Below are 121,896 nucleotides of genomic sequence, written 5' to 3'. Positions count from 1 at the left end.
TAGAGAAAGCCCTCGCACAGAAACAAAAGACGCAACACAGCAAAAATAAATAAAAATTAATTAATAAACTCCTACCCCAAACATCTTTAAAAAAAAAAGAAATAAGTTGAGCAGTGAAACAAATAAATATAATTCTTCAAACAGATATTCCTTTTATAGATATGATTACAGAAAACTAGAAGTTGTCAATGGCTCAGAAGAGTCTAGAGAAAGTATAAAGATGTACTGGTGACAGGAAAGGGAGAAAGAGAGAGAGAGAGGGAGAGAAGGCAAAAAGAGAGAGAGAGAGAACCATTGCTACTGCATGATGTAGACTATCCTGAAGTAGGAAATGATGGGAAAAGCCTGGGTTCAAAGAACAGCAGAAAATAGCCAAGGCAGAAACAAACATACTTTATAAATAGATGAGTAAAAGCGGTTATGTGTGCAAGAAACAAGGAGATTGGAAAACAGTCTGGCAGTTCCTTAAAAAGTTGAACACAGAGGTCCCATTGAGCCAGCAATTCCACTCCTAGGTACACACTCAAGCTAAATGAAAATACAGGGTAATGCAAACACTTGTACACAACTGTTTACAGCAGCATTATTTGTAATAGGCAAAAAGTGAAAACAACCCAGACGCCCATCAACTAATGGATAAACAAAATATAATATAAATAGAACGGAATAGTATTCAGCCATTAAAAGGGATGCAGTACTGATGTATGCTACCACATGGATAAACCTTAAAAATGTTAAGAAGCCAGTCACAAAGGACCACATAGTGTATGATTTCATTTATATGAAATGTTCATAATAAGAGAATTGATAGAGACAGAAAGCAGATCAGCAATAGTGTAAGGCTGGGGGGAAGCAGAGAGCTTGTGGGGCGACAGCTAAAGAGTACCAGATTTCTTTTTGGGGTAACGAAAATGGTCACAACTGACTGTGGTGATGGTTATAGTACATTGTGAACATACTAAAAACGACTGAATTATACATTTAAAATGGGCAAATTGTATGGTATGTGAATTGTATCTCGGTAAGTGTTACCAAAAAAAGTCTAAAAACAAGGAGAATAACTTTGGAAAAGCAGGTGTAAAATACAAAAAAACCCTGCAGAAATAGAAGTCAGTAAGAAAATAGGCGAGAACGCACCCATCTGAGATCTAAAGACTAGATGAGGAAGGCAAGGCTGTATTAGAGGCCAGTCCGTGAGGGTATGAGAGAGAATAGGTAGGAGCTAGCAGATGATGAATAGGTGTTCCTCTGGAATGTTCAGAAAGGTTCAGTCTATGTTACGCTGTGTGGTAAAACTTGGTGTTTAAAGTGTGCTAAACACTGTGGCAAACATTCATGTCATCAATTATTTATTTGACGTGGTAACATTCCCATTGCATGAGAGACTGGCATAACTATAATATTCATTTTTGTATGCCCTGCAGCACTTAGCTTGATGCCTTATACACGGTAGGAACTCAATAAATGTTTGATGAATGAAACTAACCATCAGAGCCAGACTCAAGGCCCTGTAATTACAAAGCATAAGTGAGGCCAAATTTTAGCCATTAAAAAACCCCAGAACATTATTCCACATTTGAAACATTTTAATGAATGTTTAAATGAGTTTTAATTTAGTTAACTAAAATATACACAAGTATAATTTAGTAATCTAATATGAAAGTAAAAAGATCTGTCTGAAAGGTAAGGACTTTCTGAGAAATGCTAAGAAAATGTTAACTTTATTCTTAATAGATACACCGCAAAACCAACGCTTCACATTATTTTGGTTACTTCAAAATTTAAATTCAGCTTGCTTTTCAATTAATTTTTTTTAATAACAGATGCAGAATATGACCTATTTTTCCCCTGACAATATCAATAGGCTGCTCAACTACATGATACAATTTTTTTGCATTTAATTTAAAAGACTATGGCTCAGTGTTTAAAAAATAAATTAATAAAAGAGAAACATTATTAGGAAAAAAATGAAAGCACATTCACCACATAATAAAAAAAAAATCATTCCTTCAAAATCAGAAACCAGTGTGAGCATTATTTCACTTACCCTACTTGGAAGCATACAATTCCTATATACAAATAAAGTAGAAACTATAGACTGGAATGATACAGTGGCTATCAATAATTAGGTGCTAATTGACAAAATAAACAAAAACGAGTGGAATAGCACATTAAAAGAAACTTGTTTTTAGCTTAATTGTTGGTGCAGAATGCACGGCTGGGGCTGGCTGCCTGGCGGCTGCTTTAGCTTTGCTGGCTTGGCTTGCTCGAACAGCAGTTTCCAAACGTACTTTCAGCTCAGGAGCCGCTCCCATTACTGTCTTGAAAGCATGTGGATACAGAGGTCCAATATGCATTAAATTCTGGAGTGCAAACTCATGAAGATCTTTGGAAGCTGTGCTTGCTGAGGCAAAAGAATTTTCATCCAGCAGGTAAGAGATCAAAGTGGGAACTAAAAGAGCAAGTAACTGGACTCCTGCAAATAACAAAGATAAAGTCTGAAGATGATCACAAGTCTGAAAATTACAATAAACCTTTATTTAAAAACTAGGCAATTACTATGGTAGTCTGAATTGTAATAAAATCGAAGTAAACATGCACGATCTAATTTTAGACCTCAATAACTATTCATAATTAATACTGAATACTTACTAACTGTCCACGCCATGTTAAGGGAGGAAATCAGGTTTGATTTCCTGTTAAGATTATATATTTTGCATTTATATTCATTTGTTTTATTAAAAAATACTGGCTAAAAGGTTAAAAAGGAATGAACACTTTATAATTGTCATCTGGTAAAATGTATTTTGAGAATAAAATTATGAAAATTTTAAGGGTATTCCAGAATAGGGAGGTTGGAGAATAGAGGGAATAGGGAACAGAAACCTGAAGCATTCATTAGGAGGATACCATCAAAGGAATGAGTGAATGTATACGTTAATGGGATGGCAACCATCTCCCTTTGGGTTTTTTTTTTTTTTTTTTGCGGTACGCGGGCCCCTCACTGCCGCGGCGCACAGGCTCTGGATGCGCAGGCTCAGCGGCCACGGCTCACGGGCCCAGCCACTCCGCGGCACGTGGGATCCTCCCAGACCGGGGCACGAACCCGTGTCCCCTGCATCGGCAGGCGGACTCCCAACCACTGCGCCACCAGGGAAGCCCTCCCTTCGGTTTTTGCATGGCACTTAGACTCAGATTTAGTTTTAATTTTTAAAAAATGACAATTGCTTATTCTACCACTTAGAAGTCTTGCTATAGTACAAAACATCTGTTATCTGAGTGAAGCAGTCCCTTAAAAAATGAAGAAATCGTGATGGTGCTTATTGTTGATGTAATTCACTAATAATAAATACTAGAAATTGGTTGGAGAATTGAAGCTACACTGCTTTGGTTATTTCATCCCTTAAATTAATTGACTCTTAAATGGAAAATTAAAGGGTTATTCATTTAATGAACCTTGTTGAAGTCTAATTAACTATCAAACTATATTTAACTTCATGAATAATACATAAATATATTCTGCTGTTAAAAGAATTCAAACAACAGAGAATTATTTGAAAAAGTGTAAGACTCTCTTCCCTACCTAAATTAGGGCACTTGTTCAGGAACTGATCCCAAGAGTCAACTCAACTCAATCATATTTAAATACTAACTATGCAAAAGTCAGTAAGCTCAGTGTTAAGATTACAAAATGAATAAGATTTAGTCCCCATGTTTATGGAGTTTACAGTGAGTAAAATAAAAAGTAAGATAAAATTATGTTGAGTTACCAAACACAGGCCATGATGTCAGTCATAACATTTCTACCCAAATAATCTATTAATATCTAGTTTCAACTAAACTTATCAACTCCTCCCTAACAGCTCTTCTTCCTGACCTTTCCAGTTTTAACGTTGCTTCCATGCTTCTTCCAGGTAACACAGTAATATTTGGCTCTTCTCTTTCTCTTGTCCCCCTAACCAGTTACTTGTCAAGTCAGAGCAACTTTTTGTTTTTTTCATAATCGCTTCTGTATTCTTCTCTTCCACTGTAATAGTTCTGGATTATTATTTTATAGGTAAGCTATCAGCAATAACTTTTAAAAGATCTCTACTACCTTTCCAATTTTGTGTGAAATTCTTTCAAGAGAAGAGGAAAAATTTTATGATAGAAAAAACTGATGTAATTTTTATCTGGAGAGTAATCCAGCAATATATATTAAAAGCTTTAGAATGTGCATTCCTTTTGGCCAGGTAATTTCACTTAAAAAATTTTACCTGATAGAAATAATTTAAAAATGTGTGCAAAGATACCTGTACAAGAATACTCATCTCAGACTTCCCTGGTGGCACAGTGGTTAAGAACCTGCCTTCCAATGCAGGGGACATGGGTTCGATCCCTGGTCTGGGAAGATCCCACATGCCGCTGAGCAACTAAGCCCGTGAGCCACAACTACTGAGCCTGCGGTGCCACAACTACTGAAGCCCGCGCGCCTAGAGCTCGCCCTCTGCAACAACAGAAGCCACCACAATAAGAAGCCCCCACACCGCGATGAAGAGCAGCCCCTGCTAGCCGCAACTAGAGAAAGCCCGTGCTCAGCAATGAAGACCCAACACAGCCAAAAATAAATAAAATAAAATAAATTTATATTAAAAAAAAGAATACTTATCTCAGTTATTTATGATCTTGAAAAACTGGAAACAGCTTAACATTCAATCATAAGGTACTAGTTTAAAAAGTACAGTCTTGGGCTTCCCTGGTGGCGCAGTGGTTGAGAGTCCACCTGCCGATGCAGGAGACACGGGTTCGTGCCCCGGTCCGGGAAGATCCTACATGCCGCGGAGCGGCTGGGCCCGTGAGCCATGGCCGCTGAGCCTGCGCGTCCGGAGCCTGCGCTCCGCAATGGGAGAGGCCACAGCATTGAGAGGCCCGCGTACCGCCAAAAAAAATAAATAAAATAAAAAGTACAGTCTTTCTGTAATAATTAAGTCATATTTTTTAAGATAAATTTTAGATTGTGATGAAATTAAGATTTAGCAGGGAATAAAGAGGAGTAAGTGTTAAGTTGCATACGTCTCTGGTTAAATGGATGTATGTGGTAGTTCTTCATTAAGTTAAATAACAGTAATTTAAAAATTTCAAATTTTGAGGTATTTTAATAATGATGTTTGGCATCATTAATGCTAATCTGGTCCTATTTGTCCTATTTGTTAAAAAGCTTTTATACCTCTATTATGAACACCAAAATGTATTATTTTAAAAAATCTATTAGGCAGCCATATTTTCCCTGGTTCTTAAAGAGTACATTCCTAGAAAATAAAACAATCTGTGGGTTCAAATGCCATTGGTAATTTATCCTCTTGCTCTTAAAAAATAAACATAAATCAACTCAATTTTGTTAGCATCACGAGCAAAAACATTAATCTTTCAGATAGTAACCGCCCTTAGTAAACTTACTGTTGCAATGGCCTGTGTCAAATAGCAAAGAAGATTTATATATAATACAAATATTCATTTTAGACTAGTGGCTTTTTAGAGAAAAATACTTACTGTTATGTTCTTCCCCAAGAGCAACCAATGTTTCAAGAACTTTGATTCCTTCTTGAACAGCTAAAAGTTCTGTATTACTGGCTGGTCTGTTTTTTTCAACAGCTTTTAGCTTTTCAACCACTATTGGAGCTAATGAATGGATGTAGGGGGTTGAAAGGGCACGATTGGAATGCTGAAAGACTGAGAGGAGAAGCTGGTAACATTTGGCTTGAACCTACACAAGAAAATCATTTTATTAATTTACATGTGTGACAGTTCTTATCTGCTCTACAATCACACTGCATCTTAATATATACTGAAAACAAGCAATACTGCAGGATGAAAATAGAAATGTGGGAAGAATTAATGCCATTTCTACTTACAGAAATGGAGTAATAAAACTTGCAACATGCTAACTAAATAAAACGGAAAAGAAATTAATCCAATAAACATTCCTTATACGTTAACTCCCAAATTACCACTGCTAATATAATTTGTGTATTTCTATAGTGTATAAGAAATTAGAGACCGGGAATACTAATTTGTGTTTTTAATTCTTTCTTTAATTTACAAATCTCCCTCCCACTTTAACCTAATATATTTAGTATGGAAGGCTAATATTTGACTGATGCCAAACAAAGCTATAAAAATATATTACTTAGACACCTCAACTCCATTTGGATTCCCTGGAAATGACTGCTTAAACCAATTTAAGTGTTCCAGGCCTAGAAAATAAGGTCTCAGTGGCTCTACTTTAGATTAGAAAGACTTCATGTTAATAAGAAACAAACAACAAAAAAAAGGAAGGTCCATCAACACACCAATGTACGTGAAAAATATTGAGGGGAAACTGTTTCAGTGCTTTGGTGGAAGAAAAGCTACCAAACATTGCTGGACATAAAAAATGCCTGGGGAATATTTTTAAAATACAGATCTGTGGACCACACTTCTGGAGACTCTGGTTTAGGAAGACAGTGGTAGATGTAACTAAATTGCTTTTTTTCCTGATGTGCAGCAGGTTTGAGAATCAGTAGTTTAGACACTAACACTGTAAAAAACTAAAACTTATTTTCTAGAAAACAGAGTTTCCAATAGGCCCATTAAAACATGTTATAATGTATGTTCATCCTTTAATGGTGTCATTAAGTAAACAGTGAAAAACAGAAGCACGTAAAGTCTCTACCAATATAGGCCAGGGTTGAGCAAATATTTTAGATACTGGGCAATTTCTGTAGATATAAATAAACATATACATGTCTCTCCTAATGCTTAAACCAGTGATCTTTTCCAGTTTTCTGCTGAAAAGTCGTATAGCAAATACTTAAGTTTTCATTTGATGTATCACAAATTTTAATGAATCAATCTGAAACTTTCTTGATAAAGTGGAAGGTTTAACACTATGTTTTAAGTGTAACTTACCCATGGGTCACATGAATTTAATGCGTTTTTAAATCTGTTCATGCAGCCATTCTGCAGTGACTGGACTCCTATTATTTCACTGCCAGCAGACCACAGGAAGAGTGCAATTGCTGTTAGCATGCTTACTTCATCAGGCATAGGCATAGAATCTTCTGAAACAGATGAATAATGAAATGTTGACACATATAAAAAATGAAAGCAATATGCTGTTTCTAAAATGTTTTGAAATTCTGAAAAAGAATAAACATATGTATATGTATCACTAAATCACTTTGCTGTACACCTGAAACTAACACAACATTGTAAATCAACTAAACTCCAATATAAAACAAAAACTTTTTTAAATCTAGGGCTTCCCTGGTGGCGCAGTGGTTGAGAGTCCACCTGCCGATGCAGGGGAGACGCGTTTGTGTCCCAGTCCGGGAAGATCCCACAGGCCGCGGAGCGGCTGGGCCCGTGAGCCATGGCCACTGAGCCTGCGCGTCCGGAGCCTGTGCTCCACAATGGGAGAAGCCACAACAGTGAGAGGCCCGCGTACCACAAAAAAAAAAAAAAAAAAAAAAACTTTCATTCTTGAACAATAACCCTCTCTCTTTTTTTTATATATACAAATTTATTTATTTATTTATCTTTGGCTGTGTTGGGTCTTCATTCCTGCACGTGGGCTTCTCACTGTGATAGCTTCTCTTGTCGCAGAGCACGGGTTCTAGGCACGTGGGCTTCAGTAGTTGTGGCTTGCAGGCTCTAGAGCGCAGGCTCAGTAGTTGTGGCTCACGGGCTCTAGAGCGCAGGCTCAGTAGTTGTGGCGAATGGGCTTAGTTGCTCCACAGCATGTGGGGTCTTCAAGGACCAGGGATTGAACCCGTGCCCCCTGCATTGGCAGGCGGATTCTCAACCACTGTGCCACCAGGGAGGCCCTGTATCAATGTTAAATTGCCTCAATTTGATAATTCTTCAGTGGTTATGTAAGAGACTGTTCTTGTTCTTAGGCTATCTGTGAAGTATTTAGGAGTAAAGAGTCATGATGCCTTCAATGTATTCTCAAATGGTTCAGCAAAATTAATAATATCAACAATAATATGTGGATTATAGAAAAAATAAAACATGCAGCAAATGTTAACAATTGGTGAAATCTAGAAGGGTATGCTGAAGTTCACTATATTATTCTTGTAACATTTTAAAAAGTTTGAATCTATTTCAAAATTGAAGGTTTTAAAAATGAAAAAAATATTATAACAATCTTAAGAGTGATTCATTACATCCATGGAGGTGTGTGTGCGTGTGTGTTACACACATACATTGGCACATTTTTTAAAGTGGAAGTCTCAGATTTTATAATAAGAAATATGATTTCCATAAAGGAAATTCTCTATTACAAAACTCTTCTCGTAAAGCAAGAAATTCTGCTTGCCTGGCTTACAAATACTATAAAATACACCCATGGCTTTGATCCCTACTTCATACTGACTGTGCCTACTGAGAATTCAGCTCTGGACAGGTTAGCTTAGGCAATTTAATTATCTTATCATATACCTTTAAATTCATCTAACATGAATGAACTTGGATAAAATATCAAAACCTTCTCTTATAATTGACAATTTTAAAAAACATGATTATTGATTATGGACACCCCCATGAAAACTGAAACAATATATTTTTAAACGAATTCTTAACTACTTTTTCTTGTTCTATCCACGTACACATATATACATTTACATTCGTATATAATTATGGCATTTAATGTTTCTTTAGTTTGTTAAAAATCTATGTTAAAAAGAAAAATATTAACTCATGATAAAGCTAAAATAGTTTTAGTAACATTAATAAAACTAGTTAAAGTTTTCCCTTCCAAATATTAATACTAAAAAATTTCAGGTGATACAAGTAGTACATAGTTTGTTTAAAATATAACAAGCCTATGGGAAAGAAAATAAAACTTGTAATACTACCATCCAGCAATAGTTTAATTTCTAGGTTTTTGATTAATTTCTTCTGGTCTGGGTTAGTTTTTTTTATATATAATTATTTATAAACATGATTTTTAATAGATATAATGGATATATAATCCAAATGAGTATACCATGATATATTTAATATTTTTCCCACTGCCAGATAGTTATATTTATCACTTCCGTATTTTCATTATTATAAAATAGACTGTGATAAATAACCTTGAACACAAGTTTTTGATCAATAAGGTCAGAGTATGAATTCTTAAAGGCTCTGTGTGTATTTTGCAGAATTGATTCCCTGAAAGTTTAAACTGTATTAATTCCCTTCAGCAAAGTATGAAAATGTTCTCCTGGTATCAATTCCACCTGTACATACAATTTTTTTAAATCAGTTTTACAGGTAAACATTTATATTACTTTGTTTTTGTTTGTATTTCTTTGCTTATATAATAATGTGGCTAACTTTTTTATATACTTGGTGGGCATCTCGATTTCCTTTTTAATAATGCGTGCTCTTTCCTTCTTTTTTAAAAGACTTCTTTGTACATTAATGATATTAACACTGATATATTTTCAGTTTTTGATCTTTTTTTTCAGTTATCTTTTATTTTTAAAATTTTTTCTTCCAGTTTTATTGAGATACAATTGACACACAGTACTATATAAGTTTAAGGTGCACAGTATAATGATTTGACTTACATACATCATGAAATGATTATCACAAGTTTAGCGAACATCCATCATCTCATACAGATACAAAATTAAAGAAATAGGAAAAAAATCTTTTTCCTTCTGACAAGAATTTTTAGGATTTATCAACCCTTTTTTTTTTTTTTTTTTTGCGGTACGTGGGCCTCTCACTGTTGTGGCCTCTCCCGTTGTGGAGCACAGGCTCCAGACGCACAGGCTCAGTGGCCATGGCTCACGGGCCCAGCTGCTCCGCGGCATGTGGGATCCTCCCTGACCGGGGCACGAACCCGTGTCCCCTGCATCGGCAGGCAGACTCTCAACCACTGCACCACCAGGGAAGCCCTCAACCATTTTTTAATGCCGCTGTTTTTGACAGGTAGATGTTAAATTCTATAGTCCAATACACTGATATTCCTCTGTGATATTTACCATTCACTTACACTTACATAGTCCTTTGTCATTCTGACATAAAGGAGTCACCTATATTTTCTGTATTTACCTATTTTAAAAATTTTACATTATCATTCTAACGTACCTCGTATTTACTTAGAGTCATGATATAAGGGGAGAGACTAACTGGAACTGATATCTGAAATGTCTAATTGACACAAACCATTTGAAGAATAATGAATGTGCCCTTATCATGTATTATATTCTCATGTGGATGAATGTCTGTTTTAAAACAATCTGTTCTGTTTCATTGCCCTATCTGTTCATTCTTGGGCCCACTCCACAGTTTTAGATACTGTGGAAATGTTTTAATAGGCAATATGGCAAATCTTTAATTATTATTCTTTGTTTTCAATCCTTTCACATTTACAACAGAAATAAAATGAAAGAAAAAGTCAAACACAGAATAAAAATGGACAAAAATGTGAATAAGCATTTCCCCCCAAATTAGACACAAACATGAAAAATGCTTATACTCACTAGGAAAATGAGAAATGCCAATTAAAACAGTAAGATAGTACATTTTACTTATCAGATAATGAAATTTAAAAGTCTGAAATACCATGTATTGGTGGGGATCATGCACTGCTGGTAGAAGTGCAAATTCATACAGCTACTTTGGAGAACAATTTGGCAATGTCTGATAAAATTAAAATGTGTCATCAATTCCACTTATAGGGGTATGCCCTAGAAAATCTCATAGCACAAAGCACATAAGGAATTTATAAGGATGTTCACTGAGACAATTTTTATAATTGGGAAAAATCAGAAATAGCAAAAATATCCATTGTTAGGGGAATGAATAATAATTGATAAATATAAGTGATGGACAACTATATAGGAGTTCAAAACAATGTATAAGAGTTTTATATGCATACGTCCTTTCTTTTTGGGGAAACCTCCCAAAATGTGTATAAGTGCTAAGACAAGGGCATTCAGAGTCAATATCCAGAATGGGGAACTAAAAGTTCACATCTGAAACATGGGACTAAAATACCTCTCTGAGTTGATTCAGTGTTACATAGCAGTTTTCTGATGAGCTCATTCAATTAGTTATTAGGGAAGAGATATCCTAATAAACTTTAAAAAATTTAAAACTGATTAGATTACCTGGTTGAGAATATTCTAGGATGCATGCCAGAGTGCTACGAATTAGAGCTGTCCACTGTTTCTGAGTGTCCTCAGTTTTGGCCATTGAAAGTGTCACAATACTTTTAATCCCTTGAAGAGCTGCACTGACTGGTGGAGGAACCTGATTATCTGCAGACTTCATCGCTGTGTCTTTCAATATTCTTGCAATTAAAAACAGAATCGTGGGCAGGACTGTCATACATCCTGAAATAAAAACAAATCAGATTGCCTCGTAATTAACAGTTCCCATATTATAGCTATTTCAATTATTTATATTTTTTATCGTTTAATATTATTTCTTTTCCTTGTATTTATACAAAATTTACTGCATTACTATTACTATAATTCAATGTTTGGAAAAAAAGTCACAAGTTATTTCAAAGGAAATATTTTCTTTCTTTTCCCAGCTTGCCTTGTTTTTATTACTTCTAGTATTTCACTTATTTAATAATCATGCCCTTCATAATGAAAATAAGGAAGGAAGGTAGAAAAACAGAAGGAAAACCGTACCAAATACTTTGAGAAGTACCTGAGAAACTTGGTGAATCATGTAGCAATTCCACGACAAGTAATCAATCTCATTGTACTAAGTGAGCCTTAGTACTAAGTCAGTCAATGTAGTAACCAAGTCAGGAAACAGATAAGAAGACTATACAGGTAAGCCAAAAAGAGACGAAAGAATCCTAGGATTTGTAGCTGAAAGAACTTTAAGATAATCAAATCAACCACCCACTTAATGAAAGACTCCCTTCACCACTCTGACATGCAGCCACTGTAGTCTGCCTAACAACTTCAATGATGGAGAATTCATTGTTTTCATAACTGTAGGCTTGTGTTGAACTGAAATTTACCTTTATATATCCTGATACCATTTCTACCTTCTAGATACAACGGAGGGAAAGTTTACTTTTCCATCCACTAGTTCTTAGGTGTCTGCAGACAGCTATTATCTTTTTCAGCTACAATTTTTTTAGTTGCTCCTTAAAGTTGGTTGTCACTCTCCTCTGACATTTGTTAGTTTGTCAGTGTTGCTCAAGAGCAGCAACCAGATCAGAAAATAAAGGGTTTAGTAATTCCACTTTATGTCTATCTGCTAACATTCGATGTCTTCCCTCAAACTGTGGTTCCACCTCTTTGCTGAAGTTTGTTTGACATGTATCTGAAAAGGGTATCCTGGGTTTTTGACTTCTTAAATCTTCAGTCTTTTTTTTTTTTTTTTTTGCGGTACGCAGGCCTCTCACTGTTGTGGCCTCTCCCGTTGTGGAGCACAGGCTCCGGACGCGCAGGCTCAGCGGCCATGGCTCAGAGGCCCAGCCGCTCCGCGGCATGTGGGATCTTCCCAGACCGGGGCACGAACCCGTGTCCCGTGCATCAGCAGGCGGACTCTCAACCACTGCGCCACCAGGGAAGCCCTTCAGTCTTTTTTTATAGGTTTCTAAAGGTAAACAAACCCTTAAAAAAAAAACCTACTTCTCTTTTAAGATTTAAGAGGAAAATAAATAATAGCACTTAAAATCAAAGGCAACTTCATCTCTAATACAGTATAAGACATTTCCAAATAGTGATTAATACCGTACCAGCAGGTGAACAAAGGGATGGTAAGTCAGAGAGTATGGTAACTGTGGCTGCCACCAAACGAGCACTTTCTTCTGACAGTCGAGTTTTAGTGGCTACGTGACTTGGAGAGTCTGACATCTTGGTACTGAGATGCGGCATGTGCCGCACTAAAATGAACATCAACAGCTCCATAGTTGCAAACACAAGAGATTTTCCAGGAATAAGACCACCACTGTCACCTCCTTCTCCTAATACAGGACAGGACTCTTTTTCCATATCATCTTCATCTTGGGTAAAAGAAAATTTGGTGAAATTCTCAGCAAACAAAATAAAAAATAGTAGATGAAACAACACAATAAGTATACTTAATAAATTCTTTCAAAAAAATTTACAACTAAATGTTTAACTGATGCCATATGTCTTTCTCAGAATAATTCCTGCCTGACAGGAATTTATTCCTGTTTATTTACCTCTCCTTAAAAGTAACGGACAATTACCTCTCCTTAAAAGTAACAATTACCTCTCCTTAAAAGTAACAGACAATTGATTTTTTACTTCGAAAAATTTTATTAGGTAGTTTTTATTAGGAATGTATTTCATAACAGGAGTAACACATATGTTAGGCTGAAACATGTGAAGTTGACCCTTTTGAAGGTGAAAGATAGCTGAATATGAGCAATTCCATTTGCATCATGCTAATGAAAAGCAAAATCAATTGCAAAGCTTCTAAATGTATGGTTAAATTTTTTAATTAACAACTTCCTGGTATTAATATTTTAAAAATTAGAGTACAAAGAAATCTACTTCAATGTTAGTGTAATTTCTAGTGCTTACTTAGTGTGTTTCTTTTTTCTTGCAAATAATCCTGAGCAGCTCTGACTATCTGTTGTACGACTCCAGTCACCAGCAGCTGGACGGATGGTGGATTCCAGGTCAGTAGGAGGCGGTGTAAAACACTCAGCAACTCAACACCAATCAGCTATTATAAATTAATACAGAGAAATTAATTTTAATTTCAAAGGATACATTTATATTATTAAATCTAAGAAAATATACATGTAAAAATAAATAAATTTGGTAGCTAAAATTAATATATTGGACTACGTAGCAAATATTATAACAATCTTGAAAAAGGGTCATGTTTTATCCGAACATATTTTCAGTCAAAAATTACTTTATTATGTACTTAAATAATTTTTCCATTTAAAAATGGTCATTCTATTTCTTTTCTGTTTAGGACTAAACAATATTGCTAGCATCCAGTGCCACTAAAATTTATGATTTCCAATCTAAGTACCCAAGAGTAGTCTACCAGAAATTCTAGGCATTCTGGTAAGTCCCTCTCACATTCGTCTCAGAACTATTACAAACTTCTACCGCTTACTACTCACTTTAAAAAGCCTCTTACAATCTTCCACGTCAAACCCATCCAATGAACCCACCTCAAATTTCAGAGAGAGAAAAAAATTTAACTGCAACCGAAGCCACCTTTACCTCTTTCCTTAAGATCAAGTGTCCAGCCCCTGTCCAAGACTGATTAATCTTTCCTCATATGCCTGCTACCCCATCCTGTTTGACTTCCCAAGGATTCTTCAAGGACATCAATCATACCCCGTATGTTGTCAACCTCGCTCTCTAGCTAAGCTCCTCTTCCCCAGGATAAGTATCTGCTCAAGTCCTTCCTATCTAATTTCCCCACACACCTCAAAAAACCTCTCAGATCCTTCCATCTGCCCCCATGTTCTCTTCTGTCTCTGTCTTGTTTCTTCCTTTCCCAGACCGAATGCTGCCACTTCCTTCACTCTCTCATTTACTCCTCGATCTTCTATAATCTGGCTTGATCCACCTGAGAAAACGCTATGCCTGAGGTCACCAATAACCTCCATGGGACTCTTTTTCTGTCCTTATTTACTGGATTCTGTCCCTTTTGAGACTGTTGTCTGTCCTTGAAACTCTCTCATCTTTGATAACTCTGTGTTTTTTTTTTTAAACTGGCATCTGGTCTTTATTTAGTCCTATGCCCTGTGCTGTGGATTTAGTGGTGATTAACTCAGACTTGGATTCTGGATTCTTTTGGTTCTCCTCCTTCCTCTCGAGTAGTCTCCACTGCTGATTTATTTCCCTCATCTCAATTCTTATTTGCTATTTATCCCTAAGGTTCCAGTCTTGGCCCTCTTTCCTTCTTCCTTTATTCAGTCTTCCGAGGCCAGTGGACTCATTATCTCTCTGGAATTATGAAAATGGCCTCATAATTGACCTCCCTCCTCCCTTTTCATGTCTTAAAAATCAACCACTACAAGATTGATGGGGTGATCAAATTTAAGTCTGCTGTATTTCTGGAATACACATTTAACCATGTCATTCTATCTACTACATTTACAATCAGTTATTTTGGTTTTAACATAATATGTCACACACCTTCATTCATAGATTAAATTTTATTGGTTTGACCATTTGAAAACAACCCTCAAGTTTCTTGCAGTAATCTGTGGTTTAGCTGAGGCACAGCTTCGGGCTACAAGGCTGGGGTACAAGAAGAGTTCATCAGTGAGTGAAGCTTGTAATCACACAGCACATGCTTTGTTTTGTTTCATTTGGGGTTTTTTTTCGAGCAGCACCGTGTGCAAAACTAATTTTGATATAATACAATAATGAGAACTTTGCTTTTTATCTGTCTGTGTTTTATGGAAAATTATCCCAAGTGATACCATTTGGTAGTATGGTGTTCAAAGAAATGGTTATTATTACGAAAATAAAATTCCTAATTAAAAATAACAAATCCAGTGGTAACTTGGCTCTGTAACATGAATAAAATCCTCTAAATATTCCATACATAAATTAGAAAAAGCAATTCATTAAACTTTTTAAATAAGTACTTGAGTCAGTGCATAAAAATTTCATTAAATGAGAGATAAAACTTAATCATTTAAAAGTGACAATTTACTTAATAGCCTTATGAAGCACCTTTATTAGTAGAATCATTAACTGGGACTGAAGCCATCCTTTAGTTATTTAATTTTTTTGTCTGCACTGGGTTTTCATTGCTGCATGCGGGCTTTCTCTAGTTACTGTGAGCAGGGGTTACGTTTTGTTGCGGCACGCAGGCTTCTCATTGCGGTGGCTTCTCTTGTTGTGGAGCGTGGGCTCTAGGCGTGCAGGCTTCAGTAGTTGTGGCGCATGGGCTCAGTAGTTGTGGCTCATAGGCTGTAGAGTGTAGGCTCAGTAGTTGTGGTGCACGGGCTTAGCTGCTCCGTGGCATGTGGGATCTTTCTGGACCAGGGCTCGAACCCGTGTCCCCTGCATTGACAGGTGGATTCTTAACCACTGCACCACCAGGGAAGTCCCTGAAGACATCCTTTAAATTTTTAGTTTTACTTGACTGCTGATGAACTGATCAAAGAAGGTAGTGACGATCTCCAGTCTAGCTGTGCCTGGTCATCCAACTTTCAATATAGGGTCTTAGATAAAGCCAAAATCCTGAATGCTTATTATATAATATTTATTTCATATGTGAGAAAATTATCTTAAGATAAATATGATGTATACAAAGCATAAATTATCTATTATAGAAATATACTGTACCTGATCTTCTGCAATATGGATTCGGGCATAAGGAGAATCTAGCAAGGTGTGTAAGGCCTGTAGACAAGCTGTAACATGTTCAACAGGCTCCTCAGGTCTTGGGGAACAAAGGAACTGTATACTCACGCCTGCAATGTACAAAATAAACACACAGGTTTGTTAATATAAAACACTTTGTTGCTTTGACACCATTTTTTCCCCACTTTCACCTACTTATTTTTTTTACAGATTACTTTTAACATATATTAATGCCTTAAAGTCAGTTCAAAATGATTGTCAAAATAAGCAGCCAAACTTAACACAGGTTGTACCTCTGCAAGGAGGCTAATAATCACATTGGAAGGGGATGGGGGAGTTCCAAGGTCATCTTGATTAAGAAGTTAAAGATATTTAAAAATAATACATTAAGAATAAATTTATGAAAATTATAAAATTAATTCTCATTAAATGAGTGACAAATTCTTAAGTGTTAAAAGAGCATCTACAAAGCAATTATAAATAAGAATATTCAAATTTGCTTTAACTTTACATTTTATTATTTCCTTATGAGGCAATTTGTTAAGTGCCAAGTAAAAAGAAAAGTTGTTGAAAAAAGAAGTTTACTTTTTTCCCTTGAAAATTATTCAATATTGCTCTGTGAGTGAACATGACAATTTTTAAAGAGTAGTTTTTAATAATTAAATTTTAAATAAAAAATTCAGTTAATTTAGAAACTGTGCTAAAAATCCTCTTTTTACTATCCCTTCTCTGAACTATACTATCACAATTTTTTCCATAGCATTAAAATGAAAGATATGAAGGAGTTCAAAACATGCCACACCAAAATATACCTTCTTGGCTGAAGGCATTTGAGAAATAGCAAATGCAGGCAGGGCTCTCTGCCCCCTTTTCTACCTGAAAGCAGGTTATAAAATTTCTCATGAGAAAGGTGCCCTCTCTGTACCAGGGAGAAAACATTCTTACCACCACAGACTGGGAGTCGATGTTGAAATAGACCTGTCCAAACAAAACTACTAAAATAAGCCTGATCTTCCATTAGTTTCCCCATATATTTTCTAATTACTGTCCCACAACTTACCACCCCTAGCCCAAACCCCTCTGTCTTGTCATACCCTCACAATTTATTTTTTTTTAATTTATTTATTTATTTTTGGCTGTGTTGGGTCTTGTTTCTGTGCGAGGGCTTTCTCTAGTTGCGGCAAGCGGGGGCCACTCTTCATCACAGTGTGCGGGCCTCTCACTATCGCGGCCTCTCTTGTTGCAGAGCACAGGCTCCAGACGCGCAGGCTCAGTAGTTGTGGCTCACGGGCCTAGTTGCTCCGCGGCATGTGGGATCTTCCCAGACCAGGGCTCAAACCCGTGTCCCCTGCACTGGCAGGCAGATTCTCAACCACTGTGCCACCAGGGAAGCCCCTACAATTTATTCTTGCTTGTGTAAAACTATACAATCTTCTGGACCTAACGGCTTCTTCAGGTCTTCATTTTCCTTCTAAAGACTCCTGCGTACATGTAAAAATATTAAACAAATTTGTATGCTTTCCTCCTGTTAATGTGTCTTATGTCAGTTTTATTCTTAAGCCCATCACAGATCTTAAGAGGGTAGAAAGAAGTTTTTTCTCCCCTACAGATACACATTTTCAGAAGTGATACATCTTGAAATACATTAACATGGCTCACCTACCTAAAATCAGATGCATTCTGTCTTTGTTAATTTCTGGCAAAGATTTAGCACTAGGCGTTGCTCCTGATGCTTGGTTTAAATTGATGGGTGTAGAACGTTTTTGTAAACCTGCTATTGCTGCTGCTTCTGCTGACTCTGAACATGTAAATCCTGTGCTATTTAACCAAAGTGCCACTGCATGGAGAATTGGGGCCCAGGAATTCCGATAGTGAAGTCTAGCTGTATCAATAGTCTCAGGAGTATAAAATGCTCCACCTATAAAGCAATCAAAAACATTACTTCTATTATACTCATGTATCAACAACTACCTTAAAAAATAACCGTTACATACAGTCTTAGTCCATTTGGTCTGGTATAAGAAAATACCACAGACTGGGTGGATTATAAACAACAGAAATTTATTTCTCATAGTTCTGGAGGCTGGAGGTCCGAGAGATCAGGGTGCCAGCATGGTCTGGTGAGGGCCCTCTTCCTGATTCATAGCCAGTGCCTTCTTGCTGTGCCCTCACAAGGTGGAAGGGGCCAGGGAGCTCTGCTGGTTCTCTTTTACAAGGGGACTACTTCCACTTCTAGGGGCTCCACCCTCATGACCTAACCACCTCCCAAAGGCCCTCACCTCCTAATTCCATCACAATAGGGATTAGGTTTCAACATATGAATTTTGAGGTGACACAAATATTCAGATCATAGCACATATAAAAGAGCAATTTGGCAAAGAGATTCTTGTATAGAGTTATCAAAACTAACATCTTTCCTGCAGCTGCTGACCTGGAGTGCCTGTCACTTCCTTGCTGATGTTAGGGTTTCCAGCGTTTTTGCTGCAAATGCTGATGCCTCTGAATGCCCTCTACCTTTCCCTACCCGTGGTCCTCTTCCTCAGGCTTCCTCTTCACTGTTGCCAGCAACTCTTAAAACTCTCATCACCTTCCCTTTCTCTCAATAGCCAGGGAACTCTGTCTCTTCTTTCTTTTTCACTCTTCTGCAAATTCTTCCCCCCCCCTCCTGCTTTCTCTATCAAACTGATGACTGCCACATTTGTCCCTGCATACACACACTGACCAACACAGCAATCTACTTCATCATGGTTATGCATAATGACTTGTTATGCCCAGCTATTTAGAGTAACCTAACTCGTACAGTTATTACTATAACAGTGAGAACATTTTTGCTTGGGCTAACAAGTTTAATGCCATATATGAATTCACAAATTCAGTATGCAGAACATGCTCTAAATGAGAGAATGTCAAGTTTTAAGTCCACAGAAATTTTAAATGTTATTATTACGATTGTTGCTAGTCTCCACCAATTCCATTTTGTTTAATTACTACTTTGAACTCCATTAAAAGCAAAACTCTAAGTGCAGTACTTACCATCTGGGGGTAGCTGACTAGCAAATTCAGCTGGTAAAGTTAAAAGCGCATAGTCTTTTAATGCTGCCAACCACAGGCGACTGAGTGTTGGCAGTTCAGGTTGTACGAGTGTTATTAAACTGTCTGGTGGTAGTTCATCTACGGTACTGTAATCATCATCATCGTCAGTAGTTTTAATTGCTCTTTTCGGTTTTGACTCTGCTTCTTTTTTAATATTCATAGCAACCACATATACCTAGTAAGATATTCAGGAGGAGAAAATAACAAGGCATAATATTAAGAAATGACATATTCTAAGTTGTTATTATACAGCTGAATCATCGAAAGTGAGTACAGATACTAGAAAGTATACAACTTCGGGATTTCCGGATAACCTCAAAAGAATAATTCCACCTGCTTTGGAGGAAATCGTTTTGTTTTGTTTTGTTTTCTTTTTCTTTTCTTTTTTTTCCGTTTTTTTTAATAGAGCTGACTTCTGACTATTGCTCTCACAGCATATTCCTTGAGTAGCGTTCTCTGAATTTCTTCTGGCTTCTCTTGTTCTACTTTACAAAGCCCCCCTTTATATGTGGTTTTCTTTCTTTTTTTTTCTTTTTGTCATAACTTCCTGTTTGTTATGTTTGCTTTCATAGATTTATTAGACACAATCAGACAGCAGTCAAAGAAAAAAGCTGAGGGGGGGGAAGGGCACAGAAAGGATTTCCATAAATATCCTTCAAAACCCCTTCTTATATAGTCCTTAAGTGATATTTAGCAATCTAGTCCTTGCAACAGATGGCTGAGCCAAGAATAATATAATTTACTGGCCATATATATTATCTGTATCTTTTCTTTCCACTTTATAAACCAAAAAGATGTATAATAACAACTTCCTAAAATATAATCTTAAAGATTCTTCTTTGCTGAAGTTATTTTTGTTTGTTTTCTTTTGTTTTTGTACATACATTTTGGCTTTGGCAACTGGCACGTAGCTGAATTACACATCAATGATAAAGCTAAAAAGAAGGGTGGGGGGAGCAAGAGTAAGAAAGAAAATTGCACTAGATAAAAATCTTGAGAAAACTATTTCCCCCTACACAGTGTCATCTTCATTGTTTGTAAGAGGAAGTCTATGCATGTGAACAGGGACACTGCAGCTTCTTGATGGCAGGGTCTTATCTCTATTCCTACAATGAACAGACAGTTATGGCATGGTAATTGACTACATTAGACGATTACAGGAAACAATGAATCTTCATTTCTGAGAAGAAGCATTCCTTAATGCTGTGATGGTCTATTAACACTTAGTTACAGTTGGTTAGTCATACTTAACACCTGACAATTTAGAAGCAGAAACCACCTAACTTTTGGAGTAGGGACTTTGAATATCAGGTTATAAATGTATCACATTCATATTTTCCACTGGTTTTAAGCTCGCTTTCTTCCCCTAGATTATTATGCTGATTTTAAGAAAAGATCTCAATAAGCACTGTAAGTATACTCAGCCATTCGCTCATCAAACCCTTCTTAGGTACTTACTCTTGCCTTGCATTTGCTATTGTGCCAGGGCCTGAGGCAACAAAGACAAATAATACATGGTTTTCACCTTCCATGGACTCACAGACTGATACGATGAAAGGAGAGTGAGAAAATTGCTGAGAGAAAGGGATGTTTTTTGAAATTTGTTTTAAATGACCTATCTGCCCACCTCACTACACGCAGTGACTACGTACACTGCCTGGCACCTAATGAACACTCAGTGGTTTGAGTAATGAATGAATGAATCACAGAAGCACCAAGGATGGAAGAATCTTAATGGACTATGAAAAGGTGAGACTGGATTCAAAGACAAAAGTTCACCTGTTCACAGGCAAAGATGGAAGGGGGAATTCCAGGCAGAGGGAATATAAACAGCAAGAGCACAAGAGACAGAAACTAGCAAGGCAGGCTGAGGAAACTGCAAGTGTTTGGTATTAGACTGAGCATAGACTGTAAGGCAGAAGTAGCTGAAGACTGTTGGTAATGGGGAAGCGAAGGAGTCACTGCAGTATTTAAAGGTCAGTTGTATGTATTTTTCCTCAAATTTTAATTTAAAAAATTATACCATAAATAGTTTGAAAAATGAGTTTTTAAAATTACTCATAATTCTAATTTCCAGGTTTTCACATTCCAACTTTCTAAGTTATAATTTTGTTGTACAGAGAATTTTGTATTTAATTTTGTCTATTCATATATCATAAGGGTTTCCATATGAATACTAGTCTTCATAACTGTTATTCTTAATGGCTGCAATGGAAGACATTATACATCTAACAATTTTCCTGTAGTTGAACTTCTATATTTTTTTCTGATTCTTTTTAGCCTTGGGAATCTTAGAAAGATGAAACATAGTTTTCAAAAACAAAGGTGTTCAGTTCTCCACATTGTAAGTAAGGTTCCAACTAAACATTTTTGTAAATTTCTCTCTTTTTCATATTTTGGATATTTTTCCCTAGGATAAAGTTCGAGAAATGGAATTACTGGATCAGTGATTATAAATACTTCCATGGCTCTGAAGAGATACTGCCAAATGCTTTCTAAAAGGGTTCTATATTTTACATTGCTACTTGCAATATGATATTTTTTAGACTCATTTTTTTAAAAAATTGGGTTTATTTTTCTTATGAGATATTACACACAAAATATAGAAGAATCAGAAGCATAAGTAAAATGAAGAAAATAAAACCAGACACAATCCTACTACTCAGATGTAATACTGTTAATATTCTAGCCATGTTGTATATACATACCCAGTCTTTTAAAAACTATGCTTGTATATAATATTATACTCAATTTTCTATTCACTTAATACCATCATCTTTGGATCAAGAAATACAATTATTCATATATTGCCTTTTTTATTTTTTTAGAATGATAAACAACATTGCAGCAAACATCCTCATAGCAGAATCTTTGTGTATATCCTTGATATTCCTTAGGATAAATTGGTCAACTAATGTGTACGATTTTAGAAAGTGCTTTGATAATACAGTTGACCCTTGAACCAACGTGGGTTTGAACTGTGCAGGTGCACTTATACATGGATTTTTTTTCAATAGTAAACACTGCAGTACTACATGTCTAATAAACAGCTAAAAATATGGGCCTGGAATGTAGGAGAGAAGTATGGCTAGAAAAGTAGAATTAGAAACTTTCACATACAAGTAAAAGCTACTGGGTATGGGTGTAGATGACACTACCCACAGAGTATGAAGAGTGAGAAAAGGGACAAGAAAAATGCCAATATTTAAAGAGCAGGCAGGCAAAGAGAAGCCAGCAAGTGATGCTGAGAATGAACAATAAAAGAAAAGAAGAAAACCAAGGGAGTAGTGTCACGAAGTCAAGGAAAACAAAGTTTCCAGAGGAGACAATATCAAATGCTATAGAGAGGCTAAGTAAGACAGAGATTGAAAAGTGTGCAGTGATTTGGAGAATTATATTATTTGTAACTTTAGCGAAATAATTTCAATGGAGTGCTGAGAGTAAACCCAGATTGCAGGGGACTGAGAAGTGGGTGACTAGCTGAGAACGTGAAGATACTAAAACTCGTTCAATGAATAGAGGTGTGAAGAGGAGAGTGAGTAGAAGAGGACGAGCAAGCAGAGGGTGATGGTGAGATACAGAAATGGGGGTAAGTGAGATACAGAGACGGGGTAAGTGAGATACAGAGGCGGGGCAAGTGAGATACAGAGGCGTGGGGGTAAGTGAGATACAGAGGCAGGGTAAGTGAGATACAGAGGCGGGGGGGTAAGTGAGATACAGAGGCAGGGTAAGTGAGATACAGAGGCGGGGGGGAGAGAGAGACAGAGGCGGGGGTAACTGAGATACAGAGATGGGGGTAAGTGAGATACAGAGGCGGGGGTAACTGACAGCACTTAGCTTGGAACAGTCCCCTCCAGAGACTTATGCTTACTACATCTACTCTCATCCTCCAGGTCTCAGCTTAAGTGTCGCTTTCTCCAAGCAGCCTCCTCTGAGCCCTCAGACTATTTTAGGTGCCTCTGCTGTGTGTTCACCACAGTCCGGACTTCTCCTATAACAGTCATTATTTTTGTTGCATACACTCGTTCACTAGTTTGTTTTTCTCAGTAAAGGTAGAACATCTGGCTTGTGCACCACTGTATTCTCAACTTCTAGCCTGGCACAGAGGCGATGTTTAGTAACACCGTTGAATGAATCAGAGAGTGGGAGGTAAGAGAATGAGAAAAGGTAATCCTAGGTTAGAGGAAAACTTTAAAGTAATAACAATTATTATATTAATAACAACAGGTAACATTCACTGTGCACATAAATAAGGTAGTTATTGAACAAAGTTATTATTACCTCATTTACTTCAAAATGTAATTCTGTGAAATGTGCATAATTATTATCCACACTTTAGGGCTGAGAAACAAGGTTTAGAGAAGCAGTTAAATAACTCACCCAAGGTCACATGGGTAAAAGGAGTTTTCAACTCACATTCATCTAAAGACTTGAAGGTAACAATCTGAGGAGCTGGAAAACTAACATCCTCAATTTTTTGAGTAAAAAGTAGAAGCAAAGATAGATCTTGAGTAGAGAAATCTAGAATATATTGGGCCTTTGAGGAAAAGGAAGAAGGAAAGGAAGCTAAGCAAGGAAAAGATTTACTAGACAATATTACCGGCTGAGGCTCGAAGTGCAAATTATTTAATTATAGAACCAAGTTACCTCCAAATAAGAAAAGTGTCTCAAAAAAAATGTGCATTAATAATTTAGTTATGTGAGGTTTTGATCTAATTTGTTAAAAGCAATTACTTATCTTCCATTCAGTGCCAGATAACAATGCCTGGTCCTTTTATATACCTCACCTTAGAAGAAGACATTACTGCATTTCCATGTTATAATGAAAAAACTGAGTATCTGAGAGATCAAATCACTTGAACAAAGTCACAAAGATGGTGAATTATAGAGACAGAACTTGTTCTAGGGCCTCTGATTCAACATTTAATGCTTTTTATACTGAACTATGTCAGACTTCTTAGTAGGTGAATCAAGCACGTTATGCAAGTCAGCAGAGAACCAACTAACTGGCAAATGGTCTTATGATCATCCAACTACATACCTGTCTCTATGTTTGGGAAATTAATGAACGGGGCTGGAGAATTAAGAACAATTTTGGAAGCTATCTTTTTAAAAATAAAAATCATTCAATCATTTAGAATATAATTTCTACAGACAAGAAGAGTAATAGTAAGTTTTAGTTAAAAATTAGATATGTGAAAATTAACATAGAATTTCTGTGAATTTCAAAGTAAGAAAACAATCACATTATAGTATCTTTCTAACACTACTTTCCACCTAAAACTATGGATTTGCATTAATTTGAAAAAAATTTTATCAATAAAAACAAACATTTTATCAATGCAAATATTATTTTACTTCTCTACGCCAAAAGATGGCAGCAGAGTGAAAATAAAGGAACACTCAGGGATACTCTATGAAAACAACTTGATCTAAAAATCAGAGAGAAAAACTAATTTATACAATATCTTACTGCTCTACACTTTCCTTTTTTTTTCCCCTTCTGTGACAGAAATAATCCACAAAAACCCAGAGGTCCTTTATCTAAACTATATCATCTGGATGTTGCATGCCTTGAGCCAGCAATTGTCTGCTGGGTGGTCACAGGCTGCTGATACCATGGAAATAGGTAAGTGAGATACTGGGTTGGCAGAGGAAGGAATAAAGAGCTACTTGAAGTACCTGAGTGCAGACAGATAAGTATTTGAAAACAACTGGCAGAAGAGATTTAGAAAAGTGAATTTAAAATAGTATCATTATTTTTAAAAAGTGGCTATGGGAATAAAAGAGGTAAAAACAGCTATAAAACAACAAAACATACAAACAACAACCAAAAAACCCTACAGCCTCAGTATCAGTGGGTGGTGGCATGTCTCCTAAAATTTAATCAAATAAGATTCTTGGCATAAATTTTTTCTATTTTTTTTTTCTATTTGTAGGTTTTCCCAGCCTAGTTTTTCCATAGTAAGTAAGAAGAGCCCTTCTTCAACACAGATGTTTTTAAAACACTGATTAAAAATATAATTTTCAAAGGTTCAATAAGAGTTCTTTTGAGACATAAATGCATATGCATTTCAGTGAGAAAGAGCAAACAGCAGATTTTTTAAAAAGCACTCTATACCACAGGTCAGTTTTAAACAAAAATCAAACAAAAATTTTTTTACCTACAGGAGTAGGGGAACACTTTCTCATGGATGGAGAAATGGTTAAAAACAATAGGTCATGGTTACCTCCGCCCATGCTTTGAGAACAGCCAGTTTTTCCATGGTTGTGGCACTCTCGCGGTAGAGTTGGCTGGAAGATCCTTTTCCGGCCTGAACTTTGTCCAGTGAAGAAACAAGCAGATTGTGTACTCGACGGAGATCATTGAGATCACTGACAACTCCACTTCCAATCCATGTACTACATACCTAGCCAAAGGAAAAAAACTTTAATTTTTATAGTAAAAAGTTAACATTAGGGACTTCGAGCCTTGGTCTGGGAAGAACCCACATGCCACGGAGCAACTAAGCCCATGTACCACAACTACTGACCCGGCGCTCTAGAGCCTGAGAGCTACAACTACTGAGTCCGTGTGCCATAACTACTGAAGCCCATGCACCTAGAGCCCGTGGTCCGCAACAAAGAGAAGCCACCGCAACGAGAGGCCCGTGCACTGCACAACAAAGAGTAGCCCCCACTCGCCACAACTAGAGAAAGCCTGTGCACAGCAACGAAGACCCAATGCAGCCAAAAAAATAAAGTTAGTTAATTAAAAAAAAAAGTTAACATTAAACATATGAAAGAATGGAGTAAATATGATTGTTTCCTAGGGGGAAGAAACACAAATAAAACCAATGAACAAAACAAAACAAAAAAACCTCAATGCTATGCTTTAATATTATTTTTTTAATAAAAAATCAACAGCAAGTATGGAAATTATTGTACTCCTATGTAGAAAACAAAACAATATATACTTAACATGTTTCCACTATCTAATTTCCCAAAAATTTTAACAGAAAAGAATTTCCACCCAAATCGGTTTGGTTATGAATAATTCTTCAATTCAACAACATTTCTGTTTACTATAGGCAAAAGGTTATTCTGAGTGCTATAGAGGAGTTAAAAAAAAAAAGTAAAGGGAAAAAATCTAGTCCCTGTCCTCAAGTAAATAAACTCAGATTAAATGAACCCACGAGAATGTTTTATGACTGTCACACTGCACTTAAAAAGAGAGAAAGGGGCTTCCCTGGTGGCGCAGTGGTTGAGAGTCCGCCTGCCGATGCAGGGAACACGGGTTCGTGTCCCGGTCTGGGAGGATCCCACATGCCGCGGAGCGGCTGGGCCGTGAGCCATGGCTGCTGAGCCTGTGCATCCGAAGCCTGTGCTCCGCAACGGGAGAGGCCACAACAGTGAGAGGCCCGCGTACCGCAAGAAAAAAAAAAAAAAAAAAAAAAAAAAGGGAGAGAAAGAAGAGATTAATTCTAGCAGGAGAAATGGGAATGTTTAAATATCAGGAAGTTTTATGTGTATAGATACAGGGGAGTTTCATGGAGGAAGAGACAAGATTAGGAAAGTTAACTGGGATCAGATTACAGTACAATTTAAATTCCACGTGAACTGAATTCAGACTTGTTCTGTAGGCAATCATGAGTTTCTAAGGCTTCTGAGCAGGGGAATATTATTAGAATTGTGCTTTAGGAAAACTGCTCCAATACTAAGGATAGGAAAGCATGTATTTAGACAGTGAGTACTGTGTTCAGTCACATGACTATTATAATACCACGGAACAGAGATGATACGGATCAAACTGAGAATCAAATGAAAAGAAAGAGGCATCTGAGAAAGACTGGGAAGTAGAAATCACAGGATTTGGAAACCAATTATATATTTTTAGGGGGTGAAGGCAGGGACATGCAAACAGTATGAGGTGATAATCAAAGACTACCAAATTTTGACTGTCAAAGTTTCTAACCCGGATGAATGTAAGGAAGGTGACACCACTGTTTAAGAGAGATAACATAAGAACAAAGAGAAGTTTGGTGGAGATGAGAAGTTAGAGAACATGATTTTGACTGTGAACTTTGTGACATGCTGAGTTCAAAGTACCAGCAAGAGACACGTGGAAAGATATTCAGTGGGCAGATGGAAACCTGGGTCTGGATTTCAGGAGCAAAGACAGAGGTAACTAAGTCGATCTAGGAATTCTCCACACAAAGATGATCACTAAACAGATGGTCCTAGGTAACTTTCTTCAAGGACTGAGGTATTAAAAAAAAAAAAGCCTTAAGGACAGAACACAGGGAAAATATACTTCAGGGACAAGTAGAATAAGAAATTGAAAACACCAGAAAAGCAACAGGACAACCAGGCAAGTGTGGTGATACTGGAACCAAAGGAAGAATGCCAAGATGGAAGGGGCTGGGCTTCCCTGGTGGTGCAGTGGTTAGGAATCTGCCTGCCAATGCAGGGGACAAGGGTTTGAGCTCTGGTCCAGGAAGATCCCACATGCCGCAAAGCAACTAAGCCCGTGTGCCACAACTACTGAGCCTGTGCTCTAGAGCCCGTGAGTCACAACTACTGAGCCTGTGTGCCACAACTACTGACGCCCGCGCGCCTAGAGCCTGTGCTCCGCAACAAACAGAAGTCACCGCAATGAGAAGCCCATGCACCACAACGAAGAGCAGCCCCTGCTCACCGCAACTAGAGAAAGCCCACACGCAGTAACAAAGGCCCAACCCAGCCAAAAATTAATTAATTAATTAATTAATTTTTTAAAAAAAGAAATCAATCATTACTATCGTCTCACTCAGCTTCATGTCAGGGCCAGGTGAGTATAGTCAGTTCAGGCTTTGTTATCAAATAAATTATGAAAAATCTTTTGGTTTTCAGAGCATTTGAATACTGAATCATGGTTAATGGATTGTGTTCCTATATTTGAAACGTTTAAAAAGTTGAGAACAAATATATATGTAAACTACTTCATTCTCTTATAATAATCTTATTCTCAAAGAATTCAAAACTAAATTAAATAAAATTCAATAAGGACATTTAAAAACTGTTTGTTACCAATACTGATGGCAAAAAAAAATACCAGCTACAACAGTGCTGAAAATATAATGAAATTTAAAGTGAAAAGAGATTAAATATGAGTGTGAAAAGAAAGAGTTGGTATTCTTAAGGAAAATAACATTTTGGAGATATGTGATAATATTTCTGTGAGTTTCGGTAGAAATATAACTGAAAGTTGGGGGAAACTGTCAAAATCGAGAATTTGGTGCTAAGTTTGCTTTGCAAAAACCTAAGTACCTTCTCCACTTTAAAGAACATGAAACCAGAAACTGCAGATACTACATTATAGGTTTGGTTTATGAAGAAAGACAAAGCAAAACTGAATCAGCAAAATCATACTTAGAGAAAAGACTCTGGCCTTATATCAAAAGAGTGGTGAATGAATGTACACTTACAAATTTTAGACTGAAATAAAATATCTAAAGTATGTATTATGTTTATGATTCCAGTGCTGCTTTAAATGATATATTAACCTACTGATTACTGTCCCCAACTGTCCTCAATTGAAAACATTTGAGGGTTTTCCTATAATATCTAAGAATTACTTGATTTTCAGGTTCAACATGATGTTTACTCTAGTAAACAATCTGGGATGCCATGTTTCAAGATCTGCCCGAAGCCAACTCCTTCGGTAACCTTAAAGAAAGAAACTTGCAACCCAATGCTCCAGCTATTTCAAAACCAGGTTTCCTCCCAGAAACAGAAGGACAGGAGGTCAAAAATTTAAGCCTGCCACTAGAAAAGGAGAAACTTCAGAAAGCAGGTAGGGTCACATAAGAAATAAGAAGTGTTTTTTTTCTTAAGATTTTTTTGATGTGGAACATTTTTAAAGTCTTTATTGAATCTGTTACAATACTGCTTCTGTTTTATGTTTTGGCTTTCTGGCTGCAAGGCATGTGGGATCTTAGCTTCCTGACCAGGGATTGAACCTGCACTGCATTGGAAGGCAAAGTCTTAACCACTGGACTGTCAGGGGAGTCCAAGAAGTAAGAAGTTTAAGGCAAATTCAGTAATAGGAAATTTTCATACTACTCATTCACAAGATGAAATTCTAATAGCTTTTGCCTTTCTGATGATCAGGAGCTTTATAGGATGTTTTGTCTGCTTAAATATTATGATCTGAAACACTACCATAATACATTTAATTATACATGACTGTGATTTCTGATGTTTGTGTGCCAGTATCCCAATCTAAATGACTTAACCTACTCTAACTCCAAGGTTTGTACCATGATCCACAGACTTCTGTCTTAAACAAGGCTTCCTCTTCTCTCTCTGGCCTGCTGTTGGTGGAAGGAGTTCATTTCTCTGAAGGTCACCATTAAGATAGCAGGCTTCAGAAAAATAAAGTCTAACAGAAGGAGGAGGCAACTCATTGAGCCACAGAGTAATCAAAGTCAGAATTTCAAACCTATCATTGCAAACAGCAGAACATTCTCTGCATAAGGGACACATGTAGCTTGACTGAATTCTAAGCAATAAAGATGGACTACAGGCCTGTACTCCGGAAAACTGAGAAGGATGGAGTTGCTTCTCTTCTATCCTTAGGTTAGCAGACAAAGAATTGGATTTTTTTGAAAGATTAGAGCTTAATGCACAAATCCTTTTTCAGGACGAAGCATGAAAAAGATGAACTTATTAAAGGTGTAGGAACATAGGTGCTTCTATAACTCTCTTCAGAAAAAATAATATGAGAATAATCTCCTGGAATCAATTTTGCAATAAAACTTCCATATTGTGAAATTGTCTTTAGGATAATTTAATACACAGAAACTTGTAGAATTTTCACAACCTGTGGTCAAAAACCCTTTTATTACCTATTTATTATTACTATATATTCTTCAATGATTGTAGATTTTGAGATTTTACTTTTATTCTAGTCCCTCTTATGACTTTACATCTCCACTGACTACTGGACAATGTAAGAGCTATGTATTCCAAAGTCATGCCCTCAGTTACAGCAAAAAAAAAATGTGATTAATAGTTAGTACTTCATCATTTCACACAGAATAAAAAAGGAAACTATCACTGTTGTATTTCTGAGATAAAAATAAATACTATTTGGGGCTTCCCTGGTGGTGCAGTGGTTGAGAGTCCGCCTGCCGATGCAGGGGACACGGGTTCGTGCCCCGGTCCGGGAAGATCCCACATGCCGCAGGGCGGCTGGGCCTGTAAGCCATGGCCGCTGAGCCTGCGTGTCCGGAGCCTGTGCTCCACAATGGGAGAGGCCACAACAGTGAGAGGCCCGCGTACCGCAAAAAAAATAAATAAATACTATTTGATTTTCTTTCTTGGAAGTGAAATTCTAAGATATCTATAAATTTATAGAAGATAACTATTGAAAATTCTATTTTTCTTCTTACCTGGCAAGCTTTTGCTATTATGTCTGATGGAGTATCTTGTGAAAAGGCTGGTCTTAGAGCAGCTCCCACCTAGAAAAATGAATATAAGCATTTTATTTTTAAAGATAAGTAGTAAACCTTTTGTGTCTTTGGAGATGAAAACACACAAAACACATCTTTGTTCCTTTCCTTTTTATCTCTCTTTCTGGTGACAATAAACTCAATTGTACCAGTCTTCTTTTGCTTTCCAGGAGATTATCGTTATCCAATCTGTATGATCCTATACCAAACAGGCAATTAATCTTATTTCTTTTTCATTTATTTTTAATAGTAAATAGGATTTTCTGACAAAGCCACATGTGCCCAGAGATAACAGAAAACTGCTATTTTTTTTCTATCTATATTCCTGAACATATTTCTAATAGTATTTACTTCATGGGTGAATCTCATATAACTGAGATTAAAGGCTCAATTTCTTTAAATAACTGAGTAGTACTAAAAATTCACATAGTTACTAAAAGACCTTAAAAATCATTTCACCTCAAAAAGAGACGCTTTAAAAGAAGGTTGCTCAAGAAATATTAATGTACTGTTGTCATAGTAATAAATGAAGAAATATGAGCTTTAGTTTTTTTTACAAGTACTAACCAGGTCCAGCCTGCTTAGAGCTTTAGTTTTAATAAGCCAGTATCAGTCACAGATTCTTAGATATATTACATTTAATATGTAGGAGCTGAATTAGGAATTAAATATAGTCAACTCCTAATTTGAGATTTCTTCCATTACACTAGGTAAAGATACCTGATTTAGATAATTTACTTTAAAATGGTTTATGAAAAAAAAAGTGAGAGAGTGAGAGAATGTGTGTGTGTATATGTATTGAGTGTAGAGAGAAAGAAAAAAGTCAATGTTAAAGGAAATGAGGCAAAATTCTCAATTGGCAAATATGAATGAAGGATGAAGGGTATGACAGGTTTTTTTGTACTATTCTTGCAATTATTTCTGTACGTTTGAAATTATTTCTAAATAGAAAGATTTTTTTAAAAAGACCATCATTCTGATAGGCTGGGTATTTGGAAGTAAATAATTATATACAGGTTTTCTACAGCCATTTGGCCTAGAAAGTATAACTTCTTTACCTATACTTATGATGGAAAAAAATGGACTATACATTATCCACACTTTTAAATTTTCTGTATGTTTGAACACAGATTTTAGATGAAGTATGATGTGTCTAGAGCCAAGATTTTGGTACAATCACAGTGAAAAAAAAAGTTTGGTCTTTTCTTACTAACATAAGTTTTTTTCGCCTTCACATAATCCATTACTAGGATTACATCTATTGTGCCTCTTTTGAAGAACATAAATATAGGCATAAATTTCAGGGGAAACAAGTATATCTCTGTTTAGAATATAATAAAAAAATCTTTTAAAAGTATACAATTCTTTCAGTAATATTTTTCACTATTATTAAAAGTTAATTTATCCTTCAGCATACAAGAGGCAATTGCTGCTTTTTTAAAAAATTTATTTATTAATTTTTGGCTGTGTTGGGTCTTAGTTGCGACACATGGGATCTTAGTTGTGGCATGCGGGATCTTTCGTTGTGGCGTGCAGGCTTCTCTGTGGTGCACAGGCTCCAGAGCACGTGGGCTCACAGCTTGCAGCACATGGGCTCTCTACTTGAGGTCATGAGCTCAGTAGCTGTGGTGCGTAGGCTTGCTTGCCCTGCAGCATGTGGGATCTTAGTTCCCCAACCAGGGATGGAACCCGCGTCCCCTGCATTGGAAGGCAGATTCTTTACCACTGGACCACCAGTGAAGTCCCAAGGCAATTGCTTTTTATTTTAAAAAATGCTTATCAAGTCTTGGCATATAAAATAACAGCAGTAAATCCACAACACTCTTTAAATGTTCCTTTTATCTTTTAAATGGCATGGCTAAATATCTAAACATAAGACTGGAAAGCCAGGCTGGAACATCTATTCTAGTTTTATCACTAATAGTACATCATGACTTAAAAATAGTGACAAGTTTTATACAATTGTTTCTTCAACTGTGAATTGATTCAAATTGTGTAACAGGCAATGGGAGTAAAGATATGCATTCTACATGAATAAATAGGTTACAGGTCCAAATACATTTCTCCAGGGGATCTTCACTTCTTTAATCTTCACTTTTCAAAAGATCAGTTTTAATTTTGAAACAAATAAAATATCTCACATTGGCTTGATACTGCTCCAGAATCACATGACCTGGAAATTCTGGCTCAGGCACAGATGCAAACTTCTTGATAATGTCTTCAAGTGCTTGGAGCCCAGCCATCCGCAGCTGGTTACTATGATCGGTTGCAGCCATGAATGCCATGCGAATCAGGTCAGAGAGATGAAGTACCAAGAGGTCATCTAAAAATAAAAATAGAAGGCAAAAAGGAAAACATTTCCAAAATTAAGTGTAATCACATAAAAATATGGAATGAAATAAACTTCTTTAAAAAAGCATTTATGATCCACATATTTCACCATGTTTAAAATAACAAAGATACACTTTCAAGAAAGTTTCTATATCATGATCTCTCAAGAATATTGGTAAACCTTTATACAATAACACTGACGACATTGTAAACTGACATCTGAAGCAAAATAACTGATTGTCATAATTTTCCCCAAAAGAGCTTGTAATTTTTTGTCAGCGGAGGTTGGCAAATTTTTTTTGTAAAGAAACAGATAGTAAATATTTTTGGCTTTGCTGGCCATATAATTTCTAACTACTCAACTCTGCTGTTGTAGTATGTACAAAGACCGTATGTACACAAATGGTTACACTGTGCTCCAATAAAACTATTTATAAAAACAGACTGCAGGCTGGATTTGGACTGTAAGCTGTAGTTTACCAACCCGTACTCTGGAAAAGATTTTTATAAGGACAAGATGTAAAAAAGGGAAGCCTTTTTCCTTTTAGCCTTAGAGTAAAGGCCGCCCTAGATCAGTCCTATCAAAGCTTAAAAGCAAGGCAATTGTTCCCAGAATGAAACTGCTATATCTTCTCTACACAGTCTCTACCTACACCCTCTCTCAAATCAAGACCTCTATCTTTTTCCCAAATCCAAGGTGATGAACTCCTAACGTGGGGGAGAAGAAAGGGGCACTGGGCAGAAACTCCAAAATGGGGAGAGAATTCGGGGACTGATAGAGGTTTATTGCATTCTGGGATCTTCTGGCCCACAGAACTATAAGTTAATAAACTTCTGTTATTTTAAGCCACTAAGTTTGCAGTCATTTATTATAGCAACAATAGAAAACTAATACATCCAGCCTTTTCTACCTGGAAAACCCTCTCTCTGCCTCTAAAACCCAGCTTCAAAATGATCCCTTCTGTGAGGTCTTCCCTGGCACTTCAGGAAACGAGTAGCAGTTTTTTATGTTCCCAAAGTTTTTTATGTTCCTTCCACTATTGGGATATATGATTATTTTTGAGTGATAACTTTGCCTCTTTTTCTTCTAGACTAGAAATTCTTCAAGAGCAAGGACTATGTTTTTTTCTTCTTTGGATCCCCAATGGGAAGTAAAGAACAAGATTCGGTAAATATCTGATGAATAATGACATGATTAAAGACACCCTGTTCACAACATATTGTGCTTTGCTGGTACCCTATATTCAGATTCCAATTTTATACATAGTTTAATACTGTTTTACTTTCTGTTTTTTAGTCCATTTGTGAGTTTTACTGCTTCTTATACACAACAAAGTAAACTGAAAGGCATTTTTAACATATAGACTTCAATACAGATAACATACACGATGTGTCTTCAGATATTTTAAAAAATGACACGATGACGAAGAGACAACAAAGTATAAGATAAGACAGTCTGTTACTCTACCACCTCTCTCAGCTTCTCTAGATTTCTTCATTTGTAAGTGAAGATACTGGCCTGATGATCTCTTTGTAAATTCCCTATAATATCTGATCCAGGGGATATACGGTATAAAAGCTTACAAATGATCAAAAAGTAAAAGGTTTCAGTAATAAACGGTTTTCACCTTTTCAAAAATACCTAATAGCTGTTCTGAAATCTGAGAGTTTGAAATCTGCCATGGCATTCATGAATTCTGACATTCTCCAAGGCTGGGGATTGCCAAACTCACTTTATTTATTCACCTTAAACTTTTGCTAAAAGTAGGATAAGGTACCAAGGAAACATAAGTTACTGCCATCATTATGCTTAGGACCATCATTATCCTTAGGGCAAAGGACTAAGATAAATATATCTTACGATAGATAGATATATAACTTTGGACTGCTTTCCTCAACTTATCTTCCCAATAGGGATCAGAAGTTGGACAGTATGTAGAGAGGACAGAAAACAAAGGTAAAAGGCAAGAAAACGTACAATAAATGAAAGGCATAGTCTAAAGCATGTTACAAAGCAGTAAAATATTTCAAACCTATAAAAATATTCTGGGGAAAAGAAGTACTGATTTTTAATTTACTTGTAGGGTTTCGCAGTTTAGCAGAACGTGCCATAGCAAGATCAAAGTGAGCCTGGTCTGCATTCTCGCACAAATTGATGATTCGACACAGGCAATCAGCAGCAAATACTCGAGTGGCCCAGCGAGGTGCCACAAAGGGCTTTGATTTATCTTCTTCTCCTAGTGTGGTAAACATGGTATCATCATCCATCTCATCTTTCTTTTCAAATTCTTCATCTTTTCCACTACTTAAGGGAGTTGCAGTACTCATATCTGTAACAAAAATAAAAGCATATTATAACAACCTTACATACAGCAAAAACCATGCTTTAGAAATAGTACTGTTTGGTGATATCTAATTTAAAACCAGTAGAAAACAGTAGAATTGGCAAGGTTTTTCTTTTAAACAATCAATAAAAAGCCAAGGAGGGGGAGTGGGAGGTACAAACTATTTGGTGTAAGACAGACTCAAGGACGTATTATACAACATGGGGAATAGAGCCAATAATTTTGTAATAACTGTGAATGGAAAGTAATCTTTAAAAATTATATAAAAATTTACAATGAATAAAAAATTTAAAAAGATAGCAGCCAGCAGTTTTCAACTTGAAATTCAATAATACTGTTTTGTCTTCATTGTATGTACTCTCACAATGACTTTACTTTTATGAAAGCTATGATGGTTGTTCTGTTTATGACAGCCATATAAAGTTTCTCCTTAAAATAACTATATTTAATTTAAAAAATAAATAAAAATAGAAATTAAAAAACCAGGGAAAGAATAACATAAAAATATTTTTTATATTTCACTAGTTTTACATCTTATGTCAAATGACAGAGTAGCCTGGGATTTTTATATATGAAAATTAGTTTGAACTTAGTCATTTGTCAAAAATAACCAAAGTTCATTAGTTTGTAATATAATTTAATCTTCAACATTTTACAGGGATTTACAGATTAAAAATTATTAGTATTTTAAAATGTAAGCTCTATGTATCTGTAATGTAATATATGTATCTAAATATATCTATATATGGTGTATATCTATATATGCATCTATATCTATACATGGTATATATCTATAGATATATATCAAAATTAAATAATTTTCATTATCTTAAGAATATATTTTATATATTAAATACATACCACTAGAAGCTGCTAGGACATCTTTACAAAGCATTAGCCAATGGGAAAGTTTTTCTACAGCCAGTGATGACAGCATATGTCCCAAAGTATCATGAATATCAGAACATAATTTTCTATCTGTCTCCCGGTCTAGCATTCCAAAAAGAAGTCCCTCAAGACCAGTTTCTGTTATATTAACACCCTGGTGCCGGCAATGGACATCACTTCGAGAACTAACTCCAGGTGCAAAAGGACTGACATCTGAAAAACAATTTTTACAAATGAACTTGTATAGGATTTTATCGTATACTACAGGTAACAATTATGTTAAAGAACATATTTACATGTAAATTCACAATAACAACAAAACCAGCTAGCTATATACACAATTTAACTATGGTCTCCAATTTACCTATCTTTAGAATTAGAATTTTATCTGACAATAAAGGTAAAAACCCTGATCTTTAAGACTGTTTATTCTGTGGTATTTTAAACAAATCTCCAGGGAATGCTCATTAAATATATATTTGATTTTAACAACAAAAAGTGTGGGAAAGAGACATTTTTAAATAGATTTAATAGTCTGAAAAAATTATTGTTGGGTGAACGAATTGAAACTTATTTAGTCTTCTAGTTCAGATTTTACAAATCTATAAAGCTAGAACACAAATTATAAATAGATTATATCCTAAAAGTTTATTTAAAAATTGGGAAAGGGGCTTCCCTGGTGGCGCAGTGGTTGGGGGTCCGCCTGCCGATGCAGGGGATGCAGGTTCGTGCCCCGGTCCGGGAGGATCCCGCGTGCCGCAGAGCGGCTGGGCCTGTGAGCCATGGCCGCTGAGCCTGTGCGTCCGGAGCCTGTGCTCCGCAGCGGGAGAGGCCGCGGCAGTGAGAGGCCCGAATATCTCAAAAAAAAAAAAAAAAAAAATTGGGAAAATCCTGCCCAATCAAAAGTTGTTATGAAATAGTACTTAAATTTCTTGCTTTATCTGAAACTCTTTTTATTCTTATAAACAGTAGAACAACTGGCAGCCTTTAAGAATGAATACTATTAGGCTCCCCGAAGTCCAAAGCCCTCTGAACCTTGAAGAGAGTGATAAAGAGGGATGAGGGCTGAAAAGTGGCTTTTTAAAATTGAGTCACTCCAAAGACAGAATAAGGGGAGGTTTGCAGAAAATAGCCACAGTGAGGGGAATTCAAAGACAGTAGGAAAGGGAAGGTTCCAAGGAGGGAACATTACGGACAGATTAGGCACAGAGGCCTATTTTTCACTTAGCAGTATACAGTGAATATTTTCCCGTATCAAGAATTTTACTTCCACGACGTGAATTTTCATGACTACATAGCAAACCATTGAATTAGGAGTACATTAACTCATTAACCATTGAGGATGAATTCCTAAAAAAGGAAATGCTAGGTCAAAGGGTAAGCACAGTTTGAAAACTTTGAGGATATACTGACAAAAAAATCCTCCAGAAAAGCTGTATGACTTTACATTTCTATCAGCAGTATAAGAAATTTCTCTTTTATTCATATCTCCCCCAACACTGGTTAAAATCATTATTTTATTATCGGTCAGTTTTATAGAAGAAAAATGCTATCTTATGATTGTATTAACTTGCAACTATTCAATCACTAGAGGTTAAAGGTATTTCATATGTTGATATTTCTCCTTTGATAAAACACCTCTTTTGTGTGCTCTCATGATTTTTACAGATGCATAAAAGAGTTACCATAGCAGATCCGAGACTACCCTATTAAGGCCTGATATTACGGGAACTGGGTTTCAGGAAGGTTCCCATCATTTCCTGATAAAAGTGGCTTACTGTGCCTAAATCATCTGTACCAACAATATAGTTTATGCTGAACATCTGCTTTCCTTCTGAGAGTCTGAACTTTTGGTATATGCCAGGCAGACCATGCCTATTTGACCAGTCCCCAATAAAAATCTTGGGCACTGAGTGTCTAGCAAGATTCGCTAGCAGACAACATTTCACATGTGTTGTCACAACTTGCTGTGTGACTCCATGGGGAGTGGACTCTTGGAATCTTGTGCCTGGTTTGCTCTAGACTTCACTCCATTTATCCTCTCCCTTTGCCGATTTTGCCTTGTATCCTTTTGCTGTAATAAATCACAGCCATAAGCGTGACTATATGCTGAGTCCTAGCAAATCATCAAACCTGGGGGGTGGTCTTAGGCCCCCTGGCACACTAATTTGTAAAAGCTTTAAAAATATAAAAAATATAAATGCACACATTTAATACAACAAGCATATTTTGAAACTATCTTTCCCTCTCTTAGTTTGTCTCTTTCAATTTTGATTATGGTGACTGACATCTAGAAGTTTTGAAATTTTACATGTATTCAGGAGAATTCTGTAACTACTTTTGGTGCTATGTTTTCTCTCCAAAAAGCAGTGATGTTTACTGTTAGACTTTTATAATAAACTTCTTTTACATTCTACAGTACAGTATGCTTGTTAATAGAGCTCTTATTACACTATGGTAAAACTGGAGTTATTTTGGTATGTTGCTTCTTAGTATCCAAGCAACTTCTATGCATTAGGAAGCTCTTATAAGTAAAACTTTTCTCTCACAATAGGGGAAATCTCTGCCAAGCTCTGAAAAAGTTCCCAAACCACCTATCCCTAGAATCAGAAGACCAGCTACAAATTCAAGCTATACTTAAAACTCTCCCAAAAGCAAAAAGAACTGAAGAAAGCGAAGATCCACCTTTCGTTACCCAAACATCTACTGACACTTCACAGTTTTACTGGTTACTTTGGTCTTACCTTCTTCAAGGAAAAGTTACATCACAAAAGGTTAACTACTGTCAAAGACTGGAAGCTTTCAGGTAACCCTAAAATAGATAATTTCTCTTTTCAGAAGCCTACTAATGATACAAGGCAATATCCTTAGAGTTAGTCATCCCTTATACAGCTAAAACATTCTCAAGGGATGGCGGAAGTGTCCTGATACTAAATGCTACAAAACATTTTTTTCAGCTATGAAATTTTAAAAAAGGTAAAAATGTAAAGTTACCAAGAAAACTACATGGGAATTTTAAAAGTGATAACAGTTTTATTTTACCTAAAAGAATAAGAAAATTGACCATATTTCAATGCAAAAATGTTATTTAATAAGTAATACTCATTTGAAATGTTAAAATACTTAAAACAAAAAGAATATTGACCAATAATATAACTTACTAGCACCACTGCTCTCTTTGTCCCCTGCATTTTTTGCTAGGCTCATGGCATATTCGCATACTTCAGCTGCTTCTCTTTGTGCAAGCTGCCGGAGACATGCCACAGCTGCTCGTCGAAGTAACAAATGGGAACTACATAAGTGAACCTGTAAACAACAACAGTTTTAGACTTTTCTTAAAAAAAGCTGTAATCTCACTTGCCTAATGAATATATATGAACACCTTACTTGTGAAGAGGCTCTTCATTTAACCACCTCAGTTGTTTAAGATCTAGCCAAATAATGGCCTTTTCAATAAATAGTAATACCAATAAAATGTATAAAGAATATTTTAGTAGCCTATAAAATAACTGCCCCAAGACTTGGGCACTAAAGATCACAAAATATACTTAGATTAAAATCCAGAAAGATCTTTTGCACATCTTATTTTACACATGGTCGTACTAAATTCTGTCAATGAAATTTTTTAAGTGCACAGAGATTAACTGTAGTGAATGAACAGTTAGGGGGCAGAACACAGAGTAAGAATTGAAAGCAAAGGGGGGTGTATAGTAAAATAAAAAACCAAAATCAAGCAAACATAAATATCTGAAAAGAACTGCAAAATGGATCCTTTCGGTATAGCATTTTTTAAAATCTCACAAGTTCGTGAAAGAATCAATATAGTACACTCTAATACATGAAGTAAAGTATAAGAGGCAGTACTGCATAATAATTAAGAGCTCAGGCTCCAGGTGCCAGACTGGATTTGAATCTTGGCTCTGCACTTACTCCTGTGTGATTAGACAAGTTAGACAAGTTACTTAACCTCTCTGTGCCTTGTTTGCCCATATGTGAAATGGGGATAGTAATTCTTCACAGGAATATAGTGAAAATAAAATAAGTTAAAATAAGTATTTTACTTAGAACAGTGGATGACACATGGTAATTGCTCAATAAACGTTAGCTATTATCACTATTACTATAAATCTGACTCATTGAGAAAATATTATGTTCCATATGCTGCTTTTTAAGCAAGGAAGTAAGTAATATATTTTAGAAAGAATCTCATCCAGAAATGATGGGGGGGGAAATAAAATAATAAATAAGTGATGTAGAATACATAACTCCTTCACAATGCTAGATAATATATTTTTATCCTCTTAATATAGCATTTGTAACTTATTTTTGTGTAAAACTCACAGCCCATGAAATTATGCCAAGTATTAAAAAAAGAAAATATAACTGAGAAGAGAAAACCTGACAGATCAGATTTTTTTCAACAGAATATATTTTTTTCACGTCTCTTCCTGAAAATAAAGACGTTTTGGAACTGGCAAATATCCTATAATTAGAAAAGTTAATAAGCATGATCATATGAGATGGGAAGAACAAGTATCTCGGAGTTTCTGCCTTTTTATCTGTACAATGGGGACAATGTCCACCTTACCTCTATCTTACACAACTGTGGTAAGAACAAAGCATTAAATATATATGAAGCAGAACACCATACATTTAATTACATAAATTTAATTACAACTAAATAGAATTATAGCTAAGAAAATACACTCAACAAATGCTGACTAGCAGAATCGAAGTGAAAGAAATAAAACATTTTAAGGTTAACAAAGTGTTTTCAAAAACTCAATTTCAATGATTCTGAGGTGTACTCTCCCACCCCATTTTAACATCTCTGATATTAGAGATGCAAATTATCATTAATGGTGTCTTACAGCCACTGTAAACCAGGTAACAACAAAGTTGTATTTGTTTGAAAACTTTCCCTTGACACTTCCTGGTAAAATCCACAAAATGTCAGGAATAAGCCATATTAAATTTGATAAAAATATATGGCTTCGTGCAGACTTCCTAGCTGCTTAGATATAATCACAATCTACTGTGACATCCATCAGTATAGCTTGGTTTAGCTTTGCTCTTGAACTTTATATAAATGGAACCATGAAGTCTGTTCTCTTCTGTGTCTGGTTTCTTTTTAGCAGTATGTCTGTGAAATTCATCCATGTGATTCCATGTAACAGTTCATTCATTTTTATTGTTGTGTAATATTTTATTGAAGAATTATATCACTATTTATCCACTCTGCTGATTGGTGGACACTTAGGTTGTTTCTGGGTTTTGGCTAGTATGAATAACCAAGCAATGAACATTCCTGTACATGTTTTTTGCACACATGTGCATGCATTTCTGTCAGATATTTACTTTAGAGTGGAGTTGCTGGGTTATACTGTATGCACACTTTCAACTTTTTGTAGATTATGCCTCATTGTTTTCCGAAGAAGCTGGTTTTTTTTTTCTTACATTCCACAAACCTTAGGAATTTGTGTGCTGCTTGCTCCTACATTAAGACCTCTACCTTCCTATAAAAAGCTCTGTTATTTAAACTTTATGTTACCTTGCTATCCTATCCCTTCTGTGCCTGCCATATACTTATATCATGGTCAACTGGATATCCCTGCTCTGTCACTGACGACATGGGCATTCAGCTCAAGTCTTCCTCTCACTGACATCTCCTATAATTTTCCCAGATGACGTAAATGCCATGTGTGGAATAAATGTGCACAGGAGAGTGACTGGTCACATGGTATAAAAAGCACCCACTTGCCAGGAGGGAAATAACACTAATTCAGAGTGGTGGTTGTTCTTTCAAAAACACATTTTGAACAGTTCTATCATTAGATACATTTTAATACTTTTAGATCGTTTAATCAAGATTACTATGGTGAAACTTACCTCTTAATACATTTGCTGAAAAAAATCGTATTTCATTTGTGTTAGGTATTACACGTGGTATCACATGATACGGCCATTTCTGGTGGCAATGACTGAGTAGAGACGAACATGAAATTGATAAAAATCATCACTGATTTCACTAATTTGGATGAATCCATGTGTGGACTGATTTTTAGAGAGTGTCAAAGATTTGGTAATGAATACAGCTCGAAGGGCATTTGGCAACATGCAAACAAGTTAGCCACTTGAGTGGCCCTCTGTCTCATCTTTATCTGCCATGCCATCTCCTTCCCACCAGTTTTTTGGAAGAGGTTCAGGAAAGTACTCCAACATGCCTTGTAATAAAACCCTTGATGTGCTATGGAAATCATTTTGGAAACATTATCTGCGTTAACACATAGGAAACTCATTGTGTTCCCTACGGCTTACTGATAACCTCCACTGAGATAAAGAAATTCATGTTATTACTTGACAAGATCATCTTAAATGTGCTCCATCTCATAAGGTCAACTTTCACAGAATAATTACATTTAAGGAGGAAGGAAATGGAGGGAGGAAGCAGACCATTTGAGGAGTGTGTGTCTGCATCTTCATCACATTTATCAGTTGCCTATTAGAGCTGTATCCTGTAACAAGTCCACCTTGCTCAAGAGATGCCATCTGTGCCCTCAGAACTTGGCATTAGGCCATGGCTTTTGGCAGGATGGTACATATCTTGTTGCAGAATGCAATCTAGTGTATACTATTAGTTGACTATTTTCTTTGTGGATGTTCTCTGTAAACATTTCATGTGCATCTGGTTTCCACCCTGCAGCACACCTTGACGGTCTGGGACTGATTCAGTTCCCTCTGGTCTACGGTGAAAAGGAGCAAATCTTGTTGAGTAAAGCTAAATATACCACACCAGATCTAATGGCTAAGATCTTGGCCTTTCAGTTCCTTTACCTCCTCCTGGATAACCTTCTCTTCCCTTTCCTCAACAATATTCTCCCACGGTTACCTCTACGGTGCCCTTCTTGCTCCTCTTGTCTTTACCTTCCTCCCTCACCCAAATGAGATTCCATAACCCATCATTTCAGCACTGTCTTGTTAATATCCTTCCCTCCCCCATCCTGCTGTCATTTAAGTGAATCTGCTTGGCCAAAGTCCAACTATGAATGTATCAGCATACCTGCTCAATGCCTGCACCTAAGATGTTTACAGCTATTGGAGAAAAATCTCACAACTAGATGCACTAGTACCATCATAAATCACACAACGGGGCTGAAGAGGGTCACTAACCTCTACTGAACCCTCGGAACTATCACAGAATCTTTTATTTCTGTAGTTACTTCAATCTCCCACATCCCATTCTCCTCAAACTTCTGATCCTCCTCTTTGCTCCCTCATTCACAGAACTTGATCTTCCCTATTACTTGATTAAGAAAGTACCAGTCATTATATAATAACTCCCTCAACTTCCAGTCACCAAATCCAAAACCCACCTGTGTCTACACTCATCCTCTCCGTGTCTACATTCATCCTCTCCTCCTTTCTTCATTTTGCACTGGAAGAGATACCCCCCTACTTGTGTCCTGAAAACTATGCCACTGGAAACCTTGGAGGATTAACTATTCCCTCTCTGTCCTACACCTTTAACTCTCCCACCTTACTGGCTCCATCTTGTCAACATATAAACACGCTCACTCTTCTCACTACCGTAGAAGTAAAAGCATCTCTTTTGACGCCATCACCCACTTGACCTATTGTCTATCCTCTGTCCTCTCCTTTACAGTCAAACTTCTGGAAAGAAGTTCCTGTTCACATTCCATATGTAACCCGGTATATTTGGGCTTCCGTTTGTACCACTCTACCAGATGAGCTCTTGCTAAGGACACCATGTGACAAAAGTCAAAGGACACACTGTAGCTGTCATCTTATTTGATCTCTTGACAGTATTTGATATGGCTGACCACTCTGCTACTCCACCTGGCACCTGTGAACACCACAACCTCTATTTTCCTTTTTAACTCTCTGACTGCTCTTTCATGTTTTTTGCTGACTCTTTTTCCTTTACTAAATTTTATATACTGGGTTCCTCATTCAGCACTCTCTCCCTGGCGATCTCATCTACTCCTATGTCTTTACCATTTAAATGCTCATGCCTCCCAAGTGAACCTCTCCAACCAGACTTCTCTTTTCCGAGCTCCAGGTCCACGTAACTATTCAAATGTCTAAAACTGAATTACTGATATCCACTCTTTCAGACCTTCTCCTATTCCAGTGTTGCCAATCTCAGGAAGTTATATTACTTTGCTCAAGTCAGAAACCTGGGTCACATCCTTCCTCTATCCCCTAATTAACCAACAAATTCTACCAATCCTTTTTCCTAAATATCACTCAAATCCATCTATTTTTCCCCATTCCCATTGCTACTAACTTGGAAAAGTCATTTTCCTCTCCATCCCTAGACCACCATAATTCCTACCCTGTAGAGTCCATTCGCCACTATGCAGCAAGAATGAAATGTAAAAAGTGCAAATCTGATCATGTTACTCCCCTGTGGAATTCCTTCTAATGGTTCCCAATCACTTGCAGAATAAAGTCCGAAGTTTTAACATATCTAGAAAGTCTGCAAGATGTGTCACCTGGCTAATTGTCCAGCTTCATCTTGTGACCCTATGACCCACCTACCCCTCTTCTCTCTTAGCCTTAACCACACTGACTAAAAGGTTCCTAAAATGCATCCCCTCCTTCTCATCTCAGGGCCTTTCACATATTTTTCCCTCTGCCTAAAAATAAGTGCTGTTACTCTAACGTCACGCTTTTCCCCAAACTAACTCCTATTTATCCTACCTACAGTTCACACCTTACATATCATTTTTTCAGGGAAATCTTTTCTGAATGCCTGGGTTATGATAGGCTCCCCTGTTATATGCTCTCCTGTAGCCTCTTTTAGCACTTATTTGTAAATAATCATTGTTGACCATATTCCCTTTAAACTATAAACTCCATTATGACAGAGGCGTCATCTTGTCTCATCCACAAATGTATCCCTAGTACTTTGCACAGTTCCTGACATATAGCAACCTCTCAATAAATATTTGTTCAGTGAATCAATTAACAACTGTGATGATAGTAACAGATCCTCAGAAGTTAACAAGCAAACTTTAGGAAAAAGAATTCTGAGTGGGAAAGACTGAAAATATGATACATTCTTAGCCAAGAAATGAACAGTTCATTAAAATATTTCTTAAAGGGTAAAAAGGAAAATCATTGAATAAAATGAATAGTCATAAAATGACTACTAAGCTGAAACTCTGGAATGAATAGCCCAGGAAACATGTTTTTTTGTTTTGGCCTAGTCTGATCTTTTGGGAAACAAATTTGGGGCTCCCTAATTAAATCAATGAATGAAATAGCTTCATACTTACACAAAGGCTAGGAACGAGACTAGACAGATTGACATGTCGTGGTGCAAACATGTGAAGCTGCTGAAGGCAAGATATGGCAGCTGCCTGCACGAGAGAATCTGAATGGTCCTGGGTTATTGCACAACCCACCAAACAAGAAGAACGGATTGTGGATATTGTTGCTCCATTCCCTAGAAGCAAAGTCAAAGAGAACATAAAGTACAATGATTTTATTAGTAACACCAAAAATGTCCCTAGAAAATAATTATCTTCTAAATAACCCCTCTTTCTAAACAAACAAACAAAAAAGTACACCTGAAATTAATACAACACTGTAAATCAACTGTACTTCAATTTAAAAAAAAGAATAACTGTTGAATTAACATTAACTAGTATGTTTGCTCTGTGGTTAGGTTTGGTACTGCAACTGTTAAACCAATAATCACTATAAGAAATGCCCTTACTTTTTTTCCCCTTACATTTTGACAGCTTACATTTTATCAAGCAAATAAAATCCTACAGGAGTCAGCAAACTTTTCTTTAAAGGGCCAAAAGTAAATATTTTTTACTGTGCTAGCCAAGAGGCAAAATCCACACTACTCTATTATGTAAGTGCCTATATAACCATTTAAAAATGTTAAAACCATTCTTACCTCATAGGCTGTTAAAAAAAAAAAGGACCAAAAAACCAGTCATCTGAGCAGATTCGGCCCATGGGCCATAGTTAATTTGCCTATCCTGCCTATCCCCTGTTATAAGAAAGTCATCCCAGAAATTCCTTTCCTTGAAAGCCAACCTCAAAAAAGGAAAACTTTATTCTATTCTATTCTAATTTTTTTGGCCACGCTGCGCGGCTTGCAGGATCTTAGTTCCCTGACCAGGGATCCAACCCGGGCCCCTAGCAATGAGAGCTAAGAGTCCTAACGACCTCTGGACCACCAGGGAATTCCCCAGGAAGTCACTTTTTAAAGGATGTAATGTACAGTATAGGGAATACAGTGAATAATATAATAACTTTACACAATGACAGATGGTTATTAGATGTAATGTGGTGATCAATTCATAATACATATAAATGTCAGTTGTACACCTGAAATGAATATAATATTGCATGTCAACTATACTTCATCAAAATAAAAAAAGGAGTCACTTTTAAGATAAATAAATATTTCTGATTACTATTCAGACTGTTCTGAAAACAAAAATTCTGCAAAATCCACACAAACGATTTCAAAACACAACTGCTTATGAATGATGATAATGCATCTCTCTTAGATCTAGCTAGCTTTACATTTATCCCCTGATAAACTATATTCTCTTTTAAACCCATCATTGTTGTATTTGATTCTCTGTTCAAACAATAATACCACATCTATTATATAATAACGATAAATCCTATTTTCCTAACAAGATTAATGGCTCATCTCTGAATAAAGTTTTACTTCTTAAAAAAAAAATTAATGGCAATTTTTACAAAGGTAGGAAAAATAAATTGCAGTATTATATACTGTCTAGATTAAAATGTCTTAATTGCCAAATATAAGTGATTTAAAATTTTTACCAATGCAAAATAATTTTATATACAACAGAGACCAAACAAGGAAATCATAGACTCACGCAAGAGTCACATTCTAGTCTGAAATACACACTGCCTCATCAGAAAGTACTTGGTAAACACCTACACTTAATCAAAGGCACATATTTATACTCTTTACATCCTTGTGATATTCACTGGAAGAAAGAACTATCAACTTTTCTCAGAGGACACTGAGTCCAAGATAGAGACATGTCTAAATCACATTTTTTCAATTCCTACCATTCATCCTTAAGATCTTTTCTTTTTTCACTTCCGTCTTTTTTTTTTTAATATCTGTCTGAATGGAGGCAACATATAGCATAGTGATTAAGAATACAGGCAAAGGAAATTTATCTGAGCTTCACCTCTGATTCCAACTACTCATTGGCTACAGACACACACACACACACACACACACACACACACACATATATATATAACACCTTGGACCTCTCTCAGCCTCAGTATTTCATCTGTAAAACAGAGAGATATACCTTTATCAGGACTGCTGTCAGAATTAAGTGAGGTAATATAAATAAAAAGCTTGATCCATTGAAAGATTTAATAAATGGTAGGGGAAAAAAAGGAATGCTCTGAAAGTGGCTTATATATTTTGCATAAATTCACAGTAATTTTCTTACCTGAGTGTTTAATTTAACCATTAGTAGAATTATTTCAGTGGAAGTGCATGGTAAGAATATGGGCCTTAGGATCACAAATCTGCTACTCCTTAGCTGAGTAACTTATCTTCTCTGAGCTTACTTCCTCAGAGAAAAACTAGATAATATTATCATCCATAGAGTTAAAAAAAAAGTGAAGCTAAAGTCCATGAAGACAATTGTATGGCACTCCAGGCCAAAGGAACTCCACTTTTATCTTTGACTTCAAGGGGCTCCAGGTAACATTTCACTTAGATGTTTTCTCTGCTCATGACTTCAAATCACCTTCACATCACAGGTTTGTTGCAGGGATTAAATAAAATAGCACACGTAAAAAGCAGAGTTCCAGGTGTTCAGTAAATTGCAAGCATTCAATACATAGTAATTATTATTACTGTTACAAGATTTCTTTAGGCAACGTTACGGTGACATTCAGGAAGTTGAAAGACAGTAATTATCTATCTAGTCCCTTTACTTTAAGATGAATTTACTCACCTTGTAGTTCAGGGCCAACAGTAGTTATTATAGCACCCAAACATCTACCCAAACACTGATGAACTTCTGTATGGGAGGGTGGAACTGTCAACAGCAAGGTAAGAACTAGAGATAATGTTGGCTCCACATATCCACGATACATTGGGCCACTGGAATCCACTATCAGAGCAAGTGAATGAAGGGACCAAGTCTGGAATAAAATATGATTTTATTTTATTGTAAGTAATAGAGTATACTGAATTGATATTTCACTTAAATTTTCATAAACACCAACATCGTAGTTTTTTTTTGTCAACATCGTAGTTTTTAATCAATAATCTAGAAATATATTCCTTAAGAAATAAAAGGTAGCACATAAGCTACCAGTAGCTAATAACCAAAGCCACTGATGTACAAATGCTATGTTTACAGTTTCTCTGTAGTGTGGCTTTGAGTGTCAGAAAAATAGTTTTGTTGATGAACTCATTTTTCTTTTATAATGTACATGTATTTCATACTCCCAAAAAACAATGACTGATATAATAAGTGTTTGCTTTAGTGGTTGCTATGGACATCAAATATATCTTTATTGCTTGCATTGTTGGAGTTTTACTAAGAAACTAGTCTGAAATAAAACAATCTGAAATAAAACAATGTTCTGCACTCAGATCTATTTCTCGAGCAATGACATTCACAAAACAGTTCCTCAAGTGCATCAAACTATTTCAGGCCCAAATTTTTGTTTACTAAGCACAAATAATCTTAGTGGCTAATAGTATTTGCAAAACTAACCCAGAGCAATGTACTGTCATCAGCACAGGCTTAAGAAAACGCAAAGTCCTTTAAGCTGCCCACATCCACCTGTTAAAGAACGAACCTTTTATTTTTGCTGTTGGCAGTCCCAAAGGAGAGCTGCACTACTGGGCTGAGGACAGAGGGTTCTCAACAGAGAAGTTACCCAACTTACCACCATGGCAGAAAAAAAATCCATACCTTAATTTCTATTACCTGTCAATCTACTCCAATCCTAGGGAATTTAGCAACCTGAGTTGGACAGTTATGTGTAGAAACCACACCTATTGACAAAAGTAATAGGGATATAACAGCTTGAGGGAGGAAAACCAGAATACACATACTGGAGAAAAAAATTAATGGAAGAAACAAAAGAAAGTATTTTAATAAAACTATCATAAGGATTTTTAAGACAAATAATTAAAGCACAAAGGAGATTCTAGAAGTGTTTTAAAAAAACAAACACACACCCAGTATTTATATTAAACTGTTCAGTAGAAAACTGGAAAAAAAAGAATTATTGTTAAATACCAAAATCATTATCTTGAAGTTCAAATGGAAGATTATCCTGTAACCCACAGTGAAAATACAAAAAAATTAAAATAATGAGGATAAAGACAAGAGACTCAATATATAAATAAGTACCAGAAAGAGAAAAAGAAAAGATAAACTTATATAGAACTTGATGAAATTTCTAAGCTGCAAGGATAGAGAGAAAAATTCTTACACACTGTGAAACCAAAATATAAGGTTACAAACATACAGACATATTTCAGATAAGTTTCTTAGCAATAAAAGGATGGGGAAAAAGATAGCTATGATGTCCATAAGTATCATTAATTCAGAAATTTATTACATAAACCAATGTCTTTTGGGCGTGTGAAATATATCCATTGTGTAAAAGAAGAAAATGAATTCATCATTAAAGTTTTATATCTGAATATTCAAAGCCACACTGCAGAGAAACTTTAAATAGAGTAGTTGCACATCAGTTGTTTTGATTATTGGCTTATATGTTATCTTTTACTTCTTAAAGAACATATTTGGAAGTTTTTATAGATAGCTGATGAAAAACTGAGATGTTAATATCTATGGAAATTTAACTCAAAAAATTAAGCTACTATTAGCCTCTTACATGCAACACAAAAAATACTGAAACATTTATGAATAATGAAAAAAAGGACTGTGTGCCGGGAACAGTATACCCAACCCAAATATCATTCAAATTTGAAGACAGAATAAAGCTTTTTTTTTTTTAGATATGCAAGGAATCAAAAAGCACACCAGTCAACGACCCTTTCTAAGATTATTATTGCTAAAGGACGTTTTCCTATCAAGTAAAAATAAAATAAGAACAAAGATCTGAAGACAGGAGTTGAGGATACAAAAAAGAAAACATTATTGAAGACTAAATCTCTAGTAATTACAACTAAATACATGTATACAATAATTTGACTGGAAAGTATAATTTTTGAGTTAGGATTCTTATAACAGAAGAGACTTTAGAAAAAACTGAAGAATGCTACCATACTATTCTTGTGCAGATGTGAGCTGAAACAGAAGCTCTGAGGAAATATAAGTGGTCCACATTACAGTAAGATGTCATGTCATAGAAAAAGAATCATGTGAAGCAGTCACTTACAGGAGTGTGGTTTTAAGAAATTAAAGCAAGAGAGGGCTGAGAAAAAGGTGAAGACAAAGGAAAGAAAACTAGCACGTACTCGTTGACATAAAAGAAGAAAGCAGCAACTTCTTAGGTAAAATAATTTCACAGTTGTGTTCTTTTCTTCCAGATTACTGTGGAAACAGCATTAAAAAAAAAAAAAAAGACAGCATAGCACCTCTTTAGGAGCAACATTACTTCATTTTTGATTTTAGTCTTTTTGGGTCTTTTGTGCTTTACACAGCTGGAAACCTTTACCAAGAAGTCAAAGGCAAACTAAGCCTGTAGACTAAGAAGTCTCTGGTGGATTTTGCATTCTTTTCTTATGGTGAAGGAACCCATTTATTAACAAACTAATGACAGGCAGTAATGGCAATCAAACTTGTCTCTTCCAGCTTCTGAGTCCCAATATGAAGCTGGCGAGTTGAATGCTATTGGTTTCATATACACGATATTTTTAGATGCATCACTGGGAAATGGCAAATCAAGAGTATAGGGTATTTTCACACATGTGAAGTTCTTGCCTCTTATTGTAGTTATGCCTATTTTTGTATAAAATATTTAAGGAGAGAGAAAAAAGAAATTCAAGGAGTACACCTGAAGATTCAGCCAACACTGTACCTGGGTTAGGGTATTAGAGAAGAGAGAGAAGACTGCTATTAAAAGAAATTTGATCATCCAACAAATGTAAGGAAATACAAAGAAGAGGAAACATGTACAAAGGATGATAAATAATAAAAAGACACCATGTTTCAAGGAATGTTGTGAATGGGTTAAACTCCCAGAATAAGAAAGACTTTAGGATTAGTTTCAGATACAAATTCCTTTTATACACTCATAAAGCAAAATGACAGAGAAAGACCCTAAGACATTTTTCCTAACAGCCCATCAGAATCAATACTATTTTTACAAATAATTTTCCTAAAAATAATATTTTAAAATTTCATAATAGGGCTTCCTTGGTGGTGCAGTGGTTAAGAATCCGCCTGCCAATGCAGGGGACATGGGTTTGAGCCCTGATCCGGGAAGATCCCACATGCCGCGGAGCAACTAAGCCTGTGCGCCACAACTACTGAAGCCTGAGCACCGCAACTACTGAAGCCTGCGCACCCAGAGCCCATGCTCTGCAACAAGAGAAGCCACCTCAATGAGAAGCCCACACACCGCAACGAAGAGTAGCCCCTGTTCTCCACAACTAGAGAAAGCCCGCGTGCAGCAATGAAGATCCAACACAGCCAAAATAAATAAATTTATAAAAAAAAATTTCATAATAAACAAATCCATATTATACCTGGACTTCAGAGGATGTCCCATCCTGTGCTAGAGCCAATAAAATGCTGACGCTGGTCTTCAGATGTTGTCCTGAGCCGATACCACCAACATAACGATGCAAACAGCCCAGAGCCAAAGAATGGCCAGTTCTGGATACAACATCTCGAGCTGATTTCAATCTGGAAAAGAGTTATGCTTCAGGGATTGTTTTTTCTATTTCCCTATGGCAATAACAAACTTATGAATCACACAATAAAAGGGATTTATTCTGGAAATCAGAAAAGATTACAATCTTTATTACTTCTTTCTCTACTCACTAACAAGAGTTAGAGATTTACTTTAAACTGGTTAAAGTCATACTTTTCACTGAAGAAAGCCTACCTTTAGAGAAATATGAAAGAGGACCTACAACTTCACAGCTTTTAATATTAATTATTCCTTGAAAAGACAAGAGCCATTTGAAATGTATTTTTACCATTGGTGTTTTAAATAAAAGACAAATAAGACAAAAAGACTATGACTCATAATCACGCACCAACATAGTCAGTTACTATTAGAAAACATTAAAATACCACTAAGAACAAAACTCCTAAAATAACAAAGGAGGCTAGAAAGCAACTTTGGCTGCATTTTCAAAACTGTATTATAACTCTCAATAAGCCATCCATGATCAAACTTCTGTCACAAGCTCATAAAAATGAAATATAGCCAAGATATGAAAAACCATCACCAAGACTCTGGCTGGTCAGTTTGCATATGGCAAAGAAAGAAAAATTCTAAGTGCTGTCACGATGGAACAGACATTAAGAAATGTAGTAATGAAGGAAGTGAACTAAGTCCATCCTTAGCAGTATTTCTAATATACTATATCCTTGGATAAGTGATCTCTCTCGCTCTATGCCTCAGTTTCTCCATCTGTAAAATGAACATTATCATTACTCCTATATAGCAGTTGTTTTGAGGAATGAAAGAAGAATGAATGCAACCTGTGAATTCTAAAAAGCCTTATACAGATTAGAAAGTTTCCTTCATATTGTTACTTTTCAGAGTTCATTTCAGTGAGCTAAAAAAAAGCTGAGCCAATTTTCTCAGTGACAGTCATCTATTCAATAAAGTAAGTAATCTAAGATACAAGAATATATCATATATATACTTTCCCAGGGGTCTCAGAGTGATTTTCAATTTGAATGGAAACTAATTTAACCAGTAATGGTTTTTATTTTTTTCTGAACTGGGTCTTAAGCAATTGAGTTACTCCCTATTAACTGAGAACGGTTTATAGGAATCATTCCAGTCTTAATGCTAAGATGGCACATGATTTTAACATGCAAAAACAGCTGACAGATCTGTATGTATAGGTGATTTGGCTTTTCATAGTTGGATACTATATCAGCAAGAGATAATGTTGATAAAAAAACAGTCTGATATAATGAAGTTGCAGGATATTGAAGCTTTTTCAAAATAGAACCAGATTTTGTCAAATCTAAGATACCACAGATTTTTCTTAATGTACCATTATTTTATATAACAGTATAAAAGAAAAAAATGCTGACAAATAATTATGACATTTCTTAGAGATTCTAAGACAAATCCCAATTTCAGATAACTTAAAATGTGAAAAAACAGGTAACAAAATCTATGTACTAATTAATTTCAGATCATAATAAATTATTTAGAAAAGCTAATGAAACTAAGCACTGAGAACACTTGCAAACCATTAACCAGACAGGTATGAATATGAATGAAATGTCCTTGTGTTTTACCAGAATAAGTATAAATACTCCTATAGGTACTGAAGCACTTATAAATTAAAACCACTTGTAACTAAAGAAAAATTAACCAGTCAAGAGTTTTCCAAAGAAATACACTCTTATTTTACCTACTATTAACAGAGCACAAACCATGAAACAGGTAGCTAAGACTGGTTCTAACTTTTAAAAATTCTTTACCAAAAGTTGATTTCAGGATTAATGAGAGACACTTGGAAAAGGCAAAGTTAATCTATTGCTAGAAAATAAGCAAAGTCATCCTGCAGAAGATTAAGTGTCTGGGAATAGTTTAGCTACATTCTGCCTGCTCATATTATCCTTAGCGAGTCAAACAATACACTGGGGCATCATCCTAAACCAGCCAAACTGCCACTGTGTGTGAAGACAAGGACAGCCGTCCTCAGATACGCAAGAGTTCAGAAAATACTTCTTCCGAACCACTACTTCACAACCACTGCTTCTCCCAACCTCTCTCTTGTTAATAATTATGATATAGTTTGGTATAATTAATCCTCAAAATATACAATACTTAAGAATGATTAATTTGGGCTTCCCTTGTGGCGCAGTGGTTGAGAGTCCGCCTGCTGATGCAGGGGACGTGGGTTCGTGCCCCGGTCTGGGGGGATCCCACATGCCGCGGAGCGGCTGGGCCCGTGAGCCATGGCCGCTGGGCCTGCGCGTCCAGAGCCTGTGCTCCGCAACGGGAGAGGCCACAACAGTGAGAGGCCCGCGTACAGTAAAAAAAAAAAAAAAAAAAAAAAGAAAGATTAATTTACATAACTCAAGTGTTAATTCTTGACCACTCTTGATTTTCAACTGCTCTACTTCAAGTACTTGATTAACAATCAACAGTCACTAATAACTGCATTTATCATCTTAATCATACTTATTTGGATCTCTGAGATCACTCTTTTAAATTAATATTGCCAAGAAATTCTTAAAAGCTAATGCTAAATGTATCCCCTGTTTCAGGGATAATTTAAGAAATGATAAACTTGGTAGTAGTTAGAAAAAGAATGGCTTATCCCAAAAAGTGAAAATTAACAGAAAGAATAATGGCGGGGGGTGTGGGAGGGCAGAGATAAGAGAAAAGGACTTCAGAGCACACTACATATAACTGAGAGACGCCGTCACTAACAATCCTCTTGATTCTGTTATGTAACATTCAAGAGCTGAAACAGAAACCTGCACCACGCTGAAAGTATCTACCATGTGGAAAATATACAGTCCAGTTAATAATTACTGATAACTTAAAAGACATCTTTGTCTATGAGAGAAAATTACTTGTTGATAGAGACCCACTTACTTGTCAAAGCTATATTGGGCCATTCTAGCAATGAAAGTTGCTTCTCCAACCACCTGAGCCATTCTTCCAAGAGCCTCCCCTGCTGCACATCGTAAGATGGGGTTTGGGTTGTCAAGGGCCCCCATAACTAGTGTCAGAGCAGATTTACGAACTTCCTCAGGTCCTAAAGTACTTTTGTTTTCAGCCAAGCCCTATGGATATTAAAAAAAAAAAAAAAAAGGACTGCAATCTTTGTAAATATACATATATCTTCACACATTATTTTCTTCAGCCAACTTTCCCATGCATATACTATGCCTAGAATTAATACATGTTAGACTGACAGTAATCACTTTCCTAAACAGGATTTCACAACATGATACATTACATAGTTGTAGTTGAATCAGCCCTAAAACCAACAATCCCTGGGAGTGTCTCTATCCAAAGACAAATACTTAAAAGTTGTTTTTATACATAAAGGACACTGTACTATTAAATCAACTGTTATTTAACTGACTGAAATTTATCATTATAACTTTAAGGAAGGAAAAGGCCTCATGAACATGAAACTTTGATACATTTATATAAAAATGCCAGAGACGATAATTATGTCATGAAGAGTATATCCAATACATACCTAAAGACAAAACGAGGTAAGAATAATCAGTAACTGAATGCTGAACTGGATCAGTATGAATGTTCATCATACTAAATGTTAATCTCTCTCTTCTAGTTACACTTACTGTCCTGGAACTTAAATTACTTATTTGAGACCAAAAATATAAGTCATGGTAGCTAGGGAAAATGTTAACTACAGCAAAGGCATTAGTGAGCACATATATGAAGAAGCACATACTGTACAGCAATATTACAGCTGTTAACCAACCTTCCAACCACTGAGGGAAACCATGACCACCCCACTCCTTTCTTAAAAAATTCAGATGTTGGTAGCTGATGGTCTCTAAAAAGGGCATATACTAATGATTATATAAATGGTACAAGCCTTTATTTGTATAACCAATGCCTACATCCCTTTTCCCTGAAGTTTACAAAATGTGATTTAATTCATGCCCATTTCAACACTTGTACTTGCTGCCCTTTTAAAGCAGTGATATCTTATAATAAGCTTAGTGCTGAATAACATGACTTTTCAAATACATCATGAGAGGCTATAAGCTGCATAGTACAGTACATGAACTCTGAGAGAGAAGCAAAATATTTGTTATTTCACTTCATACATGTAGAATATGAGGTTTAAAAAAGGCTAAAGGAACTGCACAAGACAGAAACCTATTGAGTAGCTAAACCAGAACACAATCTCTAAATGCAGCACTCTTTTAACTACATAACAAACATAGCCTCTCCTGCTTTATGATCTAAACCACAAATCAAACTTAAGCTTTATCTAGTTAGCCTTCAATAGAATACCAAATTTCATTAGTCAGACATGTTTGAAAATTCCGAATATACCAGCACTTGTAAAATTTGAGGTATCAAATCAAAATATGAATTTTGATATTACTAAAATATAAAATACTTATTTAATTACAATAAGCCTAATATAAAGTTTCTAGTAATTTAAATGAAATAATATAAAAGCATGGTTATCCAGAGCTATACATATAAACATAATAGTCTAGTTATGTCTGAATTACTATATTAAAGGTATTAATTAAAATCTTAGTTCAGGGGCCTCCCTGGTGGCGCAGTGGTTGAGAGTCCGCCTGCCGATGCAGGGGACACGGGTTCGTGCCCCGGTCCGGGAAGATCCCACACACCGTGGAGCGGCTGGGCCCATGAGCCATGGCCGCTGAGCCTGTGCGTCCAGAGCCTGTGCTCTGCAATGGGAGAGGCCACAACAGTGAGAGGCCCGCGTACTGCAAAAAAATAAAAATAAAAAATAAAATAAAATCTTAGTTCAGAATATTTGCTATGTTTTAAAAGTAAATACCTTTAGTGCACTAAGAACAGCTGTAAAGATATTAAGCTGCACAGCCTGCTGGCGAACACCTTTGGCTTGTTTAACACATTCAGCAAAGTGATCCAACATCTGTAATCTGTAACAATAAAGATCACATTAGCAATACTTTTTATTCAAACCTGGCCCAAAAAACAGAGATAAGAAGAAGAAGGGTATAAGCTGATTGTTTAACAAATAATGCCCCATGCTATCTCTTTTCACTTCATTCCCTGGTCTAAACCGTATCTCCTACTTCTGAATTAATATACGGACATGAACTACTAACTGGCACAACACAAGGGACCAATATTAAGCTTCAATCAGCAAAATAATGTCATAATTTCAGTGGTCTTCAGTGTGCAACAAAGCGCCTGGCATAAAGTAGGTGCTCAAGGTTTCTTGAATAACAATCATTAATTGTGCATCTCTGTGGAAGGTTTTTAAGCTGGAAATCTTAAAATGGGGTATAATTTTTCTGTTTAAAAAATACTCTCACACATAGAAGAAAATAGTACCTCGTGTCCTATCTTTAGAAGCTAATTGGGAGATTTTTTTTTTAAAGATTTAGCTTTGGTCAATTTTGTTAAATGTGAAAAATCAGAGGTGAATTGGTTGTTTTCTTGTTTCAAATTTTTAAAATGAGACAGTTATCCCTCTTCCCCAAATCACAGCCATTTGAGACTATTCTGATTAAAGAGAATGAGGTCATATCAGATTCTTCTAGAAAGAATAGAGGTGGGGCAAAGGAATCTAGGGAAATTTCACTGGAAGGATTTATGCTCAATTATAAAAGGCCATGGGTCTCAGGTCAACGCATTCTTCAAAAATCACATATGAAGAAACCATCTAGCCTCCAGCAGGAACTCCAGTTAGAGGTACTTGGGGCTAAAGCTGACACTTGTACACTTGTCTGACACAGATCCACATCTATGCTGAAGAAGCACGGCACTGTCCACACTGCTTTCAAGCACACACCTGAAAAGACACACATGGTCTCCAACATGGCCATCAAACATCATGTGCCTATAACTGACCTCAAATACATAACTTAAACAAATTTTTTCCTTACTATATTTATTTCTTTTAATTTGAAAAATATTAACAAAAAGTTCCTACCTAGAAATAACCATTGAACATTTTCACATATTTTAAAATATCAAACTGGGATCACTTCTTGCCTTTTACCTTCATTTAACACTATATAATGAGCATTTTCTGATATCAAAACGTTGTCTCTGTAAAATGTATTCCAGCCTATCAACTTTCCATAATTTATTCACTGATTCCTCCATCCCTGGATATTTATGTTACAAATTTTAATAGAAATTATCTATTTTTACTTCATCTGGTTCCACAAAAGTGATTTAATAAAGTTAAGAGGACTTCCCTGGTGGCACAGTTGTTAAGAATCTGCCTGCCAATGCAGGAGACACGGGTTTGAGCCCTGGTCCGGGAAGATCCCACATGCCACGGAGCAACTAAGCCCGTGCGCCACAACTACTGAGCCTGCGCTCTGGAGCCCGTAAGCCACAACTACTGAAGCCCGCGTGCCTAGAGCCCATGCTCCGTAACAAGAGAAGCCACCGCAACAAGAAGCCTGCGTACCACAACGAAGAGTGGCCCCCGCTCACGTCAACTAGAGAGCCCACACACAGCAATGAAGACCCAATGCAGCCATAAATAAATAAATAAATTTATATTTTTTAAAAAAGAAGATAATCCTGGATTCTAGTTACAGGTCTCATAACTAGCTGTATAATTTCTGACAAACCACAAACTCTTAGACCTAGATTTCTTTAGATTTAAAACAAGGACATTAAAGTAGATGCCTTATAAGATTCTTTCACCTTTAATGGTCTTTAACATTTATGTGGCAACCAAATGTTCTTAAAGATATCTGGATAAAGTAAAATTTCATATTTAAAATTTTCCCCTCAAATTAAAAACCAATTAATCAACTAAAGCCTACATATGTAAAGATATGCTATCTTTTCTATACAAATACAACAATGTTTTTAAGGCATAGTTTGTAAAACCTGAACTATCTGTGAAGGTCTTGCATTAATTCATTTTTACTCCTTCTTTTGGGAAAATCACTGTAAGTATATAAAATGCTTACTAAGTAAAGTATGGTGTCTGTGGACATAAAGTATAGCAAACTAAAATGTTCCTATTAAAAAAAGAATCAGTTACTTCAGTGTTCCAAGTTCCAGACTTTAACCATCTGACAAATGTCATATTAGGGAGTAGACTTCTCACTCATTTAATTCCTCAGTAAGAGGACTTGGAAAACTGGTGTCCCTAATTAAAGATACAGGCAAACCTACTTATAAACTGGCAAACAAACTACTATAATGAAAATTTTGTTGTTTAAGACCGAGTTCACAATACAGTGGATATCATATGCTAGTACATGGGGTCAAACTTTAAAAACAGTTTCAAATTATGTGGAGTTTGCATGCAATTTATTATGTGCCACTTATGTTATTACATTTAGGAGACTATTGTTCAAACTCTTCTTATTGAAGAGTTAGCTTGGTTGGGAAAATGTACTGCTTGAAAATAATTTATATTTAACTAAAATCACCTTATTGACTTTATACTAACCGGTGTTTAAAAGAAACATGCGGAAACACTACACCAAAAAGAGCCACAGAAGCATCAATGACTGAAACTCCAAGGGGAAGAGGCCCAGGCACAGCTTCTCCCACAGGTATTCGTAAATAAATGGAGGATGGATCATGCTCCAGAGCCCCACTTCCAGATGCACTGTTTGGCTGGAGCTGCAAAAGAAGGACATAAAAATCATTCAAAATCCACTTTGGGAAATTCACTTACTAAGTACTGGGCGTGACAAATAAAACAGGGGAGGAGAGAGAAAAAGTAACAATGAAAGAACAGAATGATTAAATCTGAATATTTTTAAATAGAGATATAATTTGGCCGTTAAAAAAAGTCACAACAGTTCATGCAATTTTTTTAAAAAGTTTGTTCATTCTAAAACATTTTTGCAGTAATGTGTAAGCAAAATAATGTCAGGAATAACTTAAACCCGCAAAAAATTTTTTAAAAGCAGCCTTTAGTAACTCTTTTTAAAAAGTACATAAGAAATAATGTATTCAGTAGGCAAAAAAGGTTCTAAATCTTCAACCTACTAAATCCTATTTCTCTCTAACCTGTCACAAAATAAACTAAACCAAAACAAACACCAACAACCAAAAAGCTAGTCAAAACTGATCTTTGCCAATGAAACCACAGGGTACCTAAATACACAGAATATTGAATAAAGACAGTTTGCCAAATTCTAACTGTTGCTGCTTACCTTTTTTCACTATTTATCCACCCCTAGGAAGGTATCTTTAAATGTCTAAGAAAGCTAAATGAAAATTAAACCTTAGTCTACAATATTTTCTTTTTAAATGACAATGTGTAATAGTACCATTGTTTTTCAATCAAGCTAGTATTTCATTTCACTTTATAGCTTACTACCTGGTCTTCAATTGATTTATGATCAGTTTCTTGAAGCCAGGAACCAAGAAGAACACTATCATCGTAGTGGCAGAGGGATCTGAGGAGGGAAGTAGTTGTGTTGGCTGAGTTGTCAGTCAAAGTGAATTCTGCTACCAGTTCTCTAAGAAGTGCATTGAAAGAGCCTAAAAAACAGAACTTCAGGTCAGATTAAAGAGAATACTTTTTAAGAAAATGACAATCACTGCCCACCAAGAGCAGCAATATGTTCAACAGGAGTAAAATAATTAAGTCCCCATGCCCTTTTAAGAAAAACCAGTATTAAGTATTTTAACACTGGTTTTAATAAACAATAATGGCACTTCCTTTTTTGTTATTGTATTATGCCTTTTAGCCCAAATTATTTAAAGTAATCAAAAACTCAAACAGAGAAAAGATATTTTTATTTTAAATATATTAAATATGATGATTATTATTTACTATTAATTACTTAACGATGTGCAAACACTGAACCAGAGCATATCAAAATTCTTGGGCATGGCTGCACTGGAATATTAACATTTTATATGACATTTAACTTCTGCAAAAGTACGTTACTATTCTCCCTCCAGATTCCTAAATTTTGGCTGTATTATAACAGCTGGGATAGTCATTAAAAGCATAGACTCTGAAGATGAACCAACTGGGTTTGAATCCAAGCTCTGCCACTTAACTACCTCCCAGACTTGTGCAAGTTACACAACCTCTAAGTACCTGAGATTCTTTATCTTTAAAGAAAGCTATATTTTAGCCTCATAAGGTTGTGGTTAGAGTCAAAGATGCTAATACCTGTTAAGGACTTAGAATGAGACCCGGAACACAGTAGTGCTCAACAAGTGTTAGCTACTATGTATGAAGAAAAGGAAAATGGTTGCCTTCCTTTACATGGTCAGAACTCTACGATATTGTGAAGAACTGCAAAGGTATGCTGAAGAATTTTTATTAGACATCCACAAATTTTATTTACCTTCATAAGTTTTTGGAGGTAACAACGCCAAGATATCATAAAGTCTTAAACGGACCATTGCAGCACTAGCTTTCAGATGAGCTCCGTGGGCTTTAATTACAGATGGAATGCTAAAATATCAAAAGTATAATTAGTATTAACTTATTAGAATAAGCATTACTTACATTTTTTTCCAGTCATGTATCAATGTACCATCAAAGTACATTGGTAAGTATTACATTTTTCTTTTAGTTTATTTTGTGACTTTTACTGTTAGTAACAGAAACACTATAAAATACAATTTTAGGGACTTCCCTGGTGGTCCAGTGGGTAAGGCTCCACACTCACAATGCAGGGGGCCCGGGTTCGATCCCTGGTCAGAGAACTAGATCCCGCATGCATGCTGCATCTAAGAGCTTGCATGCTGCAATTAAGAAGCCCACATGCCTTAACTAAGACCCAGTGCAGCCAAAATAAATAAATAAATAATAATTAAAATAAATAAATAAAATACAATTTTATTTCAATCCACACTGCTACTGAAATTTTTAAAGTCACTTCACACAAATAAAATTTAGTACACTTCCTATATGATACTATAGGGAATTACAAAACATGGCTATTTATAAATATATAAAATTGGATGTTAATGTGTCCTTATTGCCTACTTACTGTGACATCATAGTCATGGCACATTCAATAGGGGTCATCAATTTTCTAATCACATCTTCAGTTAGGAGTTCAGGACAATGTGCAACAAAACTCCTCATTGCTAGATAAAAATTTTAAAAAGACATATTTGAAACAGCTTTTGTGAGGATAAACAAATTTATAAAATTATATAAAGGTACCTAACATTTTTAATTATTACAAAATATAAAGTTCTAAAACAAGGTCAAACCAAAAGAAGAACCAATTGCAACTTTAGAGAAAACTCATTAGAAAAGACTAGAAGAAGAGTGGACAGCAAAAATGAAGCAAGGGAAGATGTCTGTTAGCAAGATTTCTGTGAAGGAGAATTCAGAAGTCTATGACCCCACATGAATTCACATAACTACAAAAAAAGCTGTTTCAGAACAGAACCAACAGTGGACATAATGGCCCAGTGAGAGGACATAGCTTTATTGGCTCTTTAGCAGTAGAGGTAAGACTAAAACAGCTCTTAGATGTGTGGGAACAAAACTAACACCTTGCCCTGTGGCGCTTATGGTTAAGTGTACATCTGTCTCCCACAGTTTGAAAAAAGAAGCACTTTTCACCCTCAGATAAAGCAAAAAAGGACAGGGTCACTCTGTGTAATTCTAGTTTTCAAATAAAACAAAACTTGAGCCTTTCCTGTAAGTTGCTGACTCCCAAACAGAAACAACTTTCATACTTTTTAAAATGCTGGTATCTAAAAGACGTATCAACTTTTGCAGATTTGATGGGAGAAAACAGCTATCTGTCCATTAAGAAAAGACTAACTGTAAACTCAGTAACCTTGGTAATCCTGTTTCTTTTTCCTTTAAATAGGCACTGGGCTTTTTTACTTGGTGATCCAGTGTTTCTTCAGGTGGAAGAATGAAATAACTGGGAATTAAGACGCCTGGGTTGTTCCAGCTCCTAATTGATCATGAACTCTAACCTCCTTTTCAGAGTCTCAGCTTCATTTTTATTACAAAATTAGTAAACTGGTATAGATTACTTACAAAGTTTCTTTCTAAATCCAAAAGTGTACAGATTCATCATTATATATTAAAATAAAAAATTGAAGTAAAGATTTTCCTTCACTTCACAAATATTTTAGTAAGAAAATAATATTCTGAAAGTGCAGTCCTTTCAGTTCTTACCACATAAAGCTCCAGCACGACCTTCCAATGTCACCTGCCAGGTAAAAGAATCGCCTCGGGCCTTCTCAGCCTCCAATTCCTTCAATGAACGAGGGAAAACATTTCGCCACAATAACAACATCTTGGGCAGATGGTAACGAACAACAGATGGTCCTGACAGAGAAAATGAGAACACCAAACCATACATATATATAGCATTACAAACAAAAGTCAAAGAAAAGAGCCCCAAACAAGCTTTAACAATATCTATCATTTCACTGTATCTTTGTCTCTAATATTAACATTTTTAAAATGTTTCTTATTCAGTAAGTAAAATATATATTAAAGCATAATAAAATTCACCTAAAAACTATCAATATTTTTAGCATCCAACATAAAACAAATCCACAAAAAGTCATCTAAAAGAAATTACCCAAATATATTCAGAATAATGGATTACATTCTATCAATGATAAAATATATCTGGGACATATTTTATGATGGCTTTTCTATAAATATTATATATGTATATAAACATGTACACCCACTCCCAAACACATACATATATTTACTACTCCATTTTAAGAGCAATTTATATGGTTAATTTAGTTCTATGGAGTAGTATATTTAGAACTAGGAACCTATATTTCCATTGCTAAGGAACTCATTTAACATACCACACAACATAAATTTCTAGAAAAAAAAGTTACCACTTTTTATTTTCTTTAGAAAATGAGGTCAAGGTTTAATTTCCAAAAGGTAGATGCAACAAGCAGTGAGTAACTTTGGAGCACACACACGCATACTTTTTATAGTAGGAGCCAAACACGTGAAGTAAAAAGTGGACACACCTTATCACAATGATAAAACATATTTCTGTTCTATGTACAGTGCTAAACTTTGCCTGCATCTCAGATTTGTCATAGCACTTAGGAAAGTGAAGTGCATAAAGATAACCCCAAGAAAGCAACACCAATGGGAGATGCTGTTTAAGTGTGACTTTATCACGCTACTAAAATCATGTCACTGGTCTTTACTTTGGGCATGGAATATGCCCCATACTCTCATCTCTTTTCATTAATACTAGGCTAATCATTTAGACCATGGCTATTCTGATGGCAAAGGGGAAACTTTGCTAACACCTTTCTCACTAAATGTACATAAACAGAAATTACCAAAAAGAGAAATCTAATACCAAATGATGAGAAAAACATCACTACCATTTTTTAACTTCATTCAAAGTCTAGAATGTGAAGTTGAATACTTCTAAATTAAAATTTCTTTACAGTCTACTGACAGTTATAGAATAAGACAAAATCCTACTCAAATATAATTGTACCTAAAGTCATAAGTGCTCCAAGTAAGAGCCATCCAGCTTGGGTGCGCTGTAAAGATAGCCTGCTATTTTGGGCAGCAGTTCGTAAGAGATCTTCAGCAATACTAACTACCATCTGCAAGAGAAGTTTAGAATTGGATTTTAACAAAATCAAGTAAGAAAATACACAGCTAGTATACTTCATTAAAAAAGAAGTTATCCTTTTTTGTTGTTGCTGTTAACAGATTTTTAAAGAGGCAACATCAATACCTAATCAATCCTGATTGCTCTGCTGACTTTGAGAAGACCCATTACAACACAGTGGTTAAGAGTGAGCTCTAGAGCCAGAATGCCAGAGTTCATATCCCAGCTTTGTCATCTCCTAGCTTTCTGACTTAGGATAACTCAATCTCTCTGCCTCAGTTCCCTCACTGCTAAAATAGGAATAACAGGAGTGCCAACCTCACTCTTATGAGGATTAATAAATTAATACAGCAAAGTACTCAGAACAGCGCTGGTCCATGTAATCACTCAATAAATGCTATTATTAGTAGTACTGTTATCCTACGTTTAAAGATTTGTTGAACTCTTATTATACATCTGCCATTAAGCTAATCTTACGGTGCTTATAGTCTTAGAAACAGAAGACATAGGAAAAATGGGAAGTAACAAGCAGCACATAATCAAATGATAATAGTACAGATGTAGTGGTCAGCAAAGAGACCTAAAGCAGCTAAGTTTGGTGCAGGTGAACAAGAAGAGGGATGAAATTCTAATGTAAGAGATTAGCAAGAGCAAAGACATGGAGGCTGAAGAAAGCACGGAAGGAAAGCAAGATGACTAGTCTGACTAGAGCAGTGAGAAACTAGAATGAAAGGCCAGAATAAAGGCAAATTATGAAGGTACCAGCTTAGCAGACAAAGGTGATTATATTTTATTCTCTGATCCCTGAGTAGTTCTTAAGGGTCTCTGAGCAAACATAAAATACGAAAGTGGGGTGGAAGAGATGGGAGAAAAAGATTCCAAGAAGGATAATCAGTGAGGAGGCAAGCATATGACAAAGGGAGATGGAAGCCCAGATTTGAGTAGCAGCTATGGAACTCACAGAAATGAATGGACATGGACCTGGTAACCCAGGAAAAAAAAAAAAAAAAAAACAGAAAAAAAAACCCCAAAAGATCTAGCCCCAATATAAAGTTGCAAATAATATTTATATAAACACTTAATATTCCTAAGAAGAAAATCTTGATAGTAGTATAAGGTATAGGAGAAAGGGAAAAAAAAGTAATTGATTCATGAAAACCATTCAACTTTTATTAAGTATTACCAAAATGCTAACTATAGCAATAGCACATTCTCTTGACATTTTGAATATAGCAATGTGAATTTTTACTTCTAAAACCGCAAAGAAAAGCTCTGATTTCTAAAGCATTACTATAAGGGCTTTTTTTTTTCCTCTCTCTAAAATAAATTATAAAATGATACTATACCCAGAGAAAACTATTATTCCTGTATCAGGATTAAATATCAAATTTTAATTAGGGGGCTTCCCTGGTGGCGCAGTGGTTGAGAGTCCGCCTGCCGATGCAGGGGACACGGGTTCGTGCCCCGGTCCAGGAAGATCCCACATGCCGCAGAGCGGCTAGGCCCGTGAGTCATGGCTGCTGAGCCTGCGCGTCCGGAGCCTGTGCTCCGCAGCGGGAGAGGCCACAACAGTGAGAGGCCCGCATACCACCATAAAAAAAAAATTTTTTTTTAATTAGGGTCTGTCGACTCCATATTAGCAGAATACTGTATCATTTATTATCACAGTAAAACTGTTTTTGTTTGATCACACAGTTCAACATCAATCACAGAAGGTGTTCCCATAAACACTAAAGTCCATGTGACAGCACTTACAATCTTAGGATCTTTGTCATACCTTTCCCTTGGCATGAGGAATGCCCAAAGGACACTGATGAACTCCACCTAACAAAGCAGCCATTGCAAAACTGTATCCACTAACAGCTTCTGGTGAAGTTTTCAGGTTGTTGAGTCGTTCTGCACACCTGTCTAGAAATGGTGCCAGCTGGAAAGGCAGTGCTACAGCCACACAGCGCAGACACCACGCAGCAGCAAGTCGAGCTGCCATGCTTGGGTGAAGAAGCACTGAAGTCACTGTCTCCAAAAGGCCTAAAAAATACTCAAAAAATTACTCTTAATGAAGTCACACAATTTCATGAGTTAAAAGAACTATGTGTAGGGCTTCCCTGGTGGCGCAGTGGTTGAGAGTCCGCCTGCCAATGCAGGGGATGCGGGTTCGTGCCCCAGTCCAGAAAGATCCCACATGCCGCGGAGCAGCTGGGCCCGTGAGCCATGGCCGCTGAGCCTGCGCGTCTGGAGCCTGTGCTCCACAACGGGAGAGGCCACAGCAGTGAGAGGCTCGTGTACCACAAAAAAAAAAAAGAATTATGTGTAACACAATAATTAAAATCATAATTGTTATGGTTTTATACAGATACATTTAGAACTGTGCCAAAAAACACATATATCAACTCATAAACAGGAAAGTACTTTAAGGAACATTTTCTACAAAGAACATAGTACATCCAATAAAATATAAATGTTGGCATAAAGTACTCAATAAAGTTTAGAAACAAAACTACCATGACTGTTTTTGATTTGTCTCCCAAAACTTTACAAGATTCACTATCACAGTGAATCCTAAATAAAACCCAACTTTTAACAAATGATCTAAACTGCTAATTACCATGATAAGCAACCAATCAGGAGTTAAATATCAGTCACACCTATGACTTCTAAAAATATTGAAAAACATATTCTAGCATATAAGTGAATATCATACCTATAGATGCTTCCTGAATAAGAGGGGATGCGGTGGCATTTAGGCTCTGCACCAGACTCCCAAGCTCCTGCAGGGCGCAAACCATCACATGCTGGCTTGCTGCAATGTCTGCTGCTCCAGATTTGTTTTCACCACTAGTGTCATTCACTACCGCTTCTGGAAACAAAATCATGTACGAATGTGGGTGAATTAAATTGTGATATAATTTTTTGATCTACACAATTTATGTTTTTAAATTATACCAGCTGATACCTGACTGTTAAGAACTCTGTTTGTATGCTGAACATCACTAACAATTAGGGAAATACAAATCAAAACCACAATGATAAAAAGCCAATATAAAGAATTTAGCACAATGCTACCCCCAATATACATTCAGTAAACATTAGCAGCTATTATTGTTACTTTATTATTATCACTGCTATTTTAAGAGCTGTAGTGTGCTGGTAGCATCACTGTCAAATTACTGACCAGAAAGAAGATCTATAAGGAAAGTGACTTTAGAATTTCTTACTGGGATGGTCCTCAAAGTTTCCATTAACTTGCTGGTCCCTGGCCCCACCTTTTAGCTTCCAATAGAATTGAAACATATTTAATCATGAAACAAATAAAAATTCCTTGTCAAAAAAAAAAAAAAATTCCTTGTCAAATTACTAATTGAGAATATATTCTGCTCCATAAATTCCAGGTACATAGCACTATGTTTAATTCTGCTTTTACCATTTTAAAAATCGAATGGCTTAATGGCTTAAAAATCTGTGACCTTAAGATTAATAACCCTTAAATGACAGTAAAACTTTCTTATTTACATTCATTATGAATTACCAGGCTATAAAATGTAGAATAATAGGATATAATAGATTAATATACTATGGATTAAAATTAAATGCCTCTTTTCTTCTTAGACATTTCTGGACTTGGAAATGTACGAACTCTCTCTTTTAGGTACTAAGCTCTAAGCTCCCTGAACAGGTGCTATCTACATGTGGCTCGCTATTTCACTCCCACTGTTTGGCGCAGTGTCTTTGACACTCAAACATTTCTTCAAGGAATAAATATACAAATATTTATAAAGCTGTGAACCTAGGACAGATTATATTTTAACATACCTAAAGAATGATACCTCATTAATTTAAACACCCTTTAATTCACAATTCCTAACTTTCAGTTAGTCCCATGCATTTAAAATATGGTTTGCCTAGTAAGCTATTATAAACAACAAAAACTATAAACTATTTGTGGATTTACTTTTATTAATTTTATAAGATGTTCAATATATATTCTCTAAATATAAAGTGCTGGATATTTTCTATTCATTAAATTCTTATTTCTAAAGACCCCTGTTAAGCAATATAATTTTCTTTTATTGTTTGTTTTTGTTTTTTTTGCAGTACGCGGGCCTCTCACTGTTGTGGTCTCTCCCGTTGCGGAGCACAGGCTCCGGACGCGCAGGCTCAGCGGCCATGGCTCACGGGCCCAGCCGCTCCGCGGCATGTGGGATCCTCCCGGACCGGGGCGCGAACCCATGTCCCCTGCATCAGCAGGCGGACTCTCAACCACTGCGCCACCAGGGAAGCCCAATATAATTTTCTTGATTAAAGTTAATGTATATTCCCAAGAGTGATAAAAGTAAATTATCTTATAGAATTTATATTTTACTTTGCGTTAGTTCCTTAATTGTATTATTATAAGCTCCAGGAAGGCAGGAACTTTATCTTACTCACTGTTCAAAACCTGAATTACTGCTTTGCAATCTCAAATACTCAATAACTACTTGCTAAACAGAAAAGTTTATAAAATTGACACTTCCTAGAAAAGGATTTCTTTTAATTATGAATTACTGAGGTTTCACAGTATATCCTATAGTGGGCGAAAAACCACCTGTAACTGTTTCTCTCTAAATTTTCACATTAAGCCTATTAACGGAGGGGAAAACAACATGTATTTATAAAACAATAGGTTCCAAGAAGAAAAACCACAATAGATTATTCCTCAAAGATTCCTCAATGTGCTGCGGCATACCAGGAGAGCTATAAAATCGGTAGATACTAGATATAAAACAGAAAGCCTAACCTTACAAACACACTATCCAAATACTGAAAAACTCCACTTCACTGTAATTATATGTTGTTTGAATATCAAATAAGAGTACACAATAAAAATGACTATTAAAACACAGTCCAGAAAGATATATGAACTAATCAGATCTATTAGTATTTATTAAGAATAACAGTAAAGAACTAAATGACTAAAGTAATCAACAATACAGATCATGACATTAATTCTTACCTACTGGGACTTCCCTGGTGGTGCAGTGGTTAAGAATCCGCCTGCCAATGCAGAGGACACGGGTTCTAGCCCTGGTCTGGGAAGATCCCACATGCTGTGGAGCAACTAAGCCCATGTGCCACAACTACTGAGCCTGCTCTCTACAGCCTGCGAGCCACAACTACTGAGCCTGCATGCCACAACTACTGAGTCCGTGTGCCACAACTACTGAAGCCCGCACACCTAGAGCCCATGCTCCGCAACAAGAGAAGCCACCACAATGAGAAGCCTGCACACTGCAACAAAGAGTAGCCCCTGCTCGCCGCAACTAGAGAAAAGCCTGCACACAGCAATGAAGACCCAACACAGCCAAAAGTAAATAAATAAATAAATTTCTTTTTAAAAAAAATTCTTACCTACTGCTTTCATTTGCTTTCCAATCGCTTGGCATATTTCTTTGGCAGCTGCAATCTGGGCTTTTTCACCTAGCAAACTGCCCACAGTAGCTCTTAGGATAAAGGAGACACACCGTCTGGAGTACACAGCCTCTACATGTGTTTGCGTTGCCCGAGGATGGGAAACCAGATCAAGTACATGGGACAAGAATGTGGCAAAGCTACGCTCTAACCACTGACCACCCAATGTTGTTACAAAAACAACATATGCCTGTAAATAGATTAAGATGCTTTAGATAAATTTATATAAATGAAATGAAATTACAGATAAAGCAACTACGTAAATAACTGATGACAGCATGAAAAATAAATTATCTTTGAGATTAAAACTGAGAAAATTTAAAACTTGAGACCTTTTTAGTGCTTCTAGCATGGGAATTACTGGTTGAAGTATCTTTGACTAAAAACAACTCTCAGGATAATAACTACAAGAAGAACACAGAGAGAGAATGGTGTGGAAGGGAAGGAAAGGTGAATTCACCCTGGTGATGAAGGTGATAAGTTATAGTAATAAAACCCTAACACGCTAAATAAACGCTGACCTAGAGCTACAAAACATTTGCTTATGACTGTAAGATACAAATGGTTTACTTCCATTTTATGCTTGTTTCCGGAGTAAGGTATAATTGGATGATTCTGGCTAAGATCACAAAAAACCATTTCATCCTATTAGGTGTTAATTATTATTAGGTCATTAACCATAACATCTTATTTGGTATTATTATTTTGAAACTATAATTTCAAGTCAGGTTTAACTGCATAATTGCACTGGTGATAATCAATGATGATAAATCCAAAGTACTAACCAATATTTTTAGCTACAAGAGTTGTTGGAAAACATTAAAATCTAAATGCCTCAAGCTACTTGAATACAATTTCAATTAAAACTCAATTACTTTACTTCTGATTTTCTGCGAAGTAAAATTTGGAAAAATTTTTTTAAAGACAGACAGATAGATATAGCAGACATAGGCTTCTTTACACATCAAATACCTACCTTTCCATATAAGATGCAATTTAGATTTGAATGTAATTCATTCGTTTAGTAAAAGAAATGTTTTGAAAGACATTTTAAAAATTATTTAATTTTAGACAGTATTAAAAATCTCTGTACGTGCTGTTACTTAGTAAGAGTCTTCCATGAAATTTCACATGTGATACCAAGAGAATTCTTTTATACATATATATTACAAACCTGTGTAACTCCAACTCTCACTTCACGATTAACAGACCCTCCAACTTTTAACATTTCTCCACCACTCTTTAAGAAACCTGACCCTCCACGCAGAAATCCTGTGGCCATGAGTTCTAAGACTTCATCAAATGTTGCTCGCTTCACATTCTGGCGCATTACTTTCAGGAAGAAAAATATATTTATAAGCAAATATATTTTGCTATTAAATAATATTTTCTAATAATCTAGCTTTAAAATTCAAGTAATTGTTTTTAAGGATACTTAAACTATTACAAAGGAGATAGGGTCATTTATTTTCTTATGATCTTAAAATTTACAATATATTTGTAAAATTAAATTCAATTTTGAAGCAAAAAAAGTTAAAAAAAAGGAGCTAGAAATTAAAACAATTCAATATATCTATGCCAAAATAGTCTAACAATTATGTTAGCCTTGATATGTGTAACACAACAAAGACAACGCACATTCACAGCAGATACTGCTAACTGACTGCAGCCCTCACTCCCAGTTGAGATGGACACAATACTTCTTTTTTTTTTTTTTGGCCACAGCACATGGCTTGTGGGATCTTAGTTCCACGGCGGTGAAAGCGCCAAGTCCTAACCACTGGACCGCCAGGGAATTCCCAAGACCATGCTTTCTATACAACAATTACCAATGGATTGAAACGTCACTGGACTGCAACTGACTTGCCATCCCTGGTAAAGAGCTTCCTATTTTATAAAGTCCTTTCATACACAGTAGCAAACATAATCCTCACAAAAATTCTGTAGGAGAGGCATAAAGCTCATGATTAACTATGCAGGCTTTGGAATTTGAATGCCTGGGTTTTAATTTCACTTAATGGAACACTTATTACACCACAAACGACACAATCTCTCTAAGCCTAAATTTCCTTGTTTATAAAATGAGAATAACAACAGTACTTAGGATTCCTAGGGCTTTTGAGAGGATTAAATAAAACAACTCTGTTATATGCTTAATTCAGTGCCTTATACATAGTTAGCACTTAATAAATTGTTACCTATCATCATCATCACTGTTATCTAATTCAAACACTGAAGTAATCATGATTAAAGATGAAGAGACCAAAGCTCAAAGGGTTTCACAGCAAATAAACATAAGAGCTAGACAGGCAGCTCAGCTCGGTGCTTTGTGACCGCCTGGAGCGGTGGGATAGGGAGGGGGGGAGGGAGAGAGACGCAAGAGGGAAGAGATATGGGAACATATGTATATGTATAACTGATTCACTTTGTTATAAAGCAGAAACTAACACATCATTGTAAAGCAATTATACCCCAATAAAGATGTTAAAAAAAACAAAAAAAAAACAAAAAAAACTTAAGAGCTAGGACATGAATCTGTAAGATCTGATTCTCTTTCTACAATACAGAGATGGGATAGGGGTAGGGACAACAGCAGAGCTGGATTCACTCAGCATCTACTCAGAACTGTCCCTGAAGCATCTCTATGGAACTGTGAGGCACAGCAGAAGTCACTGGGAAAATCAATGCTGTCTCTGATTCTGCTTATAATAATGGTCAAGAAAAATATACTATGCTATGAATGGGGATCTACTCACCAGGGATTGAAAGTAAGAAGGCATGTAAAGTGCCAGATTCCAGTCCCTTGAACATGATACAAAACCATTTCATAAATCTTATTTGCTTATATGTCCAACATACTTGATGCATGCAATGTTGCACAGTATCATCATAAAAAATGTCTTGACTGGGACTTTCCTGGTGGTCCAGTGGTTAAGATTCTGTGCTTCCACTGCAGGGGGCCTGGGTCCGATCCCTGGTTGGGGAAGTTCTGCATGCCCCACGGTGTGGCCAAAAAAAAAAAAAAAAAAAAAAAGTCCTGACTATATCAAGGAAAATGCCATTTGGGTACTTCTATTTTATGAAAAGGTAGACAAAGATACTAATTTAAAGCCTTTACAGTGACTTGCCTAGAAGTAATAAGTCATTTAGAAGAAAGCATTCCATATACCTTCAAATACCTGTTACAGTCTAGATCGGGGGCTGGCAAACAACGATACCTGTTGCTTGTTTTGGCATCAATGCTGTAGCCATGACTGTTCCTAAGAGTTTAGACACTGCCACCCGTACCCCATAGTTTGAGTTTTCCAAAGCCTTAAAGCAGAGAGTGGCTATATTTTCCAGTTCAGCAGTCCACATGAACACAGCTTCATTCTGTAGTTCTAGGAGACACTAGAATTTAAAAAAAAAAAAAAAAAAGTAAATTAGAACTTCCACTTCCAGAGATGGATAAACAAGAACCAGATTTACTCTCTCTCCTGAAATAACTAAAAAATTGGACAAAATATATGAAACAAGTTTCAAAGACACTGGACATCAGGCAATGAAGGATGCTAATCCTTAAGAGATGGAAAATGCAAGTTGAACCCTACATTTGTTCCAGCCTACTGCCTTGAGAGAGTTTCCAGAAGTTAGGAGGAAACTATAACCCTAAACTCCTGTATTAGAAAGAAGAAAGGTCTCTGGGGAATTCCCTGGTGGCCTAGTGGTTAGGATTCTGGGCATTCACTGCCGTGGCCTGGGTTCAATCCCTGGTCAGGGGAACTGAGATCTCGCAAACCGCATGGCGTGGCCGAAAAAAAAAAAGAACAAGAAATGTCTCAAATCAACAACCTCTGCTTCTACCTTAAGAAACTAGATGACATAGAGCAAATTCAACACAAAGTAAGCAGGAAAAAAAGGGAGTAATATAGATAAGAGAGGAAATCAGTGAACCAGCAAACTGAAAAACAGAAATGAAACCAAAAGCTGCTTCTTTGAGACTACCAATACAATCCCTGGTTGGGGAACTAAGATCCCACAAACCTCAGAAAGCAGCCAAAAAAAAAAAAAACCCACTTAATTAGAAAATAGCAACAACAGAAACGACACAAGAAATCAAATTTGACAAAATCCATTCTTGATAAAAACTTCTTGGAAGGCTAGAAATATAAGGGCACTTCCTCAACTTGATAAAGATCATCAAGGAAAACTGACAGTTAACATCATACTTAATGGTGAAGGACTGGATGTTTTCCCCTTAAGGATCAGGAACAAGACAAGGATGTCACCTCTCATGTTTTCTATTCAACATTGCACTGAAGGATCTAACCAGCCAGTGCAGTAAGAAAGAAAAATAAATAAAAAGCATCCAGATTGGAAAAGAAGTAAAACTGTCTTTATTCATAGACAACATGATTGTCTGCACAGAATACCTGATAGGATCTATTAAAAAAGCAAGGGCTTCCCTGGTGGTGCAGTGGTTGAGAGTCCGCCTGCCGATGCAGGGGACACGGGTTCGTGCCCCGGTCCGGGAAGATCCCACATGCCACGGAGCGGCTGGGCCCGTGAGCCATGGCCACTGAGCCTGCGCCTCCGGAGCCTGTGCTCTGCAACGGGAGAGGCCACAACAGTGAGAGGCCCATGTACCACCAAAAAAAAAAAAAAAAAAAAAAGCTGATAGAACTAGTAAGGCAGTTTAAGAAGGTTGGTGGATACAAGACCAATGTACAAAACTCAGTTGTATTTCTGTATGTTAGTAATGAACAATTAGAAATTGAAAAAAAAGCTTTTAATCAATACTATTTAAAATGGCATAGAAAATGAAATAGTTATGGATAAATCTGACAAAAGAGGTGCAAGATCTGTGCATTTGAAAACCACAAAATGTTGCTAAGAGTAATCAAAGAAGACCTAAATGAATGAGAGATAGAGATATTGCATTCATGAGTTGGACTTAATACTGTTAAGCTGTCAACTATCCCCAAATTGATCTATAGATTCAATGCAACCTGAATAAAAATCTCAGCATGTTATTTTTGTAGAAATGGACAAGTTAAAATTTATATGGAAATGCCAAGGACCTAGAATAGCCAAAACTATTTTGAAAAAGAAAAAGTTGGAGGGCTAACACTACCTGATTTTAAGACATTATAAAGGTACAGTAATCAAGAAAGTGTTATTGACATCAAGATAGACAAACAGATCAATGAAACAGAATAGAGATTCCAAAACTAGATCCACATTTATACGGACAACTGATTTTCAACAAAGGTGCAAAGGCAATTTAGTGAAGAGTCTTTTCAACATGGTGCTAGAACAAGTGAATATCCATGTGCAAAAACCAAACCAAAACAAAAAATCTTCAATTCATACCTCACACTATATACAAAAATTAACTCAAAATGGATCATACATCCAAGTGTAAAACTATAAAACTAGGAAACATAGGAGAAAGTATGGGCTAGGAAAAGCTTTCTTAGATACAATACTAAAAGCACAATTAATATAAGAAAAACTGATAAATTGGACTTTGACAAAATTCAAAACTTCTCTTCTTAGAAAGGCACTATTTAGGGAATGAAAAGACAGACCACAGAGTGGGAGAAAATATTTGCAAATCACATATCTGATACAGAAATAAAGAACCTACAAAGTAGACTCAAAACTCTATAATATGTGTGCCACATCTTCTTTATCCATTCATCTGGGTTTTTTTGGGTTTTGTTTTTGTTTTTTAATTTTAAATTTATTTTTTATATATATATTTTTGGCTGTGTTGGGTCTTCGTTGCTGCGCGTGGGCTCTCTCCAGCTTCGGCGAGCAGGGCCACTCTTCGTTGCCGTGAGCGGGCTTCTCATTACAGTGGTTTCTCTCGTTGTGGAGCACTGGCTCTAGGCGCACGGGCTTCAGGAGTTGTGGCGCACGGGCTTAGTTGCTCCGCGGCACGTGGGATCCTCCTGGACCAGGGCTCGAACCCATGTCCCCCGCATTGGCAGGCGGATTCTTAACCACTGCACCACCAGGGAAGCCCCCATTCATCTGCTGATGGACATTTAGGTTGCTTCCATGTCCTGGCTATTGTAAATAGAGGTGCAATGAACATTTTGGTACATGACTCTTTTTGAATTATGGTTTTCTCAGGGTATATGCCCAGTAATGGGATTGCTGGGTCATATGGTAGTTCTATTTTTAGTTTTTTAAGGAACCTCCATACTGTTCTCCATAGTGGCTGTATCAATTTACATTCCCACCAACAGTGCAAGAGGGTTCCCTTTTCTCCACACCCTCTCCAGCATTTATTGTTTGTAGATTTTTTGATGATGGCCATTCTGACTGTGGCACATATATACAATGGAATATTACTCAGCCATAAAAAGAAATGAAATTGAGTTATTTGTAGTGAGGTGGATGGACCTAGAGTCTATCATACAGAGTGAAGTAAGTCAGAAGGAGAAAAACAAATACCGTATGCTAACACATATACATGGAATCTAAAAAAAAAAAAAAAAGTCATGAAGAACCTAGGGGCAAGATGGGAATAAAGACGCAGACCTACTAGAGAATGGACTTGAGGATATGGGGAGGGGGAAGGGTAACCTGGGACAAAGTGAGAGAGTGGCATGGACATATATACACCACCAAACATAAAATAGATACCTAGTGGAAAGCAGCCACATAGCACAGGGAGATCTGCTCGGTGCTTTGTGACCACCTAGAGGGGTGGGATAGGGAGGGTGGGAGGGAGGGAGACACAAGAGGGAAGAGATATGCGGACATATGTATATGTATAACTGATTCACTTTGTTATAAAGCAGAAACTAACACACCATTGTAAAGCAATTATACTCTAATAAAGATGTTAAAAAAACTCTATAATAAGAGAACAAATAACTCAATAAAACAATGCACAAAAATTTTGAATAGACTCTTCATCAAAGAAGATATGGATGGTAAATAAGCACCTAAAAATATGATCATCATTAGTCTGGAAATGCGAATTAAAGCCACAATGAGATACCTGTACATATCTATAAGAATGGCTAAAATTGAAAAGGCTGGCAATACCAAATGTTGGTGAGACATGGAGAATGAGGAAATCTCACAGTACTTTGGAAAACAGTGGCAATTTCTCCAAAAATTAAATGTAAATCTAAAATATGATCCAGCCATTCCACTCCTAGGTATTTACCCAAGTGAAAGGAAAGCATGTGTTGATAACAAAAACTAGTACACAGATGTTCACAGCAGCTTTTTTTGTAATATCCAAAACTGGAAGCAACACAAATGTCCATAACAGGCGAAGGAATCCACCAATTGTGGCACAGCCATACAATGAAATACTACTCAGCAATAAAAAGGAATGAACTATTGATACATGTAACAACACTGAGAAATCTCAAAAGAATTATGCTGTTTAAAAGAAGCCAGGCAAAAAGAAAAAAAAAAGCACATACCACCTGATTCCATTTTATATATAATTCTAGAAAATGAAATGAAACTAATCCATGGGAACCAAAATCATGCCACCTTATTTTGAAACTTTCAAAGAAAAAAAAAAAATCATTGACTGTTTCAGAGCAAGCAGGATAAGGAGCAACATTATAAACAGCCGAGTACTAACCTTGGCAACTGCACATCGAACAGCCATTGACCTGTCAGTTAAGAGAGACCTGGCATTCTTATAAATATCACGATGACAGGAAGCTGCTGCACCACCCAGTCCATTTAGAACTTTCTGTAGACTCATTAAGATTTCACTTCGCCCTTGAGACTAGAAAAGAACATAAAGCAAATTCTATGTTTAAATAAGAACATACCAAAAGACCAAAGTTCTCTGGGCCTAATGGTCTTACCTCTAAAGGTAAACAGTTAAGTAATGAAAAATAAAAAAGTATTTTAGAACGTCCCTGAAAGGTAAAAATAATTATTAACTTCAACAAAATAATTATTTGAGAAATTAGGTTACAATAAGTAAACATATTCTTATGTTTCCATGATCTGTTGAAGTGCAAATAATGACAACATGACAAATTCAAAAGCTTCAATATAATACCTCAAGGATCCAAGCTTTCAGAATGTGAAAAGTTAAGTAAAAAGTACTTAAGAATACAAACCATCTAAAAGAGGAAGAAAACATCCAACACATTTTAAAAACTTTCTCACAGATATACTCCAAACTATCAATTTCTTGAGACTACTCTGAACTCTTGTTTTTATACTCTTAGTGTGCTTGATTCATATTTCTGATAGTATACTTATTCAAACACAGATTTCTTTCACTAGACTGTAAGCTCTTTGAGGTCAGGGAGTAGATCTTATTCATCTTTATATGCCTAATGCCTGAGAATATGTCCTCAATTCTTGCTTAATAAATTAATAGACAGTTCCCAGAAGAGGTGTTGTCCAAGAAATCTTTAGCTTTCCTAGACAAAGAATTAGACTATGAGACCAGTGCTTGGTCTATTTTTAGTTAACCCCAAATGAACAAGGAATTTTCAGAAGTAATACCAAACTGACATGACAAAACAGAACTATTTTTACTTCATATTAGTTGCTGTGGATTGAATACTGTCCCGCCAAAAGATGAGTTCAAGTCCTATGCCCTGTTACCTGTGAACATGACTTTATTTGGAAATAAGGTCTTTGCAGATGAAATCAAATAAAGATGAGGTCATACTATATTAGGGTGGACCCTAATCCTTATAATAGAAGAATTTGGTATCCTTATAATAGACCGGTATCCTTATAATAGAAGAATTTGGACACAAAACACAGATGCATAAGGAGAACACCATATGACAATGGAGACAGAAATTGGAGAGATACATCCGCAAACCAAGGAATACCACCAAAGCCAAGGACGGTCAGCAACAACCAGAAGCTAAGAAGGCTTGGAAGGACTATTCCCAAGAGCTATCCCTGCTGATACCTTGATTTCAGACTTCTAGCTTCCAGAATTGTGAGACAATAAATTTCTGTTATTTTAAGCCACCCAGTCTGTGGTAATTATGGCAGCCATAGGAAACTAATACATTAGCTATGGCACAAAAAATAATATGGCAGTACAAAAATATTCCTAGGGCTAAATAAAATAACACATAAACCTATTCTTTGTCAAGGTAAAGCATTCTTTCCCTTCTCCCTGAAATATGAGGTAAGGTACATTAAAACAAGGGGCAAGTAATATTTTTTTGCAAGTAATAATTTTAAATTACCCTCTTGCTAAGCAATATAAGTACTACACTGACAGAAAAAAGGCAACATATATTTTTAACTAACATCTAACTCCCACCACAAGCAAAACATTTAAATAATATTTGTTGTAAAACTTACCTCTGCACTTTTCAGAGATTTCAAAAGATTATTTACTGTTTCTGGAAATGCACTGCCTAACATTCTCCCCATTTTTTCATAAAATGCTCCAACACAAGCCACTGCAGCCCTGTAAGAAGTGACATTTTCACCAGTCACTGTTCAGATTAATAATTTTATAATATTTTTCTTATTTTCAGAAATCAATTTGTATTTGTGCAGGACACTTTTGGCCACAAATCCTTAATTTTCAAGAACACCTTGTTGATTCTTGGCTATCATCAAAAAGTCTACAAATAATAAATGCTGGAGATGGTGTGGAGAAAAGGGAACCTTCCTACACTGTTGGTGGGAATGTAAACTGGTGCAGCCACTATGGAAAACAGTATGGAGGTTCCTTAAAAAACTAAAAATATAGCTACCATATGATCCAGCAATCCCACTCCTGGGCATATATCCTGAAAAGATGAAAACTCTAACTCGAAAAGACAGAGGCACCCAATGTTCGTAGCAGCACTATTTATAATGGCCAAGACATGGAAACAACCTAAGTGCCCATCAACAGATGACTGGTTTAAGAAGATGTGGTGTAAATATACAATGGAATACTACTCATCTATAAAAAAGAATGCAATATTGCCATTTGCAATAACATGGATGAACCTAGAGAATATCATACTAAGTGAAGTAAGTCAGACAAAGATAAATATTATATGATATTACTTATATATGGAATCTAAAAAATAATACAAATGAACCCAATAGACAAAACAGAAACAGACTCACAGACACAGAAAACAAACTTATGGTTACCAAAGGGAGAAAAGGGGGGAGGGGGATAAATTAGGAGTATGGGATTAGCAGATACAAACTACTATACATAAAATAGATAAGCAACAAGGATTTACTGTACAGCACAGGGAACTATATTCAATATATTGTAATAACCTATAATGGAAGATAATCTGAAAACTATATATACATATAAAGCTGACTCACTTTGCTGTATACCTGAAACTAACACAATATCATTAATCAACTATATTTCAATTTAAAAAATTTTAAAAAAAGAATACCTTGTTTATTCTGTATAATTGTAACAGATACTATGGAAAATCAAATTGTATTCTTGTTAGGAAAATAAGAGAATAAACATATATTTACATAACAACTCATACCCATCCTTTGGAAAGAAACCCAACCTTTCCTTTTGAGGACTTTCTAAATTATGTCCATCCACAATGATCCCTCTCTTCTCTCATTATACGTAAAATGTCAACCACTCATTCTGACAAAATTATATCGTTTCCTGTGTTGCAACTTGACCATTTTATATGTCTATATCTTATCCTGCCCTGCCAACGGAAATGTAAAGTCCAGAAACAGAGAAGGTTATACATTTTTGTATTGCTCACAGTGTCTGCCTCTTAATATATAAATAATAATAAGCAATTACTTGTAAAATTTAATCTAAATGGGTTTAACAGAACACCTGACAACATAGAAGAAGAAATGTAACAGCAGCCCATCTCTTCCCATGGTAGGGAAATCACCCTACCATCACTCATGTAAACAGTAAATAAGTGAATAGCTCTGAGCTTAGCTTAGCAGCAGGAGCTGGGCATAAAGGTGTATCCTCTGGAGTCTGGCACATCTGTACCTAAATCCTAGAACCTGTCACACAATAGCTATGTGTCCTGAGCAAGTTACTCTGAGGCTGAGAGAGATTAAATATAGTTTACTATCGTACAAGCAATTAACAGTAGAATCAGAGAATCGACCTTCACTTCTTTGACTCCAAATCCCATGCTTTTCTCAATACCCTATAGGCTGATAACAAAGCTAAAAATGACTGAGGTCACATGCCAGAATATATTAGTGAATTCCTAAATAGAACCCATGAAACCACTGGAAATACGTATGAATAATATGTAATAAAGTCTACTTAGCCAGAACTATAAAATTACGTGTGGATTTGCCAAGTGGCAGAGAACTAAATCACAAAACTATTAACATAGCTTCAAACTCCAAAATAAACTGGAAAACACTAATACACTCTAATCTCTTCTAATACTTTTGAGAGCTACATCTATCCCAAACAACACAAAACTTAATCACAACATATCTATGAAGTTGAAAACAGACCTAAAAATCAATGTCTGGGTTCAGAATAACTTCTCCATTTCCTCTAAGCTATTATACTGGCCCTGGATCCTTGAATGTTGGTGTTCTAAAGTTGTATCCTTGCTATCTTCTCTTCTCACACAGTATTATAATATTCTTCCTAGGTAACTTTATCCATACTAAAGGGTTCAGCCTACTCTAAAATCTTCATTCTCTACTCACCAAAATGACATTCTCAGCTCAGGTCTCTGAAATCCAGACCAGGATTTCCAACTGCTTACTACACACTGTCACTTGGATATTCCCACTTGGACTCCAGATTCAGCATGCCCAGAATTGGACTCATCATTTTCCCCTCAACTTATTCCCCCCACTAGTTTGTATCTTTCTGTAAGCACTGTATATAAGGTATAAATAAGCCACTTGTTTCCAATTATCAGTTTCCTTTGTCTAGAAAATAGGTTAGCAAACCACAGCCTGCAGGCCAAATCTGGCCCATCATCCAGCCTGCCACCTGTTGTTGTAAATAGTTTTATTGGTACGCAGCTGTACTCATTTATTTACATACCAGCTATGGCAGAGTTGGGTAGTTGCAACAGAGATGATACCCCATAAAGCCAAAACTATTTACTATCTGGCCTTTTCCATAAAATTTGCCAGTCCATGACCTGTCACATCCATTTTCCCCTTTTCCCATCTTAACCCCTTACTTGGCTCATTTCCAAATTTCCTTCCTGGATGGTTGATCTTCTTTGGCTGATGCTTCTTTGAGAAGGCTTTGTTGACACTGCTCTCCCGTCACACCACAGCTAAGTTTATTCAGGCGTTACTTTCCCGCCCACAACACTCCTCACTACTATAATAACTCCTGATTTTCTTATTTGACTGTTTCACAGTATGCGTCCCTACACCATTATCCTCAAAACTTGCTCTCAAAATGTCTGCCCTTGACCCAGGCCACAGGTATGGGCTTGAAATTGGGTCAAGCTCTTAATTTAGGAGTCAGCAAACTTGCAGGCAAAATGGTCTCTGTCTCAGGTACTCAGTTCTGCCATTTAAGCGTGAAAGCAGCCACCGCCTAAATGAAGGAGCATGTCTGTATTCTAATAAACTTCATTTACAAAATAGGTGGCAAGTTGGATTTGGCCTGTGGGCTATAGTTTGCCCATTCCTGCCTCAATCTCATCACCTAGAAAATCTTTACTTTTCTTTCCATCCCAGCCAAGAATATTATCTCCTCCCAAAATTACCAAAAACCCCTGTGCAAATTGCTGACATCATACCAATTCTCTGTAGTTTGCTAAAAGTCCCAGGGGCAATGGAGCACATGTTGAAATAGAACCCCTTTCCCAGACCTACTTAGAGCTTTTATTGTCAGCAGCATATCTCAGGTTCCATCTACACAGGAGTCTTTATGATCAGCAGGCCCTTATTAAGATAAATTACTCTGAAAAAACAAGTTTCAAAGGTCAATCTCAAAGTAAGTACTTACAGTTTTGTTGGTAAGTAGGCTGCAGTGTCATCTTTATTTCTGATAATGTCATTACATTTATCAAGTGTTTGAAAAACAGTGAAAGTATCTCCAATGCTATAAAGGGCTGCAAGATTTTTAGCTAACAATTTTCGCGTAGGTGGTCCAGGTGAACTACTTATTAATCCAGTTAATTGTTCAACAAGTTTTTTCTGTTTTTCCTTTACATCAGTCTGTTATAAAAAATAAAGATCATCAGTTTTTTTCTTATACATAATTTTGTTACCTTTTAGTGAAAATTTAAAAATACTTAACAGTTAAGGCACTCTAATAATTAAAATCTATATTACATTAGGTATAAAACCATAAATGAGAATTTTCAAGATAAGGAAGAGTTCAGTAAAAAAATGAACCGTTCTTTCCTAGATTAAATATTCTCCTCATTCTCCTCCAATTCCACAAAGTTAGCTGCCAATAAAAGTGACTATATCCAAAAAGTTTCCATGCTGACTTATTAAAAATTAAAACCAACAGTCAGTCAAAGGATGTAAAATATTGGGTGTATGGACAATTGACATCTTAGAACTCAGCTAGGGTCCCCTGTAAAAAGCAAAGTCAGTAGTTCATAAAGTTATAGGTCAGTAAAGGAAACCAAAAGAAACTCTGAAGAGCTCTAGGCAACAGAAGAAATATTCAGATCTACTCGTAATCAATGCTGGGAATTCATCCATCCATTAAAGAAATACTTACTGTACACTTATATGCCATGCACTATTCTAGGTACTGGGGTGCAAATGCAAGAGTGATTACAATAGACAGTCTCTGCCCTCATGAAGTTTACATTCTAATGGGGAGAAACAGAGTTTACCAAATAAACAAATGAATACTGTGAGTTCTTCCTGTTTTATACAGATTAGTAAGAAAAAGGCATCTCTGAAAAGCAGTGAAGATGTGAGTTATGCAGATATCTGGGAGAAGAACATTCCAGGCAGGGAACAAGTACAAGGGCCTTGAGGTGGGGGCATACTCAGCATGCTTGAGGACAGCAAGAAGCCAGTGTGGCTGGAGCAAAATAAGACAGAGGAAGTAGCAGGAGATGAAGTCAGAATGATAGAAGGGAGCAGGTCATGCAATGCCTCACACACCATTGTAAGAACTTTGTATTTTATTCTCAGTGAGAGTCTGAGGCAGAGGAGGGACACGATTAAATGCTTTAACAGGGTCTTTCTGACTATTGAGCTCAGGATACTCTACAAGGTACATGGCTGGAAGCACGGTGAGCACTTAAGAAGTTGTGGCAATAATCCGACAAGAAATGAGGGTGGTAACAATGGAAGTAATGCGAAGTAACCGAACTCTGGATATATTTAGGGGAGAGAACCAATATGATTTGCTGATAAATATGATGTGGAGTTTGAGAAAAAGAAGGAAGTGAAGAATGGCTCTAAGATTTATGACCTGAGCAACCAGAAGGATTATACGGTCATTTCCTGAGATAGAAAGTACTGGGGAAAGGATAGGTTTGAGACAGTGAAATCAAGAACTTAGTTTTAAATATGTTAACTTTGAGATGCTGTTTAGATATTCAAGAGAAAGAGGTGGAGTAGCTAGTTGGATATCCGGGAATCATTACTACATAGATGGCAGTAAAAATCATGAGATTAGATGATATCACTGAAGGATTAAGATGGGGTTTTTTTAAAAAATAAAAATAAAAAAAGTGCCCAGGACTGAGAAAGAGCCAGCAAAAGAGAATGAGAGTAACTAGTGAAGCAGGAGTAGAATTAAAAGCAAATAGTGTCTTGGGAACCACAAATAGGAGAAACTTCACACCAACTGTGCATCAACAGTAATGATAACAATTTATTTTTTAATTTGGGTGAAGGGTGTACAGATGTTCATATTATTATGCTTCATAATTTGGATATACTTTTTACATACTCTTTTGTATTTTTCAATTTCACAACAAAAAAAGATATTTTGTGCCTTAAGATAGAGGATCAGCTATGTCAAAAGCTGCTGACGGCTCCATTAAAACAGAATACTGACTGTTGGTTTGGGCAATACAAGACCTGTTTCAGAGTAATGGAGGCAACAAATAACCAGCTGGAGTGGGTTTAAGAGAAAATAGAAACTTCTAGTTAAAGACTGTAAATGAATCCATGCATTAGCTCTGTCTCTCCAGAAACTAAAAGTATACTAAAGGGCAACCAAAAAAAAAAAGCACCAATATAAAAGGGCAAAGAAAACAGAAAAAGAATCAATGCAAAATATAGAAGCCAGGTATCCCCAATATGGAAAGTTAAGAAGAGCCCCAACTTCCAACAGAGGACCCCTGAAAAGCTCATGTTTGTTCGTTGCTGCTCTTGTTTTGAGGCCCCAAATGCTTATGGAAGAGACAGTAAAGTTGTGCCTAGAAATGGAAGGAATGGTTGAGAGTCTATTTAAGAAGCTGTAAGACTCCCACATCTCTCTCCTCCATCCTGAACTTAGTGAGCTCGGGCACAACTGTGGGCTGGGAAAACTGCACTGAAAACAGGGGGATTAAGTAAAAGTTTAGACACTGAATGTTGAAGTCCCCAGCCTTCTCCCCCAAATCCTAGAACCTAGCCAGCTAGTCATGTACCCTAGGACACTAGAGTAAAAAAGTCTCTTATAGGGAATGACTAGCTCAGAAAAACCTAAAGGGGTTCCTCAAAGAATTGGACTAGTCTATGGTGAAGCACACTTCACCCTGACCAGAAAACTTTTACTACTCACTCTAAAATTTGAGCAGACAGCCAAATTTTCCTCAGATGTTTGAGGAAAGCATCTAATTTTAAAGACAGCATCTAATTTTAAAGACAGAAAATAAACACACAAATAACGAAAAGTAACTTGGGTGAAAAGATTGTGAAGGAAGAAGGAAAAAGAAAGAAAAGCCTATTATTAACTCTTCAGAGAGACAAGTGAAAATATTGGAATTGCTACACAGCACTGAGGGACCACTTGATGTTGGAGATAATGAATTTAAAGTGACAGCAGTCAGGGCTTCCCTGGTGGCATAGTGGTTAAGAATCTGCCTACCAATGCAGGGGACACGGGTTCAAGCCCTGGTCCGGGAAGACCCCACATGCCGCGGAGCAACTAAGCCCGTGTGCCACAACTACTGAGCCTGTGCTCTAGAGCCCGCGAGCCACAACTACTGAGCCCAAGTGCCACAACTACTGAAGCCCGTGCACCTAGAGCCCGTGCTCTGCAACAAGAGAAGCCACTGCAATGAGAAGCCCGTGCAAGACCCAACGCAACCAAAAATAAAGATTAAAAATAAATTTATTTAAAAAAAAGAAGTGACAGCAGTCATATAATCATGTTTTTCTCCACTCACATTCAGATGTCCAGGTAGAAACATGAAGTCTCTATCCAGGCAATAAGCTGGATTTAAACGAGGTTTGGGTTTTGCCACAGAATAGAAAAGGACAGACAAATTCTTACTACAGTACAGTGTAATATTCTCAAGTTCCACAAATAACCCACAACCTCCAAAACATAATGTGTTTTCTTACAAATCATGTACACATAATAGTCTTTATATATGTTAACCCAGCTAGAAAAAAAGTAATACCATACCTTGTTGGCAGCAACCAAGACTTTATCAAGAAATCGCAACCATTCAAAGATAAAAACTGGTCTCTTCGCTTCAGTGATTTGAGCCAAAGCATCTTCATTCAGCAATAAACTGTGGGCTAACTCCATTACTGAAGTTTTAATTTCACACCTTAAATAAACAATTTTAAAATACTTGTAAGAACTTGTTAATATTAAAAGTCAAACTTAACAAATGTAATCACTAAGAAATGAAAAATAAGGCTTTACTTCTCATTTCATTTGGAGGAAACTTACATAACTTCCTTGAGGCAAAACCTGAGAACCTAATTTTAAAGGATACGGGTGCAAACAAAAACAAAGGGAAGTCATGCTTGGTGAGGAAGAATGAATAATGGGTTCAAAGGAAAATTAAGATAAATATTGCAAATAAGGCATTATTCCAGAAGGAAAATGCCTAGCAAAACACGTCATTAACCCATTCCATAAACGGGAAAACTGAAGCACCGAGATCAAACACCAGCCGGGCCTGACAACCCATCCTCCTTTTTCCTCTTCCACTGCTCGGTGCACAGCACCCTTCCGCTTCCCCTGCTGCACCTGCCCCAGGAGGAGGTCAAAACGTCCCAGCAGACAGATCCCACACTGGAAGGCTCCAAGAGTCTTCCTACGGGGATGAAGTGGCGGCGGGAGGCCAGGTCCCCGCGGCCGAAGATTCAGCTACAACGCCGGGCGGTCCAGGAACGCAGCTGGCAGAGGCCGCGCGCACTGCAGGTCCGGGTAAACCGGCTATTTGGAGGAAGGCAGCGCAGCGCCGGGCCCGAGGCCGTCTCAGGCCTCGGCCGGGTCACCCGGTCTGTCAACCCCAGGAGGCGGCGACTCGGAACCAAGTCCGGCGCCTGAAAAGGGCAAATGTTCATTACGAACTCGAATTCCGTCCCCAGACCTCTGACAACCTAGTGGGGGCCTTGGTGTGTGTGCGTGTGTGTGTGTGCGTGCGTGTGTGTGTCAATGTGCACGCTACGGCGGCGGACGGGTCGGCCTTACCTCCTAGTCTAGCAAGGGTAGACGAGCTGAGCTCGGTGTCTAGAAGCCGCCAAGGGACCTGGATGCCCCGCCTCCCACACTTCTGCCAGCCGGAAGCGCGAGGAGAGCGCGTGCGCGGAAGGCTGATCCTGCGCAAGCGCACTTAACCACGTCCGCCTGGCCCCGCCTGCCTCCGGTTTCCAATTGACACTGGCCGCGGAAGCTCAGGTGGGAGCGAAGGCCCAGAGGTCCCGCGCAGGTTGGTGAGCGTCTGCGCAGCGCTAGCTTTCGCGAGCTGGCCTGGGGAGAGTACAGCTGCCAGGTAAGGAGCTGTGGGCGCCTGGTGAAATGATGAAGGGCGGTGATTTGTGCACTGGCTGTGACTACCCATCACACCATCACCAATATTCCCACCCGTGAGTGGTCGCGTCTGTGGCACGCTTGCACCTGGGAGGGGCGCGACAGGGAAGGGATCAGCGGCCCCTGAGAGGAGTGTTTGGGTCTGACGCGCTTCTTGTCACCTTTCTACTGTACATCCAACTACTTAGGCCATCTCTCCACTTGGATGTGTAATGGGACTCTCAGTACATGTGAAGCAGCACTCTTATTGCCACCTCCCTGTCCACTATCTGCCAAAAAACAAAACAAAAACAAAACCTGATGCTACAGTCTAACCGCTCTCAAAAACTGGTAACTCCATTCTTCCAGGTATTCAGACCAAAAGCCTTTTAGTAATCCTTGACATCGATCTTTCCCACACCGCCGCCAATCCAGCAGCAAATCCCGTTACCTCTATCTTCAGAATATACCCAGAATCCGATCATTTCTCACCACTTACACTGCTGTCACTGTGATCCAAGCCACCGTCATTCTGCCAGGATTATCGCCTTGTGAAGTTTATCCTTATCGTTATGGGAACAGATGATGCTAAAGTATAGTGTACCCATAAAAAGGGGGTTTAAAAAACCTGTAACCCCTCTGCATAGCACTTTAGAGCTAAGTAGTTCCCTTAAAAATAATCGAATCCTATTTGCAGTAGAAAGAGCTCTGAGACCTGGATTTTTTGTGGTGTTGAGCAAGTCATTTAGCCATACTGAGTCTTAATTAAAGCAGGACTAACTGTCCGTACCTTACAGAGTTGTTAATGGTAATTAAAGGGGATAAAAATGTTTGATACACTCGGTAGGTGCTAGATCATTATGTATAAAAATACTATTATTACAAATGAAGAATCTGAGGTTTAGAGACAGTGGGTGAATTACCACAAATGCTGGATATAATCTTACATACTTTTAACTTATTGTATTATAATAAAAGGAAAATTAGGCAAAACTAAGCTGTAATGTTTAAGGATGCATGTGTGGGTGATGAAACCATAAGGAAAAGGAAGTGACTGGAAGGGGTGTGATAGGGTAGGGGACAGGGAGGGCTTCTGGGGGGCTGACAAGGTTCTATCTGCTGATATGGGTGATGATTTCTATTATCTTTTGCTGTAGAACAAATTATTCTAAAGTTTAGCAACTTGAAATAACTATAATCATTTATTATCTCACAGTTTCTGTGGGTCAGGAATTTGTTAGTGGTTTAACTTAGCCTGGAATTTAAGAAGTTGTAATGGGGACTTCCCTGGTGGTCCAGTGGTTAAGACTCCGTGCTTCCAGTGCAGGGGGCGTGGGTTCGATCCCTGCTTGGGGAACTAAGCTCCCACATGCCGCACCACGCGGCCAAAAAGTAATAAATAATCAAAAAATTAAAATTAAAAAAAGAAGTTGTAAGGAAGATGCCAGCCCACAGTGAGCATCTGAAGGCTTGACTGGGGCTGGAGGATCCATTTCCAAGGTGACTCACTCATGTCACTCCCAAGTTTGTGCTGGTTGTCAACAGGAGGCCTCAGTTCCTCCTGTGTGGACTTCTCCATAGATCTGCTTAAATATCCTTACTATATAACAGCTGACTTCCTTCAGAGGGAGTGATCTAACTAACTTCAGAGTTAGAGTGATCTAAGAGCTGTAGTGTCTTTTGTGACCAAGAAGTCACACTCCACCATTTATTCAGTATTCTGTTGGTTACATAAGTCAACCCGTTCACTGTGGAAGGATGTTGAAAACCAAGAGGTAAAAATCACTGGGGGCCATCTTGGAGGCTACCACATGGTTACAAGAGTGTTTGCCTCATAAAAATGCACTAAGCTACACATTTATTTTATGCAGTTTTCTGTATTGATAGATTTACAAGAAGATTTTAAAAAAAGAAGACATGGCGACACAGGAAGAAAGTATTCCATTACTACAAAATCAGAAATATAATTAAAGACCCTTCTTATCCTCATCATAGCTAAACACTGAGGATTTATGATGTTTAGGACACAGTGGTAGGCAGTGGGTATACAGGGGACTTATCTTTATGGTTTACAGCCTAGTTGGGAAGATATACATTAAAAATATAAAAACCAGTACAGTAATACTGTTTTCATCCAATGTAATTGTCCAGACTCTTGGTTACAGTTGACAGAACGGCCTGTTCAAACAAGCTTAAATAATGAGGAAACTTATCAGCCTATGTAGCTGGGAAGAATGGTAGGTCATAGCATTAAAGAAAGAGCTGCAGGAATCAGGGCCTTGAGAACTAGGGTTGGAGACTCATTGCCTTTATCTGTCTCTATCTGGCTTCATTCTGCAGAACAGAATCTCTTCGAATGGCCAAGAGGATGGCCATCCACAGCCCAGCTTCACATACTTCCAGTTTAGAAACCCCAACAAAGAGAGCTTCTTTTCCCTGCGATCCATATATTCGTATCATTAGGAAAAGAGATGCTTACTTGCCCTGTTTAGGTCATCCCCTCGCCTTTGCTAGGACATAAGATACTATAACTGGCCATCTTGTGCCCAAGAGAGTATATGGTACTAAGATTGCCACCCTCCACTAGAACCACAAGGAGGGCAGAGGGCCGGGTTTCCAAAGGGAAGGATGGTGAGCAGGCCAAAACAGCATGTGTGCAGTGCAACAAGTGACTCCGCTTTTGTATCCAGGAACTGGACCAGCAGCATTGACAGCACCTGGGCGCCTGTTAGAAATGCAGGACCTCAAGCTCCAGCTCAGAATCAGACCGCATTTTAAGAAGATTCCAGGGCAATTCATATACACAGTAAAGTTTGAAGTGTACTTTATAATTACATGATTTTAACTACTTTGGATAGAAACTGTCCTCAGAAGTGTTTCCACATAAGTGAAGTGTTAACTATATCAAGTTACAAATGAAGAGCTTGAACATAAAGTGCTGTGGAGAGAGGCCTGAAGTGGTCAGGACAGGCTTTTGTGAAGGAGGGTAGCCTAGGCTTAGGAGGAGGGAACTGCCTGTGGTGTGTTCAGAGGGCAATGAGAGAGACCATGTGGCGTGACTAATGAGTCCTAGAGGAGAGTCAGAGGTCAGATTATGAAGGATCTCTCTGGCTACCATGTGAAAATGATGGTTCCTCCACTGCCCACAGGGTAAAGTTTACGAAGGATTTGAAACTGGCAAGTAACATGCCCTGACATGTTTTTAAAAAACCACTCTGGAGAGGTTCTAGAGGATGGGTTGGAGGAGGAGAGGCCAAAGGCAATGAGACCAATTAGGGAGCAGTTGTAATAGTTCAGGTGAGAAAAAAATGCCTGAACGAAAGCAGTGGTCACAACTATAGGAAAAAATGCCTATGGGGGATAATACGGAGGAAGAGTTGACAGAGGTTTATGAGAGGTCAGGAAGGGGGAGATAGTGGTGACGTTAATTTGGAAATACAGGGATGAAGGAGGTCTTGGGAGGGGGAAGAGAATGAGTTGTTTGGATTATTGAGTTTGAGAGCTCCGCCCAGAAGGATGTCAAAAGGACACTTGAATATGGAGTAGAACTCTAGAGAAAGGTCATGGCTGGGAATGCATACAGGTTTATTTCCATTTTGGTAAACTGAAAATTAGTAATCGTTACTTTATCCTATTTGATTTGTAGATGGTTTTGCCATATGAAGCTGAAAATGGCAGAAGAGGAGGACTATATGTCTGATTCCTTCATTAATGTCCAGTAAGTAAATATGCACACCTCATGAAATGATATGTGTAAGACATTAGTGGAGATTTTTCAGCAATGCCATTGATTTTATATATTTTTACTTTTTATAAATTTATTTATTTAATTTATTTATTTTTGACTGTGTTGGGTCTTCGCTGCTGAGCAGCCCCCTTCCAGCTGCAGTAAGCAGGGGCCACTACTCGCCGCAGTTTGTGGGCCTCTCACTGCTGTGGCCTCTCCCGTTTCGGAGCACGGGCTCCAGGTGAGCGGGGTTCAGTAGTTGTGGCATGCAAGCTCCAGAGCGCAGGCCCAGCAGCTGTGGTGCACAGGCCCAGTTGCTCCGTGGCATGTGGGATCCAACCGGACCAGGGCTCAAACCCATGTCTCCTGCATTGGCAGGCGGACTCCCAACCACTGTGCCACAAGGGAAGCCCTAAGCAATGCCGCTGATTTTAAAGGTGAGGTTGGAAGTTAGTCTTATTGCTTCATGGAAATACTTCCTACATGTCTATAGTACAAAGATACTAGAAATCTCTTCTTCCTTTTTAATGCTAGGTGTTTTTTTCCTGCCCTTGATTCTTTTTATTCCCCTCTTCCAAGGATATTTACTGTTTTACTTCATTTCATCTCATTGCCTCTTAATACCTGCTGTCCAGCTTTGCTTTTTATTATAGCCAACCTCTTAGAAAAATTAGTCTGAACCTACTATTTCTAATTTCTTCAACTCTGTACTTTTAGTTTCTTACAATATGGTACCAGCCTTCATCATTTTAACTAACAGAGCCATTCTCAAAGGACATTGGTTATGTTCTAACAAAGATGCTCCTAGAGGTAGCACTGAAATATTAAGTAGTGTCAAGTGAGTAAGTGGCAAAGCTATGAGAAACTTCCATGTACTGGTCCAAAATAACCTTTTCCCTCATTCTTCAGAGAAGATATCAGACCAGGCTTGCCAATGCTGAGGCAAATCCGAGAAGCCCATCGAAAAGAAGAAAAGCAACAGGAAGCTAATTTGAAAAATAAGCGGAAGAGTTTAAAAGAAGAAGAACAAGAGAGACGTGACATTGGACTGAAGAATGCACTAGGCTGTGAAAACAAAGGGTTTGCTTTGCTCCAGAAGATGGGATATAAAAGTGGTCAGGCCCTCGGCAAAAGTGGTGAGTCACAGCCAGAAATAAACAGCTGTAATTTATTGATGAGTACCAGTGATGACTCTTTAATCTCTGTCCCTCTACACAGAAATTGAAACAACTTAAGCTTCCTAGGCTCTTATTGTTGCTGGCAAGCTTATGGAGAACTTCCATCTTCCCACATCCACTTTAGACATGTGCCATCAAGAGCTGCTTATCTGCCCAGCTCGGCCTCAAAGGCGCTAACAAGTGGGATGGACGAGGCTTACAATGGAGGCAGCAGCTAAGAATGGTGACAAGAGAAGGGTTAAGAAGTACAGTGGCCCAAAGGACAGTGAAGCAACATCGAAGATGATGGCAGGACTCTGCCCTGCTTGCTCTGTACCTGTGGCAGCTGCCTGAGTGACCCCTCAGCTGGAGAAGCTCAGTTCTCACCTCTCTTTTAGGAATGAGATTGCTTATTAAGAGATAGAGGCCATATACATATAGTAGCTTCTGTAAGCTGTTTTTCTCCTCTTCTCTCCTTTATTGTCATTGCTTTGACCTTCACCTCGCAAGGCTTTGCTCTCTCTTGTGGCTCCCACCCTCCTGGATATCTATCAGTGTTTTCACTTCTTAAAATCCTTCCTACCTTGAGGTGGCGTTGCAGGCTGTGGATCAGCCTTATCGAGGACTAAGTATTTGAAGGCAAGGGTGGTAGTTGATTGTAGAGTATTGATGTTCAGTTACAGTTTTGAGTATCATTGAAACTGAAGGGGATAAGTATAGAACACTGTAAAGTTGCATACTGCACCTACCTGTAGTTTGAGGAAGAATTTCTAAAGTAGTTTGTGTTTTGTTCTCTATTTTTTTTTTTTAGGAGACGGTATTGTTGAACCAATTCCTCTTAATGTCAAAACAGGTATGTAATTATTTTTGAGGCTATTTACCAGTAATAACAACTTACACTTAAATTTAGCACATATATTTGCTTAATAAATACTTTTTTATGGTGGTACTATTACAGTTCTTATCATAAGACACCCTCAGTAAAATGTTTCTTAGTTAAATTTCTAGACCTTTTAAACTAAAAATACAAGTAAGTTTTAGTCAGTATAAAATAAAATTTTAATCATAAAAATAGGGGAAAAAGTGTTGTAACCATTAACAACACAAAGCTATTTTTGTCCACTGAGTGTCCTAAAAGTATCCTGAGACAGATGTATCCACTAAATGTTTTTCTTAATACTTTGGACAAATTAAAGAGAAAAAATATATACTTTATTTGTTCAGCATATTTACATGTAAGTATGACAGTTGATACTGTTTTCCCAATTTGAAAAAAATGTGTATAGTATTACCATCTTATTAGATCAGACCAATGATCTTTGTAAAAATCAAATTATGTGTTTGGGTTAAAAAACATCTCTAGTGTTTTCTCCCATCCTTCTTATCAAATGATTTTGAGTGACTGTACTCAAATTAGAATTGCATTTAATCTGTAAGTATTTAGGGAATTCCCTGGCAGTCCAACAGTTAGGACTTGGCACTTTCACTGCCTAGGGCTCGGGTTCAATCCCTGGTTGGGGAACTAGGAACCCACAAGCCACAATGTGTGGCCAGAAAAAGAAATTTTAAGTTGTCATGTTTTGAAATATAAAGTCAGTACATTTCTCATCAGTGTTTCCTGTTTGAGCAGGAAAAAGTGGCATTGGTCATGAGGCATTACTAAAACGGAAAGCAGAGGAAAAATTGGAAAGCTACAGAAGAAAGATTCACATGAAAAAAGAAGTTGAAGAAAGAGCTGCAGAACAGTTTCGGTATTTTAGCTGTTTATAGTTTCACCTTTTCTTTATTGTGGTATGTTTTCTGGTACTTGGACATATAAAATGGATGAAGAGAGCACAGACCTCTAGTGTACTATATTTTTCTTTGAATCAGAATGCGACTTAAAAATAAGCAAGATGAAATGAAGCTAGAAGGAGATCTTAGAAGAAGCCAGAGAGCCTGTCAACAGTTGGATACTCAGAAGGTAAGCCTTTTACCTGCTTGCAGTTTGATAAGTGTTTTGGCACCCAGTGTGATTTGCTGTGTATTTTTATTGTTAAAAAGAGAGAGAGAAAGAGAGAACTCCAAGCCTGGTGTATCTACCCACTAAAGCTTTCATTTAACATGCATTATTAATCTATGATAACTGATACTCATAATAATGACTTGTTCTCTGCAGGAACCTGAGTAGTCTGAATTATCCTCCAAGGGTAAATTACCATTTTTACACTTAACTGTTCTCCACTTATTTGAATATTGATTACTCAGGACTATTATGTGTGGAAATTCTGTTCACCAGGATATTCGGTTAACCAGAATAGCCTATTTTCAGTCCATATCCAATACCATATGTGTCTCTAACTAGTAAAATCATGGTAGACTACTATCTATTTCAGATTTGAATGGTTCTTAAAATTCAATTTTTGATTTGATTTCATTTCTTTTTTATTTTGATGGTTCAATTACCATCAAAATAAAATAACTGCATTTAAAGTCTCAAAAATGGAGGGCTTTGGACTTCCCTGGTGGTGCAGTGGTTAAGAATCCACCTGCCAATGCAGGGGACACGGGTTCGAGCCCTGGTCCGGGAAGATCCCACATGCCGCAGAGCAACTAAGCCCGTGCTCCACAACTACTGAGCCTGTGCTCTACAGCCCATGAGCCACACCCCCTGAACCTGTGTGCTACAACTACTGAAGCCTGCACGCTCTAGGGCCCGTGCTCCACAACAAAGAGAAGCCATCGCAATGAGAAGCCCGCGCGCCCGCGCACCGCAATGAAGAGTAGCCCCGCTCGCCACTAGAGAAAGCCCGCCTGCAGCAACAAAGACCCAACACAGCCATAAATAAATAAATAGATAGATAGATAGGTAGATAAAAATGGGGGGCTTCCTTGGTGGCACAGTGGTTAAGAATCCACCTGCCAATGCAGGGGGCACGGGTTCGAGCCCTGGTCTGGGAAGACCAACATGCCGCAGAGCAACTAAGCCTGCGAGCCACAACTACTGAGCCTGTGCTCTACAGCCCATGAGCCACACCCCCTGAACCTGTGTGCTACAACTACTGAAGCCTGCACGCTCTAGGGCCCGTGCTCCACAACAAAGAGAAGCCACCGCAATGAGAAGCCCGCGCACCACAATGAAGAGTACCCCTGCTCGCCGCAACTAGAGAAAGCCCGCCCGCAGCAACGAAGACCCAACGCAACCAAAATAAATAAATTTATTTTAAAAATAAATAAATAAAAGTCTCAAAAATGGGGACTTCCATGGTAGTGCAATGATTAAGAATCTGCCTGCCATTGCAGGGGACATGGGTTCAATCCCTGGTCCAGGAAGATTCCACATGCTGCAGAGCAACTAAGCCCGTGCGCCACAATTACTAAGCCTGTGCTCTAGAGCCTGTGAGCCACAACTACTGAAGCCTGCGTGCCTAGAGCCCGTGCTCATCAACAAGAGAAGCCACCGCAGTGAGAAGCGCTCGCACCGCAATGAAGAGTAGCCCCCGCTCGCCCCAACTAGAGAAAGCCCACTCGCAGCAACGAAGACCCAATGCAGCCAAAAAAATAAATAAATTTTTTTTAAAAAGGAATGTTTCCTTCAATTAAAAACAAAAGTCTCAAAAATGTTTGTAAAATTCCCTTCATATGTAAATAGATTGCTGGAAGCAATCTCTCTTTTCTCTATTTCCATAGGACATTATTTTGAATATGTGTCGTGATACTTAAGATTTCCTCACAGATATGTATCATTTTATACCCATTAAGCTACTTATACCCATAGCTTCTTTTCCCTACTAGATTGTCAGCAACTGGGAGGCAGTATTCTAACTGGGTTTTGCATCCCCATAGTGCATAGTGCTTTACTCTTAAAGCAGCACTCAGTAAATATTTGAGAGAATGAATTCATGTTGACAGGAGCATACTTGTGATAGAGTTATGTTTAGCTGTGTTTAATTGGGAATAATTCTACATTTTCAGAATATTCAGGTTCCCAGGGAGGCATGGTACTGGTTGAGGCTTGAAGAGGAAACTGAAGAAGAGGAAGAGGAAGAAAAAGAACAAGATGAAGATGAATATAAGAGTGAAGACTTAAGTGTATGTGTTGGGACCAGTTCCGTAACCCGGCTGTCTCAGCCTTGGCACGATTAACATTTTGAACTGGGCAGTTGTTTGTTGTCGGGGGCGTTCTGTGCATTGTGAGATATCTGAGAGCATCTGTGGCCTCCACCCACCAGATGTCCATTGCACTTCCCCCTTGTGACAACGGAAAATGTCTTCAGACATTACTACATTTTCCCCTGAGGGGAAAAAATCACCCCTTGAGAACCACTGCATTACAGGTTTATTTCATGAACCCCAGAGCAAAACTTAATATAATTTTCCCCGTTAGCTTCAGTCTACCCTCTCACCTCAGTTTTAGTTTGGATGATGGATTAGCCGCAAATGTAATTTATGTTAATTTCTACCTTGTTTCCTGCTGAACTCCTGGAAGTGATTCTGAGTACCTCCCTCCCCCACCCACAAACAAAACAAAGCAAAAAAACACAATTCAAAGGAAGTAGAGATTATTCAAGAAAAGAATACACATTTCTATGGTTACTTTGTATAAAAGAGTATGTAGGAGACGTTCACAATTTGAAAACCATATGTTCCACTTAACTGGGAGACCATTGATGAGAACTTTAGTGGTAGAGACAGTTTCACCCAGATTTGTTGAAAGTAGAAGGGGTCTTTAAAGGATGCTTATTCTAATAGAGCCAGCCAAGATCTATTGTTGAAATGTTAACAAGGGGTCTCTGTTGTGTCTGACAGATGTGAAAATAGGGTAACTGGTAAACTGGGACATGTTCTAATATATTCTGCCCTTGACACCTCTCCTAACTGGTTGAGTGTGTAGTAGAAGATTTAGGGCCTTAGGGTAATTCAGCGTGATCTGAGAGACCCGAAAACCAAGATTCTGTTCAATGTGAACTATTAATATGCTTGTATCCTATATCTAGGTACTGGAAAAATTACAAATATTGACTAGTTATTTACGAGAAGAACATCTGTATTGTATTTGGTGTGGAACAGCCTATGAAGGTAAGAAGATACTTTATACTTTTTAAAAATATTGAGTACAAACACAAAACATTGATTTTAGCTTTGATTTTTTATGAAAGTCACATTTCCCATAGACAATGGAAATTTTTTTATTCCCTCCAAATGGCCATGTTGGATGAATGCTTTAAAAAAATAGTGGACAGAGAAATAATTGAGGGTTGATTAAAGGTGCTTTTAACTTTTCAGAAACTGAATGTGCAGAAGGGAATTTTTCAGTCTTCTATTTCAAAAGAAATAGAGTTTTTAATCACTGGAGGATGTTGAATTTTTTTCATGCTTTATTTTTCATGACTCTTCAGCTACCTGAAAAATATAGTAAATTTTTAGAACTAATTTTTTTGTATTTAGGTAGAATACTATCCCTGAACCATAAAAATCAGAATGTTGAAATCCACTCCATTGTTTTTTCATTGTAAGGAAAGAAGTGGTTTAAAATGTGTCAAATGTCTTAACAGACACAACTGCTTTCTCTTCGAACACACTTGCCCAAGTCAGCTTTGCTAACTTGAATTTAAGGACTTTATACATGAGAGGTGAAGAATTTTGGGTTATTGTTGTATCTTTTCCTGGTTTGTTTAGCAGAGTAAGAAGCAAACACAGCTACAAAATACATGTCATGTTGAAATAATTTTCTAGAATGGTATACTATGCAATTTGTATTAATTGTTCCTTTTCCTCACATAAATTACAGATAAAGAAGACCTGTCTTCAAATTGCCCAGGACCAACTTCTGCAGATCATGACTAAGATTATTCTCAATAAAGTAGAAGCTTGGCAAATGTTATTGTTTCCTAAAGATAGACAGTTGAGCAGTTAGAATTTCCAAATTTTTGATACCAGTAAAGAAAGAGGGCCTTTATATGTTTCATTGTTTTTATACATTAGAAGTACTTTGTACTTTAGAATATAATTGTTCACTGGCTTCAAAAACATAATGGAAAGCCATTTTAGAATACAAGTATCATAGACATGGGCAATTACAATTTATGACTCTGTTGTGACGTTTATGGGATTTAAGGACACCAACTCTCTTATTCACTTTGGAACAAATTGAGAAATAAGACACAGGAGTTAGAGATCAAAATATCAGCTTTATTATCAATGAAATAAAGAGCTAGTTGACTTGTTCTCCAGTCATGCTCCCTGCGAGATCTCCCTGGTTAGAGAGAACTGCCGACCTTGCCTCGGAGGGACAGAGCCCATCTTTGCATTAGGAGACCATTAGCTTTCAAGGTGAGAGAGCCAACCCCTCAGGGGTGGGGCCATACATGCTCAGTTCCTTTTCCCAAAATCACTCATCAGATGAGACACCTCTCTGTTGAGACGGAATGAATACAGGTTCACAGAGCTTGTTCCCACACTTCTCTCTTCCAAGGAGCAAGAAGTTCCCTTCATGCAAGCATGAGAAGGAGGGGAAAAGTATTCCCCTCAATAAGAGTAATGTCAGAGGCAAGGTTCCATTAATAGTACTTAATTCTAATCAGTTTTAGAAACAAAGTAGTTATGATATTCCGTAAAATCGTTGAGTTTTCATAGCAATGTGTATATCCATTATAAGTGAACAATTGCCCATTTTGGCTAAAGAAACAATAATCAGGAGTAACCTTAAATATCAGGTGATCCAACTTCTTAATCCCTTTGACAACATTCCTAGCAGGTGGTAATCCAACCTCTGCCTTTATTCCTCCAGCCACAGAGAGCTCACTGCCTTAAAATGGACCGTTGCATTGCTGGGTAGCTCTAAGTCATTTTAAAAGTTATTTTTCTGTCTTAAGCTGAATTCTGCTTCCCTATAATTTAACCAGATATAGCTAAAGACATACCATGTAGCACACCTCTAGAGAGGTCCATCTAAGTTTGGGCATCAAAATGAACTTTTTTAAAGTTCACAAGCTCAGGTGCCACCCTTAGTGACTTGATTCAGCTAGTCTAGGATAGTTTCTGGATATCTATTTATTTTAAAGTTCTAAGAATGTGTCTGATTATCACCTGTGGATGAGAACTAGTGCTCTAGGTTAAACTAGAGCATGACTGTTCTTCGGATCAAGTTGTGACCTCATCTGTACAATTTTACAGCTCACCTTTCAGTAGCATTGAGCAAGAGATCAGCCTCTTCTTTTTATTATAAACAGCATACCTGACAACATAGCAGAAGCTAACCTACACTTGCCCAAATTAAGATAATCAATAGTATGAGTTGTATTAGCCTCTGACCTAATTTGACCTAGTTCACTTGTTCTCAAGTCTAACTTGGGGAGCTTTAAAAGAAATGATATTACAAAGGTCCCACCTCCAGAGATTCTGACGTAATTGGTCACTGTGGCCTGTGTATCACTACCCTTGATTCTAAAATGCAGCAGAGGGACTTCCTGGTGGCGCAGTGGATAAGACTCCACGCTCCCAATACAGCGGCCCGGGGTTAGAGCCCTGGACAGGGAACTAGATAACACACACATGCCGCAACTGAGAGTTCACATGCCACAACTAAGGAGCCTGCCTGCCTCAACTAAGACCCCATGCAATCAAATAAATAAATAAATAAATAAATAAAATGCAGCAGAGCTTGAAAACGTAGTTAACTTCTGGGCCTCAGTTCTTCATCTAGAAACTGAATTATGATTTTTATGAATATAAATACATATATAAAATATTGGAGCTTATATAGTTGGATAAAACTGACAGTTACTTTTTCCATTTAAAAAAATCGTAACATTGTATTAACAGATAAAACAAAGTATATCTTCTTCTTGGAATTATAGTCACATCCTTTCCTGTCATTTCAGCCAACAAACCAACATTCATTTGGACAGACCCAACGCCATGTGGATAATTTCAGACAGAATGGAGTTAGGAACTGGCTTCCTTTTCTCCTCTTACTGACTGTAGGGCAACCTGCCCAGTGGCCTAGAGTATTTTGAATATGTCTGTGAACAAATATGCTGTGAATGTAGGAATAACCTTGATGGAACCCATAAGTCCACCAGAGTTGTGGTCTGCATTTCCAGGCCAGAGGCCAGAAATTTACTTGTTGTGATTTACTTTTGTTTATATTGTACTATGTTTATTTTCAGAGTCCTATCTAGAATTTCTAAAATGTTTCATTTTCCTACTTATAAACCCAAAATACTGGAGCTTTTAAAATTCAAAATAAATAGACTTTAATATACTAAATTGGTTTACCATACCCACCTTTACTTTGTTATTTATCAACATTTAATTGTTGAAATTTTACAGTGAACATTATTATTTAGTATTAGACACATTTTGCAGGATCAAGTATATGAAATTCTTAACACTTTTATTCTCTACTAATTCAAAAGCACTTATAGAGTTCCTGCTTAAATGCAGGGTAATACACTTGCTGCCTTGGGGCAAATCAAAATGAGAGAGCCTGTCCCTGCTTTCCAGAAATTTACAAGGAGGGAAACACCCATGCAGGAATAACTGAGCTCCAAAGCAAACTGGTAGGTACAATACTGAACTAAATAAGTGAAGTATTAGGGAGAAGTTTCATTCCGAGTGGGAGATGGTAGAACACTATGATAGCACTGAATTTGGGCTTTGAACATAACTTTGATATGCAGTTATGAGGAAGGCGTTACAATATGACCCAGCATTTCCACTCTTAAGTTATACCCAAGAGAAATGGAACCGTGTCCAGATAAAACTCATACACCAATATTCATTGCAACATTATTCATACTAGCCAGAAAGTAGAAACCCAAATGTCCATCAGCTGAATAGGTGAATTAAATGTGATATATCCATATAATTGAATATCATTTGGCAATAAAAGGGAAAGGAATTTCCATCCATGCTATACCACAGATGAAAACATACTAAGTGAAAAAGACCACATACTGTATGATTCCATTTACACAAAATGTCCAGAATAGGCAAGTCTATGGAGATAGAAAGTAGATTAGTGGTTGCCTAGAGTTGGAGGAAGATGAGGAATGGCTCCTAATGGGTACAGGGTTTCTTTTTGGAGTGACAAAATTGTTTAAAAATTGATTGTGGTGATGGCTGCACAACTCTGAATATACTAAACACCATTGAACTGTATACTTTAAATGGGGTGAATTTTATGGTATGTGAATTATGTCTCAATAAAGCTGTTACTTAAAAAAAGATTGAAGGGAATTTCAGGTAGAAACCGTAGCTGAGAGCCACTGAGCACAAAAGCCTATTGAGGTGACCCTGAGCAGACCTGTGTGGCTGGGGCCTATTCAGGTAATGCTGAATGTGAGATGCAGAACGGGAGCCCCCAGAGGAGCACAGCCCTGCCAACACTTTGACTTGAGCCCAGTGAAACCCATTTCAGACTTCAGGCCTCCTGAACTGTAAGAGAATAAATGTGTGTCACTTTCAGTCATCAGTTTTGTGGTCATTGGTTACAGCAGCCCTAGAAAACCAATACAGGTCTCAATCAAACTGACCCCTCAAGAGCCACACATATTTGAGAGATATCTGATTTGCCTCAGAGTTTTACCCATTACATGGCTTTTAGTCAGAGTGTAAGCCAACAGTGGGGCCTCTGTACATCTTTCAACTGTCGTCCCTGCATTTGTGACCATCCTGAAGACATGTCGTGACTGGGATAGCTCACAGTCACAGACGTAGAATCACAGACATTAGGGAGTGGACAGACATTTAGATATAAAGAGTAAATATCTAAATGGAGGTGTCTGCTGTGCTTTTGTTTCTGAGCCCTCTCCTCTATGTAATCTCTCCCTGGGCAATCCCTTGGATTCAAAGTTAAGCATCAGGGCTTACTTCCAGATAACATACACATCTCTTCTGTGTATGATTCCAGTTCATCCCTTCTCTCAAGTTCCTCTCCTGCATTTCCTAGAGTCTGCTCTTCACCCTCCCCTGAATTTATGGCAGTACCTCCAACTTGGCATCTCCAAATGAGATCTAGTGTTCCAGTTCCCAAATCTGCTCCCCCTCACCTTGTTGACATGTGAAAAGCGGCCCCACTATTGGCTTAAATTCTAACTAAAAACTGTGTGAGACAAAATATCTCTGAAATATGCATGGCTCTTTGACGGGGTTAATTTGATTGAGATTTGTACCTTCTTTAATGGCATCATACTCCTGGCACTCACCATCCAACCAACCTAGAGGTAATCTCTGATGCTTACATTTCCCTAAATCCTCACATCCAATCAGTTGCCAGCTCCTCTTGGTTCTGTCCCCTCCCATTGTTCAGGCCCTCTTAGCCTCTCGGACTTCTGACCTTTCAAATATAGTCTTTTCCTGCTCCAACCCAGTCTAAACACTTTCAAAGTATAGGTTGGATCACACTCCTACCTAAAAAAAAAAAAAACCTCTTTGTCACCTTTGGACGTTGCTGGGATGCCACTTCATTCTAAAAATTAATAAATATTTACCCCATCTGTCCCATTCAACTTTAGGGAAAGTTCTTCATAGAAGAATCACAGATGATAAATGTGAGAGGTTTGATAGAATCCAAAAATCACTATTTTGCAACCCCTAATGAAATAATGGGTCCAGGCAATCATCAATGGCTGCTAACACCATTAGGTGAGAGATTGACAAGGAAGATTGATCGTAGTAGATGGCACCACCACAAGCCACCGACCAAACTTAAAATCACCGAAAGCAGAACCACCAGACATCATGCTCCTCCTGAAGTGAAGCAAAAGAAGGTATATAGTATCACCTAGGGAGTATTCTCAGAAAAAAATTTCAGAACAGAATCAAATCAAGTTTCTAGATCTAACTAGACACCATGGGGATACCATCAGCCAAATCCTAAGTGAAGGAAATTCTGTAGGATGTGTGAACTATTCCTTCCTCAAATAAATGGCAAGAGGAAAGAAATTAAAAATGAGGTGAATGTTATAGAGTAAAAGAGACATACCAACTAAATGAAATGTTGGATCCCGATTTAAACAATCTACAGAAAGACATTTTTGAGATAGGAAAACTCAGTACAGGCTGATTATTACATGATAGTTAAGAAAATCTTATTAATTCGTTGAGTGACAATGATGTGGTTTGGTTAAAATTAAAAAGATCTGTTAGAAATACATCTTTAAGTGTTTACAAGTGAAATGATACGATGCCCGAAATTTAAAATCCTCCAGCAAAAGACATTTTTTAAAAGGAAGGGGTAAATGAAACAGGAAAGACAGAGAATATCAATAGCTGTTGAAGCTGGGTAATGAGTACATAGAGTTTCATTATTCTGTTTTTGTGTATGTTTTAACATAAAAACTTATTAAAAATATGAATAATATTGAAATTATTCCATATTCATAATGAAAAAGTTAGCACGCCAAGAACCTCAAGCTATGCTGAACACTCAAGTGGAAAACAGATGCTATGAGTTTCTCTCAGGTAGGTACACTGGATGATGGAGTCTGGGAAAAGCTTGCTTTTAGACTTCTAAACATTTCATACATAGGTGTGCATGTACATATATATGTGTGTATACACATGTGTATGTACAAGCAAGTCTGACTTCATAGACACACAACCTGTGTGGTTGCGTAAGGCCCCATGTTAATTTTTGAACAAGGGCCTCACATTTTCATTTTGCATTGGGTCCCACAAATTATATAGCTGGCCATACACACAAACACACACACTTATATATGTGTATATATATATATATATATATATATGTATATGTGTATTTATACTAAATATACCTAACACAACATACATGCTGAGTAAGGTACATATATATGTACTTGTTAAATATGTGCACATTTAATTAAAAATATATGTGTGGTTAGTAATAAAAATTTCCTAGAAGTTCTGTTTCTAGTGAAGCAGCTAGGTCACAATAGCTCTTCAAAATCTCTGCATGTATGTATGTTTTAATTAGCAAATAAGGTCCCTGGCCTTTGCCCCTCTCCTCCTCTGATAAGAGGATACTTTTTTTTTTAAATTTATTTAATTTTGGCCGCGTTGGGTCTTTGTTGCTGTGTGCAGGCTTTCTCTAGTTGTAGCGAGCGGGGGATACTCTTCATTGCGGTGCATGGGCTTCTCATTGTGGTGGCTTCTCTTGTTGAGGAACTTGGGCTCTAGGCACGTGGGCTTCAGTAGTTGTGGCACGCGGGCTCAGTAGTTGTGGCGCACAGGCTCTAGAGCACAGGCTCAGTAGTTGTGGTGCACGGGCTTACTTGCTCCACAGCATGTGGGATCTTCCCGGACCAGGGCTTGAACCCGTGTCCCCTGCATTGTCACGTGGATTCTTAACCACTGCGCCACCAGGGAAGCCTGAGGATACTTTTTATTTACTATAGTTTTGAGGCTGAGAAAATATATACTCAAATAAATAAAAGCATCAAGGGATGCTTTATTTACTTCATAGTAGTAGAAATATTAAAGTGAGAGAAGGATATATAAAAGTATTCAATCACTATGTTGTACACTTGAAACTAATATAATAATGCAAATCAACTATACTTAAATTTTAAAAATGAAAGAAGGTAAAAATAAGGCCACATTCACACTAATTTGCCACATTCATGGGTTTTTCTTCTGAGTTTAGCCTTATTCATCAAATCCAGATAATATTAGTTTCTTAAAAAAGATTTCTCTCCACCCAGAAAAATTTCAAACCTACAGAAAAGCTCCAAGAATAATACAAGAAACACTTCTATATTGTCCACCTAGATTTATCAATTTTTCAATTGTTAACATTTTGCCACATTTCCTCTCTCTCTTTCTATATATATATGTACTATCTTTATATATATATATATGTATTATCATTGATTTTTGCTGAACATTTGGAAGTTGCATATGTCATGCCACTTCACCCCTAAGTATTTCTGCATGCATTGCCTAGGAATAAGACATTTTCTGGCATGACCATAATATCATCACACCTAAGAAAATTATCAATTATTCTATAACATCATTTAATATGCAGTCTATATTCAAATGTTCTCAACTACCTGAAAAATGTCTTTTATAGCTATTTTCTGGGTTTTTCTTTTTTTTCTTATATCCAGTATACAATCAAGATTCAAGCATTGCATTTGGTCATTGCATTTGGTCATTTTATGTTTCTAGTCTTTCTGTATTTAGAAGAATTCCCCTACTTTTTTTTTTTCATGATTCTGACTTTTTGAGAAATCCAAGTTAATTACCTTATCAAATGACTTCTTTCAGGATTTGTCTAATCATTTCCTCATGATTAAATTCCAGTTAAACACTTTGGGCAAGTAAACTAAATAGGTGATAGTGTATAATTCTTACATCACATCAGGAGGGTCATGATGTTAGGTTCTTCCACTTTCGGTGATGCTAAATTTAATTACTTTATTATTGTGGTGATAAGAGCTTTCCATTTTAAAGATACATTTTCCCCTTTGTAATATCATCTGTCGGACTATATTTAAATCCTTTTGAGGCTCCTGTTTCCCAACGCCTTTTCAACCAATAATTTTAGTATCCATTGATGAACCTTGCCTTAATCAAATACTGCATGGGAGTTAAAGACCATATTAAATGCTTTTAGTAACACTTTTTAGAAATTGCTATAAGCCTTCACAAAAATATTATCTATTACTATGATTTTTCTGCTAAGCCTAAATTTGGCTCATTTTAAAAATTGTAAAATTATACGACAATTCTAGAACGGTAGTTGGATGCTATAAAGCTTAAAGGAACCCTCAGGTTCTTCCAATATACAGCTCATATTATTTTCCGGCATTCCCTACAGCAATTCAGGGAAACAAACTAGTATACCCAATGTTCCTCAAATCTATCTTTTCCAGAACGCATGCCATGCCCCTTGCCCATACTGCCCAAATGTTCTCCTCTCTATTCATCTAAATCCTTCACATACTTGGAAGTCTCACTGGAGTGTCACTTCTAAGCCCTGTGCCATGGGTCCTCAGCATAGGGTGATCTCACCCCTCCAGACTGATTGTTTTCTATGCTCAGCTACTGTCTTACAGCATAGTTATCATCTCTTTAAAGTGTCTGTTATAATAGGTACAAAATGTATTTAAGAGAAATAGAATAATTATGCAGTAAACACTAGTGGACTCAACAGCCAGTGTAAGAAAAGAAAGTTAACTGTTACCTCGGAAGTCCGTTTCTCCAATCACATCACTCCCATCCCTCCTCAGAGCCAATCACTATCAGAATCTAATAATAGTTCTCAATCCTTTCCTTCCCTTTATTGTTTTACCACATTTGTTTGAATACCTAAGCACACATTTCACATAGCATGTTCTTGAACTTTATACAGTATTTTCTGCAATCTGCTTTGTTTGCTTAATATTATGTTCCTGAGAGATGTGGCATGTTAGTGCATTTAGCTGTAATTCCTTCATTTTCACTATAAAACACTATATAGTATTCCAGTGTGTGAATACAATTTATGTATCCATTCTTCTTCTGGTGCACATTAGCGTTGTTTCCTGTTCCTTTGACTATAATAAACGGCATTTCTATGAACATTCCTGTGCACATGTATGTAGCAATGGAACCGATGGCTTTTCAGGAATGGCAATATACATGTAACTTTGCTAGATGATACCAAATTGCTTTCCAAAGTGATTATACTTATCTTTTCATGGTTACCATATTTCTCCAGCTGGATTGTTAGCTATTTTGGACAGAGATAGATCTTATATCTTTTTGGCCTAGAAACAGCAGGTATTTAATAAATAGTCATCCATTAATTGATTAACTAATTGGTATTAAAAAGAAAATTTGAGGCATTTTTTCCCCCATCTTCATAATAAGGAGATGAGCGAGGGGAAGGCAAATATAAGAATGTTTTTGAAGTAAGAAAAAATGCAAACCTTTCTGCAAATGTGGCAAAAAATTAAGGGAGAAAGGAAAATAGAAGATAAATACCATTAATATTCCCAAGCAGACTTTAGACAGTTATAGGAAAATGGAGTATGAGAAAAAGGATACTTTTTAAAGTATCTAACATGTATTCCATTTCTTTTTCTCTGCAATATTATTCCACTCCTTCAAAGTCTTCAGTATTTCCAATGTGTTAGGTCGTCTCTTGGGATCATTTGAGAGTAATTTCTGTAGAAGATTTTTCTGTAATGATAGTAAGAGTCAATACTAGGAAATAAAACATTGAATAAATAAAATTCCGATTATTTTTAAGTGCTTACTTCTTTGTTGTCAAATACAACTGAGAAGGTGCCATCCCTTAGATCTTCAAAAAGCTAAAAATTAAACATATATATTCATTAGGAAATTATTCACTTTGGAGAAAAAACAAACTTAGGAAGCACTAAAGCTGGGGATACCCTAAATCTGGGATGTTTCTAGATCTTTGGAAAATCTCTTTAGCCAAGAAGCAAGCAGGAATCCTCTCCTCCACCCACCCCATATTATAACCATCCTGAACATTACAGCATGTTGAAGTGTTAAGAGCATCACATGAATTATCTCCCTTCATCCTTTTTGGAACCCTATGCAATAGGTATTTTTATTATTCCTGTTTTACAGAGAAGAAGGCTGTCGAATCCAGGTGAGTCCCTTTTACTGAGCTTCAGACTAGGATATCCAGTTGCATGCAGGCTTCAGTGGCTCCCTGCTGCCTCCACAAGAAAGTCCATATTCTTGCCTCAATTTAGCCCCAATATATCTTTCCAGTACCATCAACCACTACTTCCTTGACTGATATACTCCAATAAAAATTACACCGGCCAGCTATTCCCAAACACACTTTTCACATTCCTGTCTTCACATGGCCTTCTTTCCAATCTGGATTATTAGAAGTCAACCAGTCCTTCAGAGCTCAATTTAAATGTCTCCATGAAACCTAAATCCCTACAGCTGGCAAGACCTCCCTCCTAGCTGTTTCCATTAGACCTCACGCCTTCTCCTAAAACATTTACAGCATTGTCTTATGTTACCTTTCCTCCTAGAATATAAGCTCCTTGAGAACAAGGCTTATTTATTTTCATAATCCTTGGAGCACATAGCACAGGGTCTTATGCAAAGCAGGCAATCAAAACAATTTTACAGAGTGACTCAATTAGGAAGAAACAGCTACAGTTTTATGAGATGTACACACCTTCCAAAGAAGACCAAAGTTTTTGATCTTTAACAAAAAATACTGGTTGCCCAAACATGAAAGGGATAAAAATTCATATTTCATTTTCAGTCAGCACTAATATGTTCCAGCCCATCCTCACGTGGAGGCAATAACTGTCTGCAACAGCACTTTGGACATGACGGCCAATATTTGTTGCTTAATTCTTTCTGTGAGATTATTTACCTTCACTGTTTCTGACATAGTGGAACATATGTGAAGAAGTTCTGCAAGAATTAGCCCCAGAGCAAAGATGTCCACTTCATTTCCATAGTCTTCCATACAAGAAATCTGAAGAAACCAAAGTATATTTACATTTGTGACTCATCTGATATAAACATCCATGCCTTCTAAAGCCAAAAAAGTTATCTGACCAAAATGTATCACACAACAATGTATGTTTATTAGCAAGATGTGTGGAGTCTGACTGCCCAGGTTCAAACCTCTGTCACTAAATAGTTGAATCACCATCAATGTGGGAATAATCTCAACCATAAAATGGAGGTAACAATAGTTTTAACCTCATAGCTTAACTACAAGGTTAGATGAGACGAGCAGGTGAAGCAGTTAAAATCGTGCCCAGTAAATCAGCTGTATGCAAATGTTCATAGCAGATTTATTCATAATATTCCACAACTGGAAGCAATCCAAATGTCCATCAACAGAAAAATGGATGAACAAATTGTGGTATATTCATACAACAGAATAGTATTCAGCCACAAAAAAGAATAATCTGCTGATATGAGCAACAACTAGAGGTTCTCCAACAGGCATTACCTGGAGTGAAATAATCAAATACAAAAGAGTACATACTATATGATTCCATTCTTATGAAGCTCAAGGACAGGGAAAACTAATCTATGGTGAAAGAAATCAGAGCACTGGTTGCCTCTGGGCAGTGGAGAGGAGTGACTGACTGGAAAGGGGTCTAGGGGAATACTCTAGGGTGAGGAAAATGTTCTACATTTTCATAGGCTTGTAGGTTTCACAGGTCTATGTCTTTGTCAAAACTAAAAAAAAAAAGTACATTTAAGATCTGTGCATTTTATGGTGTATAAATTATTCCTCAATAAAATGTGACAATATAGGATGCAGGAGATATTTTAGAGAGTGGGAGTTAAAAGGGAGCTGTTAGTCCCCTACTGTCTTCTACCTTCACACTTTGCAAAAAACTTATGTTTTTATGCTGAATGGTCCCCAAAGGAAGAGGTGTGTTCCTTCTTCATTCTAGACTCTCAAACCATCAGATGGCTCATTGTATTTTTTCTTAGATGACAAAATAGTAGGGGTATTTTGAAAGATATATTACCTTTCAGTAAAAAATCATCTTTAAAGGGCATTTATAAAAAAAAAAAATAGGACAAACAACCCCAAAAGATGAAAACAGACAGTAAGCAATCAACCAAAAAAACAAACAAAACAAAAAAGCCCCACCTACTAGAGTAATGAGTCTATATATAAACCAAACGTTCACGAATTGATAGCTGTACAACCATATTCATAGCAGCAATACAGCGATACTCAAAGTAGCTAAAAGGTAGAAGCAACCCTAATATCCATCGATGTGACAGATTAACATAATTTGATATATCCATATAATGGAATATTATTCAGCCTTAAAAGAAGGAAATTCTGACATATGCTACAACATAGATGAATCTTGAGGATATTATGCCGAGTGAAACAAGTTAGTCACAAAAGGACCAACACTGTGTGATTCCACTTATAAGAGGTCCTTAGAGTATCCAAATTCATAGAGAAAGTAGAATGGTGGTTGCCTGGGGCTGGGAAAGAGGGGAATGGAGAGCTATTCAATGGGTCCAGAGTTTCAGTTTGGCAACATGAAAAGTTCTGTGGATGGATGGTGGTAACGGTGGCACAACAGTGTGAAGGTACTTAATGCCCCAGAACTGCACACTTAAAACTGGTAAAGATGGTAAATTTTATGTGTATTTTACCACAATTAAAAATAAATATATTTTAAAAATCAGCAGCCTCACTAATAACCAATAAGATACAAGGAATCCCATTTTAATAGCAAAACATGATACATATCCAGGGAAAAGCTTTAAAAATATGAACAATATTCATAAAGAAAAAACAAATTTTCATTGAATGTTTTCATTGAAGAATATAAAAGTGGCCTTGAGGTAGAATATATTATTGCTCCCAACTGTGCACTGGCCTCCCAGAGAGAGCATGACACTTCCCCACCATGTGTTTGTCTTGAGCTGGCCAATTTGCTCTGGGCAATGACTTTCAGTGATGTATGCCACTGAGGAGCAGAATCTTAAAAGCCATCACAAGGTTCTGACGCTGCTTTCTGCAGTGAGGACAGAAATACTCAGATAGGGTTCTTCCTTCAGCCTGGGTTCTAGAATGAAGAAGACACGTGGGGCAAAACTGGGCCAAGACTGCAGCCATCACACCACATGAGCAAGAAATAAACCTTTGGTGTTGTGTATGCCACTAGGAAATGAGTGTCATTTGTTACCATAGCATAGCCTGGCAAAAGCTGACTGAGGAGGATTTGAATAATTGGGAGAAATATACCAATTTCTTGGAGACTTCTTGGAGAAGAAGTCTCAAATATATAAAGATGTCAATTCCCCTCAATTGAATCCTTAAATATAATGCAATTGCTATCAAAACATCAGCACCAGTTGTGGAACATGACAAACTGATTCTACAGTTTATTTGGAATAGTAAATGTGAACACTAAGAACATTTGTTTCTTCCAGTTTCATAGAGATATAATTGACCTACAGTACTGTATAAGCTTAAGGTAGAACATTTTTTAATTGAAGAATAATGTCCTGATATCTATCAGGACATTATATAATGCTATAATAATTCTATAATGCTAAAATATAAAACATTTTATAATGCTATAATAATTAAACAGGATGATATTAAAGAGGAAGAACATTAAATAAATCAACTGGACAGAACAGAGTCCAGAAACAGATCCATAAGTGTGTGGGAATTTCATATATGATAAAATAGCATATTTATATTGTGTTAAATATATATATATAAAATTTACCGTTTTAACCATTTCCATTTGTACAATTTAGTGATTAAGTGCCTTCACAATGTTGCATAATCATCACCACTATCTATCTCCAGAAATTTTTTCATCACAAACGGAAAATGTACCCATTAAACAACAACTTCCCATTCCTCTCTCCCCTCAACCCCTGGTAACCTCTGTTCTACTTTTTGTCTCTACAAATTTTCCTTAAAAGAATATTTTAGATCATTAACTATTTGATATATGGTGATGGGGCAGTTTCATACCCACATGGGGAAAATCAAGTTATACTCCTTCATATATACACAAAAATTAATTCAGCTAAAGTATCAATAAAAACACGAAATATTTTTACAATCTTGTGGTAGGAAGGACCTCCAAAATAAAAATGATTAACCCAGAAGCCATAAAGAAAGTATTGAGGGACTTCCCTGGTGGCGCAGTGGTTAAGAATCTGCCTGCCAATGTAGGGGACACAGGTTTGATCCCTGGTCCAGGAAGATTCCCACATGCCGCGGAGCAACTAAGCCCATGCACCACAACTACTGAGCCTGAGCTCTAGAGCCCGTGAGCCACAACTACAGAGCCCGTGTGTCACAACTACTGAATCCCACGCACCTAGAGCCCATGCTCCGCAATGAGAAGCCACCGCGATGAGAAGCCCGTGCACCGCAACGAAGAGTAGCCCCTGCTCACCGCAACTAGAGAAAGCCCGCGTGCAGCAAAGAAGACCCAACGCAGCCAAAAAAAAGAAAAAGATCAAGCTACACCTCATTCATCTCAGTGACCAAAACTGCAGTCTGATAATTCCATAGTCCGACTGACAGTGTGAGGGAGGAGGCAGAATTCTCGTACACATTAGTAGGAGAACATACTAGAGTCACTTTTTTTGAATGACAATTTCACAGCATGTATCAATTTTTTTTGAATTTTTGTATTTTATCTATTTTTTATACAGCAGGTTCTTATTAGTTATCTATTTTATACATATTAGTATATACACGTCAATCCCAATCTCCCAGTTCATCCCACCCCTGGCCACTTTCCCCCCTTGGTGTCCATATGTTTGTATGGACATCGGTGTCTCTATTTCTGCCCTACAAACCGGTTCACCTGTACCATTTTTCCAGGTTCCACATATATGCATTAATAGTATGTATCAACTTTGAACTGCACCTGTCATTCTAGTCAGCAATTTCAATTCAAAGAATCTATCATTGATTATCATCGAAATATTTGTTTTTAGACTCAAAGATAAGGAGGAAGACACGTTAACATGTCTATAAATGTAAAAAGTTGGAAACAATCTAAATAAATGCCCATCAATAAGGCAATAGTTAAATGCGTGCCGGTATATCTATACTTTGGCATACAATACACTTGTTAAAAATAATGTGTCAAGGGCTTCCCTGGTGGCGCAGTGGTTGAGAGTCTGCCTGCCAATGAAGGGGACACGGGTTCATGCCCCGGTCCGGGAAGATCCCACATGCCGCAGAGCGGCTGGGCCCGTGAGCCATGGCCGCTGAGCCTACATGTCCGGAGCCTGTGCTCCACAACGGGAGAGGCCACAACAATGAGAGGCCCACGTACCGCAAAAAAAAAATAAAATAAAATAAAAAAATGTGTCAAATCTATTTGTACAGCTATGGAAAGATTATGATACACTGTTGAGTAAAAAAAAATTAAGTCACAAAATAACATTATAGTATCTTGTAAAATGTATTTATGTATGTTTTTATGTAAAAAGTCTCTGTAATATGTATTTTTATCTGTATATTTTTTATAACCCAAAGAAAATGATCTAAAAGGATAAACCACAAACTCTAGTGAGAAGAGTAGAAAGGAAGGGTAAGGAAAGCTTTCCATTTTTATTCTATTTACTTCTGTACTGTTTTAATTTTATGAGAGGTGCCTATTATTTTTATAGTTAAAAAAATGAAAGAGATAAAATATATATCAATAGAAAGGAAGGGGACCTCACCTGTTCTGGGCTCATGTATCGCCTAGTTCCCTGTTTACTTGTCCGTGCGTCATCATTTTTCAGGTATGTTACAAGTCCAAAGTCTCCAATCTTTATTTGATTCATACCTACTAAAAATATATTACCTGGCTACAGAAAAAAAATTTTAACTTGTAAGTACCAATTTGATAAGACTTTTATCACACATCCAAATCATATTTAGTAACAGCTATTTTTATATTTACTTATAAGGCATTTACTCTTACATAGGTAAGCCCAAAACAGGAAATTTATTATTATCAGTCTTTAAAATGCTAGCTGAGGAAGTAAGGATTTTTTGGCTGAGAGCAGAGAAGGCTTGGGGCATAGCTGCCTTCAAATATCTTAAGATAAGTGGAAGGTGGATTCACTCTGCCTGGTCCCAGGGGACAGATCCAGGACTAGAGGATGAAAACAACCACAAGATTTGCCTTAATATATCCTGATATACTAATCGTGTGGTCCAAAGAATGGGAGTTAGAGAGTTCCCCATCCTACGAAGTATTCAAGACAGGGCTGGACGCCCACTTGGTGGAAACGTTGCAAATATGAGTCCAGGATTTGATGGGGATTGAAGTAGACACCCTTAAGATCCTTTCTAATTTTGAGATTCTCAGAATGAGTCCATTCCCAATAATGCTGCAGAATATCATATGCAGAATTTCCCCGGGAGCCTTCCTTTACGTCTCTTTCTCCAGGCGTCTGACAACTTCTTCACAAACGTAGCCCATCTTTTTTTTTTTTTTTTAATATCTTTGAATTGATACAGCCACTATGGAGAACAGTATGCAGGCTCGCCCTCTATCTTTGAAGGCATATCAAGTTAACTGGAAGCTGATGACTAGCACTGAAATACTTTTTTTTCCACGTAATTCTTTAAGCAGATTGAAAAAAAAAAAAGGAATGGAAGAACCGAATGACAATTCCACAACTTTGTAGAAGGTATTGACCAATATTCTAAAGACCATGAAAACATGAAGGTTGTTGATGAGGAAATTAATATTTTGCCATTCTTGAGAAAGCTACTTTCAATGCAATGTTGGGCTATCCACACACACACACAGACTCAAGGAGACAACACTTAGGAGAGGGCCTAGTAAAGAAACTGAAAGAGAAGAGACCATAAGCCCAAGCAGGTTGAAAGAGCAGCTTCGAAGAACCAGCCTGAAAAAGCCCATGCAGAAATCAGCAGTTAGATTAGAACAATTAATGGTTAGATTGGAACCTACCACCAGTAACACGGATGGAAACCTGTAGACGTGTGGGGATGTAGAGAGAAAACGTGCCTCTGCTGTATTCAAGTTACAGTGTAGGAAGATGTTGGGTTTGCAAGTACAACTGCTGGTCCCACACAAGGCTACAGCCTGGCTCTGAGAAATAGGAGGTTGCATTTACGAAACTGTCTAAATATATAAGCTGGATGGGACTGTCTAATAAAAATATTAGATTGCTTGTTTATAGTTCATTAAAAAGAAAAAAACATGATCACATTTTGTCTAATCAGTTATGGTATGACTAGGCAAAATGTCGGATGGTAGAACATAAAAAAGGGTGCGAAAAAAAAGGGTGCCAACTGGGAATTCCCTGGTGGTTCAGTGGTTATGACTCTGAGCTTCCACTGCAGGGGGCCCAGTTTAGATCCCTCGTCGGGGAACTAAGATCCCACAAGCCGCAAGGTGTGGCCAAAAAAAAAAAAGAGGAGCAAACTTTATCCAGGAGGTACAGGAATAAGGGCTGAGGCTGACCGAGGGGCCTGGGCCGATTGGGGGACTGAACTCCTCAGGCCCTAAGCCCTTACTCCACAAACCTCTGTGTCCATCACCAGTATTTTTGGTCTGGTTCTTAAGGTAAATGCTGGTCGACTTTATAGAATAGGGGCTTTCTTGGGTAAAGACCGTTCTCTGGCAAAGCCACCAGGAGCAGGTATTTTGCAAAGCATCACAAAATAAGGTGCACACCTTTGTTCATATCTTCTCTCAGATATGAGAAAACAGTAACTGTAGCAGTGAAGCTAGGAAGTTGCAGAAGATGAAAGAAGGCTCAGTAGTGTTAAAGTTTGACCTTTGAGCACCTGCCGACATAGAGCAAACATTCTCTGCAGACACAAGAAAAGATCACTCCCCGACACGGAGCACAAGCAGTGCCGAATACAGGAGGGAACTGGCAGACCAGGTGGTGGGAGAAGGGAGCACCGATCAGAATTTCACTAACTCATCCTGACAAGGGTCTGGGAGGTAACACTCAAACTGCTGAGTAGAGGAAATGACTGTGTAAGTAGATAATTTATTTGCAAATGATTGTATAGATAGATAATTGTGTTTAATTTCTTATTTAACTCTACGATTTATTTCGAAGTGTAGGTATAGCCATTCTAAATGTAACCTTTTGAACAGAGTCATTATATCATTCCAACTTCAAAGAACACCTTCAGATACTGTTAAAAAAAGATACTGGAACAAGGTAGACTCCTACTTGAAGGCATCAGACATCCAGCCCCTGGGCAGGCCAAGGATGCAATACCTCGTAATGGCCATCTTTTTCTACCTAGGCCAAACAAACAACTATGTACATGGTTGCTTATTTTTCTCAAGGAACTTTTTGCTTTGTTTCTCATTCCCGGCTGTTTTAGACAGGTGGGGTAAGCAGAGAGTCAAGGTCCACATAGACAAGGTGCTTCTGTCTGATCCAGAGTGACTGGGAAAGGCTCATAAAGGAACTGGGACCAAAGGGGACAGGCAGATAGTGTCCAATGCAAGAACATGAGCAAAGATTCGGTGACAGGATTCAGCATGGCCAGTCTGTGATAAGCGTAGGCAAATCACAGGGAGTATGGAGGAAAGACTGAAAGCTCTTCTGTCTCTCTTCTTTCACTTTTGAGGAGGAAATGGGAAAACTGCTCAACTAGACCATAAAAGAAGCTAGGAAGCCCGAAGAAAATGAAAATACAAAGATATGCCACATGTTCCAAGGTTTGGGTTACTGCAATTTTCCAATCATGGGGCACAGATGTCTAACCAAATGCCAAGGAAATTCTAGACTCTGGACCTAGTGGCTGTGACTGCCCTCAAGAGTAATGACTGAAAGGTTAAGAGAACCATGTTCCCAAAGCCAGTTACCAGAGTCCCTTCTGCCTCTCAGACAAGCCTGAGAAGCAGTAGAGGCAGGGACAGAGCAGCCAGCTGGCTGTGCCAGCCACAATAATTATTTGCACAGTGTTCAGTATACTAAAGCTCTTAGTGTTTACAACTGGGGTGTGACTCTCAGCCAGGATGACAAATAGAACCAGAAGTGAATGAGCTTCTTCCTGTGGAGCTCAGTGTCTCCATAAGTTTACAGCCCTGGAGACCTTCTGCGTGGTGCTATAGATTGGTATTGGGGCAAGTGCTAGATCCATTCTAACTTTAGAGGATCAGAGATGTTATTTCCTCATGACTGTCAATCGATTCTAAAACTAAAGAAGATAGACTTTTAAATTAACTAATTTATCATTTCCTAACAAAGTACTTTTTCCACTTACCTTAAGGTCTCTATGAATTAACTGTTTTGAATGTATGTAATGCACTCCTTCTGTTATTTGTTCAAAGAATACCAAAGCCAAACATTTGTCTTGTTCCTTGCCTCTTCTACTGTCAATCCATTGCTCCAATGTCCCTTTATCACAGTATTCCATTTGGATGAAAAGGCACCTAGTCTTTGATCTGGGTATAAAACTCACAGTATGTTAGAAGTAGCAATACAAATAAATTTATTAAAAAATACACTTAAAATTCCATTAAAAATTGCACCTTCTTAAAAATGCCAAAATATGTCTCAAAACAAACCTAAATATAACAAATTTGAATCAAAACATAATAACCCAGTCTTTATTTAAATCATAACTTCCCAGGTATCCAAAGCTTTGTTTAGCTAAGTTATAAAGTAGCAGCCTGCCCATTCTTTTTTGCTGAAGGTCCTTGATTATCTTTGCTAATAGATAGGAATAGAAGCATAAATACAATGGAATTGCAGAAAACCAAATTTCGTTAATATATACAGTAATTTTGAAACATTTTAATTCACCATTGCTCTACTGAGCATCTATTTTGTGAAAGGCACAGAACAGGCATCTAAAGATAAGAAAGTGAGTTAGACACTATCCTTGCTGTCATGAGGATTATAGTTTAATAGGACAGAGATAAAGGAAAAACAAACCTAAAATAATAGTACATAGATAAGAATTCTAAGAAAAGTGCCAACAAATTGCTATGAGGTATAGCAGGGAGGACTGATTTTGCTAACCATGGTTTTTTGTTTTGGCTTTTGGGTTTTTTTCTGAACTAAGTTGGCCTCAATACTAATTTAAATTCTTTGAGCATATATTGGCTAGAAAATAGAAAAAGGTAGCCAGGAATTTGCTGAAAGCTGAAGAAGTCTTTGTGTTGATGGTACTTCTGAAACCGATGATACGGTTCTCAATTACATGGTGTGGAGACGGTGGATGAACAGGCCCACAGTGGCCTCAGGATTATACTGAAAGGACTGTCCCCAAGAAACAATGGGTGACTTTCCAAGGGAGGCGCCAGCTCTTTAAAACCCTTCAGTCCCTTTGCAGTGGTTTATCTGAGACAAATCGTCAGTAATGCAAGGTTTGAGGGGAGGGTGCCCCCATCACAGCTCAGGGTCTTGGAATTATTTTCACTGCCCACCACCTGACCATAAGTGGTATAACTGCATTCAGAAGAGGCCCCTTGACTGCACCCTGCCAACCAGGTGAGAGGGACAGCAGAGGGTTGGCAGTGGAGGAAGGAGGGGAGCCTCCAAATGCAGCATAGACAGCAAGTTCAAACCTTCTTCACAAGACTGCGTTTATGGCCTGGACTGAAGTCAGGGCATGGGAGCAAGCCTGTACCTTAAACAACAGAGTCAGGAAAGCTAAACCTGAGATTTCAAAAACCACGGAGGACAATTAAAAAAGGGTTTTCTAAAGCAAGTCTGGAGCAAGAAAAAGACTATTCATTGTCTCCTTGTAGAATGGAGGCATAACAGTGTCTCAGTGTTTCTGGCTGTGATTATTAAATGTAATAATTAATGGCCTTACCCAGTGGCCCACACATAGTAAATGACTGTTTCCTCTATCCCATTATGACTATGGGAATTTCCTTTTAGTTACCTTGAAGAATTTATGCTTTGCTCAGGATCGTAATCAAGCCCATCCCAACAGCTGTGGTAGTGAACGATATTTGCATGATCAAGCATTGCCAAAGCTTTCACTTCACGCTCTACCTTCCTAGTTAAAAGAAACAGGGAACGCAAAAGCGTCAGTATCCATCCCTGATAACAACAACAAAACGCCTCGAGCAACAGCAGACAGCTACTTATATTCCCTTATTAAACAGTCGCCATGGTTTCCACACTGAGTTTTAGAATGGAAGCCAGCAGTGCTCAAAAGGAAAGAGTGGACACACAGAAAAAACACAGCTGTTCTCACCCTCAACATAAGAGAAAAAAACAGTAAATTATTCTAAACATCACAGCTTAAAAGTCATATGTAGTAGTCTGTGAACTGCCAGTGATGGAATTTTTTTTTCTGGGCGGGAGCTAAAAAAAATCATCCACTATGTTTTATTTAGACGTGTTAAAATCAATTTGGATTTCATAAGCAAACCCCATTTGGGCAGAAGTGGTAGGTAACACAAGCAGCATGAAGAATCTAATTCAGAATTTTCAGTGTGTGGCAAAAGTACACAAAGCGGGTGATCTATGCAGAGAGACTGAAATTTCATTGCACAATGTGGAAGCTTTACAGGGATGTGTAGTCAAGAGCTATGACAATTCTATGCCAAATGGAATAAATAAATTTGTGATTTCAAGGAGGAGAAAATAAGCAAACATTTTATAATTTCTTTTTTTAATTTGAAAAGTTCTATATGATGTAAAATTTATAAAAATAAAGAAAAAAGTTACTCATATGTCAACACAATTCTAACATAATCATTTATTATTTTAGATTATTTATTATAGTCTTTCTTCATATACATGTTTACATATTTGTAATTATAGGGTATATTTTTATCCTATTTTTTTCTATACAATGTATTAGCTTTAAAATTTTCCTGATTATTATACAATCTGTATAACCATCATGTATAAAGTTTTTAACGTAAGATTTCAAAAGTATAAAAAAGTAGAGGAAATAGTAGAATGAGCCCCTACCTGGCCATCACTGTTTCATCAGATAAAACAGTTATTAACTCCTGGCCAATCTTGTTTCATTTATACTCTTACCTACTTCCTCATCTTCCCCCTGGATTATTCTAAAGCAACTTCCAGCATCATACTATTTCATGTATAATATTTACAGTACATAACCCTCATTTTTAATGACTGCAAAATAGCCATTGATCAGGGGAGAGAACAAAACATACTTAATCATTTCTTCATTGCTGAACATTTTGTTTGCTCTAATTTCTCACTGCTATAAATGACATTGTGATTGTGATTTTTATCTTCTTGAATAGCTTTTCCCATAATCTGGGTAATATCCTTGGAATAGGTTCCCAGATAGGAAATCCATGGGTCAAAGCATCTAAACATTTTTATGGCTCTAGATTAATATCTCCAAGTGTATTTTTCACCAATTTATGTTTTACCAATTTATGAAGACACTAGAAATGTCCAAGACATTGCACCCTTATCATAATTAACTATGACCATTAAAAAAGATGTTAGGGGAGAGAAGGAACAACTGTAGTTCATTTCTGTTAAGCAAAACGATGAAGAACGAAAAAGCCTTGTTTTGATGCCGAGTAGGTATGAAGGTATTTCAACTGCAAGGCTTTCTGTCCATGGGACAGAAAGTAGGTTGGTTTAACTGGATGAAGAGCACCTGGGACACCATGCCTGCTTCTCCTTTGCTCATGTCATTTTCCTTCACCCATATCCCTTTTCCAGCTCCTTCTCTAGTCCTTGAGGGATCAGTCTGGCCAAGTTACAAATAGTTAACAACTGCCAGAAAACAACAAGCAAGACTGGTGAACATGTGATTTAAGACCTGCTCCCTCTGTGTTTTCCTTCCTGAACGAGTTCTGCTATCCAGTAATTGGAGTGGGGTGGGGCTTGGGAAGGGCACAGATAATACGTAAGACAAACGTGGGAAGCACTGGTATATAGTGGGAACACAGCAGACTGGTATTCCAGAGGATGAGCTCTAAATCTCCACCTTGTTACCACAGTAGATAGTGTCCAATATGGTCATCATGAATTCCTTCTCTCCACATACTTGCATCCACTCCTCAGAGTAAGAGGTAGTCTATTTGCCCTCCCCTCGAGCTGCTCTTAGTGACTTTGTTTAACCAATATAATGTGGAACTTCCAAGACTGCTCCCTCCTGGGATAAGTTGCTCTGGGACAGTCCTCAGAACCCAACAACTAAGCTGTGAAAAGCCAAGACCACATAAAGGGGCCATGTGGAGGTGCTCTGGTTAACAAGTGCCAGTGGAACTTGTAGCCACAGCCAGCATCACTGCTAGCCATGTGAGAGAGCCATCTCCGATGTCCAGCCTTGTCAAGCTCCTAACTGCAAATGCATGAAGAATGGCCCAGATGAGCACAATCAACTCATAGGACCACTAGAGATAGTAATAACTAGGTGTTTTTAAGCCACGACATTTTGGAGTGGCGGATTATGCA

The 121,896-nt window shown here is 37.2% G+C and overlaps 3 protein-coding genes across 13 annotated transcripts in view; 1 reads left to right on the top strand and 2 right to left on the bottom strand.

Moving 5' to 3' along the window:
* Positions 1-1,707: 1,707 nt before the first annotated feature.
* Positions 1,708-87,947, bottom strand: HEATR5B (HEAT repeat containing 5B). 5 transcript variants are annotated; one of them, XM_029231980.1, is made up of 36 exons: positions 87,853-87,947; positions 86,830-86,977; positions 83,242-83,453; positions 79,647-79,755; positions 77,935-78,084; positions 73,553-73,724; positions 71,509-71,666; positions 70,275-70,524; positions 67,591-67,746; positions 66,667-66,917; positions 64,770-64,881; positions 63,452-63,604; positions 62,295-62,394; positions 61,644-61,753; positions 60,659-60,822; positions 59,777-59,952; positions 57,161-57,266; positions 55,231-55,421; positions 52,175-52,334; positions 48,450-48,639; positions 45,741-45,910; positions 39,600-39,744; positions 36,412-36,651; positions 35,284-35,535; positions 33,016-33,197; positions 30,815-30,883; positions 25,631-25,810; positions 19,341-19,575; positions 17,971-18,225; positions 16,290-16,417; positions 13,542-13,686; positions 12,728-12,994; positions 11,130-11,354; positions 6,928-7,079; positions 5,530-5,743; positions 1,708-2,476 (listed from the first exon to the last, which is right to left on the bottom strand). In XM_029231980.1, exons 2-36 carry the CDS (start codon positions 86,953-86,955, stop codon positions 2,172-2,174), a joined length of 6,210 nt encoding a protein of 2,069 aa, XP_029087813.1. In that variant the 5' UTR covers positions 86,956-86,977; positions 87,853-87,947; the 3' UTR covers positions 1,708-2,171. The 5 variants fall into 5 exon arrangements, with proteins under 5 accessions (XP_029087813.1, XP_029087814.1, XP_029087815.1 ...); XM_029231981.1 differs by lacking the exons at positions 79,647-79,755; positions 86,830-86,977; positions 87,853-87,947 and having other exon boundaries at positions 83,242-83,348; XM_029231982.1 differs by lacking the exons at positions 73,553-73,724; positions 77,935-78,084; positions 79,647-79,755; ... (1 more) ...; positions 86,830-86,977; positions 87,853-87,947 and adding an exon at positions 73,091-73,142.
* Positions 87,948-88,021: 74 nt separating this feature from the next.
* On the top strand, positions 88,022-98,992 carry GPATCH11 (G-patch domain containing 11). 5 transcript variants are annotated; one of them, XM_029232258.1, is made up of 10 exons: positions 88,063-88,153; positions 90,861-90,976; positions 91,817-91,888; positions 92,807-93,033; positions 93,866-93,907; positions 94,685-94,805; positions 94,927-95,017; positions 97,009-97,125; positions 98,031-98,112; positions 98,825-98,992. In XM_029232258.1, exons 3-10 carry the CDS (start codon positions 91,830-91,832, stop codon positions 98,878-98,880), a joined length of 795 nt encoding a protein of 264 aa, XP_029088091.1. In that variant the 5' UTR covers positions 88,063-88,153; positions 90,861-90,976; positions 91,817-91,829; the 3' UTR covers positions 98,881-98,992. The 5 variants fall into 5 exon arrangements, with proteins under 5 accessions (XP_029088090.1, XP_029088091.1, XP_029088089.1 ...); XM_029232256.1 differs by having other exon boundaries at positions 88,067-88,153; positions 90,861-90,990; XM_029232257.1 differs by lacking the exon at positions 90,861-90,976 and having other exon boundaries at positions 88,022-88,153.
* Positions 98,993-105,342: 6,350 nt separating this feature from the next.
* The window catches only part of EIF2AK2 (eukaryotic translation initiation factor 2 alpha kinase 2), a 34,192-nt gene continuing 17,638 nt past the window's right edge, over positions 105,343-121,896 (bottom strand). For 2 of the 3 annotated variants that reach the window (XM_029232136.1, XM_029232138.1), the window contains exons 11-17: positions 119,378-119,494; positions 117,746-117,926; positions 114,211-114,339; positions 109,382-109,486; positions 108,267-108,320; positions 108,055-108,189; positions 106,169-106,602 (exon numbers count right to left, since the gene is read on the bottom strand). In XM_029232136.1, coding sequence (XP_029087969.1) covers positions 108,067-108,189; positions 108,267-108,320; positions 109,382-109,486; positions 114,211-114,339; positions 117,746-117,926; positions 119,378-119,494 — 709 coding nt within the window. In that variant the 3' untranslated portion in view covers positions 106,169-106,602; positions 108,055-108,066. Of the gene's footprint in view, positions 105,411-106,168; positions 106,603-108,054; positions 108,190-108,266; positions 108,321-109,381; positions 109,487-114,210; positions 114,340-117,745; positions 117,927-119,377; positions 119,495-121,896 lie in introns of those variants that run through there. The other variant, XM_029232137.1, reaches the window with a different exon arrangement.

The sequence above is a fragment of the Monodon monoceros genome, unplaced genomic scaffold (assembly GCF_005190385.1).
Source record: "Monodon monoceros isolate NGI ecotype Baffin Bay Population unplaced genomic scaffold, NGI_Narwhal_1 Super_Scaffold_19, whole genome shotgun sequence".
NCBI classification, from domain to species: domain Eukaryota; kingdom Metazoa; phylum Chordata; class Mammalia; order Artiodactyla; family Monodontidae; genus Monodon; species Monodon monoceros.
The sequence above is the reverse complement of the archived record's forward strand: the minus strand, read 5'-3'. Positions and strand labels throughout refer to the sequence as shown.

Excerpts from the sequence above, each read along its gene's own strand:
- HEATR5B (XM_029231980.1), bottom strand. The coding sequence starts at position 86,955 with ATGGAGTTAGCCCACAGTTTATTGCTGAATGAAGATGCTTTGGCTCAA. Across the intron at positions 57,267-59,776 it reads CATGTTTCTTTTAAACACCG|ATTACAGATGTTGGATCACT; the intron begins GTTAGTATAAAG and ends TTATTGTTACAG. Across the intron at positions 18,226-19,340 it reads TAGTCAGCTACCCCCAGATG|GTGGAGCATTTTATACTCCT; the intron begins GTAAGTACTGCA and ends ATTGCTTTATAG.
- GPATCH11 (XM_029232255.1), top strand. The coding sequence starts at position 90,821 with ATGTGTGCAGTGCAACAAGTGACTCCGCTTTTGTATCCAGGAACTGGA. Across the intron at positions 91,889-92,806 it reads GATTCCTTCATTAATGTCCA|AGAAGATATCAGACCAGGCT; the intron begins GTAAGTAAATAT and ends CTCATTCTTCAG. Across the intron at positions 95,018-97,008 it reads AACAGTTGGATACTCAGAAG|AATATTCAGGTTCCCAGGGA; the intron begins GTAAGCCTTTTA and ends CTACATTTTCAG.